The sequence below is a fragment of the Schistocerca serialis genome, chromosome 9, assembly GCF_023864345.2.
Source record: "Schistocerca serialis cubense isolate TAMUIC-IGC-003099 chromosome 9, iqSchSeri2.2, whole genome shotgun sequence".
Taxonomy (NCBI): Eukaryota; Metazoa; Arthropoda; class Insecta; order Orthoptera; family Acrididae; genus Schistocerca; species Schistocerca serialis.
This window is the reverse complement of record NC_064646.1, coordinates 342,669,783-342,813,961: the sequence shown is the minus strand read 5'-3', so window position 1 is coordinate 342,813,961 and position 144,179 is coordinate 342,669,783. Positions and strand designations below refer to the sequence as shown.

The window sequence follows — 144,179 nt, the reverse complement described above, 5'->3', positions numbered from 1 at the left end:
TTTTCTGAAATTACAAAAAATACTGCAGAAAATTCAGGTTTTTTTCCGAAAGTCAAAACATGTTCCAAGGTACATCATGATCCTATTCCTAGGAACAAATATTCTATTGAAATTTAAAAGATGCTAACGAGAAAAAGTTGTCAATGCCGTATTTAATCGTGTACCTGTTATATTATTACTCTGAGACTCAGCAATAATCAGTAAGTAAAATCAAATTAAGCAGAAGATTATGAGAAACCAGTTACAAGTCGAACAGTAGCTATAGGAAACTAACACAAATCTCCATTTTCAAGACATGTCAAGTTGATAAGGCATTAAAAAAACTCAGTTCCTTTCCGAGTGTCACATGTTCCATGGCAAAAGACCGTATTCTGCATCAAGATGCAAGACGGTGTGCGAGCAACGAAGTAAGGCTTCACCGTCCACAAGTTGTATAAGTAGTTCTAAAAATGTGTAGCATTTTATTCACTACAGAATTTTGTAACTGACGAATCCGTACATATTACAAAAAATTATATGTGTATGTTTATATGTTCCGCATCTCCTCCTAAACCACTGGACCGATTTCAACCAAACTTGGCACACATATCCCCTACTGTCAGAGAATAATCGCCGTTGGGGTAAGACCGACCTATGTGTATAGCTTAGGACATATGAGGTCATAAACAATGAGATGCGTGAAGAACTGCCGCGTTATGCATGACGTTTGAATTTATTGCTTCTTTGCTACTAGCTCTATACGCAACACATTTTGCAGACAGTATTCACAGACGGCGCTGAATATACCTACAAAATCATATCATTGTGTGACACATAAATCACGAGATATGACGTCATAAACACTGAGATGTGTGAAAACTGCCGCATTATGCGTGAGGTTATTAGTCCTTTGGTACTAACTCTATTAGTAACATATTTCTACTTCGAAAACAGTATCCTCATTTGCCACTGAATGTACCTACAGAAGTATATCATTGTTCAACACATAGTTCAAGAGACGTGGCGTCATAAACACCCAGATGGATGGGGAAAACACCGAATCGTGCATTAAGTTTTAATACATTTATTCTTTACTACCAAGACACCTCTACAGTCGAGTTAATTTAAGGAAATCCCTGACACCTGGCAGCGCTTTTGACAGCTTTCAGCTGCGAATCACAAATGCTGTAGGCGAAAGCAATAACTGTCTACACAGCTATGAAGAGACGTTGCCATAGAGACGTATACAACATAACATTGTAGACAGGCGAAGGTGCTGCGTCCAGCGTACAGACAGATCTGTTAAGATTTTTTCGTGTGCTGCAATACAAAACATTACTGCTCTGGTTGTCCAATGGCTAATATTCTGTCTGTAGCAAGGTAGTGAAGACGGATGTACCTAGGCGATAGAGACACCTAGGAAAACATGATGTTTTAATGTCGGTACTTAACTCTAGTGACTGAATAGAAATACATGTAGGAATGCCCACTAGAGACTGCCATAAACAGCTCTGCCATTTTCTACAATTTTTTGTTGTTAGGGATAATGCTGTGTCTTGTGCAGCATTTGTAAATATATCGCGTGCTACACATTTAAGTGCTGTATAATATATTGAAGCTATTTGGAATACATTACATCAATTTTCTATTAGTGACGAAAACAATGTAGTCGAATTAAGTCGGGTGATGCTGAAGGAATTAGATTGGGAAATGAGACGCTTAAAGTAGTAGATGAGTTTTGCTATTTGGGGAGCAAAATAACTGATGATGGTCGAAGTAGAGAGGATATAAAATGTAGACTGGCAATGGCAAGGAAAGCGTTTCTGAGGAAGAGAAATTTGTTAACATCGAGTATAGATTTAAGTGTGAGGAAGTCGTTTCTGAAAGTATTTGTATGGCGTTTGGCCATGTATGGAAGTGAAACGTGGACGGTAAATAGTTTGGACAAGAAGAGAATAGAAGCTTTCGAAATATGGTGCTACAGAAGAATACTGAAGATTAGATGGGTAGATCACATAACTAATGAGGAGGTATTGAATAGAATTAGGGAGAAGAGAAGTTTGTGGCACAACTTGAGTAGAAGAAGGGATTGGTTGGTAGGACATGTTCTGAGGCATCAAGGGATCACCAATTTAGTATTGGAGGGCAGCGTGGAGGGTAAAAATCATAGAGGGAGACCAAGAGATGAATACACTAAGCAGATTCAGAATGACGTAGGCTGCAGTAGGTACTGGGAGATGAAGAAGCTTGCACAGGGTAGAGCAGCATGGAGAGCTGCATCAGACCAGTCTCTGGGCTGAAGACCACAACAACAAAGAAAACAAAAATGAACTATGTTTGTAGGTTAATACCGAAAAAAAATTATTTTCATATATTTTGTGGGAATACCTTTGGAAGTGATTTTATGTATACAGACGAGCAGCGAGTGATAATTTGTACCAAGGCCGGGAATCGAATCCGGTTCTCCCGCTTACTAGGCAGTTGAGTTAGCCACCAAGCCACCTTCGCACAGCCGTTCACACAACTGCACGGATAGCTCTGGTACGCCTCTCTCCTCGATCCAAATCCTCACCGTAGCCCCAGTCTACTTTACATTCCTTTTGAAAGTGTTTCATACTTTTACTGGCTTTCAGGCGGTTGCTGCACAACAGAGTAACAAAGTGTCTACGAAAAAATCAACTTACGAACATACATTTGTTAGATATGCGAAAAATTAAGCTCGTGCTTATTCAGCTGGGGTGAGATGACCTAGGATGGCTGCGAGGTGCTGGGGTGGAGAAGAGTTTGTACCTCTTTAACTCAGACAAATCTTGCATGAGAACGAGACATGCACTCGACCCCCTCCTTATCTACCAGCTAATTAATAATGCGCGCAACGGTAACGGAAGGAAATGATGGTGGAAACCTGCTAGTTGGTAAAATAAGGAGTGCACACTCACAATAATTTAATAAAAATCGTAATCTACTCAAAAAAAGAGAACTTTATCATAACAAACAACAGGAAATTGGATTCTGCTTATATCTACGAAATGAGACGCGGATTAAATATTGCAGTGAGATTTATTATACAGCAGGACATAAATGAACATGATTGTCGACACACACAGTAAGTTAAAGGATAGGGTATACTAAAATGTTATGAGAATAAGAGTTAGCTCAAGAACAAAGGGCTCCTACTCTCTGTGATGCAATAGATTGACGATAATGACTGGAGGTCCTAATGAATCAAATATTAATCTCCTGGCTATATAGCAGTATCGCAATTGGTAGTGAGAGCTCAAATGGGATCACATGGAGAAACAAGGAAGGTGGACTTGTAGCAAAGCGAGCGCGCGTACTGCTGAGGGATTCAGTATAAAATTGATAAGGTTCTACAATGCCGGAGCCGCAAAATACTGTACCAGCACTGAAATCTGCAGCACGTCGTTTGTAGGCAGAGTCCTGATGATGTAGGCACCAACTTCTGCCATGCAGCAACTTTGTGTCAACCCCTGGCCGCGAAGGCTTTCTGAGAATTCTAAGTTCTTCCGAAAACGAGCGACCAAGTAGCAAGACCGTCCGACTCCGAGGAAGATGAGATCTCGAATCCCCTTGAAAAACCGCGAATCAGCATTCAGTTCTGATTCCAAAATTCCCCCACACTGTCTCAGAACATCATTCACGCCAATAGCGACCGTTCCCTCCAATTTCGAGCATGGATTTATGACGTCAACTAGTCTCAGTTTAAGTTGACCAATCATGCCTCTGCTATTCAGCCGAAGGCACTGAACTTGCCGTTTAACCGGGTACAAAAACAACCTGCCTAGACAACCGGCCATCTGGCGCCAGACAGTCGCTGCCAGCAGGGCATCTACATCTACATCTACATCCATACTCCGGAAGCCACCTGACGGTGTGTGGCGGAGGGTACCCTGAGTACCCCTATCGGTTCTCCTTTCTATTCCAGTCTCGTATTATTCGTGGAAAGAAGGATTGTCGGTATGCTTCTGTGTGGGCTCTAATCTCTCTGATTTTATCCTCATGGTCTCTTCGCGAGATATACGTAGGAGGGAGCAATATACTGCTTGACTCTTCGGTGAAGGTATGTTCTCGAAACTTAAACAAAAGCCCGTACCGAGCTACTGAGCGTCTCTCCTGCAGAGTCTTCCACTGGAGTTTATCTATCATCTCCGTAACGCTTTCGCGATTACTGAATGATCCTGTAACGAAGCGCACTGCTCTCCGTTGGGTCTTCTCTATCTCTTCTATCAACCCTATCTGGTACGGATCCCACACTGTTGAGCAGTATTGAAACAGTGGGCGAACAAGCGTACTGTAACCTACTTCCTTTGTTTTCGGATTGCATTTCCTTACGATTCTTCCAATGAATCTCAGTCTGGCACCTGCTTTACCGACGATCAACTTTATATGATCATTCCATTTTAAATCACTCCTAATGCGTACTCCCAGATAATTTATGGAATTAACTGCTTCCAGCTGCACAGTCCACAAGTAGTCTCACAATCATGAGGACAATGCAATCAGCCTGTGCCAGGAATCTTCGTTCCAGATGCGCCGGAATGGCGAACACATAAACTGCGGCGACACTCAGACATCTCGCAGGTCGTTTCGCGCTGTATCAATAGGCGAAACTCGACCGACGTCAGTCGTTCCGCCAGGCGCTTAAGCCTATTGTACGAAACCCACAGAATTCAAAGAAGTGCAGCCCCCAACCGGCAATTCTGCATGCCGCGTCCTCCGATGCTTGCCTCGCACAGGCCACAAATGGAACTAAACCAACATGCATGGGCATCAAGTGAAAAGTATGGCCTTCGCGGCCAGCGGTTGACACAGAGTTGCTGCACGGCAGAAGTCTCAGTACAAATACTCTCATTACAATAACCTTATTCGGTCTGTTACTACCGTGCAATGACATAGAGCATTAATAAAATTGATGAAGATGAAAGAAGACATGCAAAAGAGGGCATGGAACCTCTCATGGTTAGGTACATGACAATATTGGCTAGCGCACTGACCAGCAACAAACGGTCGATGGTGAAGAATCCGGCGGTGCTGAAACAGATCGGCGGACTGTGGGTGGTCCACCGCAGGAAGGCTGCAAGATCCGGGCAGCGTCAATCACACGACACTGACGTCCTCAACAGGATCACGCCGACGGCCGCATTCGTGTCCCTGATAGCTGCGCACTGCATCGCCATCGTGGTCAGCTTGATATACGCGTTAGCGAACCACATGGCGGTGTTGGTCGCTGGCCAACAGAAGAACACTGTGGTATACCAAGTTGGCCTCACCACTTTCAGGAGCACTTCGTACGCTGTGCTCGTGGCTTCGCACAAGGCAGAAGCTACGATGGCAGCAACTGGCAACCCAAAGTGGGTCTGGAGGAACTCGGTAGCACGTTGTAGAGCCAAATGCACCACCAGCAGCTGGCGAAGTCCTCTATGCGCTGGAGGTGACCAAGTCAGCCCCACTGATTGCGTTGTGAGGGCCACTGGAAGTATATCCAGCAGTGTGGAATTGAGAATATTGAGTCTGGTCCACAGTTCCAACACCATCATGACAAAGTGTAGCGTTATCAGTGAATCAAAGCACAAACGGCTTGAAAGAAGTAGAAAGTGAGTCCGATACAGTCTGGTTTCATGGTGATTAGTACTCTTGCTACAGCTGCGCAGTTAACACCCAGGCGAAAGCCTCCCATTACTTCCCTTTTCGTATATTTTTCGCTGGCAGATCAAGATACGCATATTCCAGTTCTCTGCAGAAAGACTGTATATGTTCCAGGTTGGTCATGGTGCACAGTCCCAAAGTCAAAAGAAAGTTGAGCGTCTGTAACAAACCTTCAGCTAATTGTAAGAACGTGATGATATTTGTCGCCTCGCCGTGATGTAAAGACCACACTGAAGCAATGAGAAACAGCAGGAACCAGAAAAAGGAAGGAGTCTTGGACAGATTCTTCTTCCCATTTTTGCAACAGATCTCTGGGAGAGGTGCTAACCCTCACGCCTGCCACAATCTGCATAATGGTATGAAGGTCACACTGAATTCCATTAGTCTCATTCTGTGACGTAGAAGTGCAGCTGCGTCTTTGCTGTGCGTTTCAAAACTGTTAGTACTTCCAGCTGCAGGGGAGATTTTACATGAAGAATGTGAAGACCACTTCCCTGGGGGGAATAGGCGTTATCATCAATTAAAACGATATGAGCCAGCAGTTCACTGATGGAACGCGAACACGAATGTACATCTTCGTGCACTGCCGCCACACTGCCCTCAGTGACCATACTTTCGTTTCCTGAGAACGTGCAATTACAACGTGAATTTCAAGTAAGCCGCTATCGGTCACGCTATGTTTATCGTTATGTCTCATTTAGTCAGCATAAATCACACGCCTCTAATGATAAAATAATCAGTTCTGTGAATTAGGCTACAAGCTGTGGCTGGGACATTTTCCGCCATTATTACTACTTTCAGTTAGTTAATTTTGTTTTCCTTGTGTCATTTTCACGACTAATCACAGTTTCAGTTGAATTTTAAATTAAACTTTGCTGTTTGTCAGGCGTTTTATATCACTGGATAAGTGATAAAAATTTTTGGTAGCAGCGTCGTGCACCCATTTTTGCGCTAAAGGCACGCTTAATGTAGAATAATGAATCATACTTTTTACTTTTGGTATTGTAATAATGTGCATCATTGATCCTTTTCAACTGTAGTGGGATATTTACAACAAACTTCATGGGGGAATAAACATGCTGTGAAGCAGCAGTGAGAATGGTTATGTCCCTAAACAGATGTCTACATGATGCTCGTGGGTGGGCGCCACATGTAATTCTCACACTACAGTTCTGAGCAATGAAAACTTTCGTTCTTAAAGATGAATTAAACAAGAATATTATCCCATATGACATTACTGAATAAAAATGTATAAAATAGCTTAACTTACTAATTTTCCAATGGTCTGAAGTGCAATTGTGACTGAACAGAGTAATTTTAGGTGTTCAAAAATGTATTACTTCCAGTTTGAGTAGCCGACAATATGGACAACTAAAAACTGTGAAGATTCCGCCGTAGTTATTATTTTTTCATCGTGTGTTGCATTTATCATTGGTGCAGTACTCGTAGATGTTATGGCACTTCGAAACTGAGAATGAAACCATTTTCAGAACATCATTCAAAAATGCTTTTGAGAATGTTATCTGTCAGTTCTTCTGCTTCATATATAAGCTCGGATTGATTAGAGTTCTAATGTCATCTTCAAAAGGTACTATTTCTGCTTGCTGTATATTAGACAGAAGGTCGTTTGCATGTATGAGAAGCAATAATGATCCTCAGATTGAGCCATGTGGAACCCTGTAAGTGATTCCTCACTAGTCAGAAAAACCTCTCCTTATTATATCGGTTGGACTGCTAAGCAGAACTTTCTGCATTCTTTTGGTTAGATATGACATTGTCCGCTGATAGACTATACCATCAATTCCATAGAACCTCCTTTTATCTAGGAAGACATTGTGATTCACATAGACTCCTTAGATAGGTCACAGGAAGTAGTAACAGGTACTATTTTGTTACTTAATGGTTGTAAAATTTGGTGATTGAATGTGTAAATGGCACTCTCAGTTGCATAACTCTTCTGAAATTCAAAGTGTGATTTATTAAGGATATTACTTTTGCTCAGGTAGGATGCTATTCCAGAGTACATAACATTCTCAAAGATAGTGTAAAATGTTGTCGGCAATGAAAATGGCTAGCATTTCCTACCTTTCTTATAATTTGAATTAACAGTGGCAAATTTCAATCTCTGTTGCAAAATGCTTCAAGTTGGTGGTGCATTACTATTTCCGATAAGACAGGACTTTCTACATGGGAACAAATATTGAGTACCCTGCTGGAAACACCATAAAATCTAGATGAGCTTTGCTTTTTGAGAGAGCATACAATTTTCTTACTCCCAGAAGCACAAGTGCATGAGATGCCCAGATAATAGACTTACTTTTTTTAACATACTGCTTGATTTTCTTTCTTGAACTGTTTGTCCTCATATCTTGTACCACATTTAAGAAACAAGATTTTTAATATTTATGCTGGGAAACTAAGAGATACAGCACTAGAAACGGGAAGAGCTCTTGTAGGAGGAGAAACAATAAACAAAATTAAATATGCAGCTGATCAAACACCACTGGACATCACCTCGCGCCTGAGGATATCTGGACTCGTCTGTGAATGATCCGTTTTGCCAGTACGAAATTGCCAGTTTACATGGGAACGGCAGAACTAAAGGTGAGCTGCAAGATGTCGTCGTGCTTCATTAACAAATAACGCCTGGGTCTTGAGGTCCTCTCTCGTAACCTGCCCATTACAGTCTGATCGGACACAGCGGCTCCAGTGGTGGCGCTACTGAGATCGCCTTGTAGAGTTCTGGCGGTATCGTACGACGCCACAACGCAGAGATGGCCACCAGGTATCGGTTTCAGGTGGGAATGTAATGCGTCGGCGACCTTGTCCAACTCACCTTGTATACTGATCTGTCTCCCTGTAGCGTGTCCACTATCTATGGATGACACATGGAGAGGCATTTGTACCTGCAGCAACACGACTAAGTCCATCCTTTTTTGGGATGCATCAAGATATCCGATTGTATGAGCTTGCTTGATTACAGTGTTCATAAATGGCAACTGCCATTTGTGTGCCTCACTAGAAAACACTAGGACACTGGTACTCACTTCCTTCTGGGAGGTCATCTGACGTATTCTTTCGTCATCCAAGAATATCAGTTTTCGCCTTTGCATCTTTTTCCGTAGCGGCGATTGAGAGGTACAACGATACTTCACGGTGTTCGTCTACGTTAACGCCGTTAATGCAATAAAACTGCAGCATCAGGCATAACATTTAAATTTATCACGTCTTTATTACCAATTCTATTCGCAAAAAATTTACAGACAGTATTCACATATACCACTGAATGCACCTACAAAATTAGATCATTGTACGACATACAGTTCGGGAGTCATGACGGATTAGCACTGAGATGCATGAAAAACTGCCGCATAATGCGTGACATTTCAATTTATTACGTCTTTACTCCTTGCTCTATCCGCAACAAATTTCACACGCAGTGTCCAAAGCTGCCATTGAATGTACCTGCAAAATTATATCGTTGTTCAGGAGATATGGCGTCCGTAAGATTGAGCTGCACGAAAAAGAAACTATACAGATACAGGTGAAATATGTGTACAAATACGTTAGAAATATGCTAACTATATATAAAATATATCTGAAATGTGTTTACTTTGACAAAAGCTGGTCAAAAAAATTTTCCTAACGCCTGGATGGATTTCAGCCAGATTTGCACTCGTCTTACTTATTACCTTGAAAGAAATACTGTGGGAATAAGAACCACCAGCCTGCTATTGGGGTGGGGGCGGTAAGCTGTTGATCGAGAGAGAAGGTGGGCAGGAGGAGATGGACAGAGAGGGAGAAGGTGGAGATGGGCACAGATAGGGGGATGAGGAGGTAGAGAGAGTAAGGGAGAGGAGGAGATGGACAGAAAGAGGGATATTAGGAAATTGAGAGAGAGAGAGAGAGAGGAAGAGATGGACAGAGGGAGAGGGGAGAAAGGAACTGACTTAGAGGATATGAGCTTATGTGTACAAATGCGTTAGAAATATGCTAACTATATATAAAATACATCTGAAATGTGTTTACTTTGACAAAAGCTGGTCAAAAAAATTTTCCTAACGCCTGGATGGATTTCAGCCAAATTTGGACTCGTCTTACTTATTACCTTGAAAGAAATGCTGTGGGAATAAGAACCACCAGCCTGCTATTGGGGTGGGGGCGGTAAGCTGTTGATCGAGAGAGAAGGTGGGCAGGAGGAGATGGACAGAGAGGGAGAAGGTGATGATGGGCACAGATAGGGGGATGAGGAGGTAGAGAGAGTAAGGGAGAGGAGGAGATGGACAGAAAGAGGGATATTAGGAAATTGAGAGAGAGAGAGGGGGAAAGGAAGAGATGGACAGAGGGAGAGGGGAGAAAGGAACTGACTTAGAGGATATGAGCCTAGAGGGGAAGTAGGTGACAGGCAGAGAGAAGGGAGGACCAAATGGAGAGAGAGCGAGAGGGAGTGGGGGAGCAGATGGACAGAGATGGGGGAAAGAAGCAGATGGATAGGCAGGAAGAGACAGTTTGAGAGTGAGGGAGCAGGAGATGAACTGAGGGGGAAGGAGGAGGTAGACTGGAACAAGAACATACCTGGGCAATGCTGGGTACTCAGCCATCTATACTCCATGTTTTGGAGGTGGTAATAGGGAAACCAAAACAAGAAAAAAAAGGCCAACAAACATGCATACCTTATGAGCTATGAGCACATTTTCATCTTCGCTATTGTGAAGTTGAGAATCAATAGTTAACATCTCCAGTTACTTGACCAGGCCTTTGCAAAACGTTACTGAGTTCATGTCTTGTAGCGATCCACTGTGGTGCAAGAGTTCCTCATGACTGAACAGTTTCATATAAGGACGATTGACTTGTGGAAGTTCTGCCCCACCTCAGATGATCCCAATCTCAGAACATGGCTGTGATTTACCGTTCGCCCATACATTAGTGCCAAAGCTGGCACCAGCACTAGCAGCGGGACGATTTGTTAGTGCGGGTTGCCTACATTAGGAGCAAGTATGCACTCAAGGGCAAACATATTGTTCTCTTTTGATTAACCTGTTGTACTGCTAAGTTGATTATGACCCCTTTCATTGACAGAACCTTAACCTATTGCCCCCATCCCTCCATGTCTGCCGGCCGAAGTGGCCGTGCGGTTAAAGGCGCTGCAGTCTGGAACTGCAAGACCGCTACGGTCGCAGGTTCGAATCCTGCCTCGGGCATGGATGTTTGTGATGTCCTTAGGTTAGTTAGGTTTAACTAGTTCTAAGTTCTAGGGGACTAATGACCTCAGCAGTTGAGTCCCATAGTGCTCGGAGCCATTTGAACCATTTGAACCTCCATGTCTCCCTCCTCCACCCAAGCCCTCAGGAAACCTCCAATTCTCCAACTCCCCCTCCCCTCACTAATACAGGTACAGGTACATCTGAAGGCCTGAGTTATTCGAATAGCTCCCTCTCACTCTTATCAATTTGATTAACAACTTAATGAAATTGATCAATTAATTAACATCTCCCCCAATGTTAAAACCTTCAACATCCCCATTTCTCTCCCCCCTCACCTGCCTGGAAATTGGTGGCTCTGTTGTGGAGAGGAAGGACCTCATGACAGGAAATTCAAGGATATATTGTTTATTTGTAAAAAATTCAGTTTTCTGGGTTTGGATTTCTCTTACTCATTATTCTCTGCCATTTGGGAAGATGCAGGTCTTGGAAGAAATAATTATATCGATCATTTTTTATTTCATTCCGATTGCACAAGGAATATCATCATGAAACACCCATCACACATAATTACACTGTTAAAAATGTTTCTATCACAATGCATGCACCACCCATCGTCTGCCATCCACTGGACCGCACAGAACACCACAGCACACACTGCCAGGAGTCGGGGTGCACTGGCAAGAGCCCGAGAAGCGGCCATGCAACGTGCAGGTGTCCACTTGGGCTCATGCAACTGACGCACCGGATTATGTGCTAATCCTAGAACAAAAGCATCAGGTGGTGGCATCCCTTTCACACTTGATAATTGAGAAATTTCTGTCGAAACATGTGCTCTCTCTCTCTCTGTTTCTCCTTGTGTCCTGCTGGCCCTGCACACACCATTGGTGACAGTCAGACCAAAACGCAAACAAAGCAGCGTTTAATCGGTAAAGCCCAGCGGAATACCAAAGCACATGAGAATACCGTCCTTCCAAAGTAAATCCCTCCTTGGAAATGGATTCCGCCACAGGCTCTACTTTGCCGCCTGTGCTGGAGAAAAAGGCTCTCACAAAAATAAAATCAATTATATAGCGTAGGAAACTCTGTGTATTTATAAAATTAAATTTGCAGGGTATGGATCTCACTTTTATTTGGTGAGAAGAACTCATATCCAGCAATTACATGTCCTAATTCCGTAATTACACTGCAGCAGATTGAAGATGTCGTCTTATTAGAAAATTTTCCTGTGTACGCTCACCTTAATCATCAGGGACCACTGAGCTAGTGCACAATGCCACCACCAGAGGACATTCCAACCCCCTTACCTCTCGCCCCCTTCCTCCTCACCCCTCTCAGAAGAAATTGGTAAGAAAAAGACTCATATTGAGTAAAAGGATATCACAACACGAAATTCAAATCAAAGGACATCACACACACACCCGTGTCCGAGGTAGGATTGGAACCTGCGACCGTAGCGGTCGCGCGGGTCCAGACTGAAGCACCTAGAACCGCTTGGCCACACCGGCCGGCTATGCCATAGTCCTGTACGGGATGTTCACAACAAGTAACGATACTTTAGCGACGTGAAAAGACGTGTCTGATTTCTTCTATCTTTGATAATAATTCGACTAAACGGGAGGAATATACATTTCGCGTGTGAAATTCGAGCTGTATGGTCATCGCTGCTTCGGATTGGATAAAAGGATTTTTTTAAACTGTAGGTCTACGTCGGGGTGGAATTGTTTAGAGCTATTGTATACGTCCAGGCGGCTGCTGCTTGTTTTGGAGTACACCGAGGCTGCCTGCAAAGGCGGTCACGAGGAGCCGGCAACCGCAAGTAACGGATTGATCACCCTTTGACATATACACAGAATTAGCCTACCTGCCTGATCTTCCTGCGGCAGCGAGGGCTGGCGAATTGACCAGTGTGCTGGGTGAGCGCGACAGAAGCGGACGTGTGTGTGCGTTGCGTGAGAGAAGATTTAAAATGATGGGCGTTGGACGTATTGATAATATCCGTATTTCTACCACTCTAATCGTCCCTCGATACCCTCCATGACCAGGTTGGTGCAATCTGGCATACACGTGCGTACACGACCGCCTATGCGGCCGCGGTGGTAATTTTCACTGACCTTACGTCGGCGCTGGCGGTGTACGATGGGGACGGGGGTGCCGCGTGTGGACGTTTGGGGGGTGAATGCGAGAGATGTGTGAGTGTTTCCAGCTGTCTCCGACATCTAGCCATGACAGCTTATTGCTACAGGCTGAATCGTGGTTTACGTGTGTCGTATTTAGTGCTTCTCAATACATCGCAGTGGGCTCTATCTTGTAGTGGTATTTGCTGTTGTCTCTATTGTATCACGCACTTTCCTCCCGAATGTAGCGCAGAGAACCAGTTTAGGAATTCTATAGTACTTTTAAAAACTAAATCGCGACGTTAAATTCCCGATTTATCGCTTCTGATAGTTGTACTGCGTGCACGCATGCTTACGATAGGGGGAAGCATGGCCGGCGCGCCGAAGCCAACAAGAGCGGCGCCTGACAGCAAATGGCGCGTGCATCGTGATGGCGAGTTTGTGTGATCGTCAGAATTTTTTTCATCAGAGATATTTGGTGGAAACGGTGTAGTGGAGGAGGGTGCGTACAAGACATCGAATATATTTAGTGCCACGATCTATTTGTGACGGCAATTTCATTACCTGATTTGTATAATGGTGCCGCGTGATACTCAAACGTTGAAAGTATGTTTTATTACGAAGAAGGATCGTCATAAGGTGGTTATGAGTGTTTTAACCGATCTGACACCTGTAAATTGTTAAGCAACTAGCTCGACAGTGAACAGTGAACCGTGAATTTACTTTCAAAACTTTTTCTTAAGAATTTACTTTATTTACTAGCGATTCATCAAGAACATTAACACATTTAATCACACTATTTGAGCGTGGAAGTAGTCGCCAGTGGGTAACTGACGAAAACAAATCAAATTTCTTTCAACAAATGGAAATTTGTGTTTGTAGATTTTCCCGGCGAATGAGATGCTTGAAGGTCTCTCGGGCATGCAGCCTGGTGGACTGGTCGTTGTAGAACGAATTTTCGACGACGTAACATGCCATCATCCTCAGGTTACTCCTGTTGACTGACGTCCTAGGCCGTTTTCAAAGGATGGGGCCCCTCCACGCCCGCACCAACGTGGTGACCAACACAAAAGTTCTACTGTCACCTCCGTATGCATGTTAGTTTTGAATCAGGCGTCACAGGATGCAGGCTGTGATGTTATCCATGCGTCTCGGTAAGACTACTCATTAACATGGTCCATCAGGAGATAGAAGTGGTCGAAAACGATCGAAGGGTAGCGGTTGTAAGAGCAGAGGAAAAAAAGTGCCAAGGCCAGCGCCAAGGGAAAAAAACCTCTGCGACAGTAGGACGGGTAGTAAGGGCAGTAGCGGTTTGCTAGCTGCGACAGAGCATGCAAGGTGAGGGGGGTTAGCGTGAGGTATCGTGCAACGTTACCTATGTATTGCGTGGTCGTTAGCTGGGTCAGTCCGGTGCCGCGGCTGGGCTCCCTCGTTGTCTCCTGGGCCGGCCGCAGTGGCTTACTCCCTGTAACATAAAAGTTCGGCGCGGCAGCGCGGCGACGCTTGCGCGATGAAGACTGCCCTGGCGGTTTTCTTCTTTGCACCTTTCACCTGCGGTGCTGCTGGGGCAACCGCTGGGACAGGCGCGCGAACGTCCTTCTGCGAGGTCGCAGGAGTGTTCGCAGGTACGACTGCACTGAGGCCTTGGGCGAAGACTGCTCGCAGTTGCCTCAACGCCTCTTCCTTCTCTGCAGCCACGGCGGCTGCGAAGGCAGCCCTCTCCGCTGCCATGACGGCTTTGAGGGCTGCTGTGGCCTCCTTCACGGCGATGCCGAGCTCGAGGTCACATCTCTTCGCGGGAGGGCGAGCTGCGTCCTGGCTGCCCGTTTCCGAGCGGCCGTCCCCGCCCCTGGCAGGTGGATCTGCTGCTGCGCCGTCCCTCAGCTGCACCGGGCTGTTCTCCGCCCTACGCCGTTTCCGACGTCGTCTTCTCTTCTGCTGCTGCGTCGGTGCGGCCGCGGCCGCTTCGCCGCCCCCGGCACGGTTGCGGCTAGAGAAAGCCACACAACCGCGCCAGATGGTGACGTGCGGGCCGCCACACCGGACACAAGTCGGCAGAGCGTTGCTGCCGCGGTCGCAGGCGCGGCTGTCGTGCTCACCTGAGCACTTGACGCACCGCGCCGCGTTGCGGCAATACTTCGCAACATGGCCCTCGCCCTGGCACCTGAAGCACTGGGGCTGAGGATCCATGGCGGTCGGGAGAGCCTCCGTCGTAACCGGGAAGCCCAGCAATTTCCGCAAGTCGAAGATGTCGCTCCCGCCGTCGACCGTTTGCACGGTCACGGCATAGAGCGGCGCCCTCTTCCTGTTGGTCCGGTTGTGCAACCTTGCGGCTGCATTACCGAACCCGGCTCGCAGCAGCCCTTCCCGGACCGCTGCCTCATCACAGCACCAAGGCAACCCCCTGAGGAGTGCCTTAGTCGTCTTCATCCTTCCTACGGAAGGTGCCTTCTCACGCGCCGGCGGCGCGTCGACGATGTGGTCGGCCACTGCGACCTTGACCGCCCTGTGGTCGGCCACGTTTGCGGCTCGAACGCAGATCAGCGAGTCTGTATCGACAGACTCGTAGACCACCTCGTTCCGAGCGCAGTTCGTCATGGTGTCGAACAGCGCTGTCCACCCGCCTTTGCACTTGACGTACAAAGGAGGGACAGGCCGCGACTCGTCTTCTCTGGAGTTCCTTGCACGGTCGGCAGACTCAGTGAGTTGCACAACCGAAGGACCCTTTGTAGCGGCAGGTTTCCTCTGCGCACCCTTCTTCCCCATGCTGCGAGGCGCGGAACACGACAATTTGCACGCGTTGTCAAAACAACGCACGACAATTTGCTATCCGCGGCGCCCACAGCACAGAAAACCTCTTCACGAGCTCTCAACGGCCGAGTAAGCGAAGCGCGCAACGGCAGCGATGCGCTCGCCTCGCCAGCTCAGGCCGCTCTGCCGTCCTAGGCCGGTGGGTAATATGGTATATATACCTGTCGCCTGTCCCCTCCACTGACCTCCACTGACTCCGCGTCTGGACCGAGGGAGGTGCAGCCCGCGGTGGTGGGGGTGGCTTGCGCTGACGAGATGACTTCATACGATGATTTGTCTCGAGGCAATGTTCTGCGATTGCAGATTTTGTAGGCTGTTGGAGATCGGCGTGCCGTTTGTGTTCAGTACACCTTTCCTCGATCGTGCGAATGGTTTGCCCCACATATGCTTCCCCACACTCGCACGGTATGAAATAAACTCCAGATTTCCGGAGTCCTAAATCGTCTTTCACTGTACCTACAAGGGACTTGATCTTTGGCGGCGGGCGGTAGACGCATTTGGTGTTATGACGTCCCAGAATCCTGCCTATTTTTCCAGATACGTTGCCCGCTTATGGTATGTAGGCTGTCGCTTTCGGTGGATCATCATCAGGTGTCGGCTGTGGTGTGGTCTTCTGCTTGAACGCGCGTCGAATTTGACGGTCACTATAGCCGTTCTTCTGGAACACATCCTTGAGGTGGTCTAGTTCCGGTTTTAAGCTTTCTTCGTCAGAGATCACACGAGCTCTGTGAACCAATGTATTTAATACTCCTTCCCTTTGTGACGGGTGATGACAGTTTAGGCATGAAGGCGTGTGGGTTGTCTACCGGTATACGCAGTGTCCCAGTGATCCATCAGGCTTTTTCCGTACCAGAACATCCAAGAATGGTAGCTGCCCGTTTTTCTCCACCTCCATGGTGAACTGAAATTGGGGATGGATGGAGTTCAGATGTTGTAAGAACAGTTGGAGCTTCTCTTCCCCGTGAGGCCAAATGACGAATGTGTCGTCAACATATCTGTAGAAGACTGTTGGTTTAAGTGGTGCTGATTCTAACGCTTCCTCCTCAAATTCTTCCACGTACATGTTGGCCACCACAGGTGACAGAGGGCTACCCATAGGTACGCCGTCTGTCTGTTCGTAGTAATGTCCGTCAAAAAGAAAATATGTTGACGTGAGCACAAAGTTAAATACTTTCGTGAATGTGGGCCCAAATTTCTTCTCAATAAGGTCCAGCGAATCCTTGAGTGGAACTCTCGTGAAAAGTGATACAACATCGAAACTGACCATAAGATCTGAGCTGGCCGAGTTTCCCCATACGTTCCACAAACTGAGTCGAGTTTTTGATGTGGTGCTCACATTTGCCAACCAATGGACTCAATACTGCGGTCAAGTGTTTGGCAAGCTGGTATGTTGGCGGTCCTATAGTGGTCACTATCGGTCTCGGAGGAGTGCCCATCTTGTGTACCTTTGGAAGTCCGTAGAGTCTTGGTGGTGCAGCAGGACGCGGCCGAAGTTCCTTCGCTGTCTCGTCTGTAAAGGTATTTAGAAGAAGTTCAATCGTTTTGCGCTATACCCGAATGGTTGGATCCGTCGTCATCTTCCAGTAAGCAGGGTCGTCCAAGATCTTGTACATTTTCTCTTTGTATGTCTGGATCGTCACGCAGAGAACGCAGCGCGGCCCTTTCCCGTCTGGAGATGTTGTGTTTCGGCGGGGCGGCCCTGGCGAGTGTGCGGCACGTTTCCCGTCGTAATTCCTCCGCCACGTCGGGTGGCAGCTTGGAGGCGACTTGTTCCACTCCGCTGATGACTTCTGCGGCAGGGATTGCTGCTGGTGTTGGAGTAAAGTTTAAGCCTTTTTCTAGAACGGACAACGCAGCGTTGTCGATGGTTTTCCCTATAAGGGTCATAATCGTGCGTTTAGTCTCCTGTTTGGCATGTTTTGATGCAAGCCGATCAAATTTTGATGACTGTTTCGTAGTTGCATTTCGTTGAGTCCTCTCGGCTTGTGGCCATGAGGGACATTCAACCCATTCCCAGGTGACAGGTTCTACTAACGGCGACAGAGTAAAAAGAGAAAATGTACAAGATCTTGGACGACCCCGCTTACAGGAAAATTACGACGGATCCAACCATTCGGGACGACGGATCCAACCATTCGGGTAGAGCGCAAGACGATTGAACTTCTTCGAAGTACCTTTACAGACGAGACAGCGAAGAAACTTCGGCCGCGTGCTGCTGCACCACCAAGACTCTACGGACTTCCAAAGGTACACAAGATGGGCACTCCTCCGAGACCGATAGTGACCACTATAGGACCGCCAACATACCAGCTTGCCAAACACTTGACCGCAATATTGAGTCCATTGGTTGGCAAATGTGAGCACCACATCCAAAACTCGGCTCAGTTTGTGGAACGTATGGGGAAACTCAAGTTGGCCAGCTCAGATCTTATGGCCAGTTTCGATGCTGTATCACTTTTCACGAGAGTTCCACTCAAGGATTCGCTGGACCTTATTGAGAAGAAATTTGGGCCCACATTCACGAAAGTATTTAACTTTGTGCTCACGTCAACATATTTTCTTTTTGACGGACATTACTACGAACAGACAGACGGCGTACCTATGGGTAGCCCTCTGTCACCTGTGGTGGCCAACATGTACGTGGAAGAATTTGAGGAGGAAGCGTTAGAATCAGCACCACTTAAACCAACAGTCTTCTACAGATATGTTGACGACACATTCGTCATTTGGCCTCACGGGAAGAGAAGCTGCTACTGTTCTTACAACATCTGAACTCCATCCACCCCCAATTTCAGTTCACCATGGAGGTGGAGAAAAACGGGCAGCTACCATTCTTGGATGTTCTGGTACGGAAAAAGCCTGATGGAACACAGGGACACTGCGTATACCGGAAGACAACCCACACGCCTTCACTCCTAAACTGTCATCACCCGTCACAAAGGGAAGGAGTATTAAATACATTGGTTCACAAAGCTCGTGTGATCTCCGACGAAGAAAGCTTAATACCGGAACTTGACCACCTCAAGGATGTGTTCCAGAAGGACGGCTATAGTGACCGTCAAATTCGACACGCGTTCAAGCAGAAGACCACACCACAGCCGACACCTGATGATGATCCACCGAAAGCGACAGCCTACATACCATAAGCGGGCAACGTATCTGGAAAAATAGGTAGGATTCTGGGACGTCATAACACCAAATGCGTCTACCGCCCGCCGCCAAAGATCAAGTCCCTTGTAGGGACAGTGAAGGACGATTTAGGACTCCGGAAATCTGGAGTTTATTTCATACCGTGCGAGTGTGGGAAAGCATATGTGGGGCAAACCATTCGCACGATCGAGGAAAGGTGTACTGCACACAAACGGCACGCCGATCTCCAACAGACTATAAAATCTGCAGTCGCAGAACATTGCCTCGAGACAAATCATCGTATGAAGTCATCTCGTCAGCGCAAGCTACCCCCACCACCGCGGCCTGCACCTCCCTCGGTCCAGACGCGGATACAGCGCAGGGGAGAGGCGACAGGTATATATACCACACCACCCATCGGCCTAGGACGTCAGTCAACAGGAGTAACCTGATGATGATTCGTTCTACAACGACCAGTCAACCCAGCTGCATGCCCGAGAGACCTTCAAGCAAATGGAAATTTTATTCGTAAAAGCCTTTTTTTTTAAAACATATTTAAAATTATTATCAGAAAGCACCCTCTAAATATCAAGTTACAATTTATTGAGAGGAAGAAAAAACAATTTTTGACTGTATGAGCTTTCGTGCTAAGAACCTTGCCGCTCCCTTTTGACACGGCCGTAGTCACGACCGCTCACAACAACCTCTGAAAGACTACACTGGTGCAAATCTACAACACACCAGATTACTTTAAACTAAAAATTTTAACAACTCACACAAGCACATCAACTATGCTCCCCGCAGAAGGGATGGAAATGGTACAAAATACTAACATTAAAAGATTAACTTGCCACCGAAGGTGCAACTTGCTTAAAAAGAATTCTTACGGTGGAAGGGTGGCAACTTTATATACCAAAATGACCCACGAAATGCAGTCTTACATAAAATATAAAAGATTGGCTAGACATGCACTGCAGTACACATATACCGCCTCTCAGGATGATAGATAAAAACATATTTCAGGAATTCGGCCGTTACACTTCAAGCAATAAATTCGTTAACACCAAATCCAAGAAACATGACAGGTGCAGCTATTAACGTACGGCAGACCAACAGACACACTAACTGCCTAACAAATGCGGACGAGAGACAGACGAGCAAGCTGGAGACGAAAGACTGACCAAGATAACAAGCAGAATTTAACAAGTAAATGAAACAACATATCACTAATCACTTAACGTCTAATAAACTACGATGTCTGGCGAAGACCTGGCGCAGCACCCCCAAAACGCTCTCCCGAACCGTCCGCTGCCAGCCGCTTCAACGGAAGCAGGAAGGCGCGCCGATCTCCCGTCTCACGGCGTCGCAGCTCGCGCCGGCCAGACCGATGTCGTGGTTTGACTCCTGTTCCTCTCGTGTCGGCCGCAAAGCCACTACCCCTCGCTATACGTCGCGGCCCTCTGGGCTCACGTGGCGACCTCACTTGCGCCGACGCTCAAGGCGGACAAGTCATCTTGTGTCCCAGTGCGCGACCGATCAACCGATCGATCCAACCGCCAATGACCATTGCCTGAGCAAACTCGAGCAGACTGGCGGCCTAACACATACTAGCACTCCGGACGACAGACAGACACTGACTGCCCCACACTGACCCGGCTGACCAACTGGCTGACTGGCAAATGCACGTGAACAGGCAACGTTTCCCCTTTTCCACCAGAGGGAGACAGCAAAGCTGCGATTGCCACAGCGGCGCCACCGCCAGAAACGGAAGGCGACTGCTTCACACAACGCGCTGCGGCGCTCTCTTCAAACGGCAATTTTTTCCACAGCTCAGACGAGGAGTGCAAATGGATTATTTCACTCTACTTTTGATGTTGAAATTGCGTCAGGTTTCCCTTTGTCTCCACAATTAGCCAATAGGAATACAGTATTCTGAGGGGAGATGGAAAGCTCCATGTTCCTATTTGGAGACGTTGGTTCACACAGACAAGCAGGGAGTGGCTTCTTCAGGGCGACAGAGACAGGAAGCGAGTTGGAATCTGTCGATGAATGCTGCCACTTGATGCTTTGTTTGGGGGTCGCGAGGTCGGAGGAGGCGATATACGGTCCTTGGTCGGTGGTATTTAGTAACGTGATCTGTAAGTAGGCCATTGGGATGGTTTGACTTTCGAGGCGGCGACCTGACGATAGACCAAGACGCGGGAGAGCCAAAACGGTCGCTTTTAGAGTGCACTTCATTCCATTCCCTTCTGGTTACAGTTATTATTTCATGGCGAGCAAGGGTCGGGTGGGGGGGGGGGGGGTTAGTTACGATGTCTGCTCAAATGGAGGAACTCCTTCTCTTGCAGAGTGATTAAATAAAGAATATGCATCAATATATTATTGACTTTGATTTGAATTTCGTGTCGTGATATCGTTTTTATCCAGCCCAATATGAGTCTTTTTCCTACCAGTTTCTTCTGGGAGGGGTGGGGTGGAAGGGGGTGAGGGTTAGGGGGTTGTAATGTCGTCTGGTGGTGGTATTGTGACTAGCTCAGTAGATCCCTGCATGTCAAGGTGACCATACACAGGAAAATTTTCCAGTAAGACGACATCTTCAATCTGCCTCAGTGTAATTACGTAATTACGACATGTAGTTGCTGGATGTGAGATTTTTCCACCAAATAAGAGATCCAGTCCCTGAAAATTGAATTTTGTACATACACAATATATACTATGGTATATACACTACTGCCCATTGAAATTGCTACAACAAGAAGAAATGCAGATGATTAACGGGTATTCATTGGACAAATACATTATACTAGAACTGACATGTGATTACATTTTCACGCAATTTCGGTGCATAGATCCCTAGAAATCAGTACCCAGAACAACAAGCTCTGGCCGTAATAACGGCCTTGATACGCCTGGGCATTGAGTCAAACAGAACTTAGATGGCGTGTACAGGTACAGCTGCACATGCAGCTTCAACACGATACCACAGTTCATCAAGAGTAGTGACTGGCGTATTGTGACGAGCCAGTCGCTCGGTCATCATTGACCAGACGTTTTCAGTTGGTGAGAGATCTAGAGAATGCGCTCGCCAGGGCAGCAGTCGAACATTTTCTGTATCCAGAAAGGCCCATACAGGACCTGCAACATGCGGTCGTGCATTATCTTGCTGAAATGTAGGGTTTCGCAGGCATCGAATGAAGGATAGAGCCACGGGTCGTAAAACATCTGGTCAAAGTGCCGTCAATGCGAACAAGCGACATGTAACCAATGGCACCCCATACCATCACGCCGGGTGATGCGCCAGTATGGTGATGACAAATACACGCTACCAATGTGTATATACCGCGATGTGGCCATCACGGATGCGACCATCATGATGCTGTAAACAGAACCTGGATTCATCCGAAAAAATGATGTTTTGCCATTCGTGCACCCAGGTTCGGCGCTGAGTACACCATTGCAGGCACTCCTGTCTGTGATGCAGCGTCAAGGGTAACCACAGCCACAGTCTCCGAGCTGATAGTCCATGCTGCTGCAAACGTCGTCGAACTGATCGTGCAGATGGTTGTTGTCTTGCCAGCGTCCCCATCTGTTGACTCAGGGATCGAGACGTGGCTGCACAATCCGTTACAGCCATGCGGCGCTGGTCGTAACACATCTGAAATGTAACGTTCACTACTGCTAGTGATACGGGGCCGTTGGGATCCAGCACGGCGTTCCGTATTACGCTCCTGAACCCACCGATTCCATATTCTGCTAACAGTCATTGGATCTCGACCAACACGAGCAGCATTGTCGCGATACGATAAACCACAATCGCGATGGGCTACAATCCGACCTTTATCAAAGCCGGGAACGTGATGGAACGCATCTCTCCTCCCTACATGAGGCATCACAACAACGTTTCACCAGGCAACGCCGGTAAACTGCTGTTTGTGTATGAGAAATCGGTTGGAAACTTTCCTCATGTCAGCACGTTGTAGTTGTCGCCACCGGCGCCAACCTTGTGTGAATACTCTGAAAAGCTAATCATTGGCATATCACAGCATCTTCTTCCTGTCGGTTAAATTTCGAGTCTGTAGCACGTCATCTTCGTGGTGTTGCAATTTTAATGGCCACTAGCCTAATTGAATTCTTTGCGTGAGATCCTTTCTCTCCAGCCCAGACGACAGAGTCGTGCCCAAGTCGGAATGCATTTCCGAACAGGTATTTACTTTGGAAGGACGGAATTCTCGTGTGCTTCGGTATTCCACAGGGGTTTTATCAGGTAAGCGCTGCTTTGTGTGCTTTTCGGTTCGACTGCGACCAACAGTGCGTGCAAGCCTGGCAGGACACTAGGAGAACAGAGAAATAGCACGCGTTCCGACAGAAATTTCTCAGGTGTTAAGTGTGAAAGGGATGCCACCACCTGATGTTTTTGTTCTAGGATTAGCGTGCCATCAGGTGCGTCAGTCGCATGGACCCAAGTAGACACCCGCGCGTGGCATGGCCGCTTCTCAGGCTATCGTTAGTGCACCCCGACTCCTGGCAGTGTGTGCCGTGGCGTTCTGTGCAGTCGAGTGGATGGCAGACAGCGGACGGTGACTGTTTCGCGATCGAAAAAATGTTAACGGTGTAATTACGTAAGTGTTTCATGGTGATATTCCTTGCACAATCGGAATGAAAAAAAAGCAATCGCTGTAATTGCTTCTTACAAGACCTGTATCTTCCCAAACAGCAGAGAATAATGAGTTAGAGGAATCCATCCCCAGCAAACAATTTTTTTTTATAAATAAACAATATATCCTTGATCTAACTATCATGAGGTCCTTCCTCTTCACCATAGAGCCTCCAGTTTCCAGGCAGGGGAGGGGGAGGGAAAGAGGGATTGGGGGGTCCGCCAGAGAGGAAGGATTAATTAATTGATCAATTTAATTAAGTAGTCAATCAAACTGATAAGAGTGAGAGGGAGCTATTCGAATAACTCTGGCCTTCACATGTACCTGTACCTGAAACAGCGAGGGGAGGGGGTGGGGATGGAGGTTTCCTGAGGAGTTGGGAAGAGGAGGGGGACAGCTAGGGGTAGGGGCAATAGGTTAAGGAGCTGCCAATCAAAGGGTGTAATATCCCCAGGGGGTCATGATCCACTTAGGAGAACAATAGGTTATTGCCAAGGGGGAGGTTACCATGAGAAAAAGATTGAATAATCAACGAAAGGATAACGTTCTACGAGTCGGGGCGTGGAATGTCAGAAGCTTGAACTTGGTAGGGAAACTAGAAAATCTGAAAAGGGAAACGCAAAGGCTCAATCTAGATATAGTAGGGGTCAGTGAATTGAAGTGGAAGGAAGACAAGGATTTCTGGTCAGATGAGTATCGGGTAATATCAACAGCAGCAGAAAATGGTATAACAGGTGTAGGATTCGTTATGAATAGGAAGGTAGGGCAGAGGGTGTGTTACTGTGAACAGTTCAGTGACCGGGTTGTTCTAATCAGAATCGACAGCAGACCAACACCGACAAAGATAGTTCAGGTATACATGCCGACGTCGCAAGCTGAAGATGAACAGATAGAGAAAGTGTATGAGGATATTGAAAGGGTAATGCAGTGTGTAAAGGGGGACGAAAATCTAATAGTCATGGGCGACTGGAATGCGGTTGTAGGGGAAGGAGTAGAAGAAAAGGTTACAGGAGAATATGGACTTGGGACAAGGAATGAAAGAGGAGAAAGACTAATTGAGTTCTGTAACAAGTTTCAGCTAGTAATAGCGAATACCCTGTTCAAGAATCACAAGAGGAGGAGGTATACTTGGAAAAGGCCGGGAGATACGGGAAGATTTCAATTAGATTACATCATGGTCAGACAGAGATTCCGAAATCAGATACTGGATTGTAAGGCGTACCCGGAAGCAGATATAGACTCAGATCACAATATAGTAGTGATGAAGAGTAGGCTGAAGTTCAAGACATTAGTCAGGAAGAATCAATACGCAAAGAAGTGGGATACGGAAGTACTAAGGAATGACGTGATACGTTTGAAGTTCTCTAACGCTATAGATACAGCAATAAGGAATAGCGCAGTAGGCAGTACAGTTGAAGAGGAATGGACATCTCTAAAAAGGGCCATCACAGAAGTTGGGAATGAAAACATAGGTACAAAGAAGGTAGCTGCGATGAAACCATGGGTAACAGAAGAAATACTTCAGCTGATTGATGAAAGGAGGAAGTGCAAACATGTTCCAGGAAAATCAGGAATACAGAAATACAGGTCGCTGAGGAATGAAATAAATAGGAAGTGCAGGGAAGCTAAGACGAAATGGCTGCAGGAAAAATGTGAAGACATCGAAAAAGATATGATTGTCGGAAGGACAGACTCAGCATACAGGAAAGTCAAAACAACCTTTGGTGACATTAAAAGCAACGGTGGTAACGTTAAGAGTGCAACGGGAATTCCACTGTTAAATGCAGAGGAGAGAGCAGATAGGTGGAAAAAATACATTGAAAGCCTCTATGAGGGTGAAGATTTGTCTGATGTGATAGAAGAAGAAACAGGAGTCGATTTGGAAGAGATAGGGGATCCAGTATTAGAATCGGAATTTAAAAGAGCTTTGGAGGACTTCGGGCCCGCATCTTGTGGTCGTGCGGTAGCGTTCTCGCTTCCCACGCCCGGGTTCCCGGGTTCGATTCCCGGCGGGGTCAGGGATTTTCTCTGCCTCGTGATGGCTGGGTGTTGTGTGCTGTCCTTAGGTTAGTTAGGTTTAAGTAGTTCTAAGTTCTAGGGGACTGATGACCATAGATGTTAAGTCCCATAGTGCTCAGAGCCATTTGAACCATTTGAGGACTTCGGTCAAATAAGGCAGAAGGGATAGATAACATTCCATCAGAATTTCTAAAATCATTGGGGGAAGTGGCAACAAAACGACTATTCACGTTGGTGTGTAGAATATATGAGTGTGGCGACATACCATCTGACTTTCGGAAAAGCATCATCCAGACAATTCCGAAGACGGCAACAGCTGACAAGTGCGAGAATTATCGTACAATCAGCTTAACAGCTCATGCATCGAAGCTGCTTACAAGAATAATATACAGAAGAATGGAAAAGAAAATTGAGAATGCGCTAGGTGACGATCAGTTTGGCTTTAGGAAAAGTAAAGGGACGAGAGAGGCAATTCTGACGTTACAGCTAATAATGGAAGCAAGGCTAAAGAAAAATCAAGACACTTTCATAGGATTTGTCGACCTGGAAAAAACGTTCGACAATATAAAATGGTGCAAGCTGTTCGAGACTCTGAAAAAAGTAGGGGTAAGCTATAGGGAGAGACGGGTCATATACAATATGTACAACAACCAAGAGGGAATAATAAGAATGGACGATCAAGAACGAAGTGCTCGTATTAAGAAGGGTGTAAGACAAGCCTTTCGCCCCTACTCTTCAATCTGTACATCGAGGCAGCAATGATGGAAATAAAAGAAAGATTCAGGAGTGGAATTAAAATACATGGTGAAAGGATATCAATGATACGATTCGCTGATGACATTGCTATCCTGAGTGAAAGTGAAGAAGAATTAAATGATCTGCTGAACGGAATGAACAGTCTCATAAGTACACAGTATGGTTTGAGAGTAAATCGGAGAAAGACGAAGGTAATGAGAAGTAGTACAAATGAGAACAGAGAGAAACTTAACATCAGGATTGATGGTCACGAAGTCAATGAAGTTAAGGAATTCTGCTACCTAGGCAGTAAAATAACCAATGACGGACGGAGCAAGGAGGACGTCAAAAGCAGACTCGCTATGGCAAAAAAGGCATTTCTGGCCAAGAGAAGTCTTCTAATATCAAATACCGGCCTTAATTTGAGGAAGAAATTTCTGAAGATGTACGTCTGGAGTACAGCATTGTATGGTATTGAAACATGGACTGTGGGAAAACCGGAACAGAAGAGAATCGAAGCATTTGAGATGTGGTGCTATAGACGAATGTTGAAAATTAGGTGGACTGATAAGGTAAGGAATGAGGAGGTTCTACGCAGAATCGGAGAGGAAAGGAATATGTGGAAAACACTGATAAGGAGAAGGGACAGGATGATAGTGTGGTGTCACCGCCAGACACCACACTTGCTAGGTGGTAGCTTTAAATCGGCCGCGGTCCATTAGTACATGTCGGACCCGCGTGTCGCCACTGTCAGTGATCGCAGACCGAGCGCCACCACACGGCAGGTCTCGAGAGACGGACTAGCACTCGCCCCAGTTGTACGGACGACTTTGCTAGCGACTACACTGACGAAGCCTTTCTCTCATTTGCCGAGAGATAGTTAGAATAGCCTTCAGCTAAGTCCATGGCTACGAACTAGCAAGGCGCCATTAGCATTATATTGCATTTATCTAGAGAGAGTCTCACTTGTATCATCAAGTACGCTGTATACAAATGATGGATTAAAGTATTCCAGCAGCTACGTACTTTTCTTTATAGCATTCATTACGTATCCTGTTTCAGACCTAACGCCCGCCTGCGTGAGTTAGCGCGTGCATGTTGGCCTCCTCTTTCAATTAGTGTGCGTAGTGTTGGCAAGTCTGCCGACACTACAGATAGGACATCTGCTAAGACATGAGGGAATGACTTCCATGGTACTAGATGGAGCTGTATAGGGCAAAAACTGTAGAGGAAGACAGAGATTGGAATACGTCAAGCAAATAATTGAGGACGTAGGTTGCAAGTGCTACTCTGAGATGAAGAGGTTGGCACAGGAGAGGAATTCGTGGCGGGCCGCATCAAACCAGTCAGTAGACTGATGACAGAAAAAAAAAAGCTTATTGACATTTCAGTCAAAAGAGAACAATAGGTTTGGATCTGAGTTCATACTTGCTTCTAATGTAGGCAACTGATGCCAGCCTTATTCTCCTACTACCACTGACCAATATTTATGGGACAGCGCCCACATATTGGAGCCAATATTCAGTTGAATTCATATAGAACCAACGTAAATATCTCTGATGCACAGATTGCAGCCAGTGCATTTGCGGTTTTGAGTGTGAATAATATTTCTCCACTGTTCCTGAGACATTTCGAAAGAATCAACCTGGAAATAAATTCGACGACGACGAATGAACAAACAAACAAGCTCAGTTTTGGAACTGCAATGACGGAAAACAAGCAACATTGGAACAATGTGTGGTTGGCGTATTGATACTGGCCCGACATCCTTTGATGTTTGGTTGGACCACGAACAAGCATAGGAGTTCTACCAACGTTGGGGCCAACCAGTGCCGTAGTTAGGCAGTTTGTCACAAAGTGTGGACTCTGAAATTGTCCGCCCCCCTCCCCCCCCCCCCCCCCCCCCACACACACACGTACACAAACATATCGAATATTTTTTTGGAGAACTAGTACTTTGATACAAGTGCTTAAGTGTGTGAAGTATACGGTTAACTATATGAGAATACAGGCTTTCTCGACGAATCTCGATGATAAAATCTTCTCGGGTTGACAGCTGAGTCAATGTGTTGTTCTCCAGCAACGTTTCAGCAAGTTTCTTACTTTCCATCTTCAGCCTGACTCAGCTGTCAACCCGAGAAGATTTTATCATACTGTTAACTATTTTGTAAACAGTTTTTATGAACAGAAACATTTAAGTAAAACGCATTTGTGTAAATAATACAATTTAATTGATTGTTAATGAAGCAGTACAAACTTCCAAACATCTTCTTAGTGATAGGTGACTCTAACATGTAGCTTGGAATTTATTCCTTCTTTTTCCGCAGCAAATTTTGAAATTGTATCATCAAGACCGATGTGTTTACCTGCACTATTTTCGATTGACAAAACCGCCAAACTAGAGAGTTGTGCTTGACTCTTAGTGGGCCTAAGGTAATTCTTAACAAGACTGAGCCTTGAGAAACTCCTCTCACGTAACGCTGTCGAAACACACAAAGTTAAGAAAAGTCTCTACACCAAAATGAGGTTTGGAATAAATTTCGAAAATTCATATTCAGACAGCCTATAAGAATCTTAAAGACGTCCAACAAGGAGTTTCTTCTCTCGGAACTCTGGAAGCTTCCAGGCTGATATTGAATTTCTGCAAGGATACCAGGTTTAGAAATCTCTATACATAAAAGGCAATGTCCTGAATGACTGGCGTGACTCATCAGCGCCCAGCCCAACCGCTAAAGGACAGAAACTTGAAATTTCGAGAAGATCTGGCTCTTACACTGTGGGCGTCGTTTAAGAAGGGATCTTTCGAAATTCTGACGGTAAGGGCATGAAATAAGGGATGAAGTGTTTTTTTGAAAAATGTCGCTGTTAAGCCAATTTTGAAGCTAGACCTACGGAAATTGGTATCTCGTTTCTCTGTCAGAAATAAAGAAATACGTGCTTCAGCATTTTTGGAAATTAACCCGATGGGTTTGAAATAGTGGGTGAAAGCTTTTTGGAAAATATATCATTATTAAAGAACTACTAAGGTATTATTAAAGCTATGTCGATGAACATTAGTATTTGACTTCTCGGATATAAATAAAAAAATACGTGTTTCAGTGTTTTTAGAAACTGAAGACCTAAGAGGATGAAATAGGGGATGAGGTTTCTTATGAAAATATTTTATTATGCAAACATTTTTAAAACTAAATCTATGGAAAATTAAATTTGGCTTCTCAGAAATAAAAAATACATGTTTCGCTGGTTTTGGAAATTTAACCCTCATGGGCGTGAAACGGGAGATAATTGCTTTTATGAAAATGTTTCATTGTGCAAGCATTTTTGAAGTTAAATCTATGAAAATTTGTATTTGACTTCTCCGTCGGAAATAAAACATACGCATCTCACTGTTTTTGGAAATACAAACCCAAGGGATTACAATAGGGGGTGAACATTTTATGAAAATATCTCACTGGGAAAGCATTTTTAAAGCAAAGTCTTTGAAAACTGGTGTTTGGCTTCTCGCTTGGAGATGAAAAAATGTGTAATTCCCTGTTTTTGAAAATTCAGCTCCTAAGAGGGTGAAATAGGGTCAGACTGATTCACTGACTCCTCATTGCCCAGCCCAAACCGCTAACGATAGAAATCTCAAGTTTGAAGAGGCCGTGAGTCTTAACTATTGGCATCGCTTAGGAGCAGATTGTCCTAAATTACACTCCTATGGGGGTGCAATAGGGGATGAAAGACTTTTTGAAAGTGTGTCGCCATTAAGGGAATTCTCAAGCCAGAACTACGAAAACTGGAATTTGATTTCTCAGTTAGAAAATAAAAAAATATGTGTTTCAGCATTTTTGAAAATTCAATCAATAAGGGGGTAAAAAAGTGAATGAGAGTTTTCTTTGGAAATAAATAATTACTAAAGAGCTACTAAAGGATTTTTAAGACTACAACTATCACAAGCGGTATTTGACTTCTCGGTTAGAAATAAAAAAAAATACATGTTTCAGTGTTTCTGGAAACTCAGCCCCTAAGAGAGTGCAATAGTGGCAGAAAATTTTAAAGAAAATATTTCGGTATTTAAAAAATTTTAAAGTTTAAGTTACAAAAATTGGTACTTCACTTCTCGGTTAGATATAAGTAAATATTTGTTGTTGTTGTTGTGGTCTTCAGTCCTGAGACTGGTTTGATGCAGCTCTCCATGCTACTCTATCCTGTGCAAGCTTCTTCATCTCCCAGTACCTACTGCAGCCCACATCCTTCTGAATCTGCTTAGTGTATTCATCTCTTGGTCTCCCCCTACGATTTTTACCCTCCACCCTGCCCTCCAATACTAAATTGGTGATCCCTTGATGCCTCAGAACATGTCCTACCAACCGATCCCTTCTTCTGGTCAAGTTGTGCCACAAACTTCTCCTCTCCCCAATCCTATTCAATACTTCCTCATTAGTTATGTGATCTACCCATCTAATCTTCAGCATCCTTCTGTAGCACCGCATTTCGAAAGCTTCTATTCTCTTCTTGTCCAAACTATTTACCGTCCATGTTTCACTTCCATACATGGCTACACTCCATACAAATACTTTCAGAAATGACTTCCTGACACTTAAACCTATACTCGATGTTAACAAATTTCTCTTCTTCAGAAACGCTTTCCTTGCCATTGCCAGTCTACATTTGATATCCTCTTTACTTCGACCATCATCAGTTATTTTGCTCCCCAAATAGCAAAACTCCTTTACTACTTTAAGTGTCTCATTTCCTAATCTAATACCCTCAGCATCACCCGACTTTATTCGACTACATTCCATTATCCTCGTTTTGCTTTTGTTGATGTTCATCTTATATCCTCCCTTCAAGACACCATCCATTCCGTTCAACTGCTCTTCCAAGTCCTTTGCTGTCTCTGACAGAATTACAATGTCATCGGCGAACCTCAAAGTTTTTATTTCTTCTCCATAGATTTTAATACTTACTCCGAATTTTTCTTTTGTTTCCTTTACTGCTTGCTCAATATACAGATTGAATAACATTGGGGAGAGGCTACAACCCTGTCTTACTCCCTTCCCAACCACTGCTTCCCTTTCTTGTGCCTCGACTCTTATAACTGCCATCTGGTTTCTGTACAAATTGTAAATAGCCTTTCGCTCCCTGTATTTTACCCCTGCCACCTTTAGAATTTGAAAGAGAGTATTCCAGTCAACATTGTCAAAAGCTTTCTCTAAGTCTACAAATGCTAGAAACGTAGGTTTGCCTTTCCTTAATCTTTCTTCTAAGATAAGTCGTAAGGACAGTATTGCCTCACGTGTTCCAGTATTTCTACGGAATCCAAACTGATCTTCCCCAAGGTGGGCTTCTACTAGTTTTTCCATTAGTCTGTAAAGAATTCGAGTTAGTATTTTGCAGCTGTGACTTATTAAACTGATAGTTCGGTAATTTTCACATCTGTCAACACCTGCTTTCTTTGGGATTGGAATTATTATATTCTTCTTGAAGTCTGAGGGTATTTCGCCTGTTTCATACATCTTGCTCACCAGGTGGTAGAGTTTTGTCAGGACTGGCTCACCCAAGGCCGTCAGTAGTTCCAATGGAATGTTGTCTACTCCAGGGGCCTTGTTTCGACTCAGGTCTTTCAGTACTCTGTCAAACTCTTCACGCAGTATTGTATCTCCCATTTCATCTTCATCTAGATCCTCTTCCATTTCCATAATATTGTCCTCAAGTGCATCGCCCTTGTATAGACCCTCTATATACTCCTTCCACCTTTCTGCTTTCCCTTCTTTGCTTAGAACTGGGTTTCCATCTGAGCTCTTGATGTTCATACAAGTGGTTCTCTTATCTCCAAAGGTCTCTTTAATTTTCCTGTAGGCAGTATCTATCTTACCCCTAGTGAGATAAGCCTCTACATCCTTACATTTGTCCTCTAGCCATCGCTGCTTAGACATTTTGCACTTCCTGTCGACCTCATTTTTGAGACGTTTGTACTCCTTTTTGCCTGCTTCATTTACTGCATTTTTATATTTTCTCCTTTCATCAATTAAATTCAATATTTCTTCTGTTACTAAGGATTTCTACTAGCCCTCGTCTTTTTACCTACTTGATCCTCTGCTGCCTTCACTACTTCATCCCTCAAAGCTACCCATTCTTCTTCTACTGTATTTCTTTCCCCCATTCCTGTCAATTTTTCCCTTATGCTCTCCCTGAAAATCTGTACAACCTCTGGTTCTTTCAGTTTATCCAGGTCCCATCTCCTTAAATTCCCACCTTTTTGCAGTTTCTTCAGTTTTAATCTACAGGTCATAAACAATAGATTGTGGTCAGAGTCCACATCTGCCCCTGGAAATGTCTTACAATTTAAAACCTGGTTCCTAAATCTCTGTCTTACCATTATATAATCTATCTGATACCTTTTAGTATCTCCAGGGTTCTTCCATGTATACAACCTTCTATCATGATTCTTAAACCAAGTGTTAGCTATGATTAAGTTGTGCTCTGTGCAAAATTCTACCAGGTGGCTTCCTCTTTCATTTCTTAGCCCCAATCCACATTCACCTACTACGTTTCCTTCTCTCCCTTTTCCTACACTCGAATTCCAGTCACCCATGACTATTAAATTTTCGTCTCCCTTCACTATCTGAATAATTTCTTTTATTTCATCATACATTTCTTCAATTTCTTCGTCATCTGCAGAGCTAGTTGGCATATAAACTTGTACTACTGTAGTAGGCATGGGCTTCGTGTCTATCTTGGCCACAATAATGCGTTCACTATGCTGTTTGTAGTAGCTTACCCGCATTCCTATTTTCCTATTCATTATTAAACCTACTCCTGCATTACCCCTATTTGACTTCGTGTTTATAACCCTGTAGTCACCTGACCAGAAGTCTTGTTCGTCCTGCCACCGAACTTCACTAATTCCCACTATATCTAACTTTAACCTATCCATTTCCCTTTTTAAATTTTCTAACCTACCTGCCCGATTAAGGGATCTGACATTCCACGCTCCGATCCGTAGAACGCCAGTTTTCTTTTTCCTGATAACGACATTTGTTAGAGGATGAAAGTTGCTATGGAAATATCTCCACAAGAACGCAACTGACATGTTTAACAAAATCTTTGGACTTCAGCCACCAGAATCGCTTTTAGGTCAGAAGTACGTTCGGCCTTATTTAGAGCGAAAAGCTTAGAAGGTGTTGCAATCTGTGAACAACATAAAAATTCGATTAAATAAAAAAGAAAAATATCTCTGCAGGCCATAGAGCCTACGCGAGCGAAGCAGCGGGCGCTAAGCTAGTCTCCTGAAAACCTCAACTGCACTTTTTAGAATAGTGATAAGTTACGTTTCCTAGGTTTTAATCAGATTTATAGACTCTAAAATAGCAAAACCATCTGATACGAGTTCCATGGTTTTGCGATGAGTATCGATTTCTCGTAGGAACCTGCCGAGTTACTCTAACACTAGTGACTGGTGCAAAGTCAGCATTCCGTCTGCAGCCTTCTCAGTAGGTATCATTTCCTTATTCCTAATATTTCCACTTCCTTCCACAGGAATGCCCACCTCGTCGCACGTGGCCTGCGTAAATTGAAGTGCTTCGTCAACAAAATAATTTCTCTTGTGTTTCAAAGAAACATCTTAGCAACCCACAATCCGCAGCGGCCCTAAAAAATCTCTGAATACCTTTGCACGTGGAGGAATTCTTGTAAGACAATACTCCATAAACGAAAGAAAAATTAAATGAGAAATCACACAATCCAGGCAGTAGAGTTTGGACAGCTATTGTTTCTATAGTTTCCAAAGAATCGGACAGCTACTCCGCGGCAACGCTAATCCTTTTAAAGCACTGATACACAGGTTTGAAAGCTTCATAGTTAGCACACCACAGTGAATCTGAAACTCTCTTAATTATAGTTCCAACGTTTCTCAGAAGAATCTTCCAATGTCTACATGTACATCTACGGGATTACTTCGCCCTTCACAGTTAAGTGCCTGGCAGATGCACTTTCTGCGCGAGCTCTGCTTCCTCTTATTTTAGTGTGATGAGCATTTCTCCCTATGTAGGTGGTCACCAACAAAATATTTTCAGACTCTGATGATAAAGTTGGTGACTGAAGTTTCATAATAAGGTCCTGCCGCAACGAAAAACGCCTTTCTTTTAATGACTGCCACCCCAACTCGTGTATCATTTTCGTGCCACATTCTCTCTTACTTCGCGATAATGCAAAACTTCTTTGAACTTTTTTGATGTCGTCCGTCAATCCTATCTGATGCGATCCCACACAGCACAGTACAGCAAAACTTCAGAAGAGTGCGGACAAGTGAATGTAAGCAGTCTCTTTAGCAGTCCTGCTACACTTTCTGTGTTCTGTCAGTACATCTGAGTCTTTCGTTGGCTTCCTTCACAGCATTATCTATGTGATCGTTCCAATTTAAGTTATTCCTAATCGGAATCCTTAAGTATTCAGTTGGGTTTACAGCCTTTAGGTATGTGTGATTTGTCGTGCAACTGAAATTCAGCGGAGAGCTTTTAGTGCTCGTGTGAATGACTTCACATTTTTCGTCATTTAGAGTCAACTGCAACCTTTTGCACCATACAGATATCGTGTGTAAATCATTTTGCAGCCGACCGTTGTGGCCGAGCGGTTCTAGGCGCTTCAGTCCGGAACCGCGCGACTGCTACGGTCACAGGTTCGAATCCTGCCTCGGGCATGGTTGTGTGCGCTGTCATTAGGTTATTTAGGCTTAAGTAGTTCTGTTCTAGGGGACTGATGACAACAACTGAGTCCCATAGTGCTCAGAGCCATTTGAACCATTTGAATCACTTGTATACTTGTGTACGCTAGATTTCCACACTCCTAAACATCCCTAGGTCCACTTCTTCCGATGTGATAGTGAAGTGGAAACATGAAGGTACACGCACAGCACAAAAGCGCATAGGCCGACCTCGTCTGTTGACTGACAGAGACCGCCGACAGTTGAAGAGTGTCGTAATGTGTAATAGTCAGACATCTACGCAGACCATCACTCAGGCATTCCAAACTGCATCAGGACCCACTGCAAGTACTATAACAGTTAGGCGGGAGGTGAGAAAACTTTTTTGATTTCATGGTCGAGTGGCTGTTCATTTGCCACACATCACACCGGTAAATGCCAAACGACACCTCGCTTGGTGTAAGAAGCGTAAACATTGGATGACTGAACAGTGGAAAAACGTTGTGTGGAGTGACGAATCACGTTACACAATGTGGCGATCCGATGACAGGATGTGAGTATGGCGAATGCCCGGTAAACGTCATCTGCCGGCGTGTGTAGTACCAAAAGTAAAATTCGGAGGCTTTGGTGTTATGGTGTGGTCATGTTTTTCATGGAAGGGGGATTGCACCCCTTCTTGTTTTGCGTGGCACTATCACAGCACAGGTCTACATTGATGTTTTAAGCATCTTCTTGCTTCCCACTGTTGAAGAGCAATTCGGGGATGGCGATTGCATCTTTCAACGCGATCGAGCACCTGTTCATAATGCACGGCCAGTGGCGGACTGTTTACACAATAACATCCCTATAATGGACTGACCTGCACAGAATCCTGACCTGAATCCTATAGATGGGATGTTTTGGAAGGTCGACTTCCTGCCAGGCCTCACCGACCGACATCGATACCCGTCCTCAGTGTAGCACTCCTTGAAGAATGGGCTGCCATTCTCCAAGAAACCTTCCACCACCTGATTGAAAGTATGCCTGCGGGAGTGGATGCTGTCATCGAGGCTAAGTGTGGCCCAACACAATATTGAATTCTACTATTACCGGTCGAGGGCGCCACGAACTTGTAAGTCAGTTTCAGCCAGGTATTCGGATACTTTTGAGCACTTAGTGTCTGTTTCAATATCCTACTGCAAATGAAATCTACTATGAGTAGAAACTGTGTGAAACCGTAAAAATTTTCTAAAGTCCCAAAAAAGACACATGTAATGTGACGTTATATGATACCTTTGACACAGCAAGAGTGGAGATTGAAAGATTGGTTTGCACAGGGTCTAAATAATGCCTTAGAGTTAAGTTCGAAAATTCTTGCTTAAAATCCTGAATGCACTCCAGCTATAGTAGAAGCATTGTCGTATCCTCGACAGACCATATTAAAAATATGTACTTAAAATACCTGTCACGGAACCCTCACCGAGCTGGTACCCGGCACGAAATGTACTCCCCCCTCCCTCACCCTCCCCCCACTCCCACCCCCTCCCACCCCCTCCAGCTGCTACGCCACTGAGGTCGTTTCATTGATACACAGATTGGACGGATACCGTTGGCGCCAGCGTTGGTCCCAATATGTGGACCCGGCCTAGAATTGAGAGCTGCGCCCCTCCGCCGCTTGGCGGCGCGGCCGTCGCTTTAAGATGTACGGGAGCGAGGCTGCAGGCACAGTTGGCCACTTGCCGCCGCAGAACGCACTGCATACCCCTCCGCCTGCTGCTTTCGTGACACTCAAAAAGGTCAGTACCAACGAGGTTCCCGATTTTCTTCAGCACTTCTCTCAAGCGTTCAATGCAACTACAGGGAGAGCCCATACTCCACTGAAAAACTTTCGGAGGTTGTTCAGGGAATTTTTGTGTGTGTTGGACCCGTGGTGTCTGGTGGCTCGTTGTAGAGTAATGGTCCACAGTCTGTTAAGTAAGATCGTGATTGGGTTAATCACTAGAAAAAAGTATTTGGCAACAAACTAAAACATTCAAATATGCCATATAAGAACAAATGAAAAGAGCAATTACGATTAATAATACGTGCAGTTTACCTGCAGCGTTGGTAATTGCTTTGCTTCTCCGAGTCATTCTTGAAACCATGTTTTCCGCGTATTCACGTGGAAGAGACCTCCAAATGCGTCACATTCGCGGTGACGACTGTTTCACAGTAAATTTTGCTTGCCCTTGACGCAATGTTAAGAATGAGTTTCCTACATAAAGGTTAATAACCATTTTACGACTTTTTGGAGTCACTTTAGCGATTCGGCCACTTTCTTCAAAGTCATCCACGTTTTTAACCACTTTATAGCGTGTTACTCACTTTTGTACAAATTACTTTGATTTCCCCTATATTTAGACGCCGCGGCATAACTCATTTTCAGGCCTTTGGGGTAGTCACAGAGAAATACAGACTCAAAACGCGACGCGTAAGCTGCACTCATCTCTATTCTTGCGTATTTCTGTCAAGAATTCAGAGTGAACTAATGTTTTACGGACGTTGCATGAAGGAGAAAGGTTCCCTCTATTGAGATGTGTAAGAGCTAACGCGATATCTTTTACCATCTGCATGTAGTGTCGATCACGCTCTTACGTGACGGATTGTATACACAATTTATTCGACTTTGTTACCCTCAATTACCTTTCTGTCTATGAAAATACACTGACAACAGTGAATAAGTTTGTAATATGTAACCACCAAAACAAAGAAGTAACCGGTTTATTGTAAACGGCTGTAATGCGGTAGCCGTCGCTGCGGGAATAGCTGAGCACAGCGAAGTTTTGTCACCCTTGCAGCTCTTTCTGTGAACTAATACTCTTGATTTATGTTGACCAAAGCTCCATCAGTAAAATAATCAATACTGCTGTGTACCAAAGATAACGCTCTACTAAAACTACGCTCCGATAGTTTCGGTACACAACACAAATGACGTAGTAAACGGTCAGATTACCAGTAGCACTGGTAGCATTGCTAGGGAAAGAAACGTAAATGAATGTTTAACAGAGAAACTGGAAACCGACAACTTCCCTTTGTTTTTAGATACTTTGTTTGTTTGTTTCTTTTGAATATAATTAGAACCGCACATCATTCAGTGGTAATCCAAAACGTATTCTATAACCTTACAGTAAATTTGCAACCCACAAAAAGTGGTTAATCGCGTCACTTCTGCGCCTTTACGTAACAAAAGCAATTACTTTAGATGCAACTACAGTTTACTAGCACAAAAGTAGAAATGTATATAATCACTGTTGTTATTCTGTATTCAATAGAAAGTTCATCATCATGCTCAAAGGTAACAATTTCCTGTTATTATTGATAGTCGTGAAAGTTGTTCATAAATAACAGAAACGTGTTTGATACCATTTCGACGAGGTACTGAAGCGGTGTTCGATAGATTTTTGTTTTGCTTTTTTATTTTACCTTTTTGTCTAGGAAATTGCGTTTTTAGTGCTATATTACAAATCTGTATTGCTTTCTTTATTTTTACTTTAAAATCCCTCTGTTTCACATTATAGATCAACGATTTTAGAGTACAACCTGAATTAAACATCGACGGTTTCGATTTTGCTGCAAATGCTATGTTCAAATGGCTCTAAGCACTATGTGACTTAACAGCTGAGGTCATCAGTCCCCTAAGACTTAGACCTACTTAAACTTAACTAAACTAAGGACATCACACACATTCGTGCCTGAAGCAGGATTCGAACCTGCGACCGTAGCAGCCGCGTGGTTCCGGACTGAAGCGCCTAGAACCGCTCGGCCACCGCGGCCGGCTACTGCTATTAACAACAGTCCGTCAACTGAACTGCAGTGTGCCGGCCGCTGTGGCCGAGCGGTTTTAGGCGCTTCAGTCCGGAACCGCGGTGCTGCTACGGTCGCAGGTGTGAATCCTGCCTCGGCCATGGATGTCTGTGATATCTTTAGTTTCGTTACGTTCAAGTAGTTCAAAGTCTAGGGGACTGATGATCTCAGATGATAAGCCCCATAGTGCTTAGAGCCATTTGAACTTTTTTTTTTTTTCATTTTTAACTGCAGTTACTGCTGATCTCTGACTGTGCTACGTAGAGATTGCTAATGAAGAGGCTACGATGCGTCGGCTAACGAAGTGGTTAACGTTAAAACTGCTATAGAAGTGGACTGCCACCAGTCGGGCGCGGCGCTTATGTCGTCTTCACCTGGCGGCCGCTGCTGTCGCGTTGTTGTCCTGGAGGGACGTCGACCAGTGTGCGATTGGCTGACCTCTTCTCACAGCCTTCTCTTCTCTGTCGTTTCCGACTTGCGTGCCGACGCTTTTATGCCGTAACAAGGTCCACTGTGGTTCATATTGACGACGAAGATGTGTATTGGCTGCTTCAGAAAAACCGCGAAACAGACTGAATGTTCCTGCTAGATCCTGTTTAAACACTCAGTCTCATAGTATATTGTGGTAGCAGTATCTTTCTATTGCCACCCTATACTGACGTTCCTGCAACAACTAAGCCAATTTCACAACCGAATTCTGAATGTACTCTAGCGATGTGTTAGGTAGTCATTACCAGGGTGATCATAAGCACCAAGTGCTTGCCAGCAGCAGCATCTTCGCGCTCATGGAACCCTCTTGCCTGAAGAGGGACCTACCCATCGGCCAGCGCTATCTCTTTTTAAAATTAATAATTATAAATTGGTACGATTGTATCAGAAGTAAAATAGTGCAAAAGTATTTTCTTACATACGAAAATGTTTTCTAACTTTCGAAATTTCGTCTCTCCCTCATCTTGGGACCACACAGAAATACTCATATTTTATACTCATTAATAAATAACTACTTGCTAAACAAAATATCATACTTCGATCCAACTAGGTACCCCACTAATTCGGCCAGACAATTTTATTAAAATCTGCTAGTCTTCGGGTGTCACAAAAACATCCCATGTTACCATGCTGGCGTAGTACTGAAAATGTTCGCTAGAAACATCGCAATCAACTGGTTGCATCCCGTCCGCGCCTCTTAGGACGTCATATGCGGGGAGCCCAAGCTGTGTTACGAATGATGGCGTTTTCCAAAACTCATACTTGCCACCAACACACACACACACACACACACACACCTGTTATAGAGTGTGAATCACAATTACACCGAAAAAAATTCGGAGTTAGTTCGGGGATATTTTCCGAGTATTTTAATGAAGGGATCTAAAGTCTCTGGTGACTCGTTAGACATATTCTATTTGATTTCTTACCCCCATATATCTTTGTATGTGTATTAGACTGAAAATATCTGTGGAACAGGGCAAATGTCAACGCTATGCGTTGTGTGTTGGAGAACTCGTGTAGTGAGAGTTTTACTCCCTTCTTTTGAAAATCTGAATAAGGTTCGTAATCCACGCTATAAACGTCAGGTTTTTATAGTCTGTCCCGAGTGAGTCCCGCAACAAGAGGCCTAACATAAAAATCACTCGGAAATATTAATTTACCAGCATAAAAATAATTTGCGCCTTACGACGTGTGTCCTGTTAATAATGTTCCGCTGCTTCTGACGTCGCTAAGCTAAAAAGAATACTTAGTGATAAAAGAAGAAATGACCAGCTGCCTCAGTTCCGAGTAGCAGTTAATAAAAAAAAAACTGCACATTGCTCTCAGTCGCTAGAAACAAAATTGCAATGTTTTAAATTCAGCTCGCTTTGTAACCGAACCAACTCACAACTGTATAACAAAAAAAGGTATATTCTTTAAAGAAAATTGCAGGTATGGCACCTAATTGTAATAACTTCCCATTGTTGTTCGTTATTGTAATACCTAGGTATTTAGTTGAATTTACGGCTTTTAGATTAGACTGATTTATCGTGTAACCGAAGTTTAACGAGTTTCTTTTAGCACTCATGTGGATGACCTCACACTTCTCGTTATTTAGGGTCAACTGCCACTTTTCCCGCCATTCAAACACCTTTTCTAAATCGTTTTGCAGTTTGTTTTGGTCTTCTGATGACTTCATTGGTCGATAAACGACAGCGTCATCTGCAAACAACCGAAGACGGCTGCTCAGATTGTCTCCAAAATCGGTTGCATAGATAAGGAACAACAAAGGATCTATAACACTACCTTGGGGAACACCAGAAATCACTTCTGTTTTACTCGATGACTTTCCGTCAGTTACTACGAACTGTGACCTCCCTGACAGGAGATCACAGATCCAGTCACATAACTGAGACGGTATTCCATAAGCACGCAATTTCACTATGAGCCGCTTGTGTGGTACAGTGTCAAAAGCCTTCCGGAAATCCAGAAATTGTTATGCCACTGGCGCAAAATCTGAATAGATATCACCTTTCAGATGTAGAAACACATCTACCAATTTTCGTTTATCTTGTGCATCTCCTTTTTGATGTTGCGATTTCTTTTTCCGACAGTGTATGTTGCAAATTGATATTTTTGGGGGGAATAAAAGAAATGTATGTAATTGGACCCATAAAAGCACATCTTAAATAGCTCTGAGCACTACGGGACTTAACATCTGTGGTCATCAGTCCCCTATAACTTAGAACTACTTAAACCTAACTAACCTAAGGACATCACACACATCCATGCCCGACGCAGGAATCGAACCTGCGACGGTAGCAGTCGCGCGGTTCCGGACTGAGCGCCTAGAACCGCTAGACCACCGCGGCCTGCTAAAAGCACATCTCCTCGGAGGAGTTGTGAGCCTATTATACAAAGCTTGACATTTACCGTCCGCGAGACATGAATTACACTCGTCACTGGAAGAGAACGGCCTGCCTGCAGCCTGCAGCTCCAGTCGAGATGAACCGCCTGCTTTCTAGGAAAACGCCCTTACATTCCAGTACCGGTTTCTCTCAACTCGCATTTCTCGCTCGTTCGTCATTATCAACAGTACCTTTCTAAATATCAGAAGGTACACATTTTTAACCTTCTTAGCCTTTTGAGTACCAGTTCTTTCTGCCTGAAACCACCATTTCATTAATTTTGTTTTTAAGTACCAGTGCCTGTTACACTTTGCCGTCCGCACGTCTCGTACAAATTTATTTGCTTGGCGCCGGCAGCGCTAATTCGTATTACTTGGCCTATCGCCGGCCGCTTGTCACCTTTCCGTTGATGACAAGCTTCAAACACATTGATTTTTAACTTTCTGGAAATCCTCTATTTTGACGGATCGTTCCACAAACTCGAATTTACTTTTTAAGTAACTTCTCTGCTAGTTCTACACTGTTATAATAATTATCCATGCAGAGGTGATGCCAATTTCCGTCAGAAGGTGTCAATAATTCAATCACTGTTTTTGCTAAAGACTGCCCAGCGCCGGAATATATCTTGAATGAGGAAATGTATCCCGTACTCGAATCACACAGCATCCGAATGAGTATGCCGTATTTCGTAATTTTCATGGATTGTGAACTTTAAAATTTAGCCATCCACGCCACCGTATCATTCCTTCATCAACTGAGATGTTTTGACTTGGATTAAACGTTTCTTTAAACTTTTTGGAAAAATAGTCAATTACGAATTGCACTTTGACAAACCGGTCGGCATTATCCAGTTTGTTGTTGCTGACGGAAAAATGCAAAAATGATAATATTTGTCTGAATCGGTTGCGGGACATCGTTTTGCGAAATATTGGTGTGTCTATCAACGGATTCATTGACCAATAATCATCGATCCTTGCTTTTTTTACAATTCCCGTAAGGATAGCAAGCCCAAACCATTTTCTAAGTTCGGATCCCGTAACGTCGAAAAATTTGGCAGTTTTTAAAATCCAGTTTCCTTCTATTGCAATTTTGACTGTAGTACTTGTTGGTTTCGTTGCTAATATTTTCAAATTGATCGTTCCCAGTATATAATTGTACGATATCCTCGACGCTCTGCGTATCTTTGGGGAATACGTTTGGTCCCGGGGATCCTTCAGGTTTATTATTGGTCCTCGGTAAATCAAAGTCTGACCACTGTGCACTGTCTTCTTCCTCTGATTCAACCGAATCAGTTGGCAACCGTAGTGTTCGCCGAATTCTTCTTGGACGTATTTCACTCTCTTCCTACGATTCTGCTTCACTTTTAATTTTTTTTTGACATCCAATGTCTTCTTCCCAATCGGCCAAGTCCTGCGGAACGTCAGACTAGACGTTCGCGCATTCGTCCTAAATGATCCGAGTGTCTCTTTCGTCCACCATGATGAAAGGGCACAAGTACTTATAAAAACAAAACGCTTGTTGACCTGTGTAACTTATTGTTACCTAAACAAAACACCAACAGAATGCAAAAGATGCAGAAGTGCTGTCACCGGCCACTGCGCGATACTATGCTAACGACACCACTCTGGTGCTGCCGGCCACTGAGCGATAATCTGCAGATGACACCACTATGGTGCCGCCGCCCGTTGACCGATGTTTCGCGCACGACACCACTGTGGTGTCGCCGGACGGCATAGTGTTAACATGAAATATCCGTTGCTGTTGAAAGACAGATACATCTAGTACTATACTGAGGTAATTCTACGAATGCAGTGTGTAGTGCGTTGTAGCAGCCAGTTATAACACCCAAATCAACAGTCGCAACGAGCATACTTGACTGTAGGAAATTATCACATGCGAATTATTTTATCGTTGAAAGCAAGTATATCTAAAGTTATTGTGACGTCAATTTCAGTTTCTGCTACTGGTTTGACTGGGGCATTACGCAGTTTTGATACGAAATATGTAAAATTTTTGCTTGTTTATGATTAAGTTGTTTTAGGCATTTCATGGAAGTCCCGAGACATGGCACTGTGTCTTGGCCAAATGCGAATTTACCTTAAAATATAGCACATGAAATGGTGGATGGTTGAAATCTGTATGCCTTAGTGACCCCAAAGTAAAACTACCGCCTTTAAACAATTGGCTGTTTACTTTTTGCCACTTTCATCTTGTATTCGTTGCTACCTATGATGATAAGGTTATTTTCGTGAATGATATTAAAAGTATACCTTCTTTCGTGTTGCTGGGACCCGAAGGTTTAAACTGACATTTTTGTTGATAGTGTAAGCGGAATGAGACTGTACAACTGTCTTTTCCTCCTATTTGAGTGCAAAATATTTAAGTACAAAGAATTCCGAGTTCAACATTATATTTGAATTTTCGAGTGAAATCTGGTCTCTTCTCTATTTTATAATTGTGGTATGGCCTTTCCTGTTCACTTTCATTCCCATTATTAAAGTATCAATTCACTACCGTATTTTACGGAGTGTAAGACGCACTCTTTTCCTCGAAAAATTGGCTCCAAAATTCAGGTGCGTCTTATACCCGAAATTAATATAATAATATCCTGTGTTTGATTTAAAATTCCCGCCGGTCTTAAAAATGGCCGTATATTCGATGCCGCAGGAAATCTATCTCTATATGGCAACACTGGATTCATTGAGAAGCAGCAGTGAAAAGATGCGGCGATGCATGGGCTGCGGGGATTCACAAGCTTGCTAACACTGTCTCCCTCCCGCTCCGCCAACACAAACCCAGAACACTGTCTAGCCTGTGGCGCGTCGTTGCAGTCTGAGGTGCCATGAAAGTGATTTGTGTTATCGGTAAAAGTACAATATTTTTGTGAGTAGCCAGTTTCCTAATAGAAAAACAATGGTATTCATATGATGCGGGCTATAAATCGAAAATAAGAGCATATGCACAAGAACATAGAAACAGAGCAGGTGAGCAGCATTTGACTCTCCACCAACACAAAAACAAATCGCGATTGGCGCGCAAATAAAGAAGAACTGAAAAAGATGAAGTCCAACTGTGGAAGTAGAGGACTGAATATAAAATGGCCAAAGCTAGAAGACGTCTATTTTCAAGGATTTTAGAGGTCAGTTCGGTTTTATAAACTAAGATTTTTTTAGAATGGCTTTGTAATCTAATAATTAAAATGGTAAAAACGGTATTTAAAAAATTGCTTAAAAACTAAGGTGCGTCTTTTAGTCCGTAAAATACGGACCCACCTAGGACCCCAACTAGGATCGAAAACTATGTTCCCAAGACTACCCGAAAGGGAATCTTTCTCTGGGTTCCATTTGTTAAGTGCTGTTAATTCGCTTACATGGTGCAATACTCAGCATCCTCCATTAATACACTAACAGAACTCTCAAAAATATTGTATGTGATCCGTTAGAATATATTCTGAAATACAAATAAATAACGAAACAAACGCAAGTGCACTAAGTCGCGTCAGTGTGACAAATTGCTATCATTCAGTGTTTGAGACTATTAACTTCGTACTTTTTGCAAAGTCATGCAGCCTTCTCAGGTAGAAATTGTTAAGTAAATAAATTTGTAGTAATAACAATAATAATAGTAATTAACAATGAATTACGAGGCGTTTAATGGTAGACGGTGTGGCGCTATTAGACCTGTTTAACTTTGAAAACTAAGATATTTTACCAGCTGCTGTCTGCTTACAGCAGTCGCTCCTGTATCTTTTTCGCATTATTTATTATGGACGTAACAACTGATAAAGGTGTTGGCAACTGCGAAACGCTCCAGTTGTGTTTGAGATGTGGAGAAGTTATTTTTCGCTGTCTGTGAGGTTTAATTTTGGGACTGATCCTGTTCTTAGTGTGTATAAATGACGTATAATCTTTCGCAGTCAGAGCAGATAAATTTCGCTTTGCTGACGATACAGGCTGCGGAATATAGCCAAACAGAGCTTGAATAAGAAGTAACAATATATGAAATATTCATAAAAATTATTGATTGGTTGCCAATACAGAAGTCAACTTTAAAAAATTCGATTTCGTAGAAAGCAGACCGTACCATAATCGATAACTACAGAGCACAGAGTAATGTAAATATGTATAATGAATGTTCAAAATTCATAGGAATGCATAATGATTAAACCTTGAATTGAAAATAAGGTATTATTGGTCCTCAAACAACTGAGTTTAGCAACGTTTCCTCTGTGTGTGCCTCTGATCTTAGTGTCGACATCTTTAGAAATTACTCTTACCTAGCATACTTGCGTCCATTAGTGTTATATGGATTACACAGCTGTTAAAAAATGCACGTGTACTAACAGCCTCAAAAGACATTTACTCTGTTCTAAACTTTGTTGTACTTCAGAAGAGAGCACTTACGACTTCCAAAAAATTTTACACGTGATTTCAAAACTTTTCGAAACTTTTTCCCGCCAACACCGCCCAAAAAACCGTGAAAGGAAATTTTTTGTCGCTCACTTCATTTTCGCTGCTCATGCAGTAGAACTTCAGAACCAGGAACGCCATTTTAATTCATTACTTCCATACTATTAACTCTACACTTTGCAGTCAGTACGCACATAAACCACTGAATGTAACTGCCAAATTATGTCACTGTACGACACTTAGCTCAGAAGATATGACGTCAGAAACTTTGACATGCGTGACAAACTAGCTTTTCGTAAAACGGAGCACGAGTTTCACAGACTGTACTAATCCATTGTTTGCTGACGAAAGCACTTAACAACTACCAACAAACGTTCAAATTTTCAAATTTTTATTAGTTTGTGGGTCAATAATCCGAAACTAATAAAACGAGCACAATTAGGGCTTTGAGTCTTACACAATATAGGTTTTACGTGCTTGATGTTAAATATGCAATACCTTAACTTATTTGTTAAGTAACCAGACGTAAATGAGAAGTCGAAATTTAAGGAATCAGGGGTAGGGTATTCCTGATTTTTAACTAAGAGTCAGAAGAAAAAAATGACCTCCACAGTCTACAACTTGACGTTATCCTTGTATGGAAAGAAGTAAAGTGTGCATCCATAAAAATATTTAACCAATTCCCTTGTGTATAGTATCGCTAAATGTACTGACATAATCCATAGCAGAACAAGTTGTAATCAACGTGCATCCTAATGTAGTTTCCTCTCCGGTTTTGCTGACCGTTTCACGGTATTATCGCATCGCCGGTGTGTGATTTCTCTCGAGTCTTTCCAAGAAACATTACCAGACTTAAGCGCCTTTTATGACCTTGGAAAGTTGCCATTCGGATGAACAGTAAACAACAACTGAGAGGCAATTCTGTCTCACTTCTTCTAATCCTGTTGCCTTTTTCCGTTTCTCTACGGGGACGGCGTTGATACACAGCTGCACCTATCGATGTTTTTTGCAACCTACAGTGTTATATCTGGCCTTCGAAAACCGTACGTGAATTTTCATATTCTCTCGTTCGTTACGCGCCAACTATTAGTCCTTCCTGTAGTTAAATTTCGTATCGGGATACTTTTTTGCTGGAGGCCGTAGGTTGGAGTTACTCAAGAAAAACGTATAGAGATGACCTCCAACCCCCCCCCCCCCCCCCCCCCCACTCCCACAGTCGCCGTCCACCGGTGAGGATCTGTAATCCGTTGTTTGTGGTACTCATTCCGACAGCTGTACAAAGATATGCGATTGCACGAATTATTTCTCACATTCGACTTTTTTTGTCTTGACAGACCTCATTACGTCACCGGCTTGGCTGAACACTTACAAATTGTAAGACACATTTCTGTAAATTTTACCTAGCAGTTTTGTGAATTTTAACAATATAAAAAAAAACGGTTAGACCGTTGTATTTGTCAGGCCTTCTGAGTACGAAATTACTGTGTTTGTAAGTGATGAGTTTGGCTCGAATTGTCAACGTAATTAATTTCTAGCGCAACGTTTACAAATGTCATTTTTCTTTCATTACTCTCACGAGCAATTTTAAGTTAATAATGTTAACGAAGCAGCCGAATATGCTGGTGGTGTAATAGCCCAGTCAGTAGAGACCAAAAAAGATCGAATATCGGGAACAGTTCGTGTAATCGGAAATTTTTGTACATAGATTGGACGGAGTACCCCGAACAACATATTAGAAATCCTGACTAGTGAGAAGAGTGTGGAGGTGGACCAGCGTTTGATGGTCACTTTTGTACGTGTTTCCTGAGTAACTCGAAAACCGTGCCCTCTAGCGAAAACGAATCCCAATACAAAATTTAACTACATTAAATTTCCTACTAAAAGGTCCTGTTAATTTTGTTCTGTAGAACTATTAGTTTGCGCTTAGCGAGTGAAATAATATCAAAATCGTGCTCGTAGTTTTTGAAGACTAGATATAGCAATGCGAGTGGCATAAAACGTCGATAGGTGCAACTGTATCACCTTGTGTATCGGTTTTGGCAGTGTTATTCATGTCTGGTGGTTAGATGGCCTTTCTGATGCCAAAATTAGATTTAGCTTAAAACAGTGCGCAAATTGCCAAGACTACACTTTTCCATTCCTTTTGACTTTTCCATTAGTCTATCGGTGGATAAAAATGGTTCAAATGGCTCTGAGCACTATGGGACTTAACTTCTGAGGTCATCAGTCCCTTAGAACTTAGAACTACTTAAACCTAAGGATTCGAAACTGCGACCGTAGCGGTGCGCAGTTACAAACTGTAGCGCCTAGAACCGCTCGGCCACTTCGGCCGGCCTATCGGTGGATAATCCGAAAGTAATAAAACTAACATAATTAGGGTTTTTCGTCTACAGACATAAACGTTTTACATTATTAACGTAAAATATTTAACAATGAATTCATTTGTAAAGTAAGCAGACGTTCGAAGCTGTTTTATTCATGGGAGTTCGATTATTTAATGAATGTGGGAAGAGGGTAGAGCTTACTAATTATTATATAAACACTGACTAGGTACATGGTGTATATGCAGGGTCTCACATAAAAATTGTTAGACTTTCAGGACACGTTCCACATAAGTAGTCGAAGAAAGTATGTTACAACTTACTGAAATTAGTGATTTTCTTCACCTTTTTATAGTAGACTACATTAATTAGGGGGATCCCACAGGAACAGAATGTACCAGCACACAACATGAAACTTTTTTTCGTTCGGAACAGGTGCACCTATTCCAGGACCACCACGTTCTTCGCATTCAAACCCATCAAACTTTTATTTGTGGGATCGTTTGAAAGTTGTTGTGTATGCAAGCCTGATGAAGGATGAAGAAGATCTTCATGCACGTAATGTGGAAGGCTGTGAAATCATACGTTATACTCCAGGGATAAGTCATTGAATCCGGGATTGAACTGGATGGCGTGTAGGTCCAGGTATCTGTGTGATGGCAGCATTTTGAGCATCTCATGCACTATTTGATCGAAAGTATCCGGACAAATATTAGTGCACATCAATATGAGGTGTATCCACAGTTCGCGTTTATAATGGCTTCAACACTGCTGGGGACACTTTGAATGAGGGGTCAGAATGTGGAGGAATGGCAGCCCGTTCTCCATCAAGAGTCAAAACAAGAGAAGGTAGCGATGTTGAATGCTGGGTTCTTGAGAGAAGTGGACGGCCTGCCTCATCCCAAAGGCGTTCCATTTCAGGAATGTTATTTCCACAGCCTCTTGTATGCTGCTTATGATAGGATACACTGTCATGCAACTACAATAAATTTTCAAAAGGCAGAAAGCGCAAGGTTTTATCGTTAAATAATATTTCAAATGAGGCTGAAGGCCCAACCAATCTAAGACTTAACAAGTAAGGAATTGTAATTTTAAGACGGCTGAAAGCCCATGATTGAAAAATACAACTACAATGAATTTTCAAAAGGCACAAGGCCCAAAGCTTTATACAAAAAAGAAAATTAAATGAGGCCGAAGGCCCAAACAATGCAAGACTTTCAAGTAAGGAACTTTCAATTTTAAAACGGCTGAATGCCCATTATTTAAAACTCAACTAAAAGCATACAAATTCAAACCATCGGCTATGAGCCATTAAAATACACAATCAAACACCAATAAGAAAAGGCAGCGGCGCTCAGAAGTTTCCAGGGGTCGGTCTGCACTTGAAATATTAACGTTCGCTTAGGAGGGACAGGTAGTCGGCCCAACTATATCCGATCCGCCAGCAACCGAACCAAAAGACAGTTAACGGACCTACCGACAAGACGACTTGCTTTCTACCCGACCAACACACAAGGAACTCCAAAGCCAGAATGTAAAAGGCGAAGCCGCCCACAACCAAGTATGCATAAGCTGTCAAAACTACACACACGTGATTGACCGCTACAACACAGCGAGGAAAAGGACACTGCCTGAATTTTACGTCAGCGGACAGGGCAGGTAACCGGAACTCTAACGGCCACAAGGCAGAAAATTCATCTGGGGCACTTCAATTGCAAACAACCAAATACAGTTAGACTCCACTTGTCGGTAGCTAGACCTTCGCCAACTCGAACACACACGTTGTTGCTCGCGGGAATGTTCCAACAGCCAGCAACGAGAACCAGACGGCAGAATGTGAGCACTCTTGACTTGCTGATAAATTAAATCTAAACTCAACTTTCGTGTCCAGGGTCGGTGAGCCACGGACCTTGTAGGGATGGGAACAGCCCCACACATTCCGACACAGCATAGAGACCACCATCACGCCCGGCCAAACTACGCCTCGTGGAGATTTCCTCGCTGCTCCATGCCAACCGACCGACTCCACATATCAGCATGGAGACAGCACTAAAATAACTGAGTAGTCGACATCACAAACTACACACAGTTTCACGAACACTTGCACGAAAGACAACACTAATGGCAGCGGCTGTGCAATAATAAGGACGAATGACGCAGGCAACCCTTAAGCGATCGCCGGCCAACATTCATGTCATCCGACAAGACAACTGACCGACGACCAACCAAGGTGGTCCACACTCAAGTGATATGTATCAGCAACCGTCGGGCGAGTCGTGGCTGTTCGGACGTCACTGCAGCCGCACCCCGGCTGAACTTCTGCCGCGTCCTAAGTCAAAGACTGCCAGGTCCGAACTGCGGTGCTAGCGCCTCCCAACTCACTGGGAGATACGAAATAACTCCAAACACATGACAACCAGGAAGTAATAGCAAAGATTATACGCCAGGGCTTATATCGAAAAGCGCCGCTACTGCCGCTCACGGGCAGAGAAGGTGGCAACTCATTGACACCAGTAATTGAAATTAACATAACGAGGTGGTAGTACAGTAAAAACAGGATGTCAAATGAGATATGGCACGAACACGAGCCACGCACGGCTCAGGGAGCACAATCTAACCACGAGAAACATCACCTCCTGCGCTCTTCACGAAAAGCACTGCAGATGATGGCAGGTGACATTTCCCAGGCATTCACGAAACTAATACATCCATCGGCTTGCCACAGGGTATAACGTGATTCGTCATTCCAGATCCTCGTTTCCAGTCAGCCGATGTCCAGTGGCGTCGCTGTTTACACTACCATGAACGTCACGTAGTACTGACTTCAGGAACAAGTGGCTTGTGAGGAGCTGCTCCGCCATTGTACCCATGCTTTTTAACTCTCTATGCACAGTCACTGAGCTAGCTGCACTGCTAATAGTACTTTGGAACTCACGATTCCTTCGGCTGATTCCATCCGATCTTTTTTACAGTCACGCTCTGCAATGCTCGACGGTCCCTGACCTCGAACACATGAGATCTTCTTGGCCTCGGTTTAGCTCTGGTTGTTCGTTCGAGTTTCCATTTCACAATCACACCACCACAAGCCGGCCTTGGCAGCTTCAGGAGGGTCGGAATGTCCCTGGTGGATCTTTTACTCAGCTGACATCGTCATCGAGTCACACATCCACGTTAGAAATCATTGAGCTCCGCTGATCTACCCATTCCCCTTTTACTGACAACACAATACATCCTATCACTTTTTACGCAGGCATGTCTGCCTCTTGTGACATCTAGTGGTCAGTTCCGTACTACACAGATCAAAAAAAGTTTTGCATCACCTCGGTTCCGAGAGTTCCGGAACCTGTACATAAAATTGGTATAGAGATCAACATAAACATCATTTCCGCCCTTTTTATTGCTCATGAAAACCACACATTGCATGTTGTACCACCATACAGCGAGACCTTCAGAGGTGGTGGTCCAGATTGCTTTACACACCGCTACCTCTAATACCCAGTAGCACGCCCTCTTGCATTGATGCATGCCTGTATTTGTCGTGACATGCCGTCCACAAGTTCATCAAGGCACTTTTGGTCCAGATTGTCCCTCTTCTCAATGGCGATTCGGCGTACATCCCGCAGAGTGGTTGGTGGGTCACGTCGTCCATAAACAGCCGTTTTCAATCTATCCCAGGCTTGTTTGATAGGGTTCATGTCTGGAGAACATACTGGTCACTCTAGTCGAGCGACGTCGTTGTCCTGAAGGAAGTCATCCACAAGATGTGCACGATGGTGACGCGAATTGTCGTCCATGAAGACGAAAGCCTCGCCAATACGCTGCCGATATGGTTGCACTATCGCTCGGAGGATGGCATTCACATGTCGTACAGCCGTTACAGCGCTTCCAAGACCACCAGCGGCGTACGTCGGCCCCACATAATGCCACCCCAAAACAGCAGGGAACCTCCACCTTGCTGCACTCGCTGGACAGTGTGTCTAAGGCGTTCAGCCTGACAGAGTTGTCTCCAAAAACGTCTCCGACGATTGTCTGTTTGAAGGCATATGCGACACACATCGGTGAAGAGAATGTGATGCCAATCCTGAGCAGTCCGTTTGGCATGTTGTTGGGCCCATCTGTATCGCGCAGCATGGTGTCTTGGTTGAAAAGATGGACCTCGGCATGGACGTCGGGAGTGAAGTTACGCATCATACAGCCTGTCGCGCACAGTTTGAGTCGTAACACGACGTTCTGTGGCTGCACGAAAAGTATCATTCAACATGGTGGCGTTGATGTCAGGGTTCGTCCGAGCTATAATCCGTAGTTAGCGGTCATCCACTGCAGCAGTAGTCCTTAAGCGTCCTGAGCGAGGCCTGTCATCGACAGTTCCTGTCCCTCTGAATCTCCTCCATGTCCGAACAACATCGCTTTGCTTCACTCCGAGACACCTGGACACTTCCCTTGTTGAGAGCCCTTTCTGTCTCAAAGTAAGAATGCGGACGCGATCGAATCATGGTATTGACCGTCTACGCATTGTTGAACTACAGACAACACGAGCCGTGTACCTCCTTCCTGATGGAATGACTGGAACTGATCGGCTGTCGGACTCCCAAACGGACTGTGTCTGTGATACAATATCCACAGTCAATGTCTATCTTCAGGAGTTCTACTAACCGGGCTGATGCGAAACTTTTTTTGATGTGTGTACATAGGGATGCTCGGATACTCTCGATCAAATAGTATCAAAGAATTCCATTTGGTATGCTGGTACGTTCCGTTCTTGTGAGTTTCCCGTGATAGCTGTACTGTGATGAGATGGAGAAAACTGTTTATAAAATGCAAAGGAAGCTTTCTGGACACATTTACGTGTAACATTTTCTACTTAGTGAGTGTGGCTTGTGTTCTGAACGTCTGGCACCAATTTTTGCTACATGTTGCATGTAGTCATGCACCTAGGAGACTTTTATTCAACCTGCCAACGACGACGGAAGCCACGCTAGCATACGCAATCTCTTTTGTGGCTAGAAGCTATGATCGGCGAGAGCTCAGGCCAGCGCTGTATTGCAAAACACGAGAACGCAGAGGTGGATCCCAGACAGGGCTGCGAGGTGACGTCAAGATCGGCCGGCCTGGACTGCAGAGAACCGGTTTTGGCGGAGTTCAGCTTCGTTAGAGCGAGCCAGTCACCTCAGAAAAACTTGCTTCCTTATTGGTTTGTTACTCGCAAATTGTGCAGTGAGTGTTGCGTACAGCCTTGCTGTAGTTGTCGGATTGTCATGCGTATATAGAAAAAAGCTGAATCAACTACTTGAATTAGAGCAGCTGAAAATTCACCCCGATATAAGCCAGTTCCATAAATGCGAAGAACTTTCACGTAGTTCAGATGAACTTATTAAATGAAGTAGAATACAACCAGGAAGCATATTTTGTCATGAAAAGGAACCGATTCTCCAACGTGGACAATATCTCAAGTGCTAATTACAGGAAACAAAACTTGTCAACAACTTGGAGCTCCACCTTTCTCTATCTGAATGCATTGAAGGGGTAGGGAGAGGAAATTACGACATCTGTTTAATCCTGGTTTTAGCGACAATAAGTTTTGTCCCTGCGGATCATGAGAAGGAGGATGTGCAAGCATAATTTGCAGTGCATTCTGCTGTAGGTCGTAAGCAAAACAAACGGGAAGTTAATCGTCTGCGTACCGTTGTTGTAGATGTTCAGAACGCACACGTCTAGGATCAGCAATCCACTGTTTGATGACGAAAATGTTCTGTGCTGGCAGGTGTGGAATTTGAGTGACTTTATAGGATTCAGAAAGGACGACTTTTCTACCATGGTTGGAAATTTAACAGTGTCAGTTGTCTTGATAATTCGAGTGGAGCGGTCTATTGCCCCATGAATCTCTGTAACAGTCCTGAAGCTTCCTTCAGTTTAGAAATCAAGTTGAAGTCACAAGGGCTGAAGTCTGGGGAGTGTGGTGGGTGATGCAGCACTGCCCAGCCTCATCGATCGAATAACTCTGTCACAGCTTGCGCCATATGAGCCCGAGCATTGTGCTGCGAAATGATGAGAGGGTCATCCATTTTTGGAACACGGCCTGTGAACAGCTTAGTGAAAGAAACAGAGGAGTTTCTTGCAGGAACAGGCCGTCATTTTGAAGGACAATTTTTTTTTTTTTTTTTTTTTTTTGCTCTGGCGTATATGGCGCATGTTGTGACTATTTTGTTTGATCGATGGGGCTGGGAAGTTCTGTACCACTCCCCACACTCCCTGGACTATAGCCCTTGTGAGTTCAACTCGATTCCTAAATGAGAGGAAGCACCTCGTGGCATTCGCTTCAGAACCCTTACAGGGATTCGTCGGGCAACAAACCGCTCCATTCCAACAGTAAATCAAACTGGCGCTACTAAGGGTATATCCTACGACTTCCACATCAGTGGCAATGGATTATATAGAGCGCTGGTGACTGTTCTGAAGGACAGTAAGACTTTGAAACATATGTCTGTTTTGTAAGTAAATAATTGCCGCTATTAACCTTCCAACCCCCGTTCACAGGAATACCCCACCCCTGACTCCTTATATTTCGACTTCTCATTTATAAAACGGATTCAGGCCTCTGCTTACTTTACAAATAAGTTAAAGTATTGCATATTTAACGTCAAGCACGTAAAACCTATATGGTATAAGACACAAAGCCCTAATTATGCTGGTTTTATTAGTTTCGGATTATTCATCTACAAACTAATGAAATTTTTAAAATCTGAAATTGAGTTTAACGTTTGTTGGTAGTCGTTAAGTGCTCTCGTCACCAAACAATGGATTAGTGCAGCCTGTGAAACTCGTGCTCCGTTTTACGAAAAGCTAGTTTGTCACGCATGTCATCGTTTCTGACTTCATATCTCCTGAGCTACGTGTCGTACAGTGACAGGATTTGGCAGTTACATTCAGTGGTTTACGTGCACGATGACTGTAAAGTGTGGAGTTAATAGTATGGAAGTATTAAGTTAAAATGTCGTTCCTGATGCTGAAGTTCTACTGCATGAACAGCGAAAATGAAGTAAGTGACAAAAAAATTCCTTTCACTGTTTTTTGGGCGGTTTTAGCGGGAAAAATATTCCCCACGAAGGAATTACCCGAATTGGACGGAAATTGGTCGTACATGTACAGACAAATAAAGGACTACAATTTCTGAAAAATTGGATGACTAATTCAAGAGAGAGAGCTTCACAAACTGAGCAAGTCAACAGCTTGTTGGACCACATCTGGCCCTTATGCAAGCAGTTCTTCGGCTTGGCATTCGTGGACAGAGTTGTTTGATACACTCCAGAGGGATGTCACCCGAAATTCTACCCAGTTGGCAGGTTAGCTTGTCAAAATCCCGAGGTGGTTGGAGGGCTCTGCCCATAACGCGCCAAACGTTCTCGACTGGGCGCAACGGTAGGGTTTAGCAAACACGCAGATAAGCATGGAAACGCTCGTCGTGCGCTGATGATCATTATCTTGCTCAGGTGTAAGACCAAGATCGCTTGCCATGAAAGGGAACAAAAAGGGGTGTAAAATATTGTCGTCGTATCCCTGTGTTGCAAGGGCGCCGCGGATGGCAACCAAAGGGATGCTGCTACGTAAAGAAATGGAATTGTAGGGCATCATTTCTGGTTGTGAGACCATGCGGTGGGCGTTAGTCAGACTGCTACCACATCATTTTACAGGATGTCTCCAGACACGACTTCGGCTGGCAATCTCTTTCACTGGAGTAAAATTGTCTTCAGTGGTGAGCCCCGCTTCGAACTGAGCTCCGATGACCAACAAAGACGTTTCTAGAAACGCTCCAGACAGCGATGGGATACCAACGTGGTTGTCGCCCGCCAAATGGCCCGACAGTTAAAAGATATCGTCTGGGGTGCCATTCCATTTCATAGCAGAAACTTTTTAGTTGTAACCTGCGGCACCCTTACAGCACAGCAGTACGTCGACGATATTCTACGCCCCGTCTCGTTGCCTTTCGTGACAAGCCAACCTCAGCTTACATTTCAGAAAGATAATTCCCGCCCGCACACGGGGAGAGTTTTTACTGCTTGTCTCGGTGCTTGCCAAACCCTACCTTGGCCTGAAAGGTCGCCGGAATTCCTCATTTCAGAACCTTTGGAGAATTATGGTCAGGACCCTAGATATTTTGACGATGTAACGCCCCGACTGGATAGAGCTTGGGATGACATCCCTCAGCAGTACATCCTACAACTCTATCAATCAGTGCCAAGCTGAATAACTGCTTGTGTAAGTACCAGAGGTGGACAAACGCATTGTTAACTTGCTCTGTTTGTGAATCACTTTCTCTTGAATAAATCATCCAATTTTTCTGAAACCGTAATCAGTTATATGTCTGTACGTGTACGTCACATCTACCGATTTCCGATGCGTTCAGATAATTCCTTCGTGGTGAGTCTTTTTTTCCTTGTCTTAGAGTGTGATTGACGAATTACTTCAAATGTGGATAAATGTATGGTTTTTTTCCTGGAAACAACAGTTCGACAGCTGCACGATTCTTTTCATCTATATTTCTTTCTTTGCGACTTGCTTCTGTGTCGCAGCTCCGTTCCGGACCCCTCATCGTCGTGGTGAACCAGCCTGCAAACATCGAACATGGCATCACGACTGGTCGCGCTGAGACTCCGCCTTTAAGACATATTAGACGGTAGTATCATTCGCATACTTGACAATAGTCCCAATTGAGCGTTTCTCCGGTAACGGAAGGGCAATTTATATTCCCTATTGTAGATATGTTAGAACAGCTAGTCCAAAGCGCCGACCAGAACTCCACAGAAGACCTCAAATCAACAGGTCACACTATATTGGCAACAGAAAGAGGTCGCCTTATTGAGAGCAAATAGCGTTGTATTTTCCTTGACCATGAGCTCTTTAGTGTATTCTTACATAGAAAAGTAATGGTTCAAATGGCTCTGAGCACTATGGGACTTAACTTCTGAGGTCATCAGTCGCCTAGAACTTAGAACTACTTAAACCTAACTAACCTAAGGACATCAGACACATCCATTCCCGAGGCAGGATTCGAACCTGCGACTGTAGCGGTCGCGCGGGTCCAGACTGTAGCGCCTAGACCACTTCGGCCGGCGAGGAAAGTAATCTCAGAAGCGGTAGTTGCATGCGGTTAGGAGTTTACTAGCTGTGTGTTGCCAGCAGAGATCGCACATGAGAAGAAACCATGGATAGCTTACAGCTTTAAGTGCGTGAGTCACATCGGTACAGCACGGAACGGAGAAAGCCGACTGCCCTGAGGACGAGGCAGTTACTACAGATGGCGCAGTCCTTCGCTGCGTATGCGCGTTACCTTGCACTGTCGTGGCTTCCGGAGTAACATCTGGATTATTTGAATACTGTACATTACGCTAGGGGAAAGATAAACAGCACCCGCACATTTCACCTCTCCATCTACTGTATTCAAGGCCATTGAATTTCTTATTTCAGCACTGTTTCATATGCCACACTAGTACCTCGATACTTGACTGAATGCGAAGTTTTATGTATGAGAAAACTGTGTGCCGGACCGAGACTCGAACTCGGGACGTTTGCCTTTGGTGGGCAAGTGCTCTACCATCTGAGCTACCCAAGCACGACTCACGACCGGTCCTCACAGCTTCAATTCTGCCAGTACCTCGTCTCCTGTGAGGACGGGTCGTGAGTCGTGCTTGGGTAGTTCAGATGGTAGAGCACTTGCCCGCCAAAGGCAAACGTCCCGAGTTCAAATGTCGGTCCGGCAAACAGTTTTAATCTGTCAGGAAGTTTCATATCAGCACACACACCGCTGTAGAGTGAAAATATAATTCTGACACTTTAGGTTTATTCTCTTGCAAGTGTAATGTTCCTGTTAGTGCCGAATGCATTGTAATTTTCCAAGAATCTTTCGAATGCTGCTTCTCTGGGCGCAGATCTTAATGATGTTATAAAACGTATGACGGTCACTAAAGGCAAATGCTGGAAAATTATTTGTGCGTTATCGAACTGATGCAGTCTCTAATAACCAGTTCAGAAGACAACTCAGAACACTTTGTTCATAGCCGTAAAACGCAGAGCAACTGCGGTTAAAACTCACGGCCTAGATAAATAGATTACAAGTGAGGTAATACGTTGAAGCTCCAAAGAAACTGGTATAGGCATGCGAATACAAATACAGTGATATGTAAACAGTCAGAATACGACGCTGCGGTCGACAACGCCTATATAAGACAAGTGCCTGGCGCAGATTTTAGGTCGGTCACTGCTGCTACAATGGCAAGTTATCAAGATTTAAGTGAGTTTGAACGTGGTCTTATAGCCACCGCACAAGCGATGGGACACAGCATCTTCGAGGTGGCGATGAAGAAGGGATTTTCCGGTACGACAATTTCACGAATGTACCGTGAATATCAGATATCCGGTAAAACATCAAATCTCCGACATAGCTGCGGCCCGAAATAGATCCTGCGAGAACGGGACACGCGAAGACTCAAGAGAATCGTTCAATGTGACGGAAGTGTAGCCCTTTCGCTAATTACTGAAGATTTCAGTCCTAGGCTATCAACAAGTGTCAGCGAGCCAACCATTCACGGAAACATAATCGATATGGGCTTTCGGAGCCGAATGCCCACTCGTGTACCCTTGAGACTGTACAACACAAAGCTTTACGCCTCGCCTGGTCCCGTCAACACTGGCATTGGACAACTGGAAACATGTGTCCTGGTTGCACGAGTCTCGTTTCAAATTGTATAGAGCGGATGGACGTTTACAACCTCACGAATCCATGCACCCTGCATGTTAGCAGGGGACTGTTCAAGCTGGTGGAGGCTCTGTAATGATGTGGGTACTGCGAGGCTGGAGTGATGTGGGACCCCTGATACGTCTAGATATGACTCTGACAGGTGACAAGTACGTAAGCATCCTTCTGATCACCTGTATCCATTCATTGTGCATTCTGACTGACTTGGGCAATTCCACCAGGAAAATGCAACATCCCACATCCTGAATTGCTACAGAGTGGATCCAGGAACACTCTTCTGAGTTTAAACACTTCAGCTGGTCACCAGATGCCCCAGACATGAACATTATTGAGCATATCTAGGATATCTTGCAACGTGCTGTTCAGAAGAGATCTTCATTCTCTCGTACTCTTACGGATTTATGGACAGCCCTGCAGGGTTGATGTTATCAGTTCCCTCCAGCGCTACTTCAGACATTAGTCGAGCCCGTGCCACGTCGTGTTGCAGCGCTTCTGAGTGCTCGCGAGGGCCTACGCGATATTAGGTAGGGGTACCAGTTTCTTTGGCAACCTACCACAGCTTAAAGGTACGATTCGCAATTATTATGGAAACAGTAACTGTTATGTACGGGAATGTGCTGAACCATATCTATCTCTTCACTCAGGGCCCTACCGCAATGGGGTACCCCGACAGGCATGCTAGCAGAGACGCCAGACAGAAGCATGGGACGCAGTGGAACCTCTCGCACCTGGCATCAGCCTGAATGTGGCGGCTCTGCCGACAAGGCGGGGGCCGCGAGTTTCTGCTGGCAGACCTGCCAACCTGGCGACCGCAGCTCGTGGTCTAGAGGTTATCTCTGGATTACGGGGTCGCGGGTTCGATTTCCGGGTGGGTTGGGGTTTTTTCTGCCCGGGGACTGTGTGTTTGTGTTGTCCTCATAATTTCATCATCATCCTCGCCATTCGGGACAGTGGCTAGATTTGACTTTGAAAAAAATCGGACTGTTAATAATTGTGATTTTGTACGGGCGCTGATGACCGCGCAGTTGAGCGCCCCATAGCGCGCGGCAGCTTATGGCCGTTCCCGAACCAGGATGCCAGCACCGACGCCAAATGCTACCCGCTGCTCACCCGCACCTAGTTTTATCCGTCCACATGAGCGCTATGAAAAGTTTTGACATGGAAAATCATTTGCCTGCGAGACTCAGATGAGACTGCCTCTCAGAACTATTCAAAACGTGTAAGTGTTGAGAATTACGAGGCTTATAAATGAAGTTCAGTTCGAAGCATAAACCTCTCCACATTACAATCACTTTCAAACTACTTACAGCAACGCACTTTCTGGACTCTCGCTGGCGGAGATCGTGGAAATGATCGATCCTCAATTTGCTCAGAGCCTGTTCCTGATGCTCGAGTCCAACTACAAGAGCTTAACACCACACACAAAGCACGTGCTAAGTGAAAGTTATCCTCGAAACCCACTTTCAGACCGAAACAGCACAGCTACATCTCCTGTTGCAGCAAGTGATGCTAATGGGCCAGATACATCAGACACACTAGAATTATTTTAAGAAAAAAAAACAAAGGAGACAGGTTTTCGGTTTTTTTCTGAAACATTTGTAAATTCAATTTTAGAATGAGATTTTTACTCTGCAGCGGAGTGTGCGCTGATATGAAACTTCCTGGCAGATTAAAACTGTGTGCCCGACCGAGACTCGAACTTGGGATCTTTGCCTTTCGCGGGCAAGTGCTCTACCATCTGAGGTCCCAAGTTCGAGTCTCGGTCGGGCACACAGTTTCATATCAGCGCACACTCCGCTGCAGAGTGAAAATCTCATTCTCGAAACATCCCCCAGGCTGTGGCTAAGCCATGTCTCCGCAATATCCTTTCTTTCAGGAGTGTTAGTTCTGCAAGGTTCGCAGGAGAGCTTCTGTAAAGTTTGGAAGGTAGGAGACGAGTTACTGGCAAAAGTAAAGCTGTGAGACCGGGCGTGAGTCGTGCTTCGGTAGCTCAGGTGGTAGAGCACTTGCCCGCGAAAGGCAAAGGTACCAAGTTCGAGTCTCGGTCGGGCACATAGTTTTAATCCGCCAGGAAGTTTCAATTCAATTTTAGTTTGTAACAACATACATTTCAAAGGAAAACTGAGTTGGTTTTCTGTGTATACTTTACAGTTTCAACTAAAACTGTAAATATCACTTCAGACAGCAAATAATTAGCTATCGAGCACACAGGTCACGAAAATCTTTTCCTATGATGAGATTACTTTCCTTAAAACAGTGACCTTCGTCAGTTAATCTCGGGAATCTCCACTAACTCGTCAAATGAACAGAATGGCATTCCCAGGTTAATGGAAAAGTTAACACTGTAATTTCTTAAATAGTTCTAAAACGTGTCAAATAACCCGTTAATGTCACGATCAGCAATGAAGGGTTGTGTCCAGAACTTATTTTTTTGCATTCGCTTTTTTATTTCGAACTTGTACACGAAGTTTGTAGGTCTTGGACTGGGTGGAGTGCTGGCGTCTTGTACTGCCGGACCTGAGTACTGTCAGCAGAGCGGCCAGCAGAACTGCCGTGGCGTCCGAATGCGGTAGAGACCCCAGCAAGCCATCTTGCGGTGTATGGCAGAGGGTACTTTGTATATCAGTGTGGTTCCCCCCTTTCTTGTTCATCATGTCAAAGGTTCGCGGAAAGAACGATTGCTGGTAAGCCACAGTGTGAGCTGCAATTCTTCTAATTTTACCTTCATGGTCTTTCCGCAAGAGGTATACGCTGGAGGAATCAATGCATTTGCTGATTCTTCTAGGAACACGCGCTCTCAGAATTTTAACGACAAATCATACCGTGAATATAGAACACATCTCTTGCGGCGTCAACCGCTGCAATTTGTTGTTCATTTCCATCCCGCTTTTTTCGTTTACTGAATAAACCTGTAACGAAACTCACTGCTCTCTTGTTCTCTGTTTCTTCTATCAGTCATTTGTGGTACGCTTGACAGATTGACGAGAAACGTAGAAGTATTCGTTGAACAGCGTATTTGTGAGCTACCTCCTTTGTAGATGGACTACATTACCTGAGGACTCTTCTGCTACCTACATGCTTAATTATTTGCTGGATGTCTTCCTCTACAGTGTATACCCTCTACAAGTCCCTGTAGTACTATGGAAGTGGTAACAGATGCCCTATCATCCCGTCCCTTCTGCTGGTCAGTGCTTTCCTCGCTGATTCTGCGGATAACCTCCCGATTCCTTACCTCATCAGTCCACCTAATTTTCAACACTCGCCTGTAACATTGCTGACAGATGCTTCAATTCCGGTTTTCCCACAATCCATGTTTCGCTACCACACAATGCTGTGCCTCAAACGTACATTTTCACAAATTTCTTCCTTAAATTAAGGCATACACTCCTGGAAATGGAAAAAAGAACACATTGACACCGGTGTGTCGGAACCCACCATACTTGCTCCGGACACTGCGAGAGGGCTGTACAAGCAATGATCACACGCACAGCACAGCGGACACACCAGGAACCGCGGTGTTGGCCGTCGAATGGCGCTAGCTGCGCAGCATTTGTGCACCGCCGCCGTCAGTGTCAGCCAGTTTGCCGTGGCATACGGAGCTCCATCGCAGTCTTTAACACTGGTAGCATGCCGCGACAGCGTGGACGTGAACCGTATGTGCAGTTGACGGACTTTGAGCGAGGGCGTATAGTGGGCATGCGGGAGGCCGGGTGGACGTACCGCCGAATTGCTCAACACGTGGGGCGTGAAGTCTCCACAGTACATCGATGTTGTCGCCAGTGGTCGGCGGAAGGTGCACGTGCCCGTCGACCTGGGACCGGACCGCAGCGACGCACGGATGCACGCCAAGACCGTAGGATCCTACGCAGTGCCGTAGGGGACCGCACCGCCACTTCCCAGCAAATTAGGGACACTGTTGCTCCTGGGGTATCGGCGAGGACCATTCGCAAACGTCTCCATGAAGTTGGGCTACGGTCCCGCACACCGTTAGGCCGTCTTCCGCTCACGCCCCAACATCGTGCAGCCCGCCTCCAGTGGTGTCGCGACAGGCGTGAATGGAGGGACGAATGGAGACGTGTCGTCTTTAGCGATGAGAGTCGCTTCTGCCTTGGTGCCAATGATGGTCGTATGCGTGTTTGGCGCCGTGCAGGTGAGCGCCACAATCAGGACTGCATACGACCGAGGCACACAGGGCCAACACCCGGCATCATGGTGTGGGGAGCGATCTCCTACACTGGCCGTACACCACTGGTGATCGTCGAGGGGACACTGAATAGTGCACGGTACATCCAAACCGTCATCGAACCCATCGTTCTACCATTCCTAGACCGGCAAGGGAACTTGCTGTTCCAACAGGACAATGCACGTCCGCATGTATCCCGTGCCACCCAACGTGCTCTAGAAGGTGTAAGTCAACTACCCTGGCCAGCAAGATCTCCGGATCTGTCCCCCATTGAGCATGTTTGGGACTGGATGAAGCGTCGTCTCACGCGGTCTGCACGTCCAGCACGAACGCTGGTCCAACTGAGGCGCCAGGTGGAAATGGCATGGCAAGCCGTTCCACAGGACTACATCCAGCATCTCTACGATCGTCTCCATGGGAGAATAGCAGCCTGCATTGCTGCGAAAGGTGGATATGCACTGTACTAGTGCCGACATTGTGCATGCTCTGTTGCCTGTGTCTATGTGCCTGTGGTTCTGTCAGTGTGATCATGTGATGTATCTGACCCCAGGAATGTGTCAATAAAGTTTCCCCTTCCTGGGACAATGAATTCACGGTGTTCTTATTTCAATTTCCAGGAGTGTATGTTCGATATTAGTAGACCTCTCTTGGCCAGGAATGCCTATTTTCAGTACTAGTCCGTTTTTTATATCTTCCTTGCTCCGTTCGTCATCGATTATTTTGCGCCCTAGATAAAAGAATTCCTTAATTTCCTCTACTTCGTGATCCCCAATTCTGATATTAAGTTTCTCGGTGTTCATTTCTGCTACTTCTCATTAGTTTCATCTTTCTTCGATTTACTTTCAAACCATATTCTGTACTCCTTAGACTGTTCAGTTCATTCAACAGATCCTGTAAGTCTCGTTAACTTTCCCTAAATCGCTTCAGGAAAATGTTGTAATGATGCCTCTGAAAGGGCACGGCCGATTACCTTCCCTATCTTTGATACAATCCGACCTTGTGCTCTATCTCTAATGACCTCGATGTCGACTGGACGTTCAACCCAATCTCCCTCCCTCCCTTCCTTCCTTCTCCTTCACTTTCACTGAGGATAGTAATGTCATCAGCGAATCTTAGCATTGATATCCTTTCACGTTGAATTTTAATTCTACTCTTGAACCTTTATTTCATTTCCGTCATTGCTTATTCGATGCATAGATTGAACATTAGCGGCGAAAGCGTACTCCCCTGTCTTATACCCTTTTTAATCCGAGCACTTTATTCTTCGTCTTTCTTTCCTGTTGTTCCCTCTCGGTTCTGGTACGCATTGGTTATTACACGTCTGTTCCTGTAACATACCCCTGTTTTTCTCAGACTTTCGATCAATTTTCATCATTTTACAGTGTCGAACTTTTTCTTGAGGTTCCCAAATCTTATCCCGTGTCTTGATTTTTCTTCAGTCTTGCTTCCATTATCAACCTCAAAGCACAAATGCTTCTCTGGTGTCTTTACCTGTCCTGAAGCCAAACTGACCGTCACCTAACATGTCATCAAATTTCTTTTCCATTCCTCTTGTCAGCAACATGGATGCATGAACTGTTACGCTGATTATGCGATAATTCTCGCACTTTCTAGGCTCTTGCTATCTTCTGAATTGTGTGATGTTTTTCCAGAACTCTGATGATATATCACCAGCCTCATGCATTCTGCATACCAACGTGAATAGTCGTTTCATTGCCACTTCCTCTAATGATTTTAGAAATTCCTGAGGAATACTATCTATTCCTTCTGTATCACCGGCATGCTGTCCCAACTCCCTTATTTGATTTTAAGGATTCCAACACTCTACTAAATTCTGATTCTAATACTGGATCCACTATATTTCCATATCGACTCCTGCTTCCTCTTCAATCGCGCCATCAAATAAGTCCTTCTCCTTCTAGAGGCCTTCATTGTACTCTTTCCACCTATCCACTCTCTCCTTTGCATTTAACAGTAGAATTTCCATTGTACTCTTAATGTCACCGACCTTGCTTTTAATTTTACCAAAGGTTGTTTTGACTTCCGACAATCATTTCTCTTTAGATTTCTTTACGTTTTTCATGTAGTCATTTCGCCTTAATTTCCCGCATTTCCTATTTATTTCACTCCTAAGTGACTTGTATTTCCGTATTCCTGAATTTCGGTGAACATTTGTGTATAGCCTTCTTTCATCGGTCAGCTGAAGTATTTCTCCTGTTACTCGTGGTTTCTTCGCAGTTACCTTCCTTGTACCTATGTTTTTCTTCCCAACTTCTGTGATTGTCCTTTTTAGAGATGTCCATTCCCCTTTAACTGAACGCCCTACTGAACTGCTCATTATCGCAGTACATATAGACTAAAAGTACTTCAAGCGTTTTCTTTATTTCTTAATATTTTTGTACCCCACTTCTTTGCGCATTGATTCTTCCTGACTAATTTCTTCGTCAGCATACAATTAATCATTATTTAATTGCGATCTGAGCTTATATCTGCTCATGGGTACGTCTTACAATTCAATATCTGATTTCTGAATTTTTGCCTGACCTTGATGTAATGTGACTGGGATCTTCCTGTATCTCCCAGCCTTTACCGAATATACCTTCTTTTCTTGTGATTCTTAAACAGAGTTTTCGCTGCTACTAACTAAAATTTATTGCAGAACTCAGTCTATCTCCTCTCTCATTCCTACTACCAACCCTTTCTTTTACTCCTTCCCGTACGTTTGCGTTCGAATCCCCCAAGACTACTAGATTTTCATCTCCCTTTACGTATTGAACTATCCGTTCAATATCCTTATATACTTTCTCTATCTCTTCATCCTCTGCTTGCGACGTCGGCATGTATTCCTGAACTATTGTTGTCGGTGTTTGTTTGCTGTCGATTCTAATGAGAACAATCCTGTCAGTGCACTTATTCGACTGATCATAAATCCTTATTTCCATTTCAGTTCACTGATCCCCATTAAATCTAGATGAGCCTTATTATTTCCCTTTTCAGATTTTCTAGCTTCCCTACCACGTTCAAACCTTTGACATTCCACGGCCCGGTTCGTAGAGCCTTGCCGCTCCGTTGATTATTCACTCTTTTTCTAATGGCCACCTACCCCTTGGCAGTCCCTTCCCGAAGATCTGAAAGGGGTTCTAGCCCGGAATTTTTTAGCCAATGAAGAGATCATCATGACACTTTTTAAATCACAGGTCACATTTCCTGTGGATATACATTGTCTTTAGAGCCGTGGTTTTCATTGCCTTCTGTATCCTCGTGCCGTTCGCCATTGTTGATTCGTTCGCCTTTTCGTAGGAGTTTCCCACCCCAAGGGAAGAGAGTACCCTGAAACTGTGTCCGCTCTTCCGCCCTCTTTGGCAAGGCCGTTGGCAGAATGGGGTGACTTGTTATGCCAGAAGTCTTCGGTCGCCATTGCTTATGGTTTTTATTCAAAATGCACGCAGTAGGAAGGTTCGCTCTCAGGACCCATGATGCTTTGATTTCTCGTCAAAAACGCTATCCTTAGACCACGGGTAGCTCTGATTCGACAGAACACCATCATCCACGAACAACCTAATGAAATTTTCGACGTTATCCACTAGGTCACCAATATATATCGCGAAAAGTAATGGTACAATAACACACCACTGTGGTGCGCCATAGTTATTTTTACATCTGAAGATTTCTCTTCGTTGAGAATGACTCTGTGTTCTGTTGAAGAATACGTAACAGAAGCTCTTTCATCCGTAAGAAAGACTATGCATAACGGCTGAAATAAGTTAGACAATCAGTTCGTGGACAATGATCAGTTAGAAAGCCGAAATATTAAATTCCAATTTTAGAACGTAGCAGAAGTCCTTCACTTCGTCTGTTTTGTAATCCCCAATTTTGATGTTAAGTATGTCGCTAATCTCATTTCTGGTAGTTTTCATTAGTTTTTCTTCAGCGTACTCTGAACCCATGCTGTGTGCTCATTAGACTATTCCATTCAACACGTCCTGTAATTCTCCTTCTATTTCACTGTGGACAGCGATGTCATCAACGAATCTTATCATTGACATCCTTTCGTGAGTGTCCTGTGGTAACGTAAGTAATATTCAATGTGATCGAAAGAAGCATAAGACAAGCAGTAACGTTATCAATACACGTGCACGATTGATCAACAACACATTCTCATTGTCCATTGAAGAAGCTGTTGTTTACAAGAAAATATCGTTACCTTATAGCTACACTGTCCAGTCAGAGCTGGCCGGTGTGGCCGAGCGGTTCTAGGCGCTACAGTCTGGAGCCGCGCGACCACGACGGTCGCAGGTTCGAATTCTGCCTCAGGCATGGATGTGTGTGATGTCCTTAGGTTAGTTAGGTTTAAGTAGTTCTAAGTTCTAGGGGACTGATGACCTCAGATGCTAAGTCCCATAGTTCTCAGAGCCATCTGTCCAGACAGATTAATGTGACCACCTCTCCAAGCCTGTTTAACAACCTTCTCCAACGCAAATAGCTGCAAGACGTGCAGGAGGAAAGTTAGTCAAGTTCTGAAAGGTAGCGACATGGATGTGGAGCCATGTCGACTGTAGTTGTGGCCAGCTGCGCTAGACTTCTTGGATGAGTGTCCACGGAACGAACAGGCCGATCGAAAATCTGTGGGACCCCCTCGAGTTTGATGGCCAAGGGAGTACTATAAACGCATCCTGGTGCTCTTCGAACCACTCATTGCATTGTCCTGTTGGTAAAAGCCACCGTGCCGAGAAAACCAAACTCCATGTAAGGATGTACATGGTTCCCAAGGATAGATCCATACTGGTGTTGATCCACTGTGTCTTCCAGAATGACGAAATCACCCAGGGAATGACATGGAAACGTTTCCTAGATTACAACGCTCGCTCCTCTGGCCTGGACCTTTCCGGCGATTGTTGCAGTGTGTTTCCTTTCAGACGTTTCACGCCGTACACGCCAAAGGCCATCTGGCATCTGAAAAAGTCACCTGTCGCCACTCAGTAGCAGTGGACGTCCAGATGAGATACTGGCGCCCGGATTCCAGCCTTCATCGCCAATGAACAGCAGTCATCATGGGTCCATGACACACTTGCCTCCTACGAAGGCCCATATGCAGTAACATTCGCTAAATGATCATTGAGAAGTCACTATTTGTAGTCGCAAGATTCATCTAGGCACTCAGTTGCTCAACAGTCGCACGCCTATTGTTCCGTACACGTAAAAGCCGTCGTTCACCCCCGTTACCTACGGCCTCTGGTGCACCATACTTGCCTGTACACTTTAACCACGGCAGCACGCGAGCAGTTTACAAACTTAGCCGTTTCGGAAATACCTCCACCCTTGGTTAGTGATGCTATCTGTTGTGGTTACTGCACTCTGACGTCGAACTTAGGCGGTGGTCACATTAATGTGACTGGACCGTGATATCCTCTATTACCATCATTAGGTATTTTGCTGTGCACATGGAGCGGGAGATGATAGCTTTCAATACTACATCAGAGTGTGCTGTTATTTGTTAATTTTGATAGCTATTGGGTGTGAATGGTTATTGCTGCCAGGAAATCGCATTATTGAGAAAAGGGAGCAGTTCTCAGAAAGTAAGGGCGTGCACAGTGTTACTCGTCTACCATCTAACGCGCCTGCTACAAATCACCACTGTCAGGCACTGTAACGACCGGCCACGCGCAACCTTCCGCCCACGCACGCCGCTGTTTCGAGGAAACCTCCGCCGTCCCACGCGCCGCTGCTAACAAAGCTCCCGGCAGTGACCTCGGCGCCCCTTTCTCGGAACGCACCTCGTTACAGCGGCTCTCTCTGTTGTAACTCTCAGCACCACCTGCAAGAGTTTTCCTCTTTTGCTCCGCAATTCCATAAAGCTGCAGTAAGGTATATGGCGCGATCTAATAGTCTCCGTTTGAGGGCATTGCTGCAGCGTATATGCAACGTAGTGCGGCTGCGTCGCGGGTATATAAGCACCGGCATGTACTGAAGTGGGCTTATGGGGTATCGTCTCATTTGTGCGACTGGTTTCGTGATTTCCTGTCAGGAAGGTCGCAGTTCGTAGTAATAGACGGCAAATCATCGAGTAAAACTGAAGTGATATCAGGCGTTCCCCAGGGAAGCGTCCTGGGACCTCTGTTGTTCCTGATCTATATAAATGACCTGGGTGACAATCTGAGCAGCTCTCTTAGGTTGTTCGCAGATGATGCTGTAATTTACCATCTAGTAAGGTCATCCGAAGACCAGTCTCAGTTGCAAAGCGATTTAGAAAAGATTGCTGTATGGTGTGGCAGGTGGCAGTTGACGCTAAATAACGAAAAGTGTGAGGTGATCCACATGAGTTCCAAAAGAAATGCGTTGGAATTCGATTACTCGATAAATAGTACAGTTCTCAAGGCTGTCAATTCAACTAAGTACCTGGGTGTAAAAATTACGAACAACTTCAGTTGGAAAGACCACATAGATAATATTGTGGGGAAGGCGCACCAAAGGTTGCGTTTCATTGGCAGGACACTTAGAAGATGCAACAAGTCCACTAAAGAGATAGCTTACTCTACACTAGTTCGTCCTCTGTTAGAATATTGCTGTGCGGTGTGGGATCCTTACCAGGTGGGATCGACGGAGGACATCGAGAGAGTGCAAAAAAGGGCAGCTCGTTTTGTATTATCACGTAATAGGGGAGAGAGTGTGGCAGATATGATACGCGAGTTGGGATGGAAGTCATTAAAGCAAAGACGTTTTTCGTCGCGGCGAGATCTATTTACGAAATTTCAGTCACCAACTTTCTCTTTCGAATGCGAAAATACTTTGTTGAGCCCAACCTACATAGGTAGGAATGATCATCATAATAAAATGAGAGAAATCAGAGCTCGAACAGAAAGGTTTAGGTGTTCGTTTTTCCCGCACGCTGTTCGGGAGTGGAATGGTAGGGAGATAGTATGATTGTGGTTCGATGAACCCTCTGCCAAGCACTTAAATGTGAATTGCAGAGTAATCATGTAGATGTAGATGTAGATGTACATATACATGTCTTCCCAACATGCGTGTGGTAAATGCAGAAACATCAGCTACGGCGACGTGATCACGAAGTGCGTCCAAACAGGACCAACGTGCTGTTATTCTTCTCTTGGCCGCCGCACGACAAACAGTGCTAGACATCTCTCGGAGAATGAAGGATGTGCATGAGGCAGCATGTCTGTCGAAAACCTCCGTTATGGAGTAGTCCGAAAAATTCTTTGCTGGCCGCGGTTCGACGCAGAGCGTTGGTCGGGCTGCGAGGCCAGCCTCATCCAGTGAGAGAGACTCGAGCACCTGCCCTTTAGTTCTGATCTCTCTGTCTGTGACTATCAGCCCTTCTGTCCTTAAAAAAAAGGCTCGAAGGGTGAAACATCCCCTTAGAAAAATTTATGAAAGACTGTGATGGTAAACCCCTTACGTTATTTGATTTTCAGCCGGCCGAAGTGGCCGTGCGGTTAAAGGCGCTGCAGTCTGGAACCGCAAGACCGCTACGGTCGCAGGTTCGAATCCTGCCTCGGGCATGGATGTTTGTGATGTCCTTAGGTTAGTTAGGTTTAACTAGTTCTAAGTTCTAGGGGACTGATGACCTCAGCAGTTGAGTCCCATAGTGCTCAGAGCCATTTGCACCATTTTTTTTTATTTGATTTTCAAACAGCTGAGCAGAACTGAACACACTCAGACATTTCTCTCTTTACTTATTCTGATCAACACTAAACTGGCACACAATATTTTTAGCGCAACGCAATCTGACTTTCAATAATTCCTACAAAAGAATGGCCTTCACTAACAAAATTGTAGAATTTTGGAACACGTATTGTGTTCGAGTATAATGACTTTTCTGGAGACAAGAAATCTACTCTGTAGGAATCAGCATGGGTTTCGAAAAAGACGGTCATGTGAAACCCAGCTCGCGCTATTCGTCCACGAGACTCAGAGGGCCATAGACACGGGTTCACAGGTAGATGCCGTGTTTCTTGACTTCCGCAAGGCGTTCGATACAGTTCCCCACAGGCGTTTAATGAACAAAGTAAGAGCATATGGACTATCAGACCAATTGTGTGATTGGATTGAGGAGTTCCTAGATAACAGGACGCAGCATGTCATTCTCAATGGAGAGAAGTCTTCCGAAGTGAGAGTGATTTCAGGTGTGCCGCAGGGGAGTGTCATAGGACCGTTGCTATTCACAATATACATAAATGACCTGGTGGATGACATCGGAAGTTCACTGAGGCCTTTTGCAGATGATGCTGTGGTGTATCGAGAGGTTGTAACAATGGAAAATTGTACTGAAATGCAGGAGGATCTGCAGCGAATTGACGCATGGTGCAGGGAATGGAAATTCAATCTCAATGTAGACAAGTGTAATGTGCTGCGAATACACCGAAAGATAGATCCTTTATAATTTAGCTACAAAATAGCAGGTCAGCAACTGAAAGCAGTTAATACCATAAATTATCTGGGAGTACGCATTAGGAGTGATTTAAAATAAAATGATCATAGCCGGCCGCGGTGGTCTCGCGGTTCTAGGCGCGCAGTCCGGAACCGTGCGACTGCTATGGTCGCAGGTTCGAATCCTGCCTCGGGCATGGATGTGTGTGATGTCCTTAGGTTAGTTAGGTTTAAGTAGTTCTAAGTTCTAGGGGACTGATGACCACAGCAGTTGAGTCCCATAGTGCTCAGAGCCATTTAAAAAAAAAAATGATCATATAAAGTTGATCGTCGGTAAAGCAGATGCCAGACTGAGATTCATTGGAAGAATCCTAAGGAAATGCAATCCGAAAACAAAGGAAGTAGGTTACACTACGCTTGTTCGCCCACTGCTTGAATACTGCTCAGCAGTGTGGGATCCGTACCAGATAGGGTTGATAGAAGATATAGAGAAGATCCAACGGAGAGCAGCGCGCTTCGTTACAGGATCATTTAGTAATCGCGAAAGCGTTACGGAGATGATAGATAAACTCCAGTGGAAGACTCTGCAGGAGAGACGCTTAGTAGCTCGGTACGGGCTTTTGTTAAAGTTTCGAGAACATACCTTCACCGAAGAGTCAAGTAGTATATTGCTCCCGCCTACGTATATCTCGCGCAGAGACCATGATGATAAAATGAGAGAGATTAGAGCCCACACAGAGGCATACCGACAATCCTTCTTTCTACGAACAATACGAGACTGGAATAGAAGGGAGAACCGATAGAGGTACTCAAGGTTCCCTCCGCCACGCACCGTCGGGTGGCTTGCGGAGTATGGATGTAGATGTAGATGTAGAACCTATACCTTTCATGAATCTCTTACCTCACAAAAATCTTCGTTACTCGAACTACTGCAATACAGCTAAATAAAAGATTCTAACTACTGAAGCCCCCCCATGAACCATGGACCTTGCCGTTGGTGGGGAGGCTTGCGTGCCTAAGCGATACAGATAGCCGTACCGTAGGTGCAACCACAACGGAGGGGTATCTGTTGAGAGGCCAGACAAACGTGTGGTTCCTGAAGAGGGGCAGCAGCCTTTTCAGTAGTTGCAAGGGCAACAGTCTAGATGATTGACTGATCTGGCCTTGTAACAATAACCAAAACGGCCTTGCTGTGCTGGTACTGCGAACGGCTGAAAGCAAGGGGAAACTACAGCCATAATTTTTCCCGAGGGCATGCAGCTTTACTGTATGATTACATGATGATGGCGTCCTTTTGGGTAAAATATTCCGGAGGTAAAATAGTCCCCCATTCGGATCTCCGGGCGGGGACTACTCAGGAGGATGTCGTTATCAGGAGAAAGAAAACTGGCATTCTACGGATCGGAGCGTGGAATGTCAGATCCCTTAATCGGGCAGGTAGGTTAGAAAATTTAAAAAGGGAAATGGATAGGTTGAAGTTAGATATAGTGGGAATTAGTGAAGTTCGGTGGCAGGAGGAACAAGACTTCTGGTCAGGTGAGTACGGGGTTATAAATACAAAATCAAATAGGGGTAATGCAGGAGTAGGTTTAATAATGAATAGGAAAATAGGAATGCGGCTAAGCTACTACAAACAGCATAGTGAACGCATTATTGTGGCCAAGATAGATACGAAGCCCACGCCTACTACAGTAGTACAAGTTTATATGCCAACTAGCTCTGCAAATGACGAAGAAATTGAAGAAATGTATGATGAAATAAAAGAAATTATTCAGATTGTGAAGGGAGACGAAAATTTAATAGTCATGGGTGACTGGAATTCGAGTGTAGGAAAAGGGAGAGAAGGAAACATAGTAGGTGAATATGGATTGGGGGACAGAAATGAAAGAGGAAGCCGCCTGGTAGAATTTTGCACAGAGCACAACATAATCATAACTAACACTTGGTTTAAGAATCATGAAAGAAGGTTGTATACATGGAAGAACCCTGGAGATACTAAAAGGTATCAGATAGATTATATAATGGTAAGACAGAGATTTAGGAACCGGGTTTTAAATTGTAAGACATTTCCAGGGGCAGATGTGGACTCTGACCACAATCTATTGTTTATGACCTGTAGATTAAAACTGAAGAAACTGCAAAAAGGTGGGAATTTAAGGAGATGGGACCTGGATAAACTAAAAGAACCAGAGGTTGTACAGAGATTCAGGGAGAGCATAAGGGAGCAATTGACAGGAATGGGGGAAATAAATACAGTAGAAGAAGAATGGGTAGCTTTGAGGGATGAAGTAGTGAAGGCAGCAGAGGATCAAGTAGGTAAAAAGACGAGGGCTAGTAGAAATCCTTAGTAACAGAAGAAATATTGAATTTAATTGATGAAAGGAGAAAATATAAAAATGCAGTAAGTGAAATAGGCAAAAAGGAATACAAACGTCTCAAAAATGAGATCGACAGGAAGTGCAAAATGGCTAAGCAGGGATGGCTAGAGGACAAATGTAAGGATGTAGAGGCCTATCTCACTAGGGGTAAGATAGATACCGCCTACAGGAAAATTAAAGAGACCTTTGGAGATAAGAGAACCACTTGTATGAATATCAAGAGCTCAGATGGAAACCCAGTTCTAAGCAAAGAAGGGAAAGCAGAAAGGTGGAAGGAGTATATAGAGGGTCTATACAAGGGCGAGGTACTTGAGGACAATATTATGGAAATGGAAGAGGATGTAGATGAAGATGAAATGGGAGATATGATACTGCGTGAAGAGTTTGACAGAGCACTGAAAGACCTGAGTCGAAACAAGGCCCCGGGAGTAGACAATATTCCATTGGAACTACTGACGGCCGTGGGAGAGCCAGTCCTGACAAAACTCTACCATCTGGTGAGCAAGATGTATGAAACAGGCGAAATACCCTCAGACTTCAAGAAGAATATAATAATCCCAATCCCAAAGAAAGCAGGTGTTGACAGATGTGAAAATTACCGAACTATCAGCTTAATAAGTCACAGCTGCAAAATACTAACACGAATTCTTTACAGACGAATGGAAAAACTAGTAGAAGCCAACCTCGGGGAAGATCAGTTTGGATTCCGTAGAAACACTGGAACACGTGAGGCAATACTGACCTTACGACTTATCTTAGAAGAAAGATTAAGGAAAGGCAAACCTACGTTTCTAGCATTTGTAGACTTAGAGAAAGCTTTTGACAATGTTGACTGGAATACTCTCTTTCAAATTCTAAAGGTGGCAGGGGTAAAATACAGGGAGCGAAAGGCTATTTACAATTTGTACAGAAACCAGATGGCAGTTATAAGAGTCGAGGGACATGAAAGGGAAGCAGTGGTTGGGAAGGGAGTAAGACAGGGTTGTAGCCTCTCCCCGATGTTGTTCAATCTGTATATTGAGCAAGCAGTAAAGGAAACAAAAGAAAAATTCGGAGTAGGTATTAAAATTCATGGAGAAGAAATAAAAACTTTGAGGTTCGCCGATGACATTGTAATTCTGTCAGAGACAGCAAAGGACTTGGAAGAGCAGTTGAACGGAATGGACAGTGTCTTGAAAGGAGGATATAAGATGAACATCAACAAAAGCAAAACAAGGATAATGGAATGTAGTCTAATTAAGTCGGGTGATGCTGAGGGAATTAGATTAGGAAATGAGGCACTTAAAGTAGTAAAGGAGTTTTGCTATTTGGGGAGCAAAATAACTGATGATGGTCGAAGTAGAGAGGATATGAAATGTAGGCTGGCAATGGCAAGGAAAGCGTTTCTGAAGAAGAGAAATTTGTTAACATCCAGTATTGATTTAAGTGTCAGGAAGTCATTTCTAAAAGTATTCGTATGGAGTGTAGCCATGTATGGAAGTGAAACATGGACGATAAATAGTTTGGACAAGAAGAGAATAGAAGCTTTCGAAATGTGGTGCTACAGAAGAATGCTGAAGATTAGATGGGTAGATCACATAACTAATGAGGAAGTATTGAATAGGATTGGGGAGAAGAGAAGTTTGTGGCACAACTTGACCAGAAGAAGGGATCGGTTGGTAGGACATGTTCTGAGGCATCAAGGGATCACCAATTTAGTATTGGAGGGGAGCGTGGAGGGTAAAAATCGTAGAGGGAGACCAAGAGATGAATACACTAAGCAGATTCAGAAGGATGTAGGTTGCAGTAGGTACTGGGAGATGAAAAAGCTTGCACAGGATAGAGTAGCATGGAGAGCTGCATCAAACCAGTCTCAGGACTGAAGACATCAACAACAACAACAACTACTGAAGGCACTAACTACTGATAGGCATAGTTGGCAAATGAAAGATTTTGATAGAGAACAAACAATATACTTACCTTAATAACATTCAAAAGTCATCATATATATATCAGTTCATGACATACAGTATTACAAATTTACTCTTTCTGATGGACACACGTCCAGATCGTCCGCTCTCAAAATTCTGCCATCTCTCCCACCACATCCACCACTGCTGGCGGCTCACCTCCAACAACGCAATACTACGCGCTGTTCACATCCAACTGCGCAACACTACAATAGCAAATATTCCAACAATGCAAACCAGCCACAGACTTCGCACAGCACAGTCAATGATTTTCATACAGAGCGCTACGTGGCGTTACCAACATAAAAACCTAAACAGCCTACTTACAATGGTTGATGATTCCAGTCGAATGAAAATGTGGAGAAAGCACTTACGGGCTTCTTCACTCAGTAGGACATAGTGTTTCATCAAACGAGTATCTTCAACCTGGTGCTTTGGTTGGACCATTGCTCAATGATCACGGTGACCTTTCCTGATTGGCATACCGATTTTGTACTGCATGGCCTTCTGACGGAAATATTTTTACAGCCCCTTACCCAGGGTGTTTCAGTAATGATGGTCAATAATTCGCACGTGGAAGGTGCAGGTCAAAGGTAGCTAAAGAGCTCCATTGACCATGAGTCCGCAAATCAAAATGGCACTATGGGACTTAACTTCTGAGGTCATCAGTCCGATAGAACTTAGAATTACTTAAACCTAAATAAACCTAAGGACACCACACACATCCATGCCCGAGGCAGGATTCGAACCTGCGACCGTAGCGGTCGCACGGTTCCAAACTGTAGCGCCTAGAACCGCTCGGCCACTCCGGCCGGCAGTCCGCAAATCAACCTTGCCGAGGTATCATATTAATTCGAGTTGGGAACCAAATGTAAACGCCCCTGGATACCACAGTATTTACGTTGGTATCTCAAGGTTTGGAATCGAGTATCTGTTTACGCATGCGCAACTACTTCCCTTTTCCCTCTGTGAACTGTGCCGAAACGGCCTCACAGTCAGTTACGAACGTGAAGGCACTATGGGCAGAGGCTAGACCAATGAAAAGTACACTGACATGCACTTCATACATGACAAAGCGAATGGCAGTGCCCTTGAGGCTGCACGATTGCATGAAGAACCTTTTCCTATCTGCAGGCAGTCCGGCAGGCGTATATTTAGCCGGTTACATCAGCACCTTAGAGAAACCAGGACCGTTTCGTACACCATATACGAGGAGGTCGATGTAGATCTATAAAACCCGATGTTGAGGATAGGGAGTTACGCATTGTACACGATAATCCGAATACTTCAACAAGAAAGATCGCTTTCCAAGAGAGTGTCCAGAGTCACAGCAGTGTTTGGCGGATTTTACATCGGCAAGTACTCTATCTCCAGCGAGTGCCAGCCCCCAATAATGCCGACTTCCCCCCTAGAGAGAATTTCCGCCGAAGGGTGCCGCATCATTGTACCCTGAATCCCCTGTTTGTAAACAGTATTCTGTTCACGGATGAGGCTGGATTTACTCATGACAGTATCTTTAACTGTCATATTTGTGCCGATGTCAGTCCTAATGCAACACACGTATCACATCAGCAGCGTTATTCGTTGAACTTGGGGGCAGGACTGCTCGGAGACTGTGTGACTGGATCACACTTCCTACCACAGGTACTAACCAAACAACAGTACATGCAGACTGCACTTCCAGATGCTGGTGATAATGTCCCACTGAACCAACGCCTGAACATGAGGTTCATGCAAGACGGTGCTCCAGCACATTTTCATTTACGAGTGCGCCGGCTTCTGACTCGGACGTATGCTCAACGTTGGATAGGCAGAGGAGGGCGTGTGCCATGGCCTCCAAGGTCTCTGGATTTAAATCACATGGATTTCTTTGTGTGGGGTCATGTCAAAAGCCTGGTCTACGATAACAAGGTCAACTCTCTTGAGGAATTAGGCTTGCGGATTGAAGCAGCCTTCCAGCATTTACAGAATTCCCCAGGACTGCCTGAGAGGATTCACAGCTCATTTCAGAGACGTGTTCAATGTTGCATTCAATCACATGGACAACATTTCGAACACCTACTTTAACATTTGGAGATGCCATGTGTTCCTAGACACATATGAACCGCAACTGAAAATATGTTGTATCTCGGCAACTGTTGGTTTGTGGACACATGTTTATTGGAGCTTTTTAGCTACTTTTGGCCTGTACCTTCCGTGTGTGAATTATCGACCGCCACTTCTGAAACGTCCTGAATAATACACATGCTGGAAAAAGTACACCAGAAAACCTTAGGATTATGAAATCAGGATTGTGAAATCAGTAAACGGATCAAAGCCGTCTGTGCAGACACTCTGTCACCATAATGGTATCGAAACGAAGAATGGCAGAGAAAGCCAAAATACTAAATTCCTTTTCGAAAAATTGTTTCGCTGAGCAAGGTCATACTGAGATTTCGCCTTTAAATCGTCATACGAACGCCAAACGATAGTTATCTGAGTAAGTAGTCACGAGATAATCTACTGAAATCACTTTACAGAGTAAAGGCGACTAGATTGATGGTATACGTGTACGATTGTATTCAGGGTATGCAAAAGTAATCGTACGTCCTCTAGCAACCGTCAACGTAGGTAGCCGAAGTAAGCGTTCGAAGTGATTGTAAAAATGTGCAGGTGATACCCAGTTTCATAAAGGCCATAGAGCAGATACACAGAACTATAGGCTAACATCTCTGACATCTGTCTCTTGAACAATTTTGAAACACGACTTCTACTGTAGTACTATAACTTTTCTGGAGGCCGAAAATCAGTTCTCTAGGATTCCGCAAACAACGATCGGTGAAGGCAGGTCGCTCTGTTGTCCACAAGAACCAGGGAGCAGTAGATACCGGCACCCAGATTGATACCGTGTTCCTTGACTTTCAGAACGCGATAATATTGTTCCCCAGAGTCACCTAATGAACAAGAGCCTGTAGAACATCAGACCAACTTTGTGGCTGAAGAAGTCCTGGTGAACAGATCACAGCATAGCCTTAAAGAAGGGAAATCTTCAGACGTAAAAATAACTTTCGGCATATCCCAAGAAGTATTCACAATATGTATTATAGGATTCCAACAAGTAAGTTTAGCGTGTCGTCCCACGTTGAGACTACAGCGCAGCCGGCTGCTGTGGCCGAGCAGTTCTAGGCGCTTCATTCCGGAACCGCACGACTGCTACGGTCGCAGGTTCGAATCCTGCCTCGGGCATGGCTGTGTGTGATGTCCTTAAGTTAGTTAGGTTTAAGTAGTTTCAAGTCTAAGGGACTGGTGACCTCAGATGTTAAGTTTCATAGTGCTTAGAGCCATCTGAATTTTTGACTACAGTGCAATAAGAGTGCCGCGTTGTCAGAAGAGAGTACATGTTCCGGGTTTCCTGCAGACAAAATTCTGGTGTGGCACGAGAAACATGTGCATCGCAGTGTGGGAGTGAAATGAAACGTACCCGAAAGTTGAAGTACGAGGGATGCTACGATTTCTGTGGGCAAAACGTCAAAACTGGTCACAAAAAAATGGTTCAAATGGCTCTGAGCACTATGCGACTTAACGTCTGAGGTCATCAGTCGCCTAGAACTTAGAACTAATTAAACCTAACTAACCTAAGGACATCACACACATCCATGCCCGAGGCAGGATTCGAACCTGCGACCGTAGCGGTCGCTCGGCTCCAGACTGTAGCGCCCAAAAACTGGTCACAGATCCAGCATCAGATTTGGTGGAATGTGGACCAAATGCAATTTCGCATACAGCCACAGTGAAATAGTACCAACAATTGGACGAAAGCCGCACCGAGGTAGGTGATGCTGATTGGGAAGGAAGGTCATCGACATAGGCCACAGACGACAGGTCCGGTCAATCGAATTCATCTGCAGCAGCCGCAGATTTTCAGACGATGAGGACGGTCACACAGCGGATCTAGAATGGCTCAGTGACCAAGAAGCGTATTATTATCATCGATGGACTGAGTGGCTGGTAGAACGTACTGAACGTTTTTTACAGAGACTTGGTGACTATGTCGAAAAATAGTGTCATGTATCCGTGTCACTTTGATGTGTAGTGCAGCATTCAATAAAAGTTACTTGGCGTGCACGATTATTTGTAACGTACTTTTTTTAGTCTCCTCGTAATGGTAATATTATCACAGGTAACGAGGTACTGAAAAGGGGTATACAGCATACGAAGCAGCAAACTGGTGTCTGGGACCGTGATATCCACTCAAGTAAAAAGTAACAGACGATGTGAATGCCCTTGATACTAGAAAATCGTAGGGATGACAAAGTACAGATGGGGACAATGCTGGTTTACAGGCAGACGGTGATTTTAAGTCTAACTTGTTGAGGGATTTATGAGGAAGGATTTAATGCAGCCTTATTACTAGTTCAAGTAGAGAGAACAGTACCTCATACACAACTGGCCTCACAACATATAAATCATGTGAATAGTTATAGAGATTATACATCGATATATAATGCTAAGCCGTTTTATTTATAGAACTGTTGCTCCATGATATCGTTGTGTATAAATCACCTGCTAGATAAGGATGACCTGCAAAGAGCCGACGCTTGGTGCATAGATTGCAGTTGACGCTCAGCATATATAAAATGAAACATACTGCTCATAAACGTGAGTAAAGACTCGTTATGTATTATTAGGCAACTGCCCAACAGTCATTGAAAGCAGTCGCCACTTTAAATTATCCAGGTGCATGCGCATTAAGCGATTTAAAATGGAACAGACAAACAAAGCTAATCGCTGCTAAGACTGATGCCACACTGAGATTCATCGATACAGTCCTCAGAAATTGTAGTCCAGCTACGAAGAAAGTAACTTACAAAACCCTTGGTCAACTGATACCAGAGAATTGTTCGTGATTCTAGGTCACTTACTAATTAGAACCGAGAAATGAAATAGAGAAGATGGAAAGACGTTCAGCGTGTTCCGTCACAGGTTCGTTTAGTGAGCACAGAAGCGTTGAGTTGCTCACTCAAATCCAGTGGCAGGTGCTGGAAGAGAAGCGTTGCGAATCCGAGAGCGTACTTTCCTAGAAGAGACAACCAGTATATTGCTTCCTCCTAAAATTATTTCGTGAAAATACCGTAAAGACAAGATAAGAAAAATTCGAGCTCCAATTCGAGCTCAAACTCGGATTTTCCAACAGCCGTTGTCCCCGCGCTACCCCGCGCACCACCCGCGAGCCGGACGTTGTGACCGAGCGGTTCTAGACGCTTCATTCCGGAACCGCCTGCTGCTACAGTCGCAGGTTCGAATCCTACCTCGGGCATGGATGCGTGTGATGTCCTTAGGTTAGTTAGGTTTAAGTAGTTCTAAGTCTAGGGGACTGATGACCTCAGATGAACTTTACTTTCGATGTCTCTGCCGGAAATTCAGATAGTGGTTGGTTCACACTAGCCATAGTTCGTTGTGAGAACGCTTCCCTACCTGGACTCGAATCATTCCCTGATTTAGATGTTATCGCCTACAAGACCTGGCATTGTGGTATCGACCCGAAGACGCAAAGTAGACCTAGTTATGTGTATAGTAATATGCCATTTACTTTGTATACACGCTCCTGTAGAAAAGCTAGTAATAATGAAAAAATTCATGTATGGATGAAAGGACTTGGTGTACTTTCACAAAATGGAACTGTAACTGGAGATATTACTTTGTACTATAATTATTAATAAAGTGTGATCCCTAACCTCTGTAGCCGGGGAGCGTACATCGCGAACTGGGGGCTCAAGGATGCAACAGTTTGAAAAAAATCGAAAACATAGTGCCGCACTGCCCGCTGAGCGCCTAGCGAGTCGGTGACGCAAACCGCCCCATAGTGCTTAGAGGCATTTCTACATCTACATCTACATCTACATCCATACTCCGCAAGCCACCTGACGGTGCGTGGCGGAGGGTACCCTGAGTACCTCTATCGGTTCTCCCTTCTATTCCAGTCTCGTATTGTTCGTGGAAAGAAGGATTGTCGGTATGCTTCTGTGTGGGCTCTAATCTCTCTGATTTTATCCTCATGGTCTCTTCGCGAGATATACGTAGGAGGGAGCAATATACTGCTTGACTCTTCGGTGAAGGTATGTTCTCGAAACTTTAACAAAAGCCCGTACCGAGCTACTAAGCGTCTCTCCTGCAGAGTCTTCCACTGGAGTTTATCTATCATCTCCGTAACGCTTTCGCGATTACTAAATGATCCTGTAACGAAGCGCGCTGCTCTGTTGGATCTTCTCTATCTCTCCTATCAGTCCTATCTGCTACGGATCCCACACTGCTGAGCAGTATTCAAGCAGTGGGCGAACAAGCGTACTGTAACCTACTTCCTTTGTTTCCGGATTGCATTTCCTTACGATTCTTCCAATGAATCTCAGTCTGGCATCTGCTTTACCGACGATCAACTTTATATGATCATTTTATTTTAAATCACTCCTAATGCGTACTCCCAGATAATTTATGGAATTAACTGCTTCCAGTTGCTGAGCTGCTATTTTGTAGCTAAATGATAAAGGATCTATCTTTCTGTGTATTCGCAGCACATTACACTTGTCTACATTGAGATTGAATTTCCATTCCCTGCACCATGCGTCAATTCGCTGCAGATCCTCCTGCATTTCAGTACAATTTTCCATTGTTACAACCTCTCGATACACCACAGCATCATCTGCAAAAAGCCTCAGTGAACTTCCGAACTCATCCACAAGGTCATTTATGTATATTGTGAATAGCAACGGTCCTATGACACTCCCTTGCGGCACACCTGAAATCACCCTTACTTCGGAAGACTTCTCTCCATTGAGAATGACATGCTGCGTTCTGTTATCTAGGAACTCTTCAATCCAATCACACAATTGGTCTGATAGTCCATATGCTCTTACTTTGTTCATTAAACGACTGTGGGGAATTGTATCAAACGCCTTGCGGAAGTCAAGAAACACGGCATCTACCTGTGAACCCGTGTCAATGGCCCTCTGAGTCTCGTGGACGAATAGCGCGAGCTGGGTTTCACACGACCATCTTTTTCGAAACCCGCGCTGATTCCTACATAGCAGATTTCTAGTCCCCAGAAAAGTCTCTATACTCGAACATAATACGTGTTCCAAAATTCTACAACTGATCGACGTTAGAGATATAGGTCTATAGTTCTGCACATCTGTTCGACGTCCCTTCTTGAAAACGGGGATGACCTGTGCCCTTTTCCAATTCTTTGGAACGCTCCGCTCTTACAGAGACCTACGGTACACCGCTGCAAGAAGGGGGGCAAGTTCCCTCGCGTACTCTGTGTAAAATCGAACTGCTATCCCATCAGGTTCAGGGGCCTTTACTCATTTGATTTTGAACCATCCGCGAATGGAACAGGAAAGGGAGGGGGCGGCGGGTCTGATGGTGGAACCAAAGGTAACTTCCGCAACACTCCATAATGTGGCTTGCGAAGTACAGTATACATGTTACTGTAGAGACATGTGACTGGTTTGAACTTTGTCACAGGTAATGTACTTTGCAACATACAAGTGAACAATATTACAAAAATGTACACCTGCGTTAAGGCGACAAAAGGCATACACGCCTCCTAATATCGTGTCTGGCTTCCTTGTATCCAGCGTACTGCAGCAACTCGACGTGGCATGGACCCAATACGTCGCTGGAAGTCCCCTGCACAAATATTGAACCATGCTGTCTCTAAAGCCGTCCACAATTGCGGAAGTGTTGCCAGTACAGGATTTTGTGCACGAACTGACCTCTCCATTACGTTCCATAAATATTCGATGGGATTCACGTCGAGTTATTTGGGACGCCAATCCATTCGCTCGAATTGTCCTGAATGTTCTTCAAATCAGCCGTGAATTATTGTGGCCCGGTGACATGGCACATTATCATCCATAAAGATTCAATCGTTCTTTGGGAACATGACGTATATGAATGGCTGCGAACGGTCTCTAAGTAGACGAACATAATCATTTCCAATCAATGATCGGTTCAGTTGAACCAAAGGACCCAGTCCATTCCATGTAAACACAGCCCACAACATTATGGAGCCACCACCAGCTTGCACAGTGTCTTGTTCACAACCTGGGTCCACGGCTTCGTGGGATCTGCGCCACACTCCAACCTTACCATCAGCTCTTCCCAACTGAAACCGGGATTCATGTGACCAGGCCATGGATTTCCAGTCGTCTAGGGTCCAACCGATATGGTCACGAGCGCAGGAGAGGTCCTGCAGGAGATGTGCTGTTAGTAAAGGCACTCGCGTCGGTCGCCTGCTGCCATATTTCGTCGCACTTTCCTAACGCATACGTCCGTCGTACGTCTCATATTGATTGTTGCGGTTATTTCGGGCAGTATGGCTTGTCTCTTAACACTGCCAACTCTACGCAAACTTCGCTGCTCTCGGTCGTTAAATTAAGGCCGTTGGCCGCTGTCTTGTCCGGGGTGAGAGTTAACGTCGCGACACTGTGTTCCCGAAATACTGAATCCCTAAAGAACTCCGAACTAGAATGTCCCATGCTTCTAGCTCCGACTACCATTCCATGTTCAAAGTCTGTTAATTCCCGTCGTGTGGTCATAATCACGTCGAAAACATTTTTACATGAATTACCGGAGTACAAATGACAGTTCCGCCAATACACTGCCTTTTTATACCTTGTGTACACGATACTACAACCATCTGTACGTGTCCATACCGATATCCAATGACTTTCGTCACCTCAGTGTATAGCTGGGAGCGAAATCTGCATTGTCTAAAGTCCTCGCATGCTGCTGACAGGCCACGTGGTTGTCAGAGGTATGTATTCAGTTTATCATCCTTGCTACAGGAAATCAGTACCTGCAACAAATAAATACTTACGGTATACTGAACGGCACATCACAATATACTTACGGATCAGTTTATTCAGTTCATATGCTCCACAGCCTGCATTCTACCAACGAAGAAAGCATCAAGACCCTAAAGATAGAGTGACTCAGTGCTGAACAAGGTTTAGCACATACGAAGGTACTGGGAAACAATCGCGAACAATATTTGTGTGATAATTTTTGTCTTTTTCGCAATTTGGGGCGACAAGAGAAAAAATGATAAACAAAAGGACAGGTAAGTTAGTCCCATTGCTTCTTTGGCGCTGAGCATGTTTCCTTCGACAAGCTTCCCAGAAGTATATAGCAACGGTAGCCAGGGCCCGCCAACTTGCTAACCTAGCAGGCACTTAGGCTCATTGCGTTCATTAGCATCATATTCCACTAGACGCTGCGGTCTGTTCCACAGTTCCTGCGGTATGTATACTGATTTATACTGTCGTTGCTGACGCTTGCCTGTTATGATGATAGTTAAATTACGCTATCATAGTTAATTTCATGTACTGGAAGTGGTGTCGGGACTAACAATTTGTTTGAATCGTAGCTCACAGAGCGCCAACAATGAATCATGAATGCAAGAGACTCAATGGAGGGACATGAGGTGTCCCTGAAGGAGCTCTATTAGGACCGCTGATATTTTTACCTTATTAGTATTAGTAGATATACTGTTCAAGAATCACAAGCAGAGAAGATACAATTGGAAATAACCTCGAGACAGGGGAATATCACAGCTGGATTACTTCTTAGTGAGGCAGAGATTCCAAAATCAGATATTGGATTGTAAGGTGTACGCAGGAGCAGATACAGACTCAGGTCATAATTTAGTGATGATGAAGAGTATGCTGAAGTTTGAGGCTCGACAGGAGGAATCAATGTGTAAGAAACGCGTTAGTAGGGTATTGAGGAATGATGACATGCACTGGAAGTTCACTACAGTCTTTCTCCTCTTGTGTTCTACTTGTACTGCGAAGAAGCATTGTCGAAAATAAAGAAAAGTTCACGAGTGGGATTAACATTCAGGGTGAAAGGACACAATGGTAAGATTCGGCAACAACAGCAAGATCAATGTACTATTTTTGAAAATACTAGTGATGATCAAAGAAAATCTCTGCTCTAATGCAATGTCTTTGACCATAAGCTAAAGTCACACACTCTGGTTTGTTAATCTCCTGGAAATCAGTGGGAGGTGCTTCCTATCGTGAACTGCGTGTAGCGCTGCACAACTGGTGAACATAAACAAAGTTTTCCAAAGTTATTTGTGCACCAGGAGTAATTCTGTGAAATCAGATAATTGTAAGTAATGCCACCAAGTCAAACTCCAGACACCTCTCCACTTTCAGTGTTCACTTGTCTCAGCCTTTTTGCATCTTAGCAACGTTACCCATACAACAACCACCACAACGCTACGAACAATCTGCGATTGAATTGCAGAACAGCAAGACAGCATATCTCAGTAACATCGGTGCTACAACGAGACCAAAAGTATTACCCATAACCAAAAAAAAAAAAAAAACTTCCTCACGCTTGTTAGGGTATATTCTGCTTTACTTGACTAGTGATTAGGAAGAGCGAACATAGCTGGCTGTGGAGTATACATCGCAACCTGAGCGCAACTACTAACGAAAGGCCAAAAATACAGGGAGAGTCAGAAAGAAAGGCACGTGCTTTGATGGATAACAGTATTAGTGATCCTGAACAAAAACAGTCTTACGAACATATGTCCAGTTCGTAACAGTTTCCAAGGAAAGTAATGAAGACAATGAGGAACATAAAAATCCATGTGTTAGTAAATGGAAAATTGTGATCTAATGTTTTGTTCAATTCTGTACATTTCCTCACAAAAGGGGTTCAAAAAATCCGCTAGTTGCAGTGCATTTTGTAGGTATTGTAGACAACTGCTGTGTCTCTGGTGCGAGTTCATTTGTACAGTCCTTTATTTGAGAACATACTTGTAAAATACGAGAGAGAAGTTCCATGTAGTAAGAAGTCTTGACTGTTGTTTCCGGCGAAATGTCCGTTAACTGGTGTAGCATCAGCCCAACTAGTGTACAAATTGGTTGCCGTCAAGACGTATCGGAAACCTACTGGCGGAAGCAGTGGGCCCCCTAAGTCAATGCGTATGTGGAAAACCACGTGTGGTTTCAGAAACATGACCTATGGTAAGGTAAACGCAACAGTATGTAGCCTATGTCGCTTGGTTGTACACGCAAGCGAATGATGGAGAAGGGCATGCAACTGACGCCCGTGAGTTTCAAACAGCTGTGTGTCGGATAAGGTTAAGCACCAAAACAAATGAAAATATGTGGTGGCAAATAAAGCACAAAAAGAAAAAAAAAGGAAAAGAGATAGAAATAAGAATGCTGCTACTGCAGTTTGTTCGGTTGGCTCATAGGGGTGGTTTCTACGTTTGCGAAATACTTTACGCACTGTACTCTTTGGCACTTCAATTCCCGCGAACCTTGTCCAATCGATATCTGTGGCGACCTTGTGAAAGCACTTTGAAGTCCCTGCACAGTCTCCTCCGAAACATGGTCTGCCGCTGCTTGTCCGTTTTTGCACCGACACCGTTGCTAAAAAAGTTTCCATCCATGTTTTGACTAGCTTGACATCAGGTAATTTCTTTCCATAATGGGACAGAAACTCCCGCTGGGGGGGGAGCCATATTTATGGGTAACTCACACAGCGCTCCTTGTGGCGAAAATGTGAATGAGAGCTGTACAGAAACTTCATGGTTTCCCTAGTAGATTTGTAAAAATAAAAAGAAAAAAGTCATCTTAATTATAAGGGCACCCTGTGCTTCAGCTTTTTTAAGTTTGACCAGAGTTAAACTGTAGTGGAAGTGTCCGGCGTTGAATGGAGCAGACAGAGATAACAGGTTGGCCTTTGGGGAAAGCAGGTTTAAGACTGGCACTCAGTGTTAAATAAATATCTTCATTGTCCTATTCAAGCTTGTGCTCCGTGCCTCGTGGCCTCAGCCACGGCAATTGCGGCACGCCAAGACGCGCCGGCTCCATCAGACGCTTCGCGAAGCTTCTTAACGAGACAGGCGCGGCACAGCCTGCCCCCTGCTTAGAGATTCCGGGCGCCGCTGGCCCTAGAGGTCAGCCGCGGCATCTTATCAGGGACCGCCGGTGTCTGCCGAGCCACCAGCCCAGCCGCCCGGGGTCATCGCCTCGCAGAGGACAAACGGCGCCTGGCGGACAGGCAGAGAGGCCGTTACCGGGGAATAACAGAGACGCCGATTTTGCTCATCATTCGCGCGATTCAGTACTTACTTAGCTGTGACGAAATGTGCTATACGACGATGCACTTCTCAACTCTCTCTTTTCGAGAAACCTTGGCTCACTGGTTTATAACCCTACTGACAATTATACGACAGCGCCAGTCGTCGAACAGCGGCGGCCTTTCTTTTTCTTTTTACGGCTGCAGCTCGAAGAGCTCTGAATGTTACTCTAAATAATAACACTGAGGGTACATTAAACACTTTGTGCTTCGCGACTAGGTATCGTAGTGGAACGATGTTAGTAGAGGCGCCGAAGTGGCCCGGTATTACACTACTGGCCATTAAAATTGCTACACCACGAAGATGACGTGCTACAGATGCGAAATTTAACCGACAGGAAGAAGATGCTGTGATATGCAAATGATTAGCTTTTCAGAGAATTCACACAAGGTTGACGCCGGCGGCCACACCTAAAACGTGCTAACATGAGGAAAGTTTCCAACCGATTTCTCATACACAAACAGCAGTTGACCGACGTTGCCTGGTGAAACGTTGTTGTGATGCCTCGTGTAAGGAGGAGAAATGCGTACCATCACGTTTCCGACTTTGATAAAGGTCGGATTGTAGCCTATCGCGATTGCGGTTTATCGTATCGCGACATTGCTGCTCGCATTGGTCGAGATCCAATGACTGTTAGCAAAATATGGAATCGGTGGGTTCTGGAGGGTAATACGGAACGCCTTGCTGGATCCCAACGGCCTCGTATCACTAGCAGTCGAGATGACAGGCATCTTATCCGCACGGCTGTAACGGATCGTGCAGCCACGTCTCGATCCCTGAGTCAGCATATGGGGACGTTTGCAAGACAACAACCATCTGCACGAACAGTTCGACGACGTTTGCAGCAGCATGGACTTCAGTTCGGAGACCATGGCTGCGATTACCCTTGACGCTGCATCACAGACAGGAGCGCCTGCGATGGTATACTCAACGACGAACCTGGGTGCACGAATGGCAAAACGTCATTTTTTCGGATGAATCCAGGTTCTGTTTACAGCATCATGATGGTCGCATCTGTGTTTGGCGACATCCCGGTGAACGCATATTGGAAGCGTGTATTCGTCATCGCCATACTGGCGTATCACCCGGCGTGATGGTATGGGGTGCCTTGGTTACACGTCTCGGTCACCTCTTGTTCGCATTGAGAGCACTTTGAACAGTGGACGTTACATTTCAGATGTGTTACGACTCGTGGCTCTACCCTTCATTCGATCCCTGCGAAACCCTACATTTCAGCAGGATATTGCACGACCACATGTTGCAGGTCCTGTACGGGCCTTTCTGGATACAGAAAATGTTCGACTGTTGTCCTGACCAGCACATTCTCCAGATCTCTCACCACTTGAAAACGGCTTGTCAATTGTGGCCGAGCAACTGACTCGTCACAATACGTCAGTCATTACTCTTGATGAACTGTGGGATCGTGTTGAAGCTGCACGGGCAGCTGTACCTGTACACTCCGCCCAAGCTCTGTTTGACTCAATGCCCAGGCGTATCAAGACCATTATTACGGCCAGAGGTGGTTGTTCTGGGTAGTGATTTCTCAGGATCTATGCACCCAAATTGCGTGAAAATGTATTCAAAAAATGGTTCAAATGGCTCCGAGCACTATGGGACTCAACTGCTGAGGTCATTAGTCCCCTAGAACTTAGAACTAGTTAAACCTAACTAACCTAAAGACATCACACACATCCATGACCGAGGCAGGATTCGAACCTGCGACCGTAGCGTTCTCGCGGTTCCAGACTGCAGCGCCAGAACCGCGCGGCCACTTCGGCAGGCAAAATGTATTCACATGTCAGTTCTAGTATAATATATTTGTCCAATGAATACCCGTTTATCATCTGCATTTCTGCATTTCTTCTTGGTGTAGCAATTTTAATGGCCAGTAATGTAGTATTTGACTGTAGCATTGGTGGTAAACTTTTGAACTCTGACACATGCACTGAACACGTAGAATTTACGTTGCAAATGGAAATGGAGGGCAACGCGTAGATAAAGTATTTTCTATAGACGAATTTACTGGTTATGTACACGTCTAAGGCGCGTTTAGGCCACCTTTCTTCCTTTCCTTCTGCTCTTTCTTCATCATCAAGATTTAGCCTCCTGACTTGTTCCAGCACCTCAGATCTTCGTCCATATTTTCCAGAGACGTTCTTGTCTTCGCCGTTCTATTAGTTGGTACTATTACTGTGTCCTGTTTTCAGGTATGCGCTGCGGTTACTGTAGGCAATTACAATTGGTTTCAGTACCTGCAGTCCGTATCTGAATAACCATTTATGTCTCTCGATTATGTCTGATCCTTAGAGGACTGATGATAGAACCTACACACAAATGTAATAGCGTAGCAGGTACGTATCTAATTTCAGTGGTGTTTCTCTTATTACTTTGAAACACAAAATTTACTACATTTTTCTCAGGAAGCTCCTTAATTTTTCAATTTTAGTATAGGGTTACTGTGACTGTTTACAAGTTTTCCTAGTGGAAATCTTGATGTATAAGCTCCAAAATTTTTGCAATGATTGTGTATTAATAACACTTTTGTTGTATTCGTGTTTTCATCTACATCTACATACATACTCCGCAGTCCACCATACGATGCGTGGCGGAGTGTACCTCGTACTACAACTAGCATCTTCTCGCCCTGTTCTACTCCCAAACAGAACGAGGGAAAAATGACTGCCTATATGCCTCTGTACGAGCCCTAATCTCTCTTATCTTATCTTTGTGGTCTTTCAGCGAAATATAAGTTGGCGGCAGTAAAATTGTATTGCAGTCAGCTCAAATGGTTCAAATGGCTCTGAGCACTATGGGACTCAACTGCTGAGGTCATTAGTCCCCTAGAACTTAGAACTAGTTAAACATAACTAACCTAAGGACATTACAAACATCCATGCCCGAGGCAGGATTCGAACCTGCGACCGTAGCGGTCTTGCGGTTCCAGACTGCAGCGCCTTTAACCGCACGGCCACGTCGGCCGGCTTGCAGTCAGCCTCAAATGCTGGTTCTCTAAATTTCCTCAGTAGCGATTCACATTGACAAGGTATTCTTTAGCATTAAGTGTAAATAATGAAATGCATTAACTACGTATCTTCTCTTGAACTTCATGTTTTGATCTTCCTGTCATATGTATATCATTTGCAAACAGTACAACAGTAAGGTTCTTGTAGCCCGTTGCAAAATGATGTCTGTTTCTATACCTCTTTGTTGTTTTTTCATTTCAGTATCGAAATTGTTAGTGCTAGCTGTATAAGTTGCGACGCCATCTCGGAATTCTAAGACTAACGTTTATTTATTGGTTTTTTTATCTTCTGCCCTGTTTCACATCGACAACACACCACAGCATATTTCAAACGCCTTATCACTCCATCCTGCACTAAACTATTACAGTTAAGACGGCTCATACTACTCGATCACGATCTTATGGCAATTGGCCTCCTGCGGCCGTTGTTGGAAGCGTGAGATGTTTCGGTAAAGAAGTACAGTAGTGACTAAGGAAAACGCATTGTGAACGCCTTCAGTAAAGTTGTGCATATACACTGATGTGATGAAAGTCATGGGATATCTCATAATATCGTGTCTGACCTCCTCTCGCCCGTCACAGCGCAGCAACTCGACGTGGTATGGACGCAACAAGTCGATGGAAGTCCCCTGCAAAAACATTGAGCTCTATAGCCGTCTTTAATCGCGAAAGTGTTGCAGGTGCAGGATTTTGGGCAAGATCTGACCTCTAGATTATGTCCCACAAATGTTCGATGGGATTCGTGTCAGGCGACCTGGGTGGCCAAACCATTCGCTCGAATTGTCTTAAATGTTCTTCAAACCAATCGCGAACAATTGTGACCCAGTGACATGGTGCATTGTCATGGCGCATTCTACAATCGGATGGAAACATGAAGTCCATGAATGGCTGCGAGTGGTCTCTAAGTAACCAAACATACCCATTTCCAGTCAATGATCGGCTAAGTTGGACCCACGCCGTTATGGAGGCACCACCAGCTTGCGCAGTGCCTTGCTGGTAACCTGGGTCCTTTGCTTCAGTCTGCCACACACCCGAACCCTACCATCAGCTCTTATCAGCTGTAATCAGGACTCATGTGACAAGTCCATGGTTTTCCAGTCATCTAGAGTCCAAGCTATATAGTCACGAGGCAAGAAGAGACGCTGCAGACGATGTCGTGCTGTTAGCAAAGGCACTAGCGAAAGTTGTCTGCTGCCATAACCCATAAGCGCCAGATTACGCCACACTGTCCTATCGGATACGTTCGTCGTACATCCCACATTGATTTCGGCGGTTATTTCACGCTTTCTTGCTTGTCTGTTATCACTGATAACTCCACGCAAACGCCACTGACCTCGGTCGTTAAGTGAAGGTCCGGCCACTGTCTTGTCCGTGGTAACTGTGGAACTCGGAATACTGAATTTCATAACACTTTCCTAAATGGAATGTTCCGTGCATCTAGCTTCAACTACTATTCTGCGTTTGAACTCTGTTATTCCCGCCATGTGGCCGTAATCACGTCAGAAACCTTTTCACATCAATCAACTGAGTACAAATGACAGCTCCGTCAATGCATTGCTCTTTTATGCCTTTTGTACGCGATACTTTCGCCATCTGCATATCTCTATCCAATGACTTTTGCCACCTCAATGTACTGTCAAGTCGTTCAGCTTATCCTCGCGAAATATCACTATAAGAACTCGCGATAAGCCAACCGAGATGCCCTCACTCCCAGATGCAACATTGTTGTCGTCGAGTAATACGTTGTTGTTGTTAGTGGTGTTGTGTTGTGGTCTTTTACCCGGAAACTGGTTTGATACAACTTGCAGTCTATCCTGCACAAGTCTCCGCACCTTTTCCAGGCTATTGCAACCTACATTAAACTGCTTACTATAGTGTAGCCTTAGTCCTCCCCCAAAATTTTTACCCCTCGTGCTCCGCCGTCCCCCAGCCCTTAACAAATTAAATATGCTGTGTGGCCCTAGGATAAGTCGTAACAAGGTATCTCTTCTTTTAGTGAAATAGTGCCATTGAGGTCCTATATAGCCTATTCGAATCAGCTCTTCTTCATTAGATACTCGATGTAAGCGTCGAATCTTCGTCATTCTACTGTAGCATAGCGTCCCTAAATTTCTATTATTTTCTTGCCATTATCAATTCCCCTCCACGTTTCACTTCGATATCAGGCTACACTGTAGACACATACCATCAGAAAAGACCTCCAAATATTTAAATTTACATTCGAAGTTAACAAATTTCTTTGTTTTTCTATAAAGCTTTCCTTCCTGCTGCCAACGTGCATTTTATATCCTCATTACTTCTCTTATCCTCAGTTATTTTTCTGTTCAAATAGCAAAACTTGTCTACTGCTTTTCAGTGTCTCATTCTTATCCTGGCGTTACCAGCACGTCTTCAAATGGTTGCAGCACTGAAACGGATTCCAATCAATTCAAAGTCCTAGAAGTTTGCAAGAGGAATTTTCGAACATCTTGTATAATCCGCAGCCACCTGGTGGTGTGTGGTGGAGGGTACTTTGTGTACCACTGTCACTTACTCCCTCCCCTATTCCAATCGCTAAATTTTTTGCGGAAAGAAAGATTGCTGTGAGCTCGAATCACTGTAATTTTACATTCATGGTCTTTTCGTGGGATACACGTAGTTGGAAGCAATGTATTGGTTGGCTCTTCTGGGAACGTACACTCTCGATACTTAAACAGTAAACCACCTCGCGATGCAGATTCCCTCTCTTGCAGTGTCTGCGACTGGAGTTAACTGAGCATCTCCAAGACACTTTCTCGCTTACTAAATGAACCTGTAACGAAACGCGTTGCTTTTCTTTGTTTTTTTCTCTACTACCTCTCTCAATCCTGTCTGGTACGGACTCCAGACTAATAAGCAGTATTCAAGTATTGGTCGAATGAGTGTTTTGAAAGCTGCCTCTTATGTGGGTGGACTACACGTCCTGAGCATTCTTCCAATGAACCTCAGTCTTGCGTCTGCTCACCTGGGATTATTTTTTTCGCTCGTTCCACTTTAAATCGCTCCGTACGGATTCCCCTAGATACTTTCAGTGATGGTTGTGCAATCGTGTAGTCATACAATAACTGGTCTTTCTTCCAATTTATGGACCATACGGTACTGTAACCAGCCAGTGGAGACCACGCATTCCTCATCACAAAATACGAAGAAAATACTTCTGAACAATCTCCAAAATTTAATCAATGCAGTTAGAGTACACCCCTTACAGTGTGGTAATCTTACAAACTTCCAGGAATGATGGAGAAGGGGAAGTGTATCAATTTGAGGTAAGGGACCCCGGTTCGGGAGCGACCTAGTCGAAAGTTTTCAGCGAAAGTCGTCCAGTGAACCTCTTCTACTGCCGGCTCTTTGCTTTCCATATTCTCAGAGGCGGTAATATGGGCCCAAGCAAGAACAAACGTCCAGTAAACATGGGTTCTAAAGTGTATACCTTAAGAGCGACGAGCAGTTGTTCATCTTTGCTAACGTTAAACGCATTTCTTCTACAGAAGATGTGCCCGTAAGATTTGCATTTTAGAGCCCATGTTGACTAGACAATTTTTTCTTGTTTTGTTCCAAACTACCTCCTTTCAAAATATGGAAAGAAAAGATCTTGCAGTGGAAGAAGTACACTGTCAGAGGCAACAGAACGATTTTCGTTTATAACATTTGAGTCGGTCGTTTCCAGATGACGGCCCCTTCCTCACATTAATACTTTTAATCTTCTCTGCCAGCCCTGAAAGTCGCGTAATTTCATCGTGGAATGATGTTGCTTCCATCCCGCCCACCAGCGGCGAAGAGAAACAATACCTAAACGATGGTACAGAGCTTTGCCTAATACCGGTGCGAATAAACGGACTCTAGAGCGTAAGAAAATAAAAATAACAGCCTCCTTAACAAATTTAAATGTGTTTCTCGTAATATCACAGAAGAAAAAGAAGAAGAAGAATTACAGTGTGCATTAAAAACTAAAGTCTGCCACCTCTTTTTTCTGTCATTATGTTGTGGCTAATTTCAGGAATTACTGTAGTGGTTTTGATAGGTGTTCACAAACAGACTGATTCACAAGGAGGGTTTCTATATACGGAATGTAGCAGTATAGACGAACCGTCTTGCGACCACGCGTCCTCATTTCACCACCTGATCTCCTAACCAGGAGAAAATAGACAGTAATAGCTTGGTCTTATCACGTGTAATGTAGGTACTAACCGATCTAAACACATACGACTTGTAATGGCTATAATTATTAGTCTGTAAATGACATAAATACTGATGTAATGTTCTTCACTACAAGATCCACTGTCACAAATAGAAATATTTGAACACGTTACGCACTACGTAATTTACTATTTATAGTCATAATGAGAGTGTAATATACGTATTGCAATGTGTTCCATATAGAACTGGCGTCTGGAGTGACATCTCATGGTAATGGTGGAGGTTACGAGCTGGTCAGCCACTGAGGAAGCGATGTCTGGCGGGTAAAACTGTAAAATAGTCGCCACAAATGCAGAGAGCATCGAAGTTTGACCAGAAGCTTTACATACTATAAAGTCCACCGTCACATTTTTCTGTATGTGAAGACTAATCTCAGGAACTACTGCAGGAATTTTGCTACCCTTTTCACTAATAGACAGAGTGATTCACCTGGAAGGCTGGTATACAGGGTGTTCGGAAATTCTCGTTACAAACTTCTATGATTTGTAGAACGGAGTGAGTACATAATATTCTGAGCAGGAACCCATGTACGGAAACGTACCATTTCTGTTCTACGACGATTTCAATTAAGATCATTAACTCATGCATTTCTGCTTGAGGAACTGAATTCGGCGTGACGCAGTACAATTACTGGGTAAAAATTCTGAAGGAAACATAACGAAACGTCTATTTATCACTTAAGCACATTTGTTTGTATTAACACTTAAGATTTACGTGTTTAAAGTATTCCAAAACAAAACAGAACCGAGCATACTGTCCATACAGAGCAGTACTGATGCATTACAACAGCGGCTCGATGTGGGGACCACAGCGCTGTTACAGACATTGTGCCTACGAAACATGTTGCGGTACACACTCTCTACCCGACCTGGAGTCTCGTCAATTTCTAGAGCAACGGCCATAACTTGTGCCACAGATCTGCCTCTGTCTCTACAGGAGACTCGTAAATTAAACTTTGTTTACGACCTCCTGTGTACCCTATTGCGTACGAGGACAAGCAACTCTCAGACTTCCCTCCTTCCATCAGCAGAAGTGGATGAGTTAATCATCTGATTAAACCGTCGTAGAACGGAAAACGTACGTTTCCGCACATGGGTTCCTACTCAAAATATTATGTACACTCCCTTCTACAAGTCTTAGAAGTTCGAAACAGGAATTCCCGGACTTCTCGTCTATCACTACATATCACACTAAGGCGCCAAAGAAACTGGTATAGGTATGCGTATTCAAATACCGAGGTATATAAACGGGCAGAACACGGCGCTGCGGTCGGCAACGCCTACATAAGACAAGTGTCTGGCGCAGTTGTTAGATCGCTTACTACTGCTACAATGGCGGGTTATCAAGATTTAAGAGAGTTTGAATGAGCGATAGGTCATAGTGTCTCCAACGTAGCAATCACGACCATTTCGCGAGTGTACCGTGAATATCAGCAATCCGGTAAAACATCAAATCGCTGACATCGCTGCGTCTGGAAAAAGATCCTGCAAGAACGGGACCAACGACGACTGAAGAGGTTCGTTCAACGTGACAGAAGTGCAACCCATCCGCAAATTGCTGCAGATTTCAACGCTTGCACCATCAACAAGTGTCAGAGTGCGAACCATACAACGAAACATCATCGATATGGGCTTTGGTAGCGGAAGGCTCACTCGTGTAACCTTGATGACTGCACGACACAAAGCTTTACGAATCGCCTGGGCCCGTCAACACCGACTTTGGCCTGTTGACTGGAAACATGCTCCCTCTCAAACGGTGTAGAACGGATGGGCGGATACGGGTATGGAGACAACCTCATGAATCCATGGATCCTGCATATCAGCAGGGGACTGTTGAAGCTGATGGAGGCTCTGTAATGGTATGGGGCGAGTGCAGTTGGAGTGATACGTCTAGATACGACTCTGACAGCTGACATGTACATAAGCATCCAGTCTGATCACTTGCATCCATTCATGTCCATTGTGCATTCCGACGGACTTGGCCAATTGCAGCAGAAAAATGCGACAACCCACACATCAACAATTGCTAGAGAATGGCTGCAGGAATAGTCTTCTTAAACACTTCTGTTGGTCGCCAAACTCCCCAGTCATGAACATTATTGAGCATATCTCGGATGCCTTGCAAAGTTTTGTTCAGAAGAGATCTCCACCCCCTCGTACTCTTACAGATTTATGGACAGCCCTGCAGAATTGGTGGTGTCATTTCCCTCCAATACTACTTCAGACATTAGTCGAGTCCATGCCACGTCGCCGGTCCTTGTGGCCGAGCGGTTCTAGGCGCTTCGGTCCGGAACCGCGCTGCTGCTACGGTCGCAGGTTCGAATCCTGCCTCGGGCATGGATGTGTGAGATGTCCTTAGGTTAGTTAGGTTTAAGTAGTTCTAAGTCTAGGGAATTGTTGACCTCAAATGTTAAGTCCCATAGTGCTCAGAGCCATTTGAACCAACCATGCCAGGTCGAGTTGCCGCACTTCTGCTTGCTCGCAAGTGCCCTACACGATATTAGGCAAGTGTACCAGTTTCTTTGGCTCTTCAGTGTATAAACAAGTCCGGCCATGGGTGATCGTGCGAAGCCGTGCAGTAAAATCCAGTTCCATCACGATGTCATTCCACTGTATTCGCTGAGCAGGCTCCACAAAGGCTCACTGCGTAGCTGCAGCACACACGTACCTCTTTAAGGCCAATTCCGCAACCTCCGTAACAGTAGCCGGCGCCGTCCATTGCCGTCCATTAGAAAATTGGGCTGCCGGCCCTGCGGCAATCAGAGCCAATCTGTTCTAGACATCCCCACGACCTCCGCCGGCGAATGCGAAACGTGGCTGCGTGCTGGCCGTGAGCACGGCTCCGATCCCACAACACGCGACATAATGACCCGCAGGCTGGCGCGTAGGCGCCTCCTGCCCACACACAGTACACCACACGCGGCTCTTATTTCGTTACGAATATCATACTCTCACTGTCCCGCCACTTGACTTCGCCTTAAACATGACACTTCCCAACCTGCATTAACTACATTCTCTGAGCCTGCCAGCCATATGACCTCGAGTTGCTTTGCTGTAGACGCAGTTTCACACACAGTGTAGGCCGTCTGTGTTATACGGGCTCAACAACATTACCGTTTTCTACGATGTCAATGCTGTTGTCTTCAGTGTTATAAACCCACTCTAAGAAGACTCTTCTGTGTCTACATTATCACTCTGGAATTTATACCTAAGTGTTTGGCAGAGGTTACATAAAACCATTTTTGGACTATTTGTCTGGCTTATCACTCCGATTACTACCTGGAAAAAAAAGAACATCTAAATCTTTCCGTGCGAGCTCTGATTTCTCTTATATAATCACGATGGTCACTTCTACCTATGCAGATGGCAGGCAACGACATTTCTTGGCGTTCGGAGAAGGAAGATGGAGATTGAAATTTCTTGAAAACACCTCGCTGCAACGAAAAGCTTCTTTTTTTAACGATTGCCACCTCGAACAACTTGTAAAAATCGCCACGCAAAACGACCTATCCTTTTTTGAACTTTCTCGATTTCCTCCGTTAATCCTTGGGTAAACAGTTCTCGGTAACAAGCCACGTCAGATTCGCATAATCCCAGGCTATTAATGATGGCCTAGTATTACAGTCAGGGGCTAACTCTGACAATCGTGAAACTGGCTTGGCTCCCACTATTATATGTAAAGGACGGCATTTGACTTTCTGGTTTACTTCAGTCATATCACGGAAATTCTGAAGGCAGTAATCGAAAGTTTAGGACCGAGAATTTTTTATTCCAAGACTTCGTCGCGAAAAGACCTTTTTCGCGAGCAAGTGCTCTACCGAGTGAGGGACTCAAGCGCTACCGACGAGGCGCCTTCACAGCTTTAAGACAGCCAGTTCCTCACCTCCTACCTTCCAAGCTTCAAAGAAGTTCCCCTGAGAAACTTACAGGACTAGCACTCCTTGAAGAAAGGATATTGGGGCGACAGGGGTTAGTCACTACCTGGGGTATGTTTGCAGAACAAAATATTCACTCTGCAGCAGACTGTGCGCTAGTATGAAGCTTCCTCGCTGATTAAAACTCTGAACTCGGGACCTTTGCCTTTTTCGGGCAAGTTCTCTGCCGATTTAGCTACCCAAGGACGACTCTTCTGTGAAGTTGGGAAGGTAGGAGACGAAGTACCGGCGGAAGTAAAACTGTGAGCAGGGGTTGTGAGTCGGGTAGCTCAGTTTCCGCTGTCCGTGGCCCGCCGCATCGTAGCGGAATTGGGTCCATATGATTGCCACGGCTTTCTGTTCAGGATAAGGCACGAGACCCTTACCCTCCCGCTGTGCAAGGGCGGTTCAGGTCTGTATCATGTACGTGGCAGAGCGATAGCCCTTTTTGTCAGTGCTGTGATGCAGTCGTATTATGTGCCTTACTAGCCTTTTGCTGGAGGCCCTTGCACCACACCTCTCAGCACCTATCCAGCTTTCGGACGTCTCGCGGTCCTTCTTGTACTTTCGCTACTTTTTTCTTGAACTGAGCTAAGTCCGTACTGCGATATTACCAGCCCGCGTGACATCCACGAAGGCGATCTATGGCTTTCCTCAGTAGCACAGGTCACCGAATATGGTTGAGGGGAAGCATCCCCACATTTGACGATCGGTGTGCGTTCCTTATCTAGACACTGAGACCAGCCTGCATGGTACCTTGCTGTCAGTGGGAAGCAAGTGTACCGGTCACGCCTCCACGGATTCGTCTCGCACGCGCACCGTTGTGTGTGACATGTTTTGGACACGGACGAACATCACCGGGTATGCAGATCGGCGAGACATGCCTGATACATGATGCGACAGATGTTGGCTCTAATTGTTCGTACGACTCCTCATCAGATACCTATTCACCTACTGCTCTTTACAGATGCGGGATACTTCCCGCAAGCGAAGACAATCTCAGTGAAGTGGATTTTTGGACTCGCAGTTCACTACTTGTTTTCTGATGGCGAGATATATATCCTTGATTTTCGGCATTCCTTAATGAACGCCATTGTGCGGTTGTCCAAATGTTTTTCCAATTTCCTTCCTAGTACGTTTATTAACCCACCCCTCCGTGTTGGGGTGTTACTGCAATGAAGAGTTGATCTACATCTTTTCCACTCTCAGAACCGGTTGTTCTCCGTCCATCGAAATGTTCTTCTCCGCAAAACTATGCGTCGGCAGTCTCACCGAATCTGGCAAATTGCCGCTCCCTCCACTTCGCGACGCCAGTTCTCTGGTATTCTCGGCGGTATTCATAACATTTTACAAAAAAGGAAATAAATAGATAAATCATTGATGTTCTTTGTGCCATTACTCCACGTTCTCTACTCTTTTCTTGGTTCCTGGGCGGAGGGAGCGGGTGGCCAAGCTTCGGGTTGGGCCTCCTGCCTACTTTTCCCCCACCCCACCCTTTGGGCGCCGGCAAGGTAAGATTCCCCCCACCCCCTCAAAAAAAAAAGGATGATAGAGCGCTTGCCCATTAACAGCAAAGGTCCGAGTTCGAGTCTCGGTCCGGTACACAGTTTTGTAATCTGCCAGGAAGTTTCATATCAACTCACACTGCGCTGCAGAGTGAATATTTCGTTCTTCGTCAGTCCTGTCTGACAAGGATCAGGCACCGCACAGCAATACTTCAGAAGAGTGATAATTGTTGCTTCTTCTAAGTATTCTGCCAGTAAAAAGCAGTCTTTGGTTCACCCATAACGTTTTCTGTGTGATGGTTGCAATTTAAACCGTATCCCCAGATATTTAGTTGAATCAGTTACTTTTGAATTTGTGTGATGTATCATGTCAGCGAAACTTAGCAGAACTTTTTAGTACCTATATGGAAGACATCACACTTTTTACTGTTAAGGATTGTCACTTTTCTCTCCACGCTGATACCTCGTGTATATCATTTCGTAAGTCGTTTTGATCTCCTGACAGTTATGACAATTTATGTTTATTGGACTGTGTAATATAGATACTCATGGAACTTGAGTGGAAAACTTTGGAGAAGAGATGATATTATTTTTGCAGAAACGTTCTGTGTAAATTTAAATAACCAGTAATCACTTCGTACGCTAATCAAGAGCGAATAGGAGTTTCTCACTCCAGCAAAAAGTGTTCTCCTTCGGTGGATGCACGGTCCCTTGAGTAGTTGCTGCGTAGATGTAGCTTAAACTCAGCAGAAACTACTATGCTCGCCGCCACTCTAGAAACGATATTAATACGTGTATACAGACCGTCTGGCTCCGCACGGATGTCTACGAACGGCCTAATTGTCTGGAGTGACAGTAAAAAATTACTAGGGCGTTCTGAAAAGTATTGTCTCCGAATTTTTCGTTTTGTTCTCAATATCGGTTGAGATATTAAATACATGAATATTACTCGGTCGATTTTCGTGCTTCGCTGACACAACTTCGAACCCCCTGCCGCTATAGGGCTTCGAATTGTAGCGTGTAACATGGCGCTATGTAACGTAACTACGTCGGTGAGTTCGTCTACATATTGAGCGCCTTCTCGTTCAGCATGATAGAGCCAGACCACACACGAGCGCTGCGACATCTGCAACGATCCGACCCTGACCCCTTGGATTCGCCGTCATTGGTCATCCTCCATGCTGTCTCGACTTGGCACCACCCGATTTGGATCTGTTCCCAAAAACATAAAGGACACCCTCGAGGACTTCACTTTGATGGTGATGAAGAACTGCAAGCAGAGGTGAGGTTGGGGCTTCGTCAACAGAGTCAAACATTGAACAGCAACGATATCATCAAACTGATTTCTAGTTGGGAGAATTGTGTTCGTCGCCAGGTTGACTATTTTGAGAAATGGGTATGTAGAAGTGAGGAATAAAGATCCAGAATGTGAATAACATTTGTTTTATTTAGAAAACTTTAAAAATTTTCACATACAAATTTGGAGGCATTACTTTTCAACACACTCTCATAATACAGAGACCTTCCTCATGGATCGCTCTCTCGACTAGTGAAAGCTGTATCAAAATCCCTACAATAAATGCTAAGATGAGCCTTCCCATACTCACAGAAAATCTGGGCGGGGTCAATAAATCATGCCCAAGAAGACTAGGATAGTGAACCTTCTTGCGCTTATCGCATTGTCCAGACATAACACGAGATTACGAGTGGAAGTTTGTATGTGAATAACCAAATTAAAGACGCTGTGGTCGAAGCTGCAGGAATCATTCCAATAAGTAGCTGGCGCAGTGATTAGCAAGCTGGATTCACATTCAGTAAGAGCAGGGTTGAAATCATGATTTAGGTTTTCCATCGTTTCACTAATTTGTTTAAGATAGAGGTCGGAGTGGTTTCTCTGAAATGGAAAGACCTGTTTTCTTTCATACTGGCCCTATCCGAGCTCGTGTTCCATTTCTAATGATCTCATTGTGGAGGTGACGTTAAACCCTGGTCTTCCTTTTACTGTGAGTGCAGCACGTTGATATGACGACCTGGTAGTCTTCCAGTTGAATTTCTCTCCTCGCCGAAGGAACGCAAGCGCAGTCTGGTGAGAGGTAAATCCGTCGACACACGGTCCGTGCTTTCGAACGACAACGTTGAGCGAGCCTAGTTCAACGTGCTACTAGACACTCACAAGGGAAACTTTCCATCACAACCCTCCCAGATTTACTGGTAAGATGACTCTATAGGATAGCCCGTCAAAAACTGAACACAGATGAAGCATGAAAACAGGAAGAAGGTGTGCTGAACTGTGAATAAAAGCAAAATAGAAACAGTGAACGGTCCAAGTAAAAGAAATGCAATAAAGAGCAAGCTGAAACAGCAACGGCGTCGTGTGTAAGTGGTCATAATGTTGGCCCGCTAAGAGGACAAGCCTTGTTCAAAACACCCTCGAGCCTTCTTCTTTCACATCTTTATGAACTGGCCGTCTGGTCATTGAAATGTTCGTTCTCTCTCTGTAGTCTTAGCAGTTGTCATACTACACGCTGGTTATACGGGGTGGTCCATTGATAGTGACCGAGCCAAATATCTCACGAAATAAGCACCAAACGAAAAAAGTACAAAGAACGAAACTCGTCTAGCTTGAAGGGGGAAACCAGATGACGCTATGGTTGGCCCGCTAGATGGCGCTGCCATAGGTCAAACGGATATCAACTGCGTTTTTTTAAGAATAGGAACCCCCATTTTTATTACATTATTCGTGTAGTACGTAAAGAAATATGAATGTTTTAGTTGGCCCACTTTTTTCGCTTTGTGATAGATGGCGCTGTAATAGCCACAAACGTATAAGTACGTGGTATCATGTAACATTCCACCAGTGCGGACCGTATTTGCTTCGTGATATATTACCCGTGTTAAAATGGACCGTTTACCAATTGCGGAAAAGGTCGATATCGTGTTGATGTATGGCTATTGTGATCGAAATGCCCAACGGGCGTGTGCTATGTATGCTGCTCGGTATCCTGGACGACATCATCCAAGTGTCCGGACCGTTCGCCGGATTGTTGCGTTATTTAAGGAAACAGGAAGTGTTCAGCCACATGTGAAACGTCAACCACGGCCTGCAACAAATGATGATGCCCAAGTAAGTGTTTTAGCTGCTCTCGCGGCTAATCCGCACGTCAGTAGCAGACAAACTGCGCGAGAATCGGGAATCTCAAAAACGTCGGTGTTGAGAATGCTACATTAACATCGATTGCACCCGTACCATATTTCTATGCACCAGGAATTGCATGGCTCCGACTTTGAACGTCGAGTACAGTTCTGCCCCTGGGCACAAGAGAAATTACGGGACGATGACAGATTTTTTTGCAAGCGTTCTATTTAGTGACGAATCGTCATTCACCAACAGCGGTAACGTAAACCGACGTAATATGCACTATTGGGCAACGGAAAATCCACGATGGCTGCGACAAGTGGAACATCAGCGACCTTGGTGTGTTAATGTATGGTGCGGCATTATGGGAAGAAGGATAATTGGTCCCCATTTTATCGATAGCAATCTAAATGGTGCAATGTATGCTGATTTCCTACGTAATGTTCTACCGATGTTACTACAAGATGTTTTGCTGCATGACAGAATGGCGATGTACTTCCAACATGATGGATGTCCGGCACATAGCTCGCATGCGGTTGAAGCTGTATTGAATAGCAAATTTCATGACAGGTGGATTGATCGTCGAAGCACCATACCATGGCCCGCACGTTCACCGGATGTGACGACCTCGGATTTCTTTCTGTGGGGAAAGTTGAAGGATATTTGCCATCGTGATCCACCGACAACGCTTGACAACATGCGTCAGCGCATTGTCAATGCATGTGCGAACATTACGGAAGGCGAACTACTCGCTGTTGAGAGGAATGTCGTTACACGTATTGCCAAATGCATTGAGGTTGACGGACATAATTTTGAGCATTTATTGCATTAATGTGGTGTTTACAGGTAATCACGCTGTAACAGCATGCGTTCTCAGAAATGATAAGTTCACAAAGGTACATGTATCACATTGGAACAACCGAAATAAAATGTTCAAAAGTACCTACGTTCTGTGTTTTAATTTAAAAAACCTACCTGTTACTAACTGTTTGTCTAAAATTATGAGCCATGTGATTGTGACTATTACAGCGCCATCTATCACAAAGCGAAAAATGTGGGCCAACTAAAACATTCATATTTCTTTAGGTACTACACGAATATGTAATAAAAATGGGGGTTCCTATTTAAAATAACGCAGTTGATATCCGTTTGACCTATGGCAGCGCCATCTAGCGGACCAACCATAGCGCCATCTGGTTTCCCCCTTCAAGCTAGACAAGTTTCGTTCTTTGTAGTTTTTTCGTTTGACGTTTATTTCGTGAGATATATAGTCAGGTCACGATCAATAGACCACCCTGCAGAATATGAGACATGTGGTAAGAATACGTTACCGTCGCATGTAAGTGTGATGAATAGTGAGAGCAGGTGAGATACAACACAGAAGTCTGACTTCCAAAACGGAACGCAACTTCAAAAACGTTAAAAACACATGTTTTGACAGAGCACAGAGAATCTGTGTGATTGTGAAACTGTTGCGTACAAGGCTGCAGCTTATGTGAGAAACTATTATGTTTTCATCATTTCCTTGGGAATGATCACATTCACGTTCATACGAACATCTATACCGTGCAAGGAGGCATATCTCACTCACTTACCACTCGTACAAATTAGGCGCGTCGATAAGAGATTCCTGTCGTGTGATACACGTACTAATGCCGTGTATGACACACCAGACATGTTTTCCGGTGGAAGATTTGGTTGATTTGTCGCCTTGTCATCAAACATTGCGGTTCCAATTCGAAAGCAACTTTCTTTCGGCTGCTAATAGAGTAGTTGCGCACAATCAACTGTCATTACAGGTCGTAACCACTTAACCACAACACCATTTCTCTGCTCGGTTCCTCTATATTGCACTTCTTGTTCTTGGAACTTTTTACCGTATCTATTTAGCTCCTTTTTCACTCCAGTACACCTCTTTCCTGTTGTCATGCTTGATCTGTGTTCAGTTTTTGACGGGCTATCCACTGGGTTCTCTTACTAATAAATCTGAGTGGCGTGCGATGGAGAGCTTCCCTCGTCAGAAACGATGCGACTTGTGCGTTCGATACGTGGTACAACCGATAGCAGCGTACTCCAGCGGCAGTTGTCGGCTGTATCTGGCTCACACATCGCACAGTTTACTAAATGTACGGGCGTAAAATTCCTATGTTAGCTCTGTTAAAGCGCACGCGTCTCCCTTGTCAATATGATAGTCATGTTGTTCTGTCTGAAGTATACATAAATAAAAACTATAATATCCATGGACATATTATAACCAAAAAAGGAACGTACTATATCCAGACAATAAGGATATCGACTTACTGAAAGTTCCAATACAAATAGTGCAATACAAATTTAGTTCTCCACCAGATAAAAATTTATTTCATCATTCTCACTTTTTACTGACATCCTAAGGTCATTCTTACTCGATCACTGTTCCTGTTCAGAAGCAAAATCTTTACAACGTATAAAATGAAAAACTTTAAACATGAAGGAAGCAATACCTTGAAATACTGCAAGCTGTCTTGTAGATTAAGCAAATAGAATAAATCCACTCCTCAAAAAGAGCGCACTTATATTTACATAACATCGAATATTATACGAGGATAATCCCAAAAGTAAGGTCTCCTATTTTTTATAAGTACATAGACCTGTTTATTTCGACAATGGTTTACATCAGTTTACAGCTTGAGCATTTAGCTATTTTTCGACTTAATCACCTTGTATGCCCATGACATACCAGCTCGCCACCATGCTGTTCAGAAAGTTAAGAACCTCTTCTTTCACCTCGTCGTAGGAGCTGAATCGCTTTCGGCCAAATGTTCTTTTAACCTAGGGAACAGGTGAGTCGCTGGGCGCCAAGTCAGGACTATAGAGTGGGTGGGTGATTATGTTCCACTGAAACGGTTGCAGGAGAGCAACGGTTTGCCGAGCGATGTGTGGGCGAGCGTTGTCATAGGGAATGTGTACGCCCTTGCCCAACATTCCTCTTCTCCGGTTCTGAATTGCCCGTTTGAGTTTTTTCAGAGTCTTACAGTACCTCTCAGCGTTATTTTTGGTTCCAGCGATTCAGCTCCGACGATGAGATGAAGGAAGAGGTTCATAACTTTCTGAACAGCATGGCGGCGAGCTGGTATGACATGGACGTACAAAAACTGCCACTGCGTCTACAAAAATGCATCGACAGAAATGGTGATTATGTCGAAAAATAGCTAAATGTTCAAGCTGTAAATTGGTGTAAATCATTCTAGAAATAAACAGATCTATGTGCTTATAAAAAAATAACCTTACTTTTGGGATTACCCTCGTAGAATACACTTTTATTAAACTAATAAGAAACTATTAGAAACGATTAGCAAACACGAAGGCTATTAAAAAAACCTTTGGATCCAGTGGGACACAAACCAGCAACATGTCACCCAATACCTTGCAATTCATTTACTATGCCGACCATGAGTGTCATCGACCGTACTTCGCATGTTAACGTCTCCTGAAAGCTTTAACCGTAAATATGTTGTTAATTAACATTTAATTATAACAAATTGTACTAAGGACATTGCATTTCTTATGGATCCTCACAGTGTCATTGCCTTGAAACGGCATACTTTCATAATACGCAAGCTACACTGAAGCGCCAAAGAAACTGATATAGACACGCGTATTCATTGTAAATAGGCAGAATACGGCGCTGAGGTCAACGCCTATATAGGACAAGTGTCTGGAGCAGTTGTTGGATCGCTTACTGCTGCTACAATGACAACTTATCAAGATTTAAGTGAATATGCGAGGTGGAAAACAGCGTCTCAGAGGTAGCGATGAAGTGGGGATTTTCTCATACGACCATTTCACGAGTGTACCGTGAATATCAAGAATCCGATAAAACATCAAATCTCCAGAGCCTTACATCGCTGCGGCCGGAAAAGGATCCTGCGAAAACGGGACCAACGACGACTGAATAGAATCCTTCAACTTGACAGAAGTGCAACCCTTCCGCAAATTGCTGGAGATATTAGTGCTGGGCCATCAAGTGCCAACGTGCGAACCATTCAACGAAACATCACCGATATGGGCTTTCGGAGCCGAAGGCCCACTCGTGTACCCTTGATGACTGTACGACACAAAGCTTTACGCTTCGCCTGGGCCCGTCATGGATCCGTCAACACCGACACTGGACTGTTGATAACTGGAATCATGTTGCCTCGTCGGACGAGTCTCGTTTCAAATTGTATAGAGCGGATGGGCGTGTACGTGTATGCAGATAACCTCATGAATCCATGGACCCTGCATGTTAGAAGGGGATTGTTCAAGCTGGTGGAGGGTCTGTAATGGTGTGGGGCATGTGCAGTTGCTGTGATATGGGACCCCTGATATGTATAGATATGATTCTGGCAGGTGACACGTACGTAAGCATCCTGTCTGATCACCTGCATCCATCCGTGTCCGTTGTACATTCCGACGGACTAGGATAATTCCAGCAGGACAATGCGACACCCCACACGTCCGGAATTACTACAGAATGGGTCCAGGAACATTCTTCTGAGTTTAAAAACTTTTGCTGGCTACCAAACTCCCCAGACATGAACATTATTGAACATATCTGGGATGCCTTGCAACGTGCTGTTCAGAAGAGATCTCCACCCCCTCATACTCTTACGGATTTACCGACAGCTCTGCAGGATTGATGGTATCAGTTCCCTCCAGCATTACTTCACACATTAGTCGTGTCCTTGTCATGTCGTTCAAGCCGCGGGGGTCCTACACGATAATAGGTAGGTGTACCAGTTTCTTTGGCTCTTCAGTGTACAATAATTCTTTAGTCACCAATGTGACGTTTCCCCTCATTTTATTACAACAATTCATAAAATTAACGACAGGTTTTCGAGAGATACTCAATTTGCTGACGCGCATATATGCCTCTGGGTTTCAACGGAGTGTTAATACGGCGTCTCGTGATTCTGCACTGAAGAGATGTCGTCATGGGACAGGTGGCGTTCTTCCATCTCATTGGTCAATGCACACATCTAGAACATCTGTCATGCTAGATATTGCTCTTCACTTTCGGAAAGATCCGCTCTGGCTCTGAGCACTATGGGACTTAACTTCTGAGTTCATCAGTCCCCTAGAACTTAGAACTACTTAAACCTAACTAACCTAAGGACATCACACACATCCATGCCTGAGGCAGGATTCGAACCAGCGACTGTAGCGGTCGCACGGTTCCAGACTGTAGCACCTAGAACCGCTCGGCCACTCCGGCCGGCGAAAGATTCGCCATCGTACTTCTTATACGCTATGACGTCAGCAACTCGGCTCGCTCAACGCTTGAATGCACGGTCTTTTGCAGACGGCATTAAGGAGTGCGTCACGCGAAAGGGAAATTGCCGAAGCTGCCCGCGCCGAGTGAGCGGCCTTGGCTGTCGCTCTGTGTCGACACACACCGGCGATGGGCCAGCGGGCTGGCTGCTGGGAATGATGTCACGAGAGTCGGCCTCAAGCCCCGCAGCCGTTGGCGATGGACGGCGAATTGGACCGAATGAGGATGTGCCGCTAACTATAGAACGACCGTGTTTCTCACCCCCGTCCCCAGCCCACACCGAGCATATTTTGATAGATAACGATTTCGGGACATCTACTCGTAGTATGCCAGGTGTATGGTCACGCTACGTCATCTACTGGTTCCCATTTGAGCGCTCATTGCGAATGGGGAACTTTACTTCCGAAAGGATAATGCATCTCTAAAGTAGCAGCGACACTACAGCGTCCATCACCAGAACGCTGTGTAGGACGAAGAGGTGCGACCGAGATTCCAATATATTCTCTTCATCGAGCGACGCCGGAGTGAAGCCTGTAGAGAATCCTAACAGTAGCAGTATACCATCGAACAGTAACTACAATATGATGGCGAAACATGAAGAAGTGAAATGACTCGTATACCAGTCGCAGTAGAGCCTCTGACAAATGCTGCGATGCTGGTGGTGCTCGATTTGAACAAGTACATTGAATTTGTAAGTCACAAGCCACTGACGTTCGTATTAGTGTAGTACAGGGCTACTATAAATGATTCATTCGTTTTAGAAGCTGTATATTATACAAAGTATTACATACACAAATATGATTGATGAAGGAATAGAACCGCAAACTCATCAAGTTTACATTGTGCACTCTACAAATGTTCTATGAGTCACACGACACACGTCGAACCAATAGTATTGTTGCTTCCATACCTTATGCTGTACATCCTGTTACCTTCTCTGATCTGTTCGAGTGTTTTGGCAGTGGGGATACGTAAACACCGTCCTTATCGTACAACCCTTCCCCTCCTCTCCCAAACAAAACAGTCATAAGGTCTTAGGTCAGGCGGTCTGTGGGACAAAGGAAACAGAGCCTCATCTTCACCAGTACGCTCAATTCAACGATGCCGATGTTTGTCGTTTAGGTAGCGACGAATATTGGTACTCCAATGAGAGGATGCCGCGTCTTGTTGGATTAAGCATAAAATAAAAAGTGACTGGTAGCAGAAACTTGAAATAAATAATTATCCCACAAAGTCACGGTGCACAAACATAGCCATTATGGCTGAAAATAATAATAGTAATAAACATGAGAACATCTCCCACAGAACATACACCACTCAAATATATAAAAAAACTTCTTTGCTTTAATTGTTGCGACCCCAATTTTCGTGTTATATTTTCGTGTCACTCTCTCCCCTATTTGGCGATAATGCAAAACGAACTGCCCTTCTTTGAAATTTTTCGATGTCCTCAGACAGTTATACATTACTGGCCATTAAAATTGCTACACCACGAAGATGATGTGCTACAGACTCGAAATTTAACCAACAGGAAGAAGATGCTGTGATATGCAAATGATTAGCTTTTCAGAGCATTCACACAAGGTTGGCGCCGGTGGCGACACCTACACTTTGCTGACATGAGGAAAGTTTCCAACCGATTTCTCATACACAAACAGTAGCTGACCGGCATTGCCTGGTGAAACGTTGTTGCGATGCCTCGTGTAAGGAGGAGAAATTCGTACCAACACGTTTCCGACTTTGATAAAGGTCGGATTGTAGCCTATCGCGATTGCAGTTTATCGTATCTTGATATTGCTGCTCACGTTGGTCGAGATCCAATGACTGTTAGCAGAATATGGAATCGGTGGGTTCAGGAGGATAATACGGAACGCCGTGCTGGATCCCAGCGGCCTCGTATCACTAACAGTCGAAATGACAGGCATCTTATCCGCATGGCTGTAACGGATCGTGCAGCCACGTCTCGATCCCTGAGTCAACAGATGAGGACATTTGCAAGACAACAACCATCTGCGCGAACAGTTCGACGACGTTTGCAGCAGCATGGACTATCAGCTCGGAGACGATGGTTGCAGTTACCCTTGACGCTGCATCACAGACAGGAGCGCCTGCGATGGTGTACTCAACGACGAACCTGGGTGCATGAATGGCAAAACGTCATTTTTACGGATGAATCCAGGTTCTGTTTACAGCATCATGATGGTCGCATCCGTGTTTGGCGACATCGGGATGAACGCACATTGAAAGCGTGTATTCGTCATCGCCATACTGGCGTATCACCCGGTGTGATGGTATGGGGTGTAATTCGTTACACGTCTCGGTCACCTCTTGCTCGCATTGACGTCACTTTGAACAGTGGACGTTACATTTCAGATGTGTTACGACCCGTGGCTCTATCCTTCATTCGACCCCTGCGAAACCCTACATTTCAGCAGGATAATGCACGACCGCATGTTGCAGGTCCTGTACGGGCCTATCTGGATACAGAAAATGTTCGACTGTTGCCCTGGCCAGCACATTCTCCACATCTCTCATCAATTGAAAACGTCTGGTCAATGGTGACCGAGCAACTGGCTCGTCACAATACGCCAGTCACTACTCGTGACGAACTGTGGTATCGTGTTGAAGCTGCATGGGCAGCTGTACTGGTACGCGCCATCCAAGCTCTGTTTGACTCAAGGCCCAGGAGTATCAAGGCCGTTATTACGGCCAGATGTGGTTGATGTGGGTACTGATTTCTCAGGATCTATGCACCCAAATTGCATGCAAATGTAATCAGATGTCAGTTCTCGTATAATATATTTGTCTGCATCTGCATTTCTTCTTTGTGTAGCAATTTTAATGGCCAGTAGTGTAAGTGTTTCAATAGCAGTGCCCTGTTATAGTATCAAGTAATGTGTTGTAGTGTGAGAACTGAAGCGGTATCGTAAGATAGCGGGCCTGGAACTGAAATGAGGCCTCTGTTTCCGTACACGCGGCTCAGTGCCTGAATCCTCTAGTGTGACGCTAAGCAGTTGTGTGTGTGTTGCAGAGACATGAAGCCGATGTACGGACTGCTGGCCGCCGCGCTGCTGGTGGCTGCCGTCTGCGCCTGGGAGCGCGAGGAGGAGGTCAACGAGAACCCCAGTGAGTACCGCCGGCACACCCGCCTCACTCCGCTGCTTGCAGCACCCCGTGGTTGTCGCTGCACAGAGGCAGTCGCTAACTTCGTGTCTTTACTGGGCCCGCCTACGTATAGTGGTGGCATCGTGTTCCGCATAGGCTGAAATGCATCGGTGCGATTACTTACATTTACAAAAAGAGACACTAGTTCCTGCTGAAAAAGTGCTGACGGAGAGAGATGCCGCAATGGTGAATGCACCGGACTCGCATACGAGAGGAGCAATGTTCAAATCCCCTCTTGCCGTGCAGGTTTAGTTTCCACCTAAGCATGAACCGAATGTTGGGATGGTTCCCCTGGAAAGAATGGGGTTGCTTTCCTTCGCCATCCTTCTCTAGTCACAGATTGTATTCCATCTCTAATGATTTCGTCGTCACAGGGGTGTTATATCATGCCCTTCCTCACCAAAGAACTTCAATGCATGTAAAAAAGATTTGTTTCCGGTGACTAATTCAAGATATTTGATCGAGGAAATCACTGCATTTTCTTGCTAAAGTATCATCATCTGGAATTAATGAGACAGCTAATAATTGGCTCATGCCAAGCTTAAATAAAAATAAGTCAGAACCTTGTGCTGCGCACAACAAGGTTCAATCCAACGTGCATTATTGTTTGTCATATTTATAAACTACGTCCCACTTAATACACGTTGTTGTTGTTCTTGTAGTCTTCAGTCCTGAGACTGGTTTGATGCAGCTCTCCATGCTGCTCTATCCTGTGCAAGCTTCTTCATCTCCCAGTACCTACTGCAACCTACATCTTTCTGAATCTGCTTAGTGTACTCATCTCTTGGTCTCCTTCTACGGTTTTTACCCCCCACGCTGCCCTCCAATACTAAATTGGTGATCCCTTGATGCCTCAGAATATGTCATACCAAACGATCCCTTCTTCTAGACAAGTTGTGCCACAAACTCCTCCTCTCCCCAATCCTGTTCAATACCTCCTCATTAGTTATGTGATCTACCCATCTAATCTTCAGCATTCTTCTGTAGCACCACATTTCGAAAGCTTCTATTCTCTTCTTGTACAAACTATTTATCACTTCCATACATGACTACACTCCATACAAATACTTTTAGAAACCACTTCCTGACACTTAAATCTATACTCGACATTAACAAATTTCTCTTCTTCAGAAACGCTTTCCTTGCCATTGCCAGTCTACATTTCATATACTCTTTACTTCGACCATCATCAGTTATTTTGCTTCCCAAATAGCAAAACTCCTTTATTACTTTAAGTGTCTCATTTCCTAATCTAATTCCATCAGCATCACCCGAGGCAACTCGACTACATTCCATTATCCTCGTTTTGCATTTGTTGATGTTCATCTCATATCCTCCTTTCAAGACACTATCCATTCCGTTCAGCTGCTCTTCAGGTTCTTTGCTGTCTCTGACAGAATTACAATGTCATCGGCGAACCTCAAAGTTTTTATTTCTTCTCCATGGATTTTAATACCTACTCCGAATTTTTCTTTTGTTTCCTTTACTGCTTGCTCAATATACAGACTGAATAACATCTGGGAGAGGTTACAACCCTGTCTCACTCCCTTCCCAACCACTGCTTCCCTTTCATGCCCTCGACTCTTATAACTGCCATCTGGTTTCTGTACAAATTGTAAATAGCGTTTCGCTCCCTGTATTTTACCCCTGCCACCTTCAGAATTAATACAGAATTAACTGTTATTGAAGGTAACAAAAGGCTTAATCAATTCCAGTACAAACAGAGGTAGAAGATTATGTCTTTAAAACTTATGAGTGGCCTGCTGCAAACAGGGCGATTCCGTGACGTTACGTACTTTCAGTGATGATAGAGAGGGGTAAATGTATCCATCTGAGGTAAGGATCCCAGGTCCGGAAGCGATAGAGTTGAAAACTATAATGAAATGGCTCTGAGCACTATGGGACTCAACTGCTGTGGTCATAAGTCCCCTAGAACTTAGAACTACTTAAACCTAACTAACCTAAGGACATCACACACATCCACGCCCGAGGCAGGATTCGAACCTGCGACCGTAGCGGTCGTGCGGTTCCAGACTGTAGCGCCTTTAACCGCTCGGCCACCCTGGCCGGCACAAAACTACACTCCTGGAAATGGAAAAAAGAACACATTGACACCGGTGTGTCAGACCCACCATACTTGCTCCGGACACTGCGAGAGGGCTGTACAAGCAATGATCACACGCACGGCACAGCGGACACACCAGGAACCGCGGTGTTGGCCGTCGAATGGCGCTAGCTGCGCAGCATTTGTGCACCGCCGCCGTCAGTGTCAGCCAGTTTGCCGTGGAAGACGGAGCTCCATCGCAGTCTTTAACACTGGTAGCATGCCGCGACAGCGTGGACGTGAACCGTATGTGCAGTTGACGGACTTTGAGCGAGGGCGTATAGTGGGCATGCGGGAGGCCGGGTGGACGTACCGCCGAATTGCTCAACACGTGGGGCGTGAGGTCTCCACACTACATCGATGTTGTCGCCAGTGGTCGGCGGAAGGTGCACGTGCCCGTCGACCTGGGACCGGACCGCAGCGACGCACGGATGCACGCCAAGACCGTAGGATCCTACGCAGTGCCGTAGGGGACCGCACCGCCACTTCCCAGCAAATTAGGGACACTGTTGCTCCTGGGGTATCGGCGAGGACCATTCGCAACCGTCTCCATGAAGCTGGGCTACGGTCCCGCACACCGTTAGGCCGTCTTCCGCTCACGCCCCAACATCGTGCAGCCCGCCTCCAGTGGTGTCGCGACAGGCGTGAATGGAGGGACGAATGGAGACGTGTCGTCTTCAGCGATGAGAGTCGCTTCTGCCTTGGTGCCAATGATGGTCGTATGCGTGTTTGGCGCCGTGCAGGTGAGCGCCACAATCAGGACTGCATACGACCGAGGCACACAGGGCCAACACCCGGCATCATGGTATGGGGAGCGATCTCCTACACTGGCCGTACACCACTGGTGATCGTCGAGGGGACACTGAATAGTGCACGGTACATCCAAACCGTCATCGAACCCATCGTTCTACCATTCCTAGACCGGCAAGGGAACTTGCTGTTCCAACAGGACAATGCACGTCCGCATGTATCCCGTGCCACCCAACGTGCTCTAGAAGGTGTAAGTCAACTACCCTGGCCAGCAAGATCTCCGGATCTGTCCCCCATTGAGCATGTTTGGGACTGGATGAAGCGTCGTCTCACGCGGTCTGCACGTCCAGCACGATCGCTGGTCCAACTGAGGCGCCAGGTGGAAATGGCATGGCAAGCCGTTCCACAGGACTACATCCAGCATCTCTACGATCGTCTCCATGGGAGAATAGCAGCCTGCATTGCTGCGAAAGGTGGATATACACTGTACTAGTGCCGACATTGTGCATGCTCTGTTGCCTGTGTCTATGTGCCTGTGGTTCTGTCAGTGTGATCATGTGATGTATCTGACCCCAGGAATGTGTCAATAAAGTTTCCCCTTCCTGGGACAATGAATTCACGGTGTTCTTATTTCAATTTCCAGGAGTGTATAATCGAAACTCATTCTGATACCTCTGACGGTGGACCTCTACTACTGCAGACTCTTTGCTTTCCAGTTTTGGCAGGAGGCAGTGTGCACCGAAACAAGAAAAAACGTCCAGTAAAACGGGTTTTAGAATTCATACCTCCAGAACTGTGAGTAGTTGTTCATCATAGCTATTGTAAAGCCTTCTCTTCTGCTGAAGAAGTGCTTAAGCTCTTAAGGTATGCTGTAGGGAGCACATTGTGCTCATGTGGGAGCGATCTAGATGCTTGTAAAACAATAAACTGGTAGGCAAGATCACAGGAATTCTTTTTATTCCATGATTACCGGTTTCGGCGAAACTAAACTCGCCATCATCGGATCTTAGGACACATACAGGTTTGCCTTGATGTTGTAACCTGTATGTGTCCTAACATCCGATGATGGTGTCTTTAGTTTCGCCGACCCGTTAATCATGGAATAAAAAGAATTCCTGCGATCTTGACTACCAGTTTACTGTCTTAAGGTATGCGTTTCTTGTCCCTTGTTTACAAGACGTTTTTTTCTTGGTCCATACTACTTCCTCCCATAATTGGAAAGCAAATATCCTGCAGTAGAAGAGGCCCACTGTCAGATTAAAAGAACAAAGGTCGCTTGTAACTTTACATCAGTCGTTTCCGGACCAGGGTTCCTTCCTCAGACTGATACATTTATTCTTCTCTATCGTCCCTGAAAGTTTGTGACGTCGCCATGTAATCACACTGTACAGCCACGGTTTTAAATACACTATAAACACACATACAACCTGCTAAGGTCTCCACATAAGAAGGTACGCCATCGTTGATAAATTGAGTATGTCGGCCGATAAGGCAAAATCACCAAAGGTTTTGAGTGTACAAATTAAAGAGAACTAAATCACAAGAAACAGCTTCTGGAGCTTCGTAATCAACTTAGTTCAGGTACTTTCTAACTCATGAGTACGGTGGTGGTGCTGGCTGTCTAGCGTTCAATAATTTTATCTAAGATGATACACTTTGAAAGCCGAGAATATATTATCCTGTTATATGCAGAGAAAAGCTCGCGGGACAGCTACTTTTATAATTACAAGTGTTGGAAAGAGATAATACTGAAACACTCTACAGCTTCAAATATCTTGAGAGGATCTTTCAGTTAGTAACTGGTGAAAGTAAAGCCAAGACTACATGAAACACGATAGCTAATGATTTCATAGGGCGAACGACATCTATACGAGGAAGTCCCCTATTGGCAAGTTAAACTCTCACAACAACATTATCACAGTAATAGAGTATCTACAGCCAAGTGAAACTCTTAGAATTATAAGAAAGGCAAGGTTAAGAGAAGCTCAGAGGCTTGAACAGTACGTTCTTCGCAAATTAGAGCGTCCAAAGGTTTGGTGGTTAGTACCATAGAGGCTAAGAGGCATAAAATAACCTTACCAGGAAAGGGATCGTGCCATGAAATATTTTAGAAAACTAAAATTACACGGAGACTTTTTTAGAATGAACGAGAAAGGTTCTTGCAAAATAAATCTTCAAAATTCTGAGTCAGAGATCTTAAGTTCCATACAGATGATTCTGAAATGTTACGAAAGACACAAGGAAGATTAGATTAAAGAGGGAAGACATCAAGTACTACAGATGGCATATACATAAAGTAGTAAGAACAGTTCTGGGTAAATGAGAAGACAGACAGTCAAGGAACTCTATTTTGAGAGTCTAACCGGCGAAGAAGATCTCCAGTAATGTAAAAATGGTGTTCAACGAGGTCCCCAATACAGAAACAAACAGGTAGAAGGACGCCATTCATTCATTCCTTTGTACCAAACAAGACACTTTCTGAGGTGTTGGTGCACAGTGCTACAACCAAAGTCGTTAATCACTTACCTAATTACATAAAGTGCCCGACATACAGGAGAGTTAAATTTGAAATCATATTGAAGAAGTTTTGAATACATCGGAAAAGTGGTATTTTACCCCATGGAGTGATAACACTTCATTCTTTGAGTAGCATCGTCCATTGCATTTAACTCGAAAGGCACATAGTCCATTTGGGACTCCACTCAGGTAACAGGCGGAAAAAGTATACTATCTCTATTACGGTTTTAAGGAAAATGTCTTTGGCACGATTAACTGAAGTGTCTCCGCTTAAGTTAAACTTCATTGACCACACTTTGTTCAGTTGTTATCTGGTGGTTTTCGATATTAGAAGACTTCTGTAGTAACCTTGCTGTCTTTGTCCCCAGAGAGAATTATTGCAAGTTATTGCAACTGACCTCAAGTTGTTCCGTTTTACTGCGGAACCGATAGCATTACAAAATGCTCTCAGAATTGATCCTCTTTCGAGGTTTTGAAACCTACTTTTAGTATCCATCAGAAAATGTATTGAAAACCCGAAATGGGACAGAAAAACGAGCATCCAAATTTGAAATGTTAAGAGAACCAGTGCAACATTAGCAGAGAGAAAGGATTTTTTTTCTCTGGGGCCCAGTTCTTGTACGTATGGTTACAATGACGATCAGTAGGTGTTGCAGGTCGGTGTCTCTGGGCCTATATGTACCTCAATCTATCTCCTTCCGATTTCAAGATGATTCTAAAACTGGCCTGTGAGAAATGGGTAGAAGATTGACGCCTTTTAGTCAGCCATAAATGTTAACATTAGACTAAGATTCAACTCATGATCATAAACTCTTTCTCTGGTTCCGAAAATTCCAGATGAAACCGAAGCTAATAACCATCCTGATAAGTAACAGCACCAACATTCTTCACTGAATATAATAAAATTATTAAAATCCTCAAAAACAAAAGGTTTTATGGTTTTTGGTATTCCAGACAGATTCTTAAGAGTTGTCCGAACTTAGTAAGTACTGTTCTTAGTGATATATGTGATGCGTCATTAGAACAAGAAATTTTTCCAGACAGAAGTATATTATTGATCAATTTGTTTATAAGAAAGGTGACTAGAAACACGTGAATAATTATAGTCAAATTTCCTCACTGACTTTTTTTCCCAAAATATTTTAAAAAGTAATGTACTCTTGAGTAGTCTCACATTTATGTAGGAATAATATACTTATCACATTACAGTTTTGATTCCAGAAGGATTGCTCGACTGAAAATGCTATTTATACATTGTCATCAAACATGACAAACCTTAAATAATAAATTATCGCCAGATAGTGTTTTCTGTGATATTTCCAAGGCGTTTGATTGCTTACATCATTTTACTCTCTCAGAAAATCTTAACTTTTAGGAATTGATGGTTTTACAAACAACAAGTTTGACTCATATTAGCAAGCAGGATGTAAGAGGTTGTGCTGACTTATTCAAACAACGTTGGAAGAAGAGCAAAATTTTAATGAATGGGGAGAAATTACGAACGGAATCCCACAGGATTAAGTTTGGATCCACTCCTATTCCTTATCTAAGTGAATGACCTTAACATTGATCAAGCAAAATTCGTACTTCTTTCAGCCGATACTAGTTTTATAATTAATCCCATTAGAGAAAAAGCAACAGTTAATCGTGCCAAAGACATTATCAAGGGGTTCTGCGGTATTGAACTCTTTACGGAGAGTCCATTTTCAGATAACCACTTAATAATTCTTTGAAAAACATCATTAACAATGTCTTCTGTTGCTTTCGCGGAATGGGAAAGAATTGTCTAGTGTGTCACAGAAAGCTACATTGAGATACCAGAAGTGACAACAGTCAGGTTGGTATCGCACCGCTGTTCACGGCGTCTCAAGACATGTCTTCGGCCTGGAATGGCATTGACTGGAGTAGCATTTTCTTCGGGCATGAGCCTCGCTTTGAAGTGAGCCTTGATGACCAGCGAGGACGTGTCTCGAGACGCCTCAGACAGTGTAGTGATTGGATACCGACCTGACTGTCGCCTACCATACCGTCCAACAGCCAGCAGCGATGGTCTGACTCACAATTTCTTTCCATTTCAGGACCTCTTCAGTTGTCATCCGCACAGTGGTACGTCGACGACGTGCTACGTCCCGTTTTGTTGCCCTTCATGGCAAGCCATCCTGGTCTTACATTTCAGCAACATAATGCCTAGCCGCAATGGCAAAAGTTTCTACTGCTTGTCGTGCTTGTCAAACTCTGTCTTGGCCAGCAAGGTTGCCAAATCTCTCCCCCAAATTAAGAACGTTTGAGCATTATGAGCAGGGCGCTCCAACTAGTTCGAGATTTTAATGCTCTAGCTTACCACTTGGACAGAATTTGGCACGAAATCCATCAGAACACGTCCAAGAAGTTTATCAATCAATTCCAAGCCGAATAACTTCTTGCATAAGGACCGGAGATAGACCAACACGTTATTGACTTGCTCTTTCTCTCTTTCCCATTCGAAATTATAACCATTTGTTTGTCCGTACATGTTCATCACACCTGTCGATTTCCGTCCCATTCACATTGTTTCTTTATAGTGCGCTGTTGTTTTTATCTTATAGTGTATGATCGAAAGTCAAAAAGTAAATAGCTTTTCTAAGAATAGGAGAATGAGGAAGCACCGATCAGTCAAGGAAACAAAAGACTCAGAATTTGTCCATCTGAAATTTAAAATTTTTCTTGAAATGACAGATAAATATATTCTACTGCCTGTGGTCAATCCATTAGCACAGAATCTGCCAAACAAAAAACCAGCATTCTCCTACCCGTGGAACAATAACAATCTAATATTTATCTTATGTATTTTAATAATTTTGAAATTTAATTATTATATACATATATTTTATCCATTGTGTTAAAAATTCTTACAAATAATATAGCTTGAAATAATTTTAACCAGAAGAATGATATAAAAAATAGGCCTTGCGAGGAAATTAACTGAACAGTTACCAACGTGTTTAGCTTATTTGAGAGAGACAAATAAAAGTTTGAGTCTTTTTTTAAAATTAAAACTAAAGCTTAGGTCTACTACTTCTTCAATCAAATGCCACAAAAATAGTAAAATAGTTTATAGCTGAATCAGCCCCACTGCAAAGAGGACGGCTCCAAAGCCCACTGCTTGTACACCTGTACCACTCTTTGCCATTTTGCTCAAATTCCCCGCAAACGAACCACATTTCTTAATTTTTATTGCTTGGGAACCAAACTTTGAATTGTGGTTGCGTTTCTTAGCTTTCATCGTCATCGTTGGTTTCTTTCGTTTTGCCTATTTCGGCCTACGTTCCTTAAGGGATTTCGTGTTTAACAGTTTGCACTCCAGTTTTTTTTCTTTTGAGAACTTCCAATTAAAATTTCTGATTGTTTTGTGTGTTTTCCTCTGGTTTCTTTGGTTTGTTTTGACCTTCTGAAGATGGTGTTGGGCTTAGCTCTCCAAATTCTGAAACAGATCTACGTTTTGATTGAGAAGTGATATCAAGAATTTCTTTGGGCTGTGTCATTGGAGCCATCTGGCCACTGGAAGGTGATTTGGATGGCCTACTTGCCAAACAGGATCCTGAATGCGCCGAGTCACTCGACTTCGTTTTGCTCGTAGGTGATGTGCTCACTGGCTCGTCACTCACTTACGGCTATTCCTGGAATTTCATCATGTTACAAAATGGCTTCAGCTGGTAAGTAATCTTCATCTGTTACTGTATCTGGCTTCATAAGAAAATACCTGTTTGTTTGAACCCAGGAACAGCATTTCTAATAGTGGTTAATATGGAATGCGCAGTGTTAAACGCTCCCGCAGTATCATACAGGATTGTTTTCTGTAGGCATGTGGATCTGATATCACATTCACGTCGAAAGCCAGATTTCAAAGGTGAATACAATCAGACGTAGAGTGGCTGAAGCCGAAGAGACGATTATGGTGGGATCAGAGCATAATTATACCGTTATCATAAGGCAAATCATATGACTGGAAGGTGGCATGGGTACTATGATTCTCCAGAACCAAAAGTACTTTATTGTCTACGCTAGCCTTTGAGTGGTGAATGAAGTGCTTAAGCAGAGTAACGACTAAAGCTTCATTTGATCAACCATTACGGGAACAATCATAAAGCACAGATGGAGGGCCATCCTTTTGCAAATGTGGGGACGTTCTTTTTCGGGGGAATGTAAACATAGGCAGAATATTGTGCCCTCCAGCATTCATGCAAAAAATTACTGTTACCATTTTTCCTCGCTCCCATCTAACCACAGAGCCAAATCTTCTTTTCTTCTAGTGCCAATCACTTTTCCAGGTTCTTGGACAGTTGTCACTCCTGTCTCGTCCCTGTTAAAAATACGACCCAGTGTGAAAGCAGGTTTTGTCATCACAGCTCCCAAATTATCAAAAAATATTTTTCTTCCTGTCAGTTAAAGACTGTAAGACAGTATGATAATAAAGCCAGCTAAGCAGGAAATTTTGGAAAAATTGCTATGCACATTGTTTGCCTCGGCATATGGAGTTAGTCCACAAAAAGTATTGTCCATCAACTTTACTCGTTCAGCCTAAGCTGTCTCCTGCTCTTGAGGAAAAACTACTTTTCGACCAAAAAGTTGACCTCCTGAAATTTCGTTAAATTTCCTGTCACGCAATTTTTTGAATGGAATGTTGAATTATTTACTTGATGCCCTTATGGAACGCCCTTAATTGATAAATACTATTGCCTGTTGCAGCTTTTCCTCAGTCCGTTCTCCCCTGCCAGCAGTCCTTTTCCAAGTCCTAGGCATCATAAAGAGAATACACTTTCTTGCAATCTACTATAGTTAAAAGAAACACAGATATAAAAGGTCAATGCATTAGTATCTTTAAGTCTGTGAGGGTTTGTGACGATCACTCACTTGACCGGTGCTACCCAACATGTATACTACAGACTTTCATAATCTAACATTACAACAAGATAATTTAAAAACGTAAACCTTGATCTCAAATGATGTTGAAAATTTCACAAATACATCTGTACAATTAACCCATTAAAAATTCATGTGCAAACGTTACTTAAGTTGACTGAAAGACTTGAAGAAATAAGAAGGAATTTGTTTGAAGAGCACTTGTGTACTTCACTGCGACAACAATGCGAAAATTGATTAGTGGCCGATTGTAGTTAGTTCAGTGTTCAACCGGGTAGAATGTAGCGCTCACCACACTTCTCTAGGGCAGAATGTATTGACGTTAACAAACTAATCGCTGCCATCCGCTGATCGGTACCACCCCATTGTCTCTAAGTATTCTTTCCTAAATCGCGTGATATTCTTCAGATCGATAAGCATCTTGTACTACACACTTTCTAAAGCAGCCTGTGATCTTCTTCAGGGTTCAAGCTACATCCACATCAAATTTTGTCGAAATCGGTTCAGCGGGTTAATCGTGAAAATGTGACAGAGTTAGTTTTGCATTTATAATACTAGTATCGATAAAACTTTAAATTACGATATCTTTTCTTTCGTTATCCGACTTTCATGAAATAAACTCTATACGGTACCCCAAGTTATGCTCAAATTACCTGTGAAAACACCATGAAAATAATTCGTCTATTACTTTTGGAGGTTAGCGTGTGCAAACAGACAGACGGACAAGGCGGTTTTTGTAAAACTTTAAATCACGATATCTTTTTTTCCGGGGTCCGATTTTGACGAGCTAAAGCCTGTATGGCGTCCTAAACTATGCTGAAGTCACCTGCAAGAATCTTGCTAGTAGTTTTGGAGAAGCGAGCTCAAACAGACAGACACGACAATCTTACGATTTATTATTGGCACACATGTCTGAGGAACGTTCCCCCCCCCCCCCCCCCCACAAACACACACACACAAAAAGGAAAAATCCTCAAACATACTCTCACTCTCACTCTCTCTCTCTCTCTCTCACTCTCTCTCTCTCTCTCTCTCTCTCTCTCTCTCTCTCTCTCTCTCTCTCTCCCCCCCTTTTCACACAAAGAAAAGTAAAATAAAATAATAATAATGAAAAATAAAATCCTCAGACCCACCCATTCCCACCCCCCCCCCCCTCTCTCTCTCTCTCTCTCTGTCTCTGTCTCTCATACACACACACACGTATAATGCACAGGACGCCTCTGAAAGATTCAGAGCAACCACCAGAAACACCTTCAACTGTTTCAGTGACAGCTCAATATATAGTGCTTCACAATGAAGAAGATGAGGAAAAAACAAAACATAAGTGAAACATACTGTAAATAGACACATACACGCAACCTTCCACACAGAATTAATTAACTTCAGGCATAGTCATAACAATTTTAAATCGTAATTTTGGCTTCAAAAATTTGTCTACTTTAAGGTGTATGTGGTTGCATATGGCAAACTGTGAAACAAAACAGTCGCTGTAGAAACATAATACATCAGAAAAACCACACAATGTGGTAAAAAGGTACGAATTCATAATTTTATGTGTTTCTTCAAACATCTGTAATCACGATTTAAAAACCAATATTTCAATATTTACATGTATACAAACAGTGAAGAACATTCTTTGTCTCTGACAGCCATAAAATAAAAGTCCACTGAAAATGCTGCAACTGCAGTGAAACATGTATGGATAAAAAACAAAATTGTGTTTTGCTAAAAGTGGACCCCTTCCAAAAACATATGTTTTGTTAAAAGAGTTTCAACTCAAAGATGATTATTTCCTGAAAGTTTCGTCATACCTTTTTGTTACACCCTATAGAGGGATAATGTACATGCTTCCATCGTGGGGTTGCAGTTTTGACAAGAGCGCTATTCGGAAAGTAAGTTACGATCGGTCGCGAAATGGAAACCACTATGAAAATCAGAAATGTTTTATTTTCAGCTGCTCTAGCCACACATTACAGCTACCTCCACATAGTCGCCGTTCCGACGTAGACATCTGTCGCAGCGTTGCGCCAACTTTCCCATATTCTCGTCATAGAAGGCAGCCGCCTGTACTTTCCGCCAATACTTTACGTTGGTCTTCATGTCGCTGAGTGTGCCAAAATGTTGGCTTCAAAGCCGGCAGTTCATGGCAGCAGAGATGAAACTCACGGCCAGCCTGTTACGGGCTGTGTTGTGGCTTCCCATCGAAAACGCTACAGGAGCGTCTTCATTGCCCTGCAGAGTTCCGCCGAAAATTGTCACGGAGAAGGAACCGCATGACATTGTATGTGATGCATGCCATTCGGCGATATTTCTCACCATGCCCTCATACTTGGTGGGAAATGCTGTTCCCTGGGCATCTTTACGTGCTGACTCTGCTCTCATAACATAAAAGAGCGTCGTGACGCGATTGACGGGCGTACTAGAGACACTGCCCAACACAGCTGTGCAAAGTTTCATCGGATTTTCTGTGGTTTCCATTTCGCGACCGATCGGAACTTACTTTCCGAACAGCCCTCGTAGAGCTACTAGCGATGGATGGATGATGTTTTCATGCCTTAAATGTGACAATGTTGTGTCCCACAGAGCACCCTGGCAAGTGCTACGACGCACGCCGCAACGAGGGCTACGCCGTGGGCCAGACGTGGCACCGCATCCGCGAGCCGTGCTCGCAGTTCACCTGCGCCCAGGGCAAGACCAAGGGCAAGTACATCATCAAGGGCAAAGGGTAAGTGCGGCCGCCGGAGCCCGTCCAATAACGCGCAGCGGCACTGCAACAACGTGCATAATTTCGTTCGGCCTTCGTGGCCGAGCGGTTCTAGGCGCTTCAGTCCGGAACCGCGCGACCGCTACGGTCGCAGGTTCGAATCCTGCCTCGGGCATGGATGTTGTGATGTCCTTAGGTTAGTTAGGTTTAAGTAGTTCTAAGTTCTAGGTGACTGATGACCTCACATGTTAAGTCCCATAGTGCTCAGAGCCATTTAGCATAATTACGGGAGGACACACGTTACGACGATGACTGCTGTTGACCGGTGTCTGTAATCATCCATATACTTGATACGCCGTGGCAAGTTCCACCAACAGCGTGCGTTCCTGTAAGTAACGAACGTCTACAGGGCTGGGGAAAGGACACACGGTGAAATAGCTCACACAAAACTCTGGTAAAACTGTTCTACTTAGAGCAGAAATCACATGTGCAATAACTACTTTTTGTTCTGATACGCACAGTTCACGTTAGTTATGTAACACGCAAGTTCTTCTCACGAGGGAGCGCGTAACGGTCGCAACTCGAATGGATGTGGTCTCCACGACAAGACCACGATGGTTAAGCGAATATTCAGCCACTCGTGAAACGTTCTCATTTTACATACAATTTCCTTTGCCTTAATCTTCCACACTTAAGGCATATACTATGTGTTCACGTCTACAGAAAACCGCCCCGACGCGGACGATTAATCCCCAAGATACGATAGACATCTTCTTCTTCTTTCTTGGCTCTACGGCTCATGATGAGCCTTGGCCTCTTCTACAATTTCCTTCCATTTCTCTCGGTCCTTTGCCAATATTCTCCAGTTTCTATAGCCCCTCTTCGTAAAATCTTCGATTACTCCATCTTCCCATCTGGCTCTTGGTCGACCACGTCCTCTCTGCCCTCCTGGCATTTCTTGTAATATTCTTTTTGGTACTTCTGTGTCATTCATGCGAGCCACATGTCCCGCCCACCTCAGTCTGGATGATTGCACTATCCTTCTGATGCGTTGATTTTTGTATCTGATATACAACTCATGGTTGTATTTCCTTCTCCATCTTCCTCTGTCACAGATTGGGCCGATAATTCGTCTAAGTACCTTTCTTTCAAATGCATCCAGTGTTTCAATATCTTTAGTTGTTAATGTCCAGGCTTTAGAGGCATATGTAAGCACTGATCGTATAACCGATTTATACATAGTTAATTTCGTGGTACGAGTGAGGAGCCTTGAGGATAGAAGTCTTCTAAGGGCAAAATAGGCACTGCCTACTAGTATTAATCTCTGCTTAATTTCATAGGAGGTGTCATTTAGATGTGTAGCTGTCGAGCCCAGGTACTTGAAATGTTCAACTCTCTCAGCTGTATAGTTGCCCACTGTTATTACATTTGGCACATTTTCTCTATGTGCTTTTCCAGCTGCCATATATTTTGTTTTTTGTTCATTAATAATTAACCCCATGTTCCTACTGGCCTGTTCGAGAGCTGTAAATGTCTCTTCCATTGCTTTTTGGGTTCGTGCTATTATATCTATGTCATCTGCGTAGGCCAGTATCTGCACTGATTTATAGAAGATCGTTCCCCTATTCAGAAGGTTTATGTTTCTCATCACCTCCTCCAGGGCGGCATTAAAGAGAAGGCATCATTCCTCCTATTCTTACACTACCTTGTGTTTCGCTCATTGTCATTCTCACCAGCCCTACCAACTTCCTAGAGATTACCAGTTCATCTAGAGCTTGATATAACTGTTATTTATGCTATCATATGCTACTTTGAAATCTATAAAGAGGCGTGCCAACTCTGTATTCGTTTGCTTTTTCCATGATTTGTCTTAAGGTGAATATTTGATTTATAGTTGACTTCCCAGGAAGGAATCCGCATTGGTACGGCCCCATCTCCGTCTGTATGATCGACAGTATTGTGTCAAATAGTATATTAGAGAATATTTTATATCCCAAATTATGTAGTGTGATCCCTCTGTAACATATTAAAAAGTGTTTATATAAGTGCTCATGTACCTATTCCAGACGGATCACGTATCTGATATGTCAATATCACTTCAGTCAGCACGATTGCGACTCTTTCGAAGCGGTTTTATTGTTCGTGTCGCACTGACCGTTAATGCCTCCGCTCGCGAGCACAGAAGATGATAACCCCGGGGTTGAGCGTCCATAAATCAAAACAAACACACACACACACACACACACACACACACACACACACACACACACACGTGCGCGTGCGCACGCGCACACACACCGATTACATCGTCACACTAGTCACTTTTTAACGGTTTTTATGGGTGGCGGTCATTGACGTGACTGTATGCTCACAAACTACGATGTTAATCTATACTTGGCCGCGCGGGATTAGCCGAGCGGTCTAAGGCGCTGCAGTCATAGACTGTGCGACTGATCCCGGCGGAGGTTCGAGTCCTCCCTCGGGCATGGGTGTGTGTGTTTGTCCTTAGGGTAATTTAGGTTAAGTAGTGTGTAAGCTTAGGGACTGATGACCTTAGCAGTTAAGTCCCGTAAGATTTCACACACATTTTAATCTATACTCAAGCTCGATTTTACGTCATACACAAACGTTTACACATACACAAGACAGAATATGTATAAAAAATAAATTGACGGAAAAATGGCAACACCAAACAATAATTAATGAAGAGCAATAAAATTTCGGGAATACACTTGTCTGGATAATGTATTTAACTGATAAATTTTGCTAGATCATAGGTTAATGTAAGCTCGATATAAGCCATAACAAATGTGAAATACTAATGCATTAATAACCGGGTAACCGCCAGAATGTTGACTGCAATCGTGCACGCATTTTGTTCTACACGTGCCGGATGTCAGTTTGTGGGAGGGAGTTCCATGCCTTTTGGTCACTCAGACCAGAGACTGTTTGTTGATGATGCTGGAGCTGTCGTCCGATGATGTCCCACATGTGCTCTATTGGAGACAGATCTGCTGATCGAGCAGGCCAAGACAACATGTCGACACTTCGTTTAGCTTGTTGGGTTACAACAGCGGCATATGGGCGAGCATTATCCTGTTGGAAAACACCGTCTGGATTGCTGTTTATGAATGGCAGCACATGAGCTCCAATCACCAGATTGGCGTACAATTTTGCAATCAGTTTGCATGGGATAACCACGAGAGAACTCCTGCTGTCATATGAAATCGCATCCCAAACCATAAGTCCAGATGTAGTCTAGTGTGTCTAGCAATCAGAGAGGTTGGTTGCAGGTCCTCCAGTGCCCTCCTCCTAACGAAGACACAGCCGTCACTGGTACGACGCAGAACCAGCTTTCATCAGATAATACGAGTACTACAGGTCTCCAACCTGCCCTCCAGTGAGAGCTCTTGCTTGACACCACTGAAGTCGCAAGCGGTGGTTTGCGGTCGGTGGAATGTACGCTGCAAAATGACACTATGGTGCCAACTGCTGCTCAAATTGCTGCTGCTGATACAATACAACGTGCCAGAACCACACACCGAACACGATGGCATGCCTACTCGGCAGTATCACGTGGCCGTCTGGAGCCCAGTCTTCTTGCGACCGTGCATTCTGGTGATCACCGCTGCCAGCAGTCAGTACAGTGGCTACATTCCTGCCAAGTCTTTCTTCAGTAGCGCAGAAGGAGCATACAGATTCGTGTAGCCCTTTCACAAGACCTCGTTCAGACTCTGTGAGGTATTGATAATAGCGTCTTCGTAGTTTTAAAGGCATTCTTGATTAAAATCAACTCACCATGTGCAACCTCAAAGGTAACTAACGCACACGACCGTAAAGCAAACCTGCTAGTAGCGCTACTCTTATGCGACAGGCGCAAAATTTCATTACACATCATCTTTGAGATTTATAAAAATGCCTACCAACTTTCCTTTATGTCACACAATGTCTTCTTGGTGTTTCGATTTTTCTCCATCAGTGTAGGATGAAAAACTTTTTACGCTGTGTGACATTGTGCAAGTCCTACCATATCTCACCGAAACCACTATTCGACATCAACAGATGGTCATACTTACTGTCTTTCTGCTGCAAGATGCGGCTGGCGACATGTACACAACCACGTCCAAATTTATCGACACGGTTACGTTAGTGCCAGCAGTCTCGTCGTGCTGCACCGACGGCGTCCTCAGCGACTTAACTTAGTGAGACTTGCCGTGGTGGTAACATGACTCCACAGAAATATTATTCTCGGAAGTATTGAGCCGTTTGGGACTACTCGAACAGACGCATAACTACCTATAGTTGGGCTATGCTTTAGAAGTGGTGATTCAGCAACAAGCCGTTAGTTATTCGTCAAAGGCGTATTCGACAAAGTTAGACAGGAAGCTAGTCAATTAGTCTGTAACAAGCAGTGAATTAGACACGTGACATAAACAATGGTAAAAACCTCAAAAAGGTCGCAGAGATTAGGAAATTTTTCCATAAGTTCGTTAGTGGTTAAAAATTAAAAGTTTGCTGATCAACACTTAAACTGTGTACTCCATTAGCAGTCCCTACTGCTAATATTTGTCTAAGACACGGAAAAGGCCTACACAAAGTTTTGAACGACCCGCTCCTGAAGAAATGCCTGATTACGTAATACTTGAGTGCCAGATGTTCTGACGGAAGACAGACGTTGATAGTAACATAAGTGGAATAATGATGGAAGCCGAAGAAATGAATTAAAATTTGTGTCATTGCCACGACTTGAACCCAGGTCTTCTTCTTAGCTAGGCAAGAATGATAGCCATTGCACTACTGCAGCACTATGGATGAGATTGCTACACGGAATATCCAAGTCCAATACCCTTCCCAGCACAAACTTCAATTCATATATGCTGCTTATTTTCCCTTTCTTAGATTAGCACTAGCGCCGAGGATCCCTGGCATTGGAATAGCACTATCAGTCCTGCCTAGTAATTAAGGAGACATGGGTTCAAGTCCAGGCTGTGGCACGGATTTCAACTCATTTCTTCAGCCTATATCGTTATCATAGATAAAGGTGAAACTCAATTGTCTCAAGGAAAATTTAATTACAAGATCCAACGCTGGGATGCTATTCCAATACCAGAGAGCCTTGGCAGTAGTGATGATCTAAGAACGGGAAGAAAAGGACAGTATATTAAGTTTGTGTTGCGGAGGGCATTGGACTTGAGTAATCCATGCAGCAACGTAGCGACAGTGCTGTGGTGGTATAGTGGCTAGCATTCCTGCCTATTAAACAAGGAGACCAGGGTTCAACTGCTGGCCGTGGTACAGCTTTTAATTCATATCTTCAGCGTCCATCATTATAGTGGATAAAGATGAGACTCAAATGTCTCAATGAAAATTTAATTATAACTGGAACAGACACAAAGATAAATTTACTGAACTTAATGACACAGGAGACATTAAGAAAGCTAACAATGTCTTTCAAGGACAATGAAATTAAGTAATGTACAGGAAAGGACAGTTAATTTTATAGTGGCTACTTGTCAGCCAATGCTGGTACACCATCAGCCACTAGAGAGGCTTCAGTGGAAGGACCGGCGACTGACAGCCTACAGCACCTCCCAGAGGGAGACAAGAACCCACAGCTAGTATGATCTGGAACAATGCGTATTATTTTCCATTGATGGTGTAATGATAGCACGAATGGTTGTTCATGTTGTTTTAGGATTTTTTTTTCAAATTTAAATTGGCAGTAGGTGTTTAATTTGAAAATGCGGTAGAGTACGATCTAATGCTACTAATTTGTAGTAGTTGATGTCTATGGTGAAGCCAGGAGTTCCCCTACTGTGGTGAAAAATGACCAAAGAGATTGATAAATAAACTAATGAAAGTTTTGCTTCACCCGCATATCTGTGAATGCTGTTGGTTTCAAGTCGAGCAGGGAATGAAAGAATTGAGTCATACGAACCTAAAGAAAAAAACTATTAATTGCTGGAAATAAACACAGGGAGATGAACTCCTCATCTCTTCAACGGTGAACTAGACAAAGTAAAAAGAGAATGGCGGAAGGAGTAAGCTAGACAGAGACTTTCAAGTGGTGTCTATCAGCGGCGCAGATACATTGGGTTCAGTGCTGATTGCCTAGTATTCGCGACGATCTGACACTTCTGTAGAGTTCAGTAGAAACTTCAGTGAATCAGCTCAATGTTCTCATTCAAGAAGCAGCAAATACAGCGCTAAATATGTCTCTTGAAAAAACACAATAAATCACATCAGTGATCCTTCACCTACATTGCATCTTGAGGGAGAAATCGAGAATACCGACAGGTTCAAGCTCCTGGGAGAACTGCTGGGACCCAGTCTGTCCGAGCATTATCAACTCGAATGAAGAAGTTGGAACTGGCATGTCAACTGACCATAAGCCCCTATAACAAAAAGAGTCTTTCGTCTAACACAAAAATGAACCACTACCAGACAGTCATCTGCTCTGGAGCCGTATATGCTGCGTAGGCTTAAATTCAAACAAATAGTATCGGCAGCAATTGAGAGATTTATACCAAATAAATTAACAAACGATGGAGCTGATCCTCCTTGATACACAAAACAGGTTAGAACAGTGTTGCAGAAACAACGAAACAAACATGCCAAATTTAAACACGCAATATCCCCAAGATTGGCGATCTTTTATAAAAGCTCGAAATTTAGCGTGGACTTTAATGCGAGATGCTTATAACCGTTTCCACAACGAAACTTTGTCTCGAAACCCGGCAGAAAATCCATAGAGATTCTGGTCGTATGTGAAATATGTTAGCGGCAGGAAACAATCAATGTCTTCTCTGGGCGATAGCAATGGAGATACTATCGAAGACAGTGCTGCCATAGTAGAGTTACTAAACACAGCCTTGCGAAATGCCTTCACAAAAGAAGACGAAGCAAATATTCCAGAATTCGAATCGAGAACAGCTGCAAACATGAGTAACGTAGAAGTAAATATCCTCGCAGTAGTGAAACAACTTAAACCACTTAACAAAAGCAAGTCTTCTGGTCCGGACTGTATACCAGCTACGTTCCTTTCGGAGTATGCTGATGCATTAGCTCCATACCTAACAATCATATACAACCGTTCACTCGACGAAAGATCCGTACCCAAAGACTGGAAAGTTGCACAGGTCACACCAATATTCAAGAAAGGTAATAGGAGTAATCCACAAAATTACATCGTAAACGTCGATATACAGCAGGATTTTGGAACATATATTGTGTTCGAACATTATGAATTACCTCGAAGGAAATGGTTTATTGACATACAGTCAACATGGGTTTAGAAAACATCGTTCCTGTGAAACACAACTAACTCTTTATTCACATGAAGTGTTGAGTGCTATTGACAAGGGATTTCAGATCGATTCCGTATTTCTGGATTTCCAGAATGCTTTTGACACTGGGCCGGCCGGTGTGGCCGAGCGGTTCTAGGCGCTTCAGTCTGGATCCGCGCGATCCCTGCGGTCGCAGGTTCGAATCCTGCCTCGGGCATTGATGTGTGTGATGTCCTTAGGTTAGTTAGGTTTAAGAGTTCTAAGTTCTAGGGGACTGATGACTTCAGCTGTTCAGTCCCATAGTGCTCAGAGCCATTTGAGTCATTTTGACACTGTACCACACAAGCGGCTCGTAGGGAAATTGCGTTCTTATGGAATATCGTCTCAGTTATGTGACTGGATTTGTGATTTCCTGTCAGAGAGGTCACAGTTCGTAGTAATTGACGGAAAGTCATCGAGTAAAACAGAAGTAATTTCTGGCGTTCCCCAAGGTAGTGTTATAGATCCTTTGCTGTTCCTTATCTATATAAACGATTTGGAAGACAATCTGAGCAGCCGTCTTCGGTTGTTTGCAGCTGACGCTGTCGTTTATCGACTAATAGTCATTAGAAGATCAAAACAGCTGCAACACGATTTAGAAAAGATACCAGGATGATGCGAAAAGTGGCAGTTGACCCTAAATAACGAAAAGTGTGAGGTCATCCACATGAGTGCTAAAAGGAACTCGTTAAACTTCGGTTACACGATAGATCAGTCTAATCTAAAAGTCGTAAATTCAACTAAATACCTAAGTATTACAATTACGAACAACTTAAATTGAAAGGAACACATAGAAAATGTTGTGGGGAAGGCTAACCAAAGACGGCCTTTTATTGGCAGGACACTTAGAAACTGTAACAGACCTACTAAGGAGACTGTCTACACTACGCTTGTCCGTCCTCTTTTAGAATACTGCTGTGCGGTGTGGGATCCTTACCAGATAGGAGTGACGGAGTAAATCGAAAAAGTTAAAAGAACGGCAGCACGATTTTTTATTATCGCGAAATATGGGAGACAGTGTCACAGAAATGATATAGGATTTGAGCTGGACGTTGCGACGGAATCTCCTCCCAAAATTCCAATCACCAACTTTCTCCTCCGAATGCGAAAGTATTTTGTTGACACCGACCTACATAGGGAGGAACGATCACCACGATAAAATAAGGGAAATCAGAGCTCGTACGGGAAGATATAGTTCATTCTTTCCGCGCGCTATACATTGGAATAACAGAGAATTGTGAAGGTGGTTCAATGAAGCCTCTGCCAGGCACTTAAACGTGATTTGAAGAGTATCCATGTAGAGTGTCTAGTACTCAAAACGTAGGGTCTCACAGAGAAACTTAAGATTCAGAAGAGAAAGATAATGAGGAAGATTCGGGAACCAGTCGAGGAAATTAACAAACATAAAAGACGACCAAACAGCAACTCTAGAAATACTCTGAAAAAATCATGGACGTGGTTAGGAACATGTCTACATGATGCATCGCAGCAGGTTGACCAGTCAGCTTCTCGATTACTGATGAAAGAAGATGATCAAGTCACCATGACTGGCGGAAATGATAGATCTGCAGAAATTGCGAGCTACCAGAGAATGCGAAGCTACGGGACGAACATCAACACCCCAAACACAGTAATTGAATGTCGTGGTCGTCTGATGGCTTATATGGAAGAAGAAGAAGAAGAAGAAGAAGAAAAGAGAGATAATCTGTCTAAAAGTGTTGAGTTGTGGAATCAAAATACGAGGGGTGTTCAGAAAATAAGATCCGATCGGTCGCGAAATGGAAACGACTATGAAAATCCGATAAAGCTTTGCACAGATGTATTGTGCAGTGTATGACCCTAGACAGCATCACCTCGTTCTTCTCATTTTTGAGCTCACAGTGAGCGCGTAAAGATGTCTAGAAAATAGTGTCTCCCGCCAAATACGAGTAGCTGATGCGAAATTTCGCCTGAAGCTATGCAGCCAACATTACATAACTGTCATGCGGTTTCTTCTTTAAGACAATTCTCAACCGCATTCTGCAGGGGCAATCAAGATTCTCCTGCATCGTTTTCAGTTGGAAATGTCTGATTACCCACAATACAGACTGTAATTGTCTCACTTTGAGTTTTATCTCTGCTCACATAAACCGCTGGCTATGAAGACAACATTTTGGCGCAGACAACGAACTGTAGGCCAGCGTAGAGAATTGGCGGGAAGCACTGGCGGCTGCCTTCAATGATGAGGGTATTGGAAAGTTGGTACAACGCTACGACAAATGTCTAAGTCAGAAGTTGTTGGAAGGTGTAGCTAACTGTTACAAATAAAACATTTCTGATTTTCACTGTGGTTTCCATTTCTCGATCAGTCGGAACTTACTTTCTGAACAGCCCTCGCATGCTATTGGGTAGCATCCAATATCCTGTTGCTCAACCTTATACATTGTAATAAGCTTGGCTCCTCCTTGGCATGGTATCCACAGCGTAGAAAGGACGTTGATGTTCAAGGCTGCCCAAGTCTCCGAGGACGGCCCTTCTGAGCTCATGCTGTGCATGAAGAGGGTTCCTGCGATGGTGCACTGCAAGTTTCAACTTGGTCCCAAGCGTGCCTAACCAGGTTACCGTCAACAGATACGCCAGATTAGTCAATTCGGTTGATTCTTACCTCCGGAAGGAAGATGATCACGAATTGCGAGCAATGTCTTCTTATCGTCTCGAAATATGAATACATCACAACTTGATAGCGATTCCGACGTCCGTACACGATACCGTCGCAAAACTGACGCACCTCATAGCTGAATCTTTGAGACTGTATGCGAAGGACATGCGTTCGTACCTGGTCACCTACACGCTTTTCCACGGGACTCATCAGATGCCATACAAATGCTGCTCTCGTCAATGAAGATAACCCGACACCATCAATTCGCTTTCCACTGCAGTTTTCCGCTGCTCACCTTCTTCGCGTACTACAGTTCTAGAGGTTTCGTACTTTTGTTTGTAATGGGCGCCTAGAAGGCACAATTGATAGTGTAGAGGCGCTTACATACTATCTGTGTACACATATCTCAGCCAGTTACCTCTAAAAAAGCAGTTAGATCAGCTGCATTCTTCTCAGGTTGTCCAATAGCCATAATTTGCAGCAGCGATTGTCAGCCAGTATTGTTGACAGCTGGCGAGAAAGAACTTGGTGCCTCACGACAGTGGTTTAAAGTTAGAATAACGCTGCTGTAGTGTACTCCAATGCGGTGATCCCGTGATGAAACACGCTGCTCTTCGTTGGATATTCCCTATCTCCTCTACCAGTCCTACCTGATAGGGATCTCAGATAGATGACAAATACTCAAGAATCTGGGGAACAAGCGCCTTATAAGCCATTTCTTTCGTGCATAAGTTACATTTCCTTAAAATTCTTCCGATGAATGTGAGTCTGGTGTCTGCTTTTCCCACTATCTGTTTTATGTGGTTATTCCACTTAAGGTCGTTCTGGATAGTTATTCCTAGATATTTTACGGCAGACGCTGTCTCCAGCTGTTTGTCATTAATAGTGTAGCAGCACAGTAGTGGATTTATTTTCCTATATATGCGCAATATGTTACATTTATTTACGTCCAGGGTCAACCGCCAGGGTCTGCACCATTCATCAATTCTCTGTAGGTGGTTCAGCAAATTCTTCCTATCTTCTGGCGTTGCTACTTTGGTACAGACAACTGCATCATCTGCGAATAGCCTTAAAGAGCATTCGACGCTTTCTACTAGATCATTTATTTGTATTGTAAACAGCAACGGTCCTTTCACACTTCCCTGTAGTTCTCCGGATATTACCTTTACATCTGTTGATTTAGTTTCGTTGAATCCAATCGCAGGTCTGCTCCGATACTCCGTAAGCTCGTATTTTTTTCATTAAACGACAATGCGGGACTCTGTCAAATGCGTTATTGAAATCAAAGAACACGGCATCAGTCTGAGCGCCGTTGTCCACTGTGTTGTGAATCCCATGGAGGAACAGAGCGAGCTGAGTTTCGCGGGATCTCTGTTTACGAAATCCATGTTGATTTTTATAGAGGAGATGTTCATTTTTCAACAACGTCATAATTCTTGAGCATAAAACATGTTCCATAATTCTACAACAGATTGACGTCAACGATATAGGTCTGTAATTGTATGGATCTGTCTTACGGTCTTTCTTAAAATCGGGAACCACCTGCGCTTTTTTCGAGTCGTTAGGTGCCTTTCGTTGCTCAAGCGATCTACGATAAATTTCTGCTAGAAGGGGAACAAGTTCTTCGCATAATCTTTATAGAATCTTACAGGTATCCTATCTAGTCCTGACGCCTTTCCACTACTAAGCTATTGTAGCTGCTTCTCATTTCCGCGGTCGGTCATCTCAATGTCTGCCATTTCGACGTTCGTACGACGATTGAAAGGAGGGACACTGTTACGATCTTCCAGGTTGAAACAACTTCGGAAGACCGAATTCAGTATTTCGGCCTTCGCTGTTATCTTCCGTTTCGGTGCCGGCGTGGTCGCTGAGAGAATGAATAGATGATTTTGACCCAGTCACTGATTTTACATACGACCAAGATCTCTTAGGGTCTTCATTCAGTTCGGTTGACAACGTCTTGCTTTCAAAATCATTGAACGCTTCTCTCACTGCTCTCCTTAGGCTCATTTTCACTTCGTTCAGCTTTTGTCTGTCAGCTAGGTTTTTACTTCTCTTGAATCTGAGATGAAGTGCTCTTTGTTTACATAGCGATTTTCTAATATGGCTATTAAACCATGATGGATCTTTCACATCCCTTAAAACCTTACTCGGAACATACACTCCTGGAAATTGAAATAAGAACACCGTGAATTCATTGTCCCAGGAAGCGGAAACTTTATTGACACATTCCTGGGGTCAGATACATCACATGATCACACTGACAGAACCACAGGCACATAGACACAGGCAACAGAGCATGCACAATGTCGGCACTAGTACAGTGTATATCCACCTTTCGCAGCAATGCAGGTTGCTATTCTCCCATGGAGACGATCGTAGAGATGCTGGATGTAGTCCTGTGGAACGGCTTGCTATGCCATTTCCACCTGGCGCCTCAGTTGGACCAGCGTTCGTGCTGGACGTGCAGACCGCGTGAGACGACGCTTCATCCAGTCCCAAACATGCTCAATGGGGGACAGATCCGGAGATCTTGCTGGCCAGGGTAGTTGACTTACACTTTCTAGAGCACGTTGGATGGCACGGGATACATGCGGACGTGCATTGTCCTGTTGGAACAGCAAGTTCCCTTGCCGGTCTAGGAATGGTAGAACGATGGGTTCGATGACGGTTTGGATGTACCGTGCACTATTCAGTGTCCCCTCGACGATCACCAGTGGTGTACGGCCAGTGTAGGAGATCGCTCCCCACACCATGACGCCGGGTGTTGGCCCTGTGTGCCTCGGTCGTATGCAGTCCTGATTGTGGCGCTCACCTGCACGGCGCCAAACACGCATACGACCATCATTGGCACCAAGGCAGAAGCGACTCTCATCGCTGAAGACGACACGTCTCCATTCGTCCCTTCATTCACGCCTGTCGCGACACCACTGGAGGCGGGCTGCACGATGTTGGGGCGTGAGCGGAAGACGGCCTAACGGTGTGCGGGACCGTAGCCCAGCTTCATGGAGACGGTTGCGAATGGTCCTCGCCGATACCCCAGGAGCAACAGTGTCCCTAATTTGCTGGGAAGTGGCGGTGCGGTCCCTTACGGCACTGCGTAGGATCCTACGGTCTTGGCGTGCACCCGTGCGTCGCTGCGGTCCGGTCCCAGGTCGACGGGCACGTGCACCTTCCGCCGACCACTGGCGACAACATCGATGTACTGTGGAGACCTCACGCCCCACGTGTTGAGCAATTCGGCGGTACGTCCACCCGGCCTCCCGCATGCCCACTATACGCCCTCGCTCAAAGTCCGTCAACTGCACATACGGTTCACGTCCACGCTGTCGCGGCATGCTACCAGTGTTAAAGACTGCGATGGAGCTCCGTATGCCACGGCAAACTGGCTGACACTGACGGCGGCGGTGCACAAATGCTGCGCAGCTAGCGCCATTCGACGGCCAACACCGCGGTTCCTGGTGTGTCCGCTGTGCCGTGCGTGTGATCATTGCTTGTACAGCCCTCTCGCAGTGTCCGGAGCAAGTATGGTGGGTCTGACACACCGGTGTCAATGTGTTCTTTTTTCCATTTCCAGGAGTGTATATCACGCAGACAGTTCACAGAGACATGTGCTATATTTGCACGAGTATTGTTCTCTTAAAAAGTGTATCCACGATACTGTCGCATGAGAGGTAACACGAAAGGATATGAGGAGGCAGGATGTCTGTGGTGTACTGTTGTAGCGCAGAGTTCCTTCAGTCATTACCAGCAGTCACCTGAATCATACCCGATGGCTCTCCGCACCATGACGTTGTAACATAGCATTGTCTCTCTAAAACATTGGAAAAATTTACCTCTCTCGAGATCGCCTCCGTAGGCTTCCAAATGTTGCAACTCGATGGTTATCCTGGGTAGAGCAGAACCGCGAGTCATCACTGAACACAATGCAACGCTGTTCATCTCCATATTCATCAGTCACGACGCCACTCCAAAAACAGCCGTGTGTGTTGTGGTTTTACGCCAACCTACGTATGTGATGGTAATTCCGTAGCCCAGCTGATAGTCTCCGACCCATGTGCTTAATGACACATAGTGTTTAATGACACACAGTGTTGTAAGGAGTCCGTTATTTGCTTTCGGATGGCAGGCTCAGATGTGAAGTGGTTAGTACGTGCTTGGTGCTCAACACGGCGCTCTTACCCTGTGGTGGCCAGATTTTGTCGACTGGAAACTTGGGGACGACTATGCCTGCTCTCAAGTTCCCATGCAGTCCAACATCAGGCCACTGTCAGATTCGAATGCCTCAAAATCTGGACACTGCATGATTCGACGATCTGTCCAGATGAGACCCACAATGAGGCCCCTATTAAAATAAGTTAGGTGCTGATAATGCAGTCTTACACGAGTACGTCGCATCTCAGTGTCCTTGACAGTGATCACCTAACATCCGCCAATATGCACGCCCCCTTACGTACCTTTCCAGACCTGGTAGCGACACTAGACACTAGGACTGTTGATATTTTTAAAAACATTGGGAATCCGACATATCGATATTTGAAATATGACTTTACCGACTGCTGATATATCGAAGTGTGTATCGATATGTATGTAGGTCGACGAATGAAATATCGACGCACTGGTCTATAAAAATGTCGTCCGCACATTGTAAATATACTGCCAGTTTTAGAACTGGATACTTAAGTATTGATTTATTATTAGATATTCTGTACATCAACATGCTAGCAACCTGCTTATCCCCCTCAGAGTAAGAATTGAAAGGAAAACGATGCACGTTCACGCCTGGGGATAACCACTTTGCTAACAATGGTAACTGCATATAACTGGCACAATAAAAGGTGTCTGATGGATCCTTTGTTAGGTTTCGTCACATATCGGACTTGCCTGGAACACTTCATGTCAACTTCTCTGTTTTTTCACTCCTGCAGACCCCAAAGACCTAGCAGTTGTAGTGTCAAAACTGCGTGCTGAAGGTAAAGGTTGCAGTTTCTGTCCGTAAAGTCGAGCGCCGTTTGCATCAGCATTTCCCCTCACACGTCTCCGCCGACCTCAAAGAGCAGTCTTGTCATCAGAGTTTTGTTCACAATTTTCGGCAACTGTTTCTGAAGAATGTCGATGTGAAGAAATAGCACACCAGTTGCGTTGAAAATTGTGCTCTTTCTTCACGGAGGAATCTTGTTATCCCATTCGTACCCACCAGTACAATCGAATTCTTCTTTTCCACCACCTATACTCGCTTCACACATTCAAAGAGAAAGGTCGGACGTGAAATTTTTGGAAAAAATATCGATATTTGAATTAGAATGAGAATTAAAACTCTGATGACTTAGCCGTTTGGTGTAACCGCGTGGTATAGGCCGCCATGCCACGGTCCGCGCGGCTCTCCCCTTCGAGGGTTCGAATCCTCCGTCGGGCATGGGTGTGTGTGTTGTCCTTAGCGTAAGTTAGTTTAACTTAGATTAAGTAGTGTGTAAGCCTAGACACCGACGAATTCATCAGTTTGGTTCAAATGGCTCTGAGCACTATGCGACTTAACTTCTGAGGTCATCAGTCGCCTAGAACTTAGAACTAATTAAACCTAAATAACCTAAGGACATCACACACATCCATGCCCGAGGCAGGATTCGAACCTGCGACCGTAGCGGTCACGCGGTTCCAGACTGAAGCGCCTTTAACCGCACGGCCACACCGGCCGGCTCAGTTTGGTCCCATAGGAACTTACCACCACTGCCATCTTATGATTTATATACCTACAGAGTGTTTATATGTGTACGAAGTTAGAATGACATCTGACCGTTTCTTCTGGGTTCTTCATTTTTTTGCTAAGCAGTGCGATGTAGTGATAGCTGCGGCAAAATAGACAAAATTACCAAATATGCAGCAACCAGTCGCAATTTTATGGTTTACGGTCGCTGCACGACTTGGGAACCACATGGAGCCCACCATTCAAAAATAGATAAAACACCATATTATGTGAAATATAAGATTGTAGAGTTGTAGCATATCACAGTCTGTCTTAGATAGCAATTGATGGCCTTAATCTAATGAAGGTGATAAATGACATGTTAGTATTAGCCGGCACTTGTTGCTGTTTAGCAGCCAGCTCTGAGTGTGTTGTCGCGTGTTGCAGGTGTGACCCAGTGACCCCGAAGAAGGGCTGCCGCATCGAGGAGGGCAACCGCAACGCCAAGTACCCGCGCTGCTGCGCCTCCCTCAGCTGCCCCGCCAACTGAACGTCGCGCGCACCTCGCACCCTGCATCACAGACGCCGCCGCTAACGTGTCCCACACACTCTGCTTCTTATCCACACTGTTTTGCTACAAAATATGTATTTTGCAGATATTATGTATGAAGTGGACAATAAAGTATTAAATTAACACTCACTGCTGTCTTCCTTTGTGTATCTCTATGAATTAGACAGAATACTATGAACACTCAGCTAACGTTACGTATGTTCGGAATCTGAAACAGCCATAATCTTCAGTGATCAATACACATAAAAACATGAACTCTGATCAGATTATATGGCATCTCATGAAAAATAACATTTCCATTTCACTGAGGAATGCTGGAAGAAGGTGAGGGGATCTTATTTGTTTTTCCAGTATTCACATCTTTCGATTATGTATAGGACAGAGAAGACACGTTATGACTTTCTGATGCTCAGAATACAATCAAGAACATTTCCTGCTATATGACAGGGGTTATTATCGCCTTGACGCTTACTAATCGAGAATGATAAACGTACCTGCAACATCTAATGCTCACTCAAAGTAGTTCTATAAATCTTAACAATTATTTTGTCACTAAGTGTACCCTACCACCAACGAAAAATCTCGATATTATCAGATAAAATATTGAAAGACTTCCTTCAAGCTTCACTGTTCGAAGAAGATAATGTGGTTTACGTGTTTCTCCCGATGTTCATCATACGTAAACATGAATAAAATATTCTCGATTTTTAAGCCGTACCATGTTAATCAAATTTCTTAATCTAATGGCTGTCTCTGCCATCATCTTCCAGGAGTGAAACTACTGACTGCCAGGGTTGGCAAAGAGTTCTGTTCAACAGAGGGAATCCAACATCACCCGACAGAATTTTGTCAGTTGTTCAGGGGCGTTTTCTCGGTATTATGCACAAGAATATTGGTAGCAGTCGGTGCTTCCGAGTGTTATTAATAACAACTATCTCCTAATTCTTGTTACAGAAATGGGAATTGAACTTATGCCTGTCAGATCTTCACCTCTGGTCAACTCCGCAGTTGTCTGCTCCAGGTCTTTAAAATGCTCCTAATGTGCAGCACACTTAAAAAGGATGTCAGCTGGAGACGCATGTTCTTCAAGCCACTACTGTAACTGAAACTTGGCAACATTGCAGAATGTTTGGCAATTCTGTTGTAGTCGAGTTACTTTGTGGAATGGCACAGAATTATCCTGCTAAATTTTCTTGTCATTTTCCTAAAATATTCTGAGTGATTTTCTCTTAAGCTGCAGTATCGGATTAATAAATTTATAATTTTGAGTCCAGAAGGCCATTTCACTAATCTCACACGTAAAAAGTTAATTATCTGTGTTATCTATAACTATGAGTAATGAAAGCAGCCCTGGCAATCTAGCTCTGGTAATGAGCTTCCTTTGTCAAATGGAAACTGGTTTAGCTGTTGGTTCCAGTCTCATTTACGGTCTAGAAGTACTGGCAACTTTTTACTCAGTCTCTATCTGAACTACAAGTTGTCAGATCGAAAATCAGCAAGAAAACTAAGAAATATTTTCCATTGCTTTTATCATAACCACCATTCATTATCCTATGGATCTGAAGCTGAAAAAAAATTATGAAATTGCAGAATCGCAGCGTTGTTGATACTAGCACTTACTTGTTAATGCTAGCACTTGTCTCCTTCTGCCGATACAGTTTAGTTTTATGTAAATACAGAATTTGTCAGTTAGGATTCTTTGTGTGTCTACTTTCTCCGCCAGTGTCGTAATAGTGAAATGCTATGCATGACACAGAACTTCAGTTAGAGACAGACTACAATGAATTCAAAATTGTGTAATATTTTAATGTAATGAACTTTTTTCTCATATTACGAGTACTTTTTAATAAGTTTATCATGAAAAATTGTGGTTAATCTATTATTCATGTTTTACAGCGATTTTTGTTCGTTTATTGAACATCAGTTAAAAACAAGAAGCAAATTAATCACTACCAAAATAATATTATCTAATAACTATCTGACATTGACTAGGTAGTTTCTTGATTTCACACTCATAGAAATCTACTGGTCTGGAGTTAAAGAGGTTGTCAACCCAAGCATTGTATGCATTTTCTTCCAGAAGCAATTTCTTGGTGGTTGTTCGACAAGGAGCGAAAAAGGTGAATATTTTATAGCTTAAGAGTAAGAGAGCTCCAAACCATGCTGTTAGTTAGGTTCTTTTGCGAAACAAAACAATATGCTGGTAGGCGTTATCATGCAGTAGCAAGATGCAGCCTTCTAGGTCGTTTTTCTTGTACTACGACCGTAAAGCGTCTCAGTTGTTGAGAACACATGACAGATGGGATGGACAGAGGGCTGGGGAATAGTTCGAAGTACACAACACCTTCTTTGTATCACAGATGCAAAATAATATCTACTGTGAACACACGCTTTTCTTTTTGCTTCATGTTTGGGCTCAGCCATTAATTTATTTTTATGGAGTTGACATAAAGGCACCATTATTCGTCACCAGTAACGCTACTGCATATGAATTATTGATGAGCGAATTGATGACATTG

At 44.3% G+C, this 144,179-nt stretch overlaps 1 protein-coding gene across 1 annotated transcript; it reads left to right on the top strand.

The window, feature by feature from the left end:
- Window positions 1-36,631: 36,631 nt before the first annotated feature.
- LOC126419279 (U-scoloptoxin(16)-Er12a-like) lies at window positions 36,632-141,789 on the top strand. Its single transcript, XM_050086448.1, has 4 exons — window positions 36,632-36,774; window positions 112,336-112,430; window positions 125,323-125,464; window positions 141,537-141,789. The coding sequence occupies exons 2-4, from the start codon at window positions 112,340-112,342 to the stop codon at window positions 141,637-141,639; spliced, it is 336 nt and encodes a 111-aa protein (XP_049942405.1). The 5' UTR covers window positions 36,632-36,774; window positions 112,336-112,339; the 3' UTR covers window positions 141,640-141,789.
- Window positions 141,790-144,179: the final 2,390 nt, after the last annotated feature.

What these genes read in the sequence shown, in the direction of transcription:
- LOC126419279 (XM_050086448.1), top strand. Translation starts at nt 112,340, where the DNA reads ATGAAGCCGATGTACGGACTGCTGGCCGCCGCGCTGCTGGTGGCTGCC. An exon ending in GGAGGTCAACGAGAACCCCA is followed by an intron (nt 112,431 to 125,322) that starts GTGAGTACCGCC and finishes TGTGTCCCACAG; the next exon opens with AGCACCCTGGCAAGTGCTAC. An exon ending in TACATCATCAAGGGCAAAGG is followed by an intron (nt 125,465 to 141,536) that starts GTAAGTGCGGCC and finishes CGCGTGTTGCAG; the next exon opens with GTGTGACCCAGTGACCCCGA.